General features: G+C 38.5%; 3 protein-coding genes across 5 annotated transcripts; all 3 read left to right on the top strand.

The window, feature by feature from the left end:
• The first annotated feature begins 16,025 nt into the window (after nucleotides 1-16,025).
• On the top strand, nucleotides 16,026-49,080 carry hnrpkl (heterogeneous nuclear ribonucleoprotein K, like). 3 transcript variants are annotated; one of them, XM_057819889.1, is made up of 16 exons: nucleotides 16,026-16,114; nucleotides 21,731-21,803; nucleotides 24,783-24,880; nucleotides 24,959-25,015; nucleotides 27,476-27,519; nucleotides 30,231-30,303; nucleotides 32,609-32,722; nucleotides 32,823-32,951; nucleotides 34,688-34,989; nucleotides 35,737-35,778; nucleotides 36,098-36,137; nucleotides 40,523-40,538; nucleotides 40,880-40,906; nucleotides 40,978-41,045; nucleotides 41,117-41,286; nucleotides 48,178-49,080. In XM_057819889.1, the coding sequence occupies exons 2-16, from the start codon at nucleotides 21,743-21,745 to the stop codon at nucleotides 48,206-48,208; spliced, it is 1,272 nt and encodes a 423-aa protein (XP_057675872.1). In that variant the 5' UTR covers nucleotides 16,026-16,114; nucleotides 21,731-21,742; the 3' UTR covers nucleotides 48,209-49,080. The 3 variants fall into 3 exon arrangements, with proteins under 3 accessions (XP_057675872.1, XP_057675873.1, XP_057675874.1); XM_057819890.1 differs by having other exon boundaries at nucleotides 16,038-16,103; XM_057819891.1 differs by lacking the exons at nucleotides 16,026-16,114; nucleotides 21,731-21,803 and adding an exon at nucleotides 22,356-23,370.
• Nucleotides 49,081-53,547: 4,467 nt separating this feature from the next.
• On the top strand, nucleotides 53,548-92,424 carry LOC130906023 (guanine nucleotide-binding protein G(q) subunit alpha-like). The gene is made up of 8 exons (XM_057819893.1): nucleotides 53,548-53,937; nucleotides 54,089-54,250; nucleotides 64,785-64,969; nucleotides 74,178-74,332; nucleotides 80,383-80,511; nucleotides 80,589-80,718; nucleotides 80,827-80,980; nucleotides 85,225-92,424. The coding sequence occupies exons 2-8, from the start codon at nucleotides 54,115-54,117 to the stop codon at nucleotides 85,413-85,415; spliced, it is 1,080 nt and encodes a 359-aa protein (XP_057675876.1). The 5' UTR covers nucleotides 53,548-53,937; nucleotides 54,089-54,114; the 3' UTR covers nucleotides 85,416-92,424.
• A 3,342-nt stretch (nucleotides 92,425-95,766) lies between these two features.
• On the top strand, nucleotides 95,767-112,449 carry LOC130906024 (guanine nucleotide-binding protein subunit alpha-11-like). Its single transcript, XM_057819894.1, has 7 exons — nucleotides 95,767-96,279; nucleotides 100,451-100,635; nucleotides 102,974-103,128; nucleotides 103,198-103,326; nucleotides 106,277-106,406; nucleotides 106,683-106,836; nucleotides 110,800-112,449. The coding sequence occupies exons 1-7, from the start codon at nucleotides 96,150-96,152 to the stop codon at nucleotides 110,985-110,987; spliced, it is 1,071 nt and encodes a 356-aa protein (XP_057675877.1). The 5' UTR covers nucleotides 95,767-96,149; the 3' UTR covers nucleotides 110,988-112,449.
• The last annotated feature ends 3,534 nt before the right edge of the window (nucleotides 112,450-115,983 follow it).

Here is a 115,983-nt window from a genome sequence, read left to right as displayed (position 1 = left end):
ATTGATTGTAACATGTTGGTGGGGTGAGAGCATGAGTATTTGAAAGTTGAAAAATAAGGACCACCCTATTAGAAAGGCCTGTAATTGTCAACATGGGTAAACCTCAACCATGAGAGACAGAATGTGGAAAAAAAAAAACAGAAAGTCACATAGTTTGAGTTTTAAAGAATTTATTTGCAAATCATGGTGGAAAATAAGTATCTGGTCAATACCAAAAGTTCATGTCAATACTTTGTTATGTACCCTTTGTTGGCAATAACGCAGGCCAAACGTTTTCTGTAAATTTTCACAAGCTTTTCACACACTGTTGCTGGTATTTTGGCCCATTCCTCCATGCAGATCTTCTCTAGAGCAGTGATGTTTTGGGGCTGTCGTTGGGCAACACGGACTTTCAACTCCCTCCACATATTTTATATGGGGTTGAGATCTGGAGACTGGCTAGGCCACTTCAGGACCTTGAAATGCTTCTTACGAAGCCACTCCTTTGTTGCCCTGGCTGTGTGTTTGGGATCATTGTCATGCTGAAAGACCCAGCCACGTCTCATCTTCAATGCCCTTACTGATGGAAGGAGATTTTCACTCAAAATCTCTCGATACATGGCCCCATTCATTCTTTCCTTTACACAGATCAGTCGTCCTGGTCCCTTTGCAGAAAAACAGCCCCAAAGCATGATGTTTCCACCCCCATGCTTAAAAGTTGGTATGGTATTCTTCGGATGCAATTCAATATTCTTTCTCCTCCAAACACGAGAACCTGTGTTTCTAGCAAAAAGTTCTATTTTGGTTTCATCTGACCATAACACATTCTCCCAGTCCTCTTCTGGATCATCCAAATGCTGTCTAGCGAACTGCAGACGGGCCTGGACGTGTACCTGCTTCAGGAGGGGGACACGTCTGGCAGTGCAGGATTTGAGTCCCTGGCGGCGCATTGTGTTACTGATAGTAGCCTTTGTTAGTGTGGTCCCAGCTCTCTGTAGGTCATTCACGAGGTCACCCCGTGTGGTTCTGGGATTTTTGCTCACCATTCTTGTTATCATTTTGACGCCACGGGGTGAGATCTTGCATGGAGCCCCAGATCGAGGGAGATTATCAGTGGACTTGTATGTCTTCCATTTTCTAATAATAAACTGTTGATTTCTTTACACCAAGCGTTTTACCTATTGCAGATTCAGTCTTCCCAGCCTGGTGCAGATCTACAATTTTGTCTCTGGTGTCCTGTGACTGACTGAGGTTGTGGACAGGTGCCTTTTATACCGATAATGAGTTAAAACAGGTGTCATTAATACAGGTAACGAGTGGAGCCTCGTTAGAAGAAGTTAGACCTCTTTGACAGCCAGAAATCTTGCTTGTTTGTAGGTGACCAAATACTTATTTTCCACTCTAATTTGGAAATAAATTCTTTAAAAATCAAACAATATGATTTTCTGTTTTTTTTTTTTTTTTCCACATTCTGTCTCTCATGGTTGAGGTTTACACATGGTGACAATTACAGGCCTCTCTAATCTTTTCAAGTAGGACAACTTGCACAATTGGTGGTTGACTTAATACTTATTTGCCCCACTGTATAATCAGGTGCGCCTTATAGTGCGAAAATTACGGTCAAATAAAAACTGGGAGTTTTAAATCCACGATTTTGATTCATGTTGAGGGCAGCGCTTTATGTCTAATACTTCATGTGCTTACTACAGTGCTTTAAAGACGCGTGATTGAACATGCTTGCCTGATCATAGAACGGCCAGCTTGAGTCTGATTGGTGTCAGAGTCATGTGATTATTGTTGCGACGTCTCATTGATGTAATTAGTAGCGCTACTCTTGGCAATAGCATCGCTAGCAAAAAAAAAAAAAAAAAAATCTAATATTTAGAATAAAGAAGAAAAATGTGACTCTTCTATAGCCCAAAGTAGCAGACTAAGAGTAGCGTTTTTTTTCACAAATCTACTCAAGTAAAAGTAAAAAGTATGGCTTAGTAAATCTACTATTAGAAGTACATTTTTAAATGTAACGGAGTACATGTAACGCGTTACTATCCACCTCTGCTGAAATGGATAATTATCAGGTAATGAGTTCATGAAATTTTCTACTCAAAAAATGAAGCTCAAACATTTAAGAAACCTTTGCCTCGAACTTGAACTCGAATTTTTTAACGAAGGAAAATAAGGCAGGTCCTTATTTGGCTATACTGGGGGTCAGGAGCTCGTGGCTCTTTAGCACTACCCTAGTGGCTCTCTGGAGCTTTTTCCAAAAATGTTTGAAAATGGAGGAAAATATAATCTTGTTTTTATATGGTTTCTGTAGGAGGACAAACATGATTCTCATTCATTATTATTGCAATTAAGTTACGGTAATCTTGAGGCGGCATCGTACAAAAGAGTAGTCCCGTAGGGTGTCATTCTCTGTACACTGCAAACTTTTCATTCATTTCTGAGCCGCTTATCCTCACGAGGGTCGTGGGGGTGCTGGACCCTATCCCACCAAACTATGGGCAGTAGGCAGGGTACACCCTGAATCGGTTGCCAGCCAATCGCAGGGCACAAGGAGACAAACAATCATTCGCGCACACACTCATACCTAGGAACAATTTAGACTTTGGAGCAGACATGTCCAAAGTCCGGCCTGGGGGCCAAATGCGGTCCATGGTCAAATTTCATCAGGCCCCCAGCCTCTGTCGTAAAATCAATAACGTCTGGCCCGCATAATAAAATCGGCAGCAGTACTGCTACCAGCATATGAAGTATCTTACACACTGAATGCTGCTCCTCATTTACCCGCTAAAAGGCAGCAGCACTCTAAGCAGCATTACCCCGTGTGACCCTTTACTTCAGATTTTCTAAAATGGCGACAATAAAAAAAAAAAAAAGTTGACTGCGACGGCCGACGCTGTAAGGATAAGTGGAAATTGGACTATTTCTTCTCTAAAATACGCAACAACTGTTTGCCTCATTTGCAAAGAGACAGTCGCTGTTTTTAAAGAGTTCAATGTGAGGCGATATTACCCAAAAAAACACACTGACATGTACGACAAGATTACAGGGAAGATTCGTAGCGGGAAATTGAAGCAAATTGAAGCTAGTTTAATTTCACAGCAGCAGTATTTTGCAAGAGGCCAAGAGTTGAAACGCCACAAAGGCTGCGAGATTATTGAAATTATCAATTAAAAAAAAATAATAATAAAGCAAATGTGACACACAGAACGGCTTGCTAAAATTTGCTCAAATAAATTGTTCTAATCTACGTAAAGGACTTCAGCCAAGTTCGGCCCCCCACATTTTTACCACACCAAATCTGGCCCGCTTTGCAAAAAGTTTGGACACCCCTGCTTTAGAGTGTTCAATCAGCCTACCATGCATGTTTTTGGGATGTGGGGGAAACCGGAGTACCCGGAAGGAACTGTAAGGCGGACCTGCTAACCACTCTGCCACCGTGCTGCAAATTTATGACATCTTAATGAGATTATTTTTCTTAAATCTTGTCAAATAGTTTTCTGCATCTTGTTTTGAGTGTTAAAGAGTAATTAACAGATTAATTTGTCAGATTATTCCCCTTACTACAGTATAAATATAACTATTTGTTCTTATTAAGCTCATACATCTAAAAGTTGGTCATATTTCACCGAAATCAAGAAAAAAATGGTAAAAAAAAAAAAAGATTATGAGCTTAGAATGTTGAACATGCATGTTCATGCATCTCCTTAGTATTGTAGCAAGTATGACATTTTTCATTTTATTCATAATCTGATCGAAAAAGCACTTAAATGTAATATTGACAAAAGTATGCGTCGATTTTACAAATCTTAATTTAATCTAATGTCTGCACACACTAAGGCTGGCCACTTCTTGCAAATACTGGCTCTTATTTACATTCTTCTCCACTACATTATTACACATTACATGATGTGTGGAATTTTCCATTGTTCAATTCAGGTAATTTTCCATTGATAAATCCTTGGCCCCCATTATTAAGTATTTAGATACTGCCACTTCTGTGAGCTTTTAATCATGTTATGTGTTCATTTAATCTTTAAAAACACATCTGGAGTGGTTTTCTGAACCACTGACATATATTTACAAAATTGTCAAATCCCTCCTGTCTGCCTGTGGGAGCTACTTAAACGGTCGGTCCTGCATAGCACCTCCTTTGTGCATAGCACCTCCCTTGCTCTGACGTGTAAAACTAGTACACCAATCAGATGCGTCCTGCAAGTCTCTATACCCACCCTGGTGCTTCATTCTCTGGGTCCGACACAGGATTGTCAGTGTAGGCCTGGACTATATACCAGTATTTCCATTGCCATTTTACAATGTTACTACTGAAAAACATAACTTTCTCTGATTTACTCAAAAACAGACCCACCAAAAACAAAAATCAGATGTGTGTGTGTGTGGAGGAGGAGTAATGAAGGGGGCGTGACATGGAGGGGAGGAGACTCTTAAAGAGACAGAGTCCCATTTCCAGCCATTTGAGACAACAATGATCCTAACACAAAGTCGTGTATGAAAAATTTAGCTATAACAAATGAACTCAATGCAAGATTATTACTTGAATGTGCTTTAGAATGATACTATAACCCTGAAAAATTGCAATATATCATCTTTAAGTTGGCAAATCGCATATTTCTTAGACCTGAGATAAAAACACAAAAATAACACCTATACACCAATAGACTCAAACACAGGTGCATAGGACGGTGGGTTTTACTGATGTCACAATGTAGGGCGAGCCGTCATGGATATTGATAAAATGTCTGCACGCACTAAGTGTGGCCACTTTCTGCAAATATCGGCTCTTATTTACAGTGGGGCAAATAAGTATTTAGTCAACCACCAATTGTGCAAGTTCTCCTACTTGAAAAGATTATAGAGGCCTGTAATTGTCAACATGGGTAAACCTCAACCCTGAGAGAAATAATGTAAAAAAAAACAAACAAACTGAAAATCACATTGTTTGATTTTTAAAGAATTTTGTCCAAATTAGAGTGGGAAATAAGTATTTGGTCACCTACAAACAAGCACGATTTCTGGCTGTCAAAGAGGTCTATCTTCTTCTAACGAGGTCTAACAAGGCTCCACTCGTTACCTGTATTCATGGCACCTGTTTTAACTCATTATCAGTATAAAAGACACCTGTCCACAACTTCAATCAGTCACACTCCAAACTCCACTATGGCCAAGACCAAAGAGCTGTCGAAGGACACCAGAGACAAAATTGTAAACTTGCACCAGGCTGGGAAGACTCAATCTGCAATAGGTAAAACCAACCCCTCAACCCCATAGAAAATCTGTGGAGGGAGTTGAAAGTCCGTGTTGCCCAACGACAGCCCCAAAACATCACTGCTCTAGAGGAGATCTGCATGGAGGAATGGGCCAAAATACCAGCAACACTGTGTAAAAAGCTTGTGAAGAGTTACAGAAAACGATTGGCCTCCGTTATTGCCAACAAAGGGTACATAACAAAGTATTGAGATGAACTTTTGATATTGACCAAATACTTATTTTTCACCATGATTTGCAAATAAATTCTTTAAAAATCAAACAATGTGATTTTCTGTTTTTTTCCCCACATTCTGTCTCTCACGGTTGAGGTTTACCCATGTTGACAATTACAGGCCTCTCTAAAATTTTCAAGTGGGAGAACTTGCACAATTAGTTGTTGACTAAATACTTATTTGCCCCACTGTACATTCTTCTCCACTACAGTATTACACATCACATGATAACACTCACTAACTATTCTACTACTAACTCTAACCCTAAATCATCATAATTCTATGAAATGTGCTCAAAGCGACTCATTAAAATTACTTGGCGGTTTAGTATTTCACTAACTCTCTATTTCCATTTCCAGCTCAAGAATATTACTGGCTCCCAGTCCATTTGAGATGGCTCATACTCATAACATTTTGCATCCCTACTTCCTTGCCCTCCTTTTTTCTTCCCTGTCATCCTTCCTTAAGACTAGATTTTAAAATTCTTTCCTTCCTGAACAGCCTTTCTTCTATTTCATATGTTATTTTTACTTCCTTCCTTATTTCACTACTTCCACCACAAGATTGCTTTCTTCTTAAGTTCCTCTTTTCCTTCCTACTTTCCATGCTTCCTTTCCTCCTTCACTTTACTACTTTTTGCCCCCCCCCCCCCCCCCCCCCCCCCCATCACACCCAATCATCGGCGGAGTTTTACTTTCGTGGCAGGGGCAGCAAAACATGTTAATAACCCCAATACGCAGTGTCAGCAATAAAATTAACTTACAAAATATATGCTCGGATAGTAGTTTAGTCCATGTTCGTACATACTGGCATCCCAGCTGTGTGTGTGCGTGTGGGAGTGCGCTCGTTTGCCTGTCTTACCTAGTGGAGAAGTAGGCACTGAATCCTTTTTGGCTGAATATTCCAGCCAGGAAGCTGTCCTCGGGTGGTTTTGGCTAAGCAAAGCAAATGGCCGTCTCTAAGGTGCTAGTCATGTGATTTGTTTGAAAAATAATTTTGACCCATTCTAAAAAATATTTTGTTGTTGATCATTTTTATTGTTTGTTTTATTGCTATACAACATTTATAGACAACATTTTACCGGCAAAGTCTTAATTTTAAATTCATATATAGGAAGGTGATTTACATGCAATGACATTTTCGGCCAACGACCCTCCCCCTTAATCACCGCGTATGCACCAGATTTTTATTCATGTATCCTTTCATATGACATCCTTTCGTTAGGGCTACATTTCTGTCATCTTTTATTTTTTTCTTTTATTCTAACCTTCCACCATCTTTGCTTTGTACTTTCATTTCCACAGAAATATTTTTCATTCTTTCCTTCCTAAACCCCCTTTCTTTTTTCCCTGTCCTTCTTTCTTGCATCGCTTAAACCTAATCCTCTTCATTCCTTCCTTACCTCCTTTTTTCTGCTTCTGACCCCCATTTTCTTCTTTACTTCCTGCTTTTCTCACCACCTTCTTTCATAGTCTGTTTTGTCCCTCAGACCTGATTTTCATTCATGCATCATTAAGTCATCTTTTGCTTAACGCTACTTTGACGCTACTCTTCTTTTCCATTACGTCTTCATTTTTTCTGTTACACCTGTTTCTATTCACGGATCCTGACATTGTTTTGTCGTTTAACTTGTCATTCTTTTCTTTTCAATTTATTCCATCCCCATTTCCATACGGTTTTCTTTTCACTAAACCCTACTTTTTCTTTCACACACCCCTATTTTGCAGATTCACTTGTTAGCCTTCCTTCCTTGTATAGACACACAAACAAGCAATCAAACAAAGTTGTTCTACTATACAAAACACACTGGGCCAATGAACACACACACATAAGCTGACGTCCACAGTTGACGCACAAGACCAGATGCCCCCATGAAAAATTCTACTACTACAAATTTGATTACAAGAATAATTATTCATCTTTACCAGCCTGAGCAGTTATCTCAGTGTGCCTCTAATCACTGAAGGATTACATTTCTACATGAAGTTCAATTCCCCAGTTTTGTTCTTTAAACAGAAGGGCAGAAATGAAAGCAAGATTGTGATGATAACAACAGAGAAGGAAATGGCACTTTTAGGGACAGCAATACAATGACTCAAACATCTATGCAAAATAAAAGCTTACTAGGCGCAAGCAGATGTTGATTTCTATGTCTATTGTAGTCCACTAGGTGGCAATGTGACGCTGCAAACAATTTCCTTATCCAGCTTTGTCTTCAAACTGCAAGTACAATACGAATAATTTACCTATTTAATTTATTTTGCATTGGTTCACTACTTTTTACACTTGCTCATTACTTAAAAGGACCGCAAAAAGACATTTTATGATGGTGATTGTTAACACACATTAAAAAAGTGGCAACATTTTAATCAAGTTTGGATACCGGTATAAGTGATGCAAATAATCAAACGTTAAATAATCAAAATTCAGCAAGGTGCTACATTGTACTCTTAATAAAGGTGCCTTCTAACCAGGATGTTTTCTGCGAAATGTCAAGGAAAAACACTGATTACATTATAACAAAAACTAAATATACTTATAAATCAAGTATTTAACAAAATTCTGGCGTTAGCACGAGCATATGATTATAAATAATATATATATTATGGTTATTCGATTTTTTAAATTTTATTTTATTTTTTTTTTTAGTTTAAAGTCACTGCAAAAAATGAATTATTAACAAGTAATCATTAATTGAAAAAAATCTATGGTACATTTGACATATATTCAGAATTATGTTGTCAAATCATTTGGTAATGTACATTTATATTTTAAAATTATTATTCAAATATACGTTTATATCCATTTTTACTCTGCTTTCAACACTGCTTAAACTGAATACTTTTAGAAAAAAAAAATATATATAAAATAGCTAATAGTGAATATAAATATATATATATATATATATATATATATATATATATATATATATATATAGTGGTATGAAAAAGTATCTGAACCTTTTGAAATTTCTCATATTTCTGCATAAAATCACCATCAAATGTGATCTGATCATTGTAAAATCACACAGATGAAAAAAAACAGTCTGCTTTCACCAAAACCACCCAAACCTTTATAGGTTTTCATATTTTAATGAGGATAGCATGCATACAATGACAGAAGGGGGAAAATAAGTAAGTGAACCCAAAGAGCAACTGAAACCAATTTTTACCTAACAATTTAGGTCAGGTGTGTGCCACTGATGAGTGGTTTAAAGTTGCCCTGCCCACTGTAAAATACACAGCTGGTAAGAATTGTCTTGATGAGAAGCATTGTCTAATGTGCATCATGGCTCGGTAAAAAGAGCTGTCTGTAGACCTGCGATCAAGGATTATTGATTTGTATAAGGCTTGGAAAGGATACAATACCATCTCTAAGGCTTGGTTCATACCACAGGTCCTAATGCACAAATCTGATTTTTTGTCATATCAGTTTTTTTGGCGTGCTCGTTCAGACTGTCTTTGTCCATTGAGCCCGATCAAATATCACGCATGCGCACTAATTCGCAGTACGAGATACGCTAAGCAAAGTGACTCACATGCGCAGAAGCATCAAAACAAATGAGACATGCTAGCTGAATGTCATTCCAGGGTGATCATATTTTGATTTCCAAAAAGAGGACACATATAACAGACATTAATAATCCCTGTTTAGTCTTATATTCAAAGTTTATATGGACTGATAGAATGCATACACGCACACACATAAGCCTTGACGTGTGTGCGTGAAATGACGCGGGTGCGTCAGTTTGCCCCGACTCGGCCATGTAAGCAATAATGAAATATTGCTTATTCGGCGTACAGAATGAAAATCGAAAATTGTCAGGCTTGTCCTTTTCTCCATTTTATTTTATTTTTTTATGACTGTGGTCAAGCCTGCTTCGTGCTTAAAAGCAGCGTTCAAGCTAGAAGGTAATGCACAGCTACATCGCTGCCGTCCTGCCTGCCGCTTTCCCTCTTTGCTGATGTCATTGCTGCATGAGATACGATTTGGGAGACTTGACAGTTCAGAACGCCAGCCACATTCAGGAAAAATCTGGCCCAGATCGGATTTGAACCACATACGAAAGTGACACAGATGTGATTTGAAATGGTCCACTTCTATGCGACTTGTCAGAACGTCAAGTTAATGCCTCACTCGAGTTGGAAAAACGTTAAAAAATCGAATTCGTGCATTAAGACCTGCAGTATGAACCTAGCCTAAAAGTCTGGATGCTCATTAATCGACAGTCAGAGAAGTTGTCTATAAATGGAGAGAGTTTTGCACTGTTGCTTCTCTCCCAAGAAGTGGCCACCCACCAAAGATGACGCGAAGAGTTCAGTGCAGAATACCCAGAGAGGTAAAAAAGAACCCTAGAGTGTCTGCTCAAGCCTCACAGAAATCACTGGCACAGTGAATTCAATATCGTGCACACATCATCTATAAAAATATGGCCAAGAATGGTGTTCATGGAAGGACTCCACAGAGGACGCCACTGCTGTCTAAACAAAAACCTTGTTGCTCGTTTAATGTTTGCAAAAAGGCACTTGGACACTCCACATAAGATTTGGCAAAATATTTTGTGGATTGATGAAACCAAAGTTGAATTGCTTGGGAGTAACACACAACGTCATGTGTGGAGGAAAAATGGAACAGCTCACCAACATCAACACCTCATCCCCACCGTGAAGCATGTTGGAGGGAGCATCATGATTTGGGGCTGTTTTGCTCTGCCTCAAGGCCTGGACATCTTGCAATCATTAATGGAGGAATTACCTCAAAAATTTATCAGGATGTTTTGTTGGAAAACCTGAGGCCGTCTGTCAGACAGTTGAAGCTAAAAAGAGGACGGATACTGCAGCAAGACAATGATCCAAAACACAAAAGTAAATCAACTTCAGAATGGTTTCAGATGAACAAAATACACATTCTGGAGTGGCCAAGTCAAAGTCTAGACTTGAACCCCAGTGAGATGCTGTGACATGACCTAAAGACAGCGATTCATGCCAGACATCCCAGGAATCTGACTGAACTACAGCAGTTTTGTGGAGAATAATGGGCCAAAATTAGTCCTGATTAATGTGCCAGACTGAGCTACAGGAAGCGTCTGGTTGAAGTTATTGCTGCCAAAGGGGGCGCCACAGAAGATTAAATGTGATGGTTAACTTACTTATTTTTCCCCCTTCTGTCATTGTTTGCATACTATCCTCATTAAAATATGAAAACCTATAATTGTTTGGGTGGTTCTAAAGCAGACAGTTTTTTTCATCTGTGTGATTTTGACAAAGATCAGATCACATCTGTTGGTGATTTTATACAGAAGTGTGAGAAATTCCAAAAGGTTCAGATACTTTTTCATACCACTTTAATTATTAATTATTATTATTAGGACAAATCTTATACAGTTGTAATAAATATGTACCTTAGAAATGTATCAAAAGTAAAAGCATGAACATATTATACATCAAAAATCACTTTTATAAAAATTTAGAATGATAAGAAAAATACATTTTTATGCAGTAGCGATGTCCAGCTGCTGATTTTTTTTTTTTTCTTTTTTTGACTTCCGATCCGATATTTTTCAAGACATGTTTTGCTGATACCAATCTGTTACTTCTATTTTTAGACCAGTTAAAGTAATGCAAAAAGTCATATTTTTTTGTATTAAACCGAACTCTGCTGGTACCTCCTTAAAAATATTACACGATGCTCTGTTACTATTATTTAATACTGCAACGACTAATCGATTAACTCAAGTAATTCAATTAGAAAAAAAGCTTTGAATCAAATTTTGCTGCTTGGAATATTCGTTTAATTAGAGTGACGTTGTAATGGTTTGTTTTGAAAGTGTTTGCATTTAGTTTTATTTATTTGGTTGGATACACTGTTCTCTAGTGGCAACAATGAATATAACTCATTTAACATAGCTGCATTCAGCTGCTCAATGTTAGGACCAACATAAGGTAAGTTTGTTTGACCTACCTGTAATATATTTTTTATGCATTCGGAATTTAGTTTATAGGTATATTTAGCCATTTTTTTGTGGGAATATGTGTTTGAACGATTTGTTAAGAGCATTGTAAAAAAAAAACAACAACATTTTATAGCATTTAAGCTAGCAGATTTTTGCTTTTCAAGTTGGCCAATTGATCTCTTGTTGTACTTAGTTCCTCATTTATTAACTTTTTTTATACAGTTTGAGCCTAAAATCAGGTATTTTAATGTATTTTTAAAATGAAAGTGCTATCCTGAATGGTTAGAAGAAACACTTGGGGATTTTATTTTGTTTTCGCATTTAATGTTCCTTGAAAGTGCAATCTTACCGAGCTTTTGTTTTACATCTCCTAAGATTTATCCTGCAATGCATTCAATGTTCCGAATCCGATTACTCGATTATTCAAACTAGCTAGTTGATAGATTAATCAACTACCAAAATAATCGATAGCTGCAGCCCTGTTATTATTAATTTCTAAAGTGCAGTAGTGTCACGTAGCAGACATATTTTCCTAGTGGTTCGATTTTCAGCAGCCGGAAACCATGACGGTAGTGAGAACATGCGACTACTGGATCGGATCCGATCTTGTGACCAAATCCAATTTTGTCCAATACTCCAAAAATAGCCATATCAGGTGCCGATACCGATATTGAGTATCGGATTGGGACATCCCTATTATGCAGTATGCAAATTGAATGAACGTAAATGTGTCCATCTGAAATATATCAAAGGAAATATGTAAAAAAACGACAACAAAAAAACAATTACAAAACCACAACCATTCCCGCTTTCTCCAGAAATATGTTGCCAAACTAATAGAATACTATCTTGTTGGCTGCCATGGCCGACTGGGATCATACCAGATTGGGGTTGGATGACCCGGATGGGCAACACGTACACACAAACACATGATGGGATTAGAGAGCATCACCATGGTGATTTTTTTTTTTTTTTTAAACAAACATTGCATACAATGTCAAGTGTCGCTATGGTTTCAGATGAAAGTATTTCCACGCTGTTTTTTTTCCCCTCACCAACCCCACCATCCATCCATGCCTTCTGAATTAAAATTGTCGCCATGGTAACCTCAGAATAGGGGAGTAGGGAGAGAGACAATAGTCAGCATGTGAAGGTGCGAGCGCAAGGCGGGAGACTTGATTGGATCCAAAATGAAGGCTGCCATCCTGAATTTTGCCCCAAAAGAAAAGAGGACATCATGTCAATTCATTCATATTGAGGTCATACTATGACCATTATAAACCATTTTACTCTACGGATTGTAGTATTCCTGTTTTGGATGTGTGCATTTAAGAGGAGTGGCCCAGTGAGTGAATTCTTGTGCAGTTCCTTCCAAATGTCATTTTGTATTTGTGTTTTATAGTATGTTCTGTTCAACAAATTGCTGAATATGCATTGCTGACAGTGGCTCTCCTGCTGCCTTTACCACAATACAATAACAAAAGGAATAGAAAATAAAATGCCTATTTATAAAAAAAAAAAAAATCGCACAAATGTGCCCCAGCAAACCATAAGCTGAAGGCAGTAGGCGCGTGCCCACTTCTAGCTAACTCATTACCTACAGGCAACTCGTAACCTACAAGTAACACAATATTTCCGCCCTGCCGTCTACTGGCAAATTCCTAATCTACAGAAGGCCGCCCTCTGCCGGCTAACGCCTAACTATAAGTTCGCATTTAATTAATCAGCTCTTATACAAAAAATTTAAAAAACTAAAATCAGGCTCAGAATCGATAGATACTGGCGCATACTACATATGTACCAAGTTTCAAGACAATTGGTTTATGAATGATGGAAGAGTAGAACTTCAAAGTAAGTGCCCACAAGAACAACAACAACCTGAGTGGCGACTTGACAGGCTTTTAGCCTGTTAAAAACAATCACACAGCTGCTAGTAGGAAGTAGAGAAAAAAAGCAACTAACGGAAGCCTACATCTTTTTGTAATTTTACTATTCTCTTTGATTATTTTGCTGCGATCTGGATTTTTTTTTTTCTGGCAGGATTGTCACGGAGATTAAGGCCTGCTGCCACTACTGTGTCAATCATGATGTTTCCGCACCAAACTTAACTGTAATAAACACACAGAGGTGGGTAGTAACACGTTACATTTACTCTGTTACATGTAGTTGAGTAACTTTTTGAGAAAAATGTACTTCTTCGAGTTTTTACCACGCAATAATTTTAAATTTTACTTGAGTAGATTTGTGAAAAACAAACAATACTTACTTCGCTACTTTGGGCTACACGAGAGTTGTTACATTTTTTCTCTATATTATACATATTGAGTTTATTTTTGCCAGAGATACCGACAGCGGCTGTTGGTTTCAACAACGAGACGTCGCAATAATAACCACATGACTCCATTATACCATTCAGAGGTAACAATGTTTTTTCTCCACTAGAGGGCACTCATGCTGTGTTGTTCTGGCCAGAATTTGATGATTTTTGCGTAATCCTTTTGGCCTGATATGGTCAGGTAATAGGTTATAGTACAGTCCAGTGGCACCTCTGTTTACGAATGTCTCTACATACAGAATTTTCAGGTCAAGACATGCCTCAATGGGGAAAATATTGCCTCTTGTTGTGAAAGAAATTTCAGGATATGGAAGGCAAAAATACAGTATGGCTGGTACTTGCAGCTCCCAGAACGTAATATACTTATAGCTGCTCTCCCATTGGTTATTGCCTAGCATTCCTGGCATCCAATTGGCTAAGAGGGACCTCTACTGTATGTGTATGTGTCTATCCCAGCGTCCTTTTGATTCACCCCTCATGTTCTGATAGCTTTACATAGGTGTATTAACTTGCACAACTCTCATTTTGTCTATTGTGCAATAATCTAATTGTAACATGTATTTGTTACATGTTTTGACGCATTTTTATTCATTATAAGATATTTATGTCTGAATTTTGGGGGGCTTGGAACGGATTAGGGCATTTATATGGAAAACGCGTCTCTAATTACAGAATTTTCAAGTTATGAAACTACTGTCATTACCAACTAATTGCATAAGTAGAGGTACCGCTTTATAATAATGACTGGTCACGTAGATGAATTTGTGCTGAGAAAAAAAACAACATTAATATTATTTTTAACCGGACATTGCAAGCATTTACTCACAATGTTACTCATTACTTGAATATTATTTTCAACATATACTATTTTACTTGTATTTGAGTAAATATTTGGATGACGTGAGGGTCGCCACGGAGCCAGAAATTTGATTTATTTTTTGGGGGCAGATGGGGGTCAAAATAGCTGAACTGCAAAGAAAACTGTTCCGGTCAGTTATTTTTATAACACATACAAAAACTGATTTTAATTCAAAGTTTTTGTTTTTCAATGATTTGCAAAATAAAAGTTAACAAAAACAGCTATAACCCCAACCTCCATCTCCTAATTTTTATTATCCCTCATTTTCTCACATACTAAATGCCAAATCTCAATTTTAACTACTTAAGAACATAGAATGTTTATTAAAATTGAAGATAATGTAAACATTTACTTTTTGTTGTGTTTTTAAAATAATATATCAGTAACATACATTCAGAAAAATAGGTACAAATGACTTATATTATGCAATGTGAAATGGAATATATTTTGAAGATCGCGCAAACATTGACTTTTTTAAATCATAAGGAAATAAATAAATAGCCTAACATAAATGAACAAATTAAGTCCAAAGTGCACATTGACAGCGAAGATGTTCTGAAGCTCCCCATCAGAGCACATAAAACTAAATATGATGAATAAGCCACCTTAACTCTCTCCTTGCTCTTAAAGATTTGATGCATTTTCTTTTGCATTGCCCTTTTTTTTTTGCTGTTTCAGAAAACATGTACATTTGAACCAATCAGAGCTAACTATCTCTGCTGATCACATGTCAGTATGTCAGCCAAATGAACGGATAAATGAGTCCAGGCGTTTTGCTTTGCTGCGTGCATTCGCACATTGATGTGACTCGTGATCGTCAGACTCAGATAACTAAAGCAGCTGGGGAAACCTCCATGCCGTCTGTGGAATAAAATAAATAATAAATATCGGTGGAAACGGATTACGCTACACAAGCACTTTATTATGCTAGTTGTTAACACTTGTGTATGTAAATCTGATGTTGGTAGATTGTTTTTCATCTTGGAGATGAAACGCATGTGTGGCAGCTTTGTATTTTTTCCTGACCGTTCCCGCCCACTTTCACCCCTACTCTTACTTGAGTCAAAATTTTGCCTGATCTGGCCACCTTTGTAAACACATTGTTCCGCGTTTCATCATAAATGCTTTTTAGACCCTCCCCTTGCCCACTCGGGCCCCTTACGCCCGCATGACTGGTTGCGGGATATTCATTCATTTATTTTCCGAGCCGTTTATCCTTCGCGGGAGTTTCGGGGTATTGAACATCAATAAACCTTTCAGTCAAAACCCAGGGAGAAACCCATCATTTCAAAAGGTTGTTTGATAAATAGTAACGCATTGTCCGATGAGGGCGGTGATACGTTCATGGCTGGTCGTCTCCGCTCGTCGGAGCTGTGATGTAATTTACAGCAAGCGCACCACCTTGTCACCTCGCCTCCATGCTGTAAAATCCTGCATTTGTTTCAAGGCAAAAGAATAACGTGGCAGACGGCGGTTCGTCGCAAGTATTGACCTATTTTAATGTTTTTGGGCTGCTTCTTAATTTTCATAGACAATGATATAAACCTCAAGAGTATAAAAGAACGTTTTAGTCCATGCGCCGTCGCGACGTGTACGTCGTAGAGTCAAAATTGGACACGCCTCGCGTGCAGTTAGCTTAGCTGATAGCATCACAAAGTCACGTCAACTTAGCTGATACGACAGCTTCCTTTATCTCTCTATCCTTCTGACCTATCAATGCAATTTATGTGCTACTGTGTTGCTGTAAACTCCTCATTAATTTAGTCAACTGAGACCCGTGAACGTCTTTTATTCAAGATTCATGGTTGAAAGTGCGCTTGTCTTGACTCCACAAGTGAGCCTCGATGTAGGGAGGGGCGGGGCTTCTTATTCATGGTTGAAGCAACAGTGTGGGTCGACTGTATGTTTGGAGGTGGATTATGTAATTTAATAAGTTAGACCAGTGTTCTCCGACCTTTATTTAGCCAGTGTACATATTTCACAGAAGATCTCACGGTGCAACACTAAACAAAACTGTCACCAATTGTAAACCGAGTAGTACGTTGACTCAATGGTCTCATTTAATACGTTTCCTCGTATGTCAAATAAGTTTTCGAGGGGTGCCCAACATCACAATTTTAAAGAAAGTGAACAAATCCTTCTAAAACAAGTTTAAAATAACTTATTGCCGCCCGTCCAGCTCCCAGACGATTCCGTCCTGAGACATTACAGGTACAACCAATGAGCGCGCATGCCCTCTATTGGCCAAGTCGGAACCTACAGCTAGTGATGGCCAAATGAAGCTTCCTGAACCCTTGAAGCTTTCCAGCCAATGGGTTAGTAAAAAGGTTAATTACTCAAGGCTTCATGTGGCTTGGCTGGCCAAAACGTTCATGGTCATTTTAACTCTCAGTGACGACCTCTTGGCTTGAGTGGCGACTAGGGGTGTGACAAAATATCGAAACGGTGATATATCGTGATACTCTGTATCCCAATAGGTTATGGATATGCACCTGCAAAGAATCGAGATATAGTTTTAAAAAGGTGTCAATGTTTAAACAAAAAACAAAAAAGGAACCAACAAGCTGCTACCAAAATCTTCCACCTTAATAGTGTCTCAGTTAACTCTACAGCTGCCATTGACGGTGCTCGACGCCCAATCCATTTAGACTGGGACGTGCGTTCATTCGAAACCAGAGCATTCACAGTAATTCTGTCCGATTTTCGGAGCATTTACAGGTCACTCGCTGTTCATTTTAAGGCATTTACAGGTCGTTTCCTGTTGAGTTTGAGTCACTGCCTATTAGGGGTGTAACGGTACACTAAAATCTTGGTTCGGTATGTACCTCGGTTTTGAGGTACCGGTAGTAGTATTGATGCAGGAGGGTCGCGTCTCACGTCAAATAATAAACTCTGCCGTTCTTTTTGCGTGCGTCATGTTGAGCCGCTAACACGCGGCCGCACTGCGACTGGTGTGCATTGGCTAATTGACTTTAACGCCCGCGTTTCACTGCGTTCTCGCGGCGGCCATGTTGTCGCGCTGTTGACGTTTCTGGGTTATACTGTCGTACCGTGTTGGTCCTCATTATAGTAGAGAAGACGGAGTAAATATAATGTACACAAAGAAACTGTAACCCGATCGACTCACAGCCTCGAAAAGTAAGGGTTACATTACGTCAGAAACTCGTTCGGTACGCCTTCGTTCCGAACCGAGCACCACGTACCGAAATGGTTCAATACAAATACATGTACCGTTACACCCTTACTAAATACTGTATTAGACATCAATTAATGATTCAAAGCTAAAAATGATACACATTTCGAATAATAAATATAATTACCTTCTTTTCATGGCTGGGTTGAAACAAAAGCGGTTGCGTGGTGTCTGTAAACAGGGGTCTTCAGGGTAAAACGGACAAATTAAAAATAGTTTGGAGGCTGAATGCGCCATTAAACTGCTATGGCAGCATATAGACATATTGTTCTACCAAACAAATCCGTTCTTGTGGCATAAAATACAGCAGTTTATTTTAAAGAGGGGTCCAAGAGCAGAAACTGCTTTTTCAGCCTTGTCTGCGTATACATCGTTAGAATATACCCTCCAAATTTCATTCTGATTCGTCCACGAATAACTGAGGGGTACCGATTTTATTTTGGGTCCTCTTCAACAAGAAAAAGAACCAAGAACATAAAGAACAAAGCAGACGATGTAGAACAGTTACCAATCCTGCCAGCTTTCCCTGCTGCTTGGATACCATTTTTTTAAACTGCTATAGGTGTTGTAAAATTAAACAAAGGTCCCTATTTAAGGTGAATTAAAAAGGTGTAAGCTGAATAAGTAAGAATGGGTAACTTCTTGCATTGTGCAAAAATGTCGGAATAAGTAATATTAGCTAATTTCTTACATCACACTTTTCTATCAAGGTACACATTGGTTGTAACGTAATAAATAAAATAATTTTTGTTCTTTACACTTGATAATATATATTTTAGAGCTGAAATGAATACTTGAGCAACTCGAGTAACTCGAGTTTAAAAACTGATCCGAGTAATTTTATTCTCCTCAAGGAATCATTTATTTTGACAGCTCTAAGCATCACGTTTTGCCCGGACTACTTTTAATGCGGGACAACACGCTGATGTCACATGCGTAGAGGAACAAGCAATAAAAAAAATATACAAAAACCTTTCTGCAGCCGACAGCCGCTACAAACTACGCTGTTGTTGCTAAAAACTAGCCCGCATGATGCGGTGGTAGCAGGTAGCATCTGATGCATCTTATAGATACAGTGTTTCCCACCAATGAACGAGACTGTGGCGGCCCGCCACAGTCTCGTTTGGGCCCGCCACAGTCTCGTTTGCCCTCCCCACCCCCCAACGCCGGGAAAAAAAAAAAAAATACTAATCAGATGCGTCAGTCAGCCGATTACACAGCTGTAGCCCACTCCACTCTACTACCCGCGCGAGCGAGAGCAGCATTTTAGAGTAGTATTTTATTTATTTATTTAAGGGACGCAAGGGGAACGAGTAGGAAGAATGGGAGAACGAGCGAGATAGCGAGAGATAGCGGTCGCATGTCTTAGCAGCCCGCTGTTATTTTGTTACTGTTTTTCTTTATTATTGTTACCACAATCAAGTGGGTAAGCAAATACAGACTTCTCTCCTTCTTCCCTATATCCGGGGCATTACAATAGTTTGGATCGGACTTTTTGTCAGAACACCGTCTTGGACGGAAAGCAAACTTTGATTGAACTTGCGCGGAGAGGCGGGGCCCAAAATAAAGCCTTGCTCTATTTTCAGAGCGTTGGTCACAGTAAAGTATTTATTAGTTCAAGCAGAGTAAAATGATACATATTCACGGTACAAGAACGTCGTTTCCGTGTCCATCGATTGGTAAGAAAAGGCTGTTTGTACGAGTGACGTGTGGGCGCTCCCGTCGGGGGGACATTTCGCGTGGAATGGCTATTTTTCGGCACAACACCGACGCGCCAACTTCAGACAGGAGTTGGATAAATGCGCCCCCCCCCCCCCCAATTTCGCGAGCTCTGGGACACTCGAAAAATGACTCTCATACCTCTCCTTGCTAAGTTAATGGTACCTCGATGTGCGTTTGTGTGGAAATTTAGTTCACGAACAACGGGGAAAAAACTATTCACCTTCTCACCGAATCAAGAAAAACTCTTTACACGGCCATTAGAATTCCCCCAGTCCTGTAAATGGGTCAGTTGACAGAAGGACTGTTATTGTTGTGGTAATGTAGTACTTATGAGGGTCAAATAAAAAGGAAAAAGGAGGGCTACGACGGTGGTCTGAAACCCGCGGCTCTTGGGCCGCATGCGGCTCTTTAGTGCTGCTTCGGAGCTTTTTTTTTTTTTTTTTTTTTTAATGGAAAAAGATGGGGGAGGGAAATATATTTTTTGTTTTAATAGGATTTCTAGGAGGACAAACATGATACAAACATTCTTTCAATTCATTAATATTGTAATGAAGTTAAACTTGTGGTGTCATCGTACAACAGAGTAGTCACGTGGTGCGCTATAGGATCCACTGCAGGGAAAATAAACATTTAATCATGAAGGCTAATTATGTATTTCTAGCCAACTTAGTCATTTTTATAGTAGGCTAATATAGCTAGCTTTTTTTGGGGGGGGGGGGGGGGTCAAATATGGCTCTTTCAACAGTTTGGGTTGCCAACCCTGAGTCACTACGAGATGTAAGTCGTACTATTGCTACGAGAAAAAAAGTCTCATTATTACATAGGGTAACGTAGCTGTAATCAGCAACGCATTTTACATACATGTACCGTAGCTGAGAGCTATAACATTAGCCTAGCTAATGAAATATTTCAAATATATCTTTGTTATGGTTCTTCTTGGGGGAAAAAAAATAATGAAAAAAAAAAAAAAAAAATCGCCGTGGCACGACATGGTTTGGCTGTCCGACTCCGATGCAGCCCACCACCACAGTTTCAAAAAATCCTATGGTCAGAGACCCTCCCACCACAGTCTCCTAAAATCCTGTGGGAAACACTGAGATATCACATGTATGTTGAACTAGATGCTAAATGACAGAGTCAGCGGTGTTAGTAAACAGCCGCCATCTTAAAGCAGTACACTTCTCAGCGCTAATAAATAAGATAAGCGTTACTGTCACTCGCTCACGTACATAACGTTAGCCCTGCGGAGGGCTAGGTTTCTATTAAGACCACTGTCGATGCGTGGCTAACGTGTCTTACATAAGGCTTTATTTAATCTGTGAAACAAAGCGTTGTAGAGTGATGAGGGTGTAAAATGAAAATATGATGAAGCTAACTGTCAATTTTAGCTCAGTAGTCATTGCTGGATAAAACACCAAGTAGCACTGGCCCCTAATGTGCTCCAATACAGCAGGTATCATACTGTAACATTGACAAAGAGTCACCCGCTTCGTTAGGTTGCAATTATTTCTTTTTTGGAAACTTGTGGAACGACAACAACAACAGGAAGGCACGTCTCTCGCTCTCCCGCACCTCCCTCACCCCCGCACGTTACGCGGCGCATTCAGGAAGGCATGCAAATATCCCCACCATATTATAACCTGATATGTTACAATACATTTATTTTGAACACTGCAAAAACTCAAACTCCTATCAGGACTTACAGTTTAGACTAACTTAAAACTTACAACTCAAAAATGGCTTGACACAAATGGAAATTCAATTGAAACACGTGGGGAAAAACACCTAACTTTTAAGTGATGTGTGTTATCAAGCGTAATGGCATTTTTAGGTAAGAAATATATATATATATATATATATATATATATATATATATATTTTATAAGAGCTAAAAGTTTTTGGAGTGAAAGCAGTGAATTGGTCTTTTTTTATTCTAGTCACATCTGAGAGGCAATTGTTGGCTGTTTTCAACAATTTACATCGAAAAAAAGACATTGATAGACTGAAAATGGTTCAATATTAAATGAAATGTCTTTTTTTCTCACGCATATTTATAATTGCTCTTTACCCTAAAAAATGTTTTTTCCGATTACTCCATTAATCGATAGGATTTTCAATCGATTACTCAATTACTAAAATATTCGATAGCTGCAGCCCTAATATATTTTATGGTCTGGTGCTGCAGGTGGAAAACACAATGGAGGTGCAAATTGAACAGCAGGATGAAGACCTCACATTTAGCACCACAGATACCAATGGTAAGATGAGTACACAATATTTTTAGTTCTCCAGATAGCTTCAATAGTAAATATGAAGCTTTACAGTGCACCATCGCCAATCACAAGAGTTTGTGACTAACACCGCCAATAGTAGATGCCCCACCCAAATACTTAAAATTCAACTGTATAAACAGGATAAATGCAACTATGATGGCAAATCGCTCTATCGTTCCAAATTTTTAGCTCTATCCGCCAATATTTTCTCGCGTCAGCTTTCAACATTCTTTTTAACATGTGACTCAAGGAAGACCAACCATGTCAATTCCAATGTTGGTGACTTTTGTTAGTTTACCAACTCGCTTTGTCTGGCGTCGAACCCACAAGAAACATTGACTGTTTGTCAATTGCTGATGCTGAGCCTTAACTGGATTTTCATCCGGCTGTGTATTATTGGTCTTTTTTCCTTTTTTTTTTTTTTTTTTTTTTTTTTTTTTAAAGAAATTTTTATATAATATATGGGGAAAATCATTAATAATGGTGTTTAGAATCATTATGGGTTAATTTCATATCCAAATGTGTAGTTCTCCTAACATCTTCAAAGTGTATAGCCACACTGGCTCACTTGAAAAAGAAAAAATAGATCATTCCTGGCTGGTGCTACATAGCAGATGGTGGAAGGATACTGCTGTGCTGTGACTCCCAAGCACATTTTTTTTTTTTGAGAACGCAGTTGATCCAAGTGGTTTTCATTCTGTGCTTGGCCAACATCTGATACACAGTGAATACACTTTTTCCTCTGTTCATGCACATATGTAGCAGCTACAACAGCTCAGCAAGCACTTAGCCTACCACCATAATGGAATACAGGTCTACCTTGACTTAACACTGTTAAAGTTTAATAGTAGTTAAGCTGTTACATGATCCATATTCTTTTCGCTTTAGTTAGTGAAGTGAGGAAAAAAAATCCGCAATTAATATGCTGTTATGCTGTCTTGTGAGTACTTGGACTAGAGGTGTCCCGATCCGATATTTGGATCAAATCGGACGCCGATATGGGCAAAAAAATGCGCATCGGTATCGGATCGGCTGACACGGAAAAATTTCGATCCAGACTTCCGATCCAGTTTTTTTTTGAAAAACCGGTCCAGTTTTTCCAGCGCACCGATATACATAATCCATTCCAGTTTTTGCTTCGGTTTCCCTAAAATCCGGTCCGTATTTTAGGGCACTCCTTCAACACACCACATTACCGTCTCCCAATTACTATCGGTAAAAATGTCAGCTGTGTGGGATCATTTCACCTTAAAGGACGACAAAGACGAAGAGGCAGAGTGCAACATATGCCACAATAAAGTCAAGCGTGGTGGTAAAGCTGTAAGAAGTTTTAATACAACCAACCTAATAAAGCATTTAGCGACATACCACCACAAACAATATAAGGAGTATGTTAAAAAAAAAAACGAAGACAAAAAGAAAGGTCCTACGCAACTAACACTGGCAGAAACTTTTGTTATGCGTGACAAACTGGCACTCGACAGTCCCAAAGCCCAGGGAATAACGAGTCATTGCCGAAGAATTCATTCTGGATGACAAGCCATTATCTCTCGTGAGTAAAGACACACCATCCAACACTTTTATGCTGCATTCCAGAGAAGTGGGGAATGCTTTGAGGTCGGAACTGGTACCATCCGAGTGGGATAAATCCGACTTCCCACTTCTCTGGAATGCAGCATAAACATCATGCTTGTCTAATAGATACCATTTGTATATAGAACTAGATGCAAAATGACAGACTCGACGCCGTTAGCAACACATGCATTGAAAACTACGTGTGTTAGTAAACAGCCGCCATCTTAAAGCAGAAGACTTCCCTAGTAGGCTGTTGTGAACTTGTCAAGCGAACCTAATTAACTTTTTATCTAAAATACTCCTAAATTGGCAAAATCTTGACTTGAATCTATCTTCAAAACAGTTTTAAAACTTTCACATGTCAAAAGTAGACAGAAGGGAAATTATGGAATAACGGGAGCAATTTTAACAACTTTAACAGTTGATTCGCAAAATTAAATTAATTGAATGTAGTTTAAAGCTGCTGATACAGAATGGGGACTTGAGTATTTTATTTACTGTTTTAAAATGTTAACTTGATACTGAAATAGTCGTTTATTTAAACCTGAGAGGCTTTTTATACAATTTTTGTAACTAATGCACGAAACATTAAAAGCATCTAATAGCTTGGGAAGTTTGTGGGATTTTCCACTGACAGTTTACAATATTATTTGCACGTTTTACTCACTGACTATGCCATTTCTCTTGGTTATTTAGAATGTTTTGTGTTTGTCATTGAATAAACAGGTCAATTTCTTGTTACCAACCATTGTGTGTTATTCAAACTCACCTAATTCAGCTGGGTAGTTGTTATCAAGAGTACTAAAACCCTTTTCAACATGAGTCTGACAACTAAGTAAGGAGGCTAAATAACTTTAAACTTTAATAAATGCTCAGATAGGCCGGTATCGGTATCGGCCAGTATCGGTATCGGATCGGAAGTGCCAAACAATATCGGTATCTGATCGGAAGTGCAAAATCCTGGATCGGGACATCCCTAACTTGGACAGTGATGTCTTTATCAGGACAAACAGCTACTCATTGAATAACTCTTCAATTTGAGGGAGCACATCTCAAAGTGCGTGTAGTGGAGAGAATAGAAACATTAAAAGCATTTGAACTCACGGAAACAGCGCTTCCATCACGATACTATATTTACTGTGTATATTGTGTGGTAACATAAACTGTATGAGTGCCTGGTGTTCATGGCTTGAAAGCTTACTGGTCAAATGTGGGTGCAGCTATCATGTAAATGAGTCACACTGCTCACATGTGTACACGATCAAACTCTTTGTATGCATTTAAAAATTCAATTTTCCGTAAGCATCTAAATTGTATCCATAAACCAGACTTTTGATCAGCCCTAACATTGTTATTCATTATCACGTCTCCGGTGGTTTCCCTTGCTAGGTAAACGTCCGGCAGAGGACATGGACGAGGAGCATGCCTTCAAGCGCTCGCGCAACACTGATGAGTTGTTGGAGCTGCGTGTGCTGCTCCAGAGCAAAGTAAAGAAGCAATCTGTCACTTTTCTTCTTCTTAATATTTCTGACAATGAATCCCACTCCCTTGTTTTTTCCTCACAGAACGCAGGTGCTGTTATAGGAAAGGGCGGCAAGAACATAAAAGCTCTCCGCACAGACGTGAGTAAACAAATAAGATTATTAATGATTTCTTTATGAAGTATCCCATCTGCCAACTCTAATTGTAACATGGGAATGCATTGATATCTTTTGTCTGTTAAAATGTAGGGATGGGCAAAATACTCAATCATTGAATTATTTGTCATTTTGAAAATATGATTTGAACCACATGGGTGAAACCATCCCTGGATGTTCTGCACCCTTATGCGATAGTAGTGTGCCCAAAAAATCGATTATTAGAGGCATCGAGATTCGATACGTGACGAGTCGGTAACGATGATTTTCCCTAATAACTTTATGACTGCCGCTAGTAGTGGAACGAAATTCAAGACACATCTGCCGCCCGGACACCTTTAACGGACGCACGCACGCACGCACGCACAATGTTATGATGGCTGCAGCTGAAGTTATTGAGCGAGAGATTTACTTATGTTTTAAAGACTTGGAAATAAATTTGTGTCAGAGACGGGCAAGGACCCGGCGGTCACGCTTTGGGTCCTCTTCTGTGCGCATGTTATTTTTTAGAACGAGAGGTGAAGAGAGATAGTTCATTGCTCCTTGTCTTTCAGTTGTCCAGCTATAGGTTCAAGCAGTCTTAATTGGAAAAAGTCCCTAGTGTTTTGCTAAGTCCTGTGTACGTCTATCAGGGGTGAGTACACGAACCCTCTTGTGCTGTTTAGCTTTCATTGTTGTCAATTTGTGCGTTGTTTGGTGGTGTACAAAACTTACTCCAGATGCAGAGCGTCTAAAATCAGGACTAAGTACAGCGGTAACAATACAAACATGCGAAATAGTACCGAAATCTGTGAAAACAAAGTACTTGGTTAAAATAAGTCCTATTTTTTCTAAATACACTTTGTTTCCAGAAAATGTGGAATTCATTCCACCAGTGTAAATTTTATTGTATTGTTCAGAGAAATAAGTACGGTCTTTGAAACAGCTAATGTTTTTCCACCTTCTTGTGAAAAAGAGCATCTTAAGGTCAGCTGTTGGTTTGGATAGGCATTTTGAGAAATAAGTACTGCCTTTAAAATGATTAATGTCTTTGCACTTTCTTGAAAAAAAAAACAAAGCAGCTTAAGGGCAGCATTTTGTTTTTGGGCATGTTTCCATCGTTCCTGTTGAATCATTAGGATATTTTAAATAAATAATGGACATAAATTTGTTCGGCTACTTTATTAAATAATGATGCATCGATAATCGTGATCATCATCAATACCATTATCATCGTTCAATAATTGAATCGTAGCGCCCCGAATCGTAATCTAATCGAATTGTGGGGTGCCTAAGATGGCACACCCTTATTATGCAACATCCGCCATTTTGAATTCAACACAGAATTCTGCATGACATTAAAACTAAAATGTTTATCCTTTATTTTTTGCTCCCGAAAACCTTACAACTATTCTGATGAAAAAGGTTTGTTTCTTGTCAGCATTGCTTTTAAAAAATAATTTAAGACTGTCATATTGTCAAGTGCACTCATCACGAAATGTTGCAAAAATTACTCATGTTGTAGACCCTGCATATTCATAATTCAGGACCTGCTCATTCAACTATTCACGATTGTATTTATCAAAATATGAAAAAAAAACAAAGTTGTTTTATCAAATATGACACTTGTTCTTTAATTTTTTTAAATTAGAAAAATATTGGTGGGAACATACTCATGAAAAAGGTTTACTGTTTATTAAAGAATGGTTAGGTTTGGGGAAAGCTTTTTTCAATGCAATTCCATTCTTGTATTTTTTTGTTTTTGTTTTTGCTTGTATGAAGTAGGACTTTGCTGTCTAAGGAAAATGTAGTAAATAATAAATAAAATAATAAACTATTTCAGACAGTGTCAGTACTTGTGGTACATTCCAACTGACCACCCAAAATTCATCAGGGCAGCTGGAAGGTGTATGAGCACCAAACTTTAAGTAATCCCTGGATTTATGAACGATTATGCCCATCCCTATATGTAAAACAGTACTACTTTAAATTTTTTTAAAAACATTTGCCAAAAATAACATCGCTCCATATTTTGCTAAAATGCCGACGATCTGTTTAATGTGATGCATGAAAAAATCCAGTGGGGAAACATTGTGGCCATCTCTGATCATTTGTGTTGACCTGGCCACATTTTCCTGTTCATTTCACATTTTGCCTAAAAACGTCAAAGTTCAGCGTGCATTCAATTAAAGATGTATTCCTTCTCCCCCCTCTTTCCCCCTTGTCCTTTCTTTGTTTTTTTAATGTTTTATTTTTTTGTGAATTTTTTGGTCACCTTCTGCCCGTTGCCCATGTACTGGACCGACATGCCCCTCCTGCGTTGGCCCAACCCAACCCCTGAACGCCCGTCCGCCCACCTGCCACACCCTGGTCGACCTTGCCCATAAACCGTGCCCCTAACATGTGATTGAATTCCCTCCCCCCGCCCAATGCTGCCCAACCACCATCACCTCCACCTCCATGCAGTACAATGCCAGTGTGTCAGTCCCAGACAGCAGTGGCCCAGAGCGGTATGTCCCACCAGTTATTGCCTCACTGCCTGATGACAACGTCATGAATAAGCTGCCTTCTGTTTTTCGCTGCTGCGTCTATATTTTATACAAATGATGACATTGCCCCCCCCTACACCGGCAAATCCCCCTTATATACCTTCCCCAACCCCCTCCCACATGTCCTCTTGATGTTTCTGTCCATTTCTTAAACGTCTTTTCCAATTTAACTATGACATATGATGTTATGTTAACTGTCCAATTCAAGTTTTGCAAGGGAGGCAGACTTTTTTTTTATTTCACTTAAACCCCAACCATGGAACTCTTTCTGACCTCCATCTTCCGCATTGAACCCATGATATCTACACTTTTCACTCATCTATCTAATGTCGCTTTGCAGCTCTCCTAACCCCGACCTGCTATTAACATGGTGCTTACTGTATTTTTCGAACTATAAGTCGCACCAGCCGTAAAATGCCCAATGAAGAGGAAAAAAACATACATAAGTGGCACCGGAGTATAGGTCGCATTTTTGGGGGAAATTTACTTGATAAAATCAAACACATAGACCAGATATCAGATTATCTTGAAAGGCAATTTAAAATAAAATACAATAGAGAAGAACATGCTGAATAAGTGTACAGTATGATAATGTTACATGATGCATGAACAACAAAATGCGAGCCAGTATGTTAACGTAAAATAGCTATTAAGAGTTTTTCAGTTAATTATAGCATAAAGAACATGCTAACAAGTTTACCAAACCATCAGTGTAACTCCAAAACACCAAAATAACATGTGAAATTATATAATAATGTGTTAATAATTCCACGTGTAAGTCAAACCCCCAGCCAAACTGCGACTTATAGTCCGAAAAATACGGTAATTTCAGCTCGTAGCGATGACTCGTATTACTATATTTAATTTTGTTAAATAACAAAAAAGGTTTAAAAGTACACATTTATAAAGAAAGGGAGCATTTTTATTATACAGGTCTAAAAGGAGATATCGAAAAAAAATAGAGACTGAACGAAGAAACCTAAATTTGTGTTTGAAGGGTAGAGTAATGCCAGGCCATACATATATAACAATTTAATGAAATGGTAGGCATTGCAATAACTAAGCTTTACATAATTTTCCACTGGTGCACCACTTTCTTGACCGCCTCAATGTCATAATTTAGGCAAATATTTACACGGAAAACACTCTGGTCCATTATGTCAAATCAAAGGAAACAATAAATACGATGGTAATGGACTTGTTCTGCTGCCTGAAAATGAAATTTATGCCGCTACGCAAACACAATCTTAAAATATTGGGACTATCATGAACGAAGGTTTGCTTCAGTTGTGTGGTTGTTGTGAAGTTCCAGTCTATAGTCCCCCGTTTTGCAGTTAAATTGCATGGTTTATTGGGTATTAGTCTTGGATTAGATTATCGTGGTCATTTCCAGAACGCTAAAAAAGAATAAACTGGCATTTAATGAGGAGTGAATTATTGCGACATCCAACTCAAGCACAAATATACTCTCCGATATTTAAAATATTTACAAAAGCACCAGCACCAACAACTACTGCGGACTCTAATGTGTTAAGCAGCTAACCATTAGCATGCTAACACAAATGATAAGAATTGAATTAAACTCGCCAATTCCCTCTTATTAGCAATTCTTTGACAATGACAAATGACTCATCTGTAGCAGTGGCGCTTGCAAGTTGAGTTAATGGTCGAGAAAAACGTGAATAAAAGCCAGGATAGCCAGGAAGTGGTCATCCTTATAGCTGGCAAACATTTTATCAATGCTGGTACTATTTTAGCCAATCAAAGGCAAGTATCCTGGACAGCTCAACTTTCCTTGCAACGTCATTAATATTTTTTTTTTAGCAAATATTTTCTATTTAAACTGGGAAAGCTAACAGTGAATAATCATGTTTCAGTGCAATTGACAGCAATTAATATACATTTGAACCACGAGAGGCCTTCTAGTTGAAATTGAATGGATGTCTATCGCAGCCAATTAATGTAGACGCCCCCCAACTACCCCCATCCCGCTAAACGTTGCTCTGAACCTGCCATACATCTTCCCCTTTCTTGCACCCTACGTCCTGTCCTGTACCATCTTGCAGTGGGTAACCACATGCATTTCCTTCCTCGCATTCTGCTGCCTCCCCACACCTACCATCCCCTTGTCACGTTGTGTCGACGGGACTTCTCAACTGGTCTTAATTTTCATTAGTACAGTGTTGTGCTTGCATTCCAACTTTTTCAAATTGACTGAGCTCTCCGCATTATAACATTTTAACTGGTAATATGAATTTCAAACACTTATATGGTACATGGCATTATTTATGTCCAACAGTTGAGAGTCACTGATTTCCACCCTTCCCCCTTCCTTCTTGCTGGCATTGTGTAGTAGGCTCTCACTTAAATTAAGTTTCCCATTTTGAATAGTTACATAACTTTATGTGAAAGAATTCCCCTCTTACGTGACCTCCTCTTAATTCTAGCCATTTGAAAACAGTCAGTCTTTCCAAGATAATCTTTTCTAAGTGCATGTTAACCGCTTGTGTAGTATTAGTGGGAAATAGCAAAGTCGCGGTTTTCCAACATTGAAGCCTCCTTGTCCAAGCCTTTCTATACGTTTCCTTGAACACTTGTTTTCTTTTCTTTGTTTCTCTTTACTTTTTGTGCCTTGGTGTGACACTTTGCTTTCATTTTGGATTTCCTGATAGGATCCTAAGCGTGAATGCCAACATCGACACCATTGGAGACATTCTGCTAAAGATCATACCAACTTTGGAGGAGGTAAAAATGAACTACTATCTGTTTGAGAATGATTTGTACAAGGAAACGATGGCTGATCTAGTATTCTCACAATACCAACATTCTGACTTTAACCGCATAAAGTACCTCCACACCGGTACTGAAATGTTACCTTGGTGAAAAACTAAATTACAGTGGTACCTCGACGTAGCGACCACATCGACATTCGCCGTAAAATTTAAATCGTCATTTGTCCGGCATGTGACAACATCCTCAAAATGTGAAGATTTATGGCAGCGTGGCAATTTCATTTTCCCGCGCAGCGGATTTTCTTGTGAGAGAAATCAACACAGGTCCTAAGAAGGTCAGTGCAGGTGGTGAAAAAAGGAAAAAGTTGGCGCTTAGCATTTAAATTATGATAGAAAAATATGAGCGTGGTGTGCGTGTCAGTCAACTGGCTCAACAATACGGCCGGAATATGTCTGCGATCTCGACGGTCCTCCTCCAACCTCCGTTCGCCAGTCTTTTATAAGTTTAGGTAACAATTCGGGGGGGTTGTGCATCAATAATCGATTTTTAATCGAAGCTTAGCCTCTGAATCGAATTGTGAAGTGCCCAAAGATTTCCACCTCTGATTATTGTTTGTATGTTTATTTATATTCCGATTTATATTCATTTATTTGCTCCGCTATGTGTAATTGCTGATTTTGAACTGTACCAACAGTATTTATGAAGGATTTTAGCTTAGGTTTTTGAGCTGTGGAACGAATTAATCGAATTATAATGTATTCTCATAGGAAAATCCTACTCGACATACGTCCAGTTCGACCTACAAACCAGGTCGTGGAACAAATTTAATTTGTATGTACAGGTACCACTGTACCAGTAAAAAGTGGTATAATATCTGACAGTCGACAGTAGAGCTGGGAATCTTTGGGCACCTAACGATTCGATTACGATTACGATTCAGAGGCTCCGATTCGATTATAAAACGATTATTGATGCACCCCACTCCTTTTAATTTGTTTTGTACATTAGTTTCAAAATTGTTTAAAAATCCTCTCAGGCTAAACCAAACTACTATTTCAGTATCAAGTTAACATATAGCAGTAAACAAATATACAAAAATAACAGTAAATAAAAAACTCCAGTCCCCATTCTATATCAGCAGCTTTAAACTACTTTCAATTAATTTAATGTTGTGAATCAACCGTTAAAGTTGTTAAAATTGCTCCTGTTATTCCATAATTTCTCTTTTGTCTACTTTCAACATGTGAAAGTTTTAAAACTATTTTAAAGATAGATTCAAGTCAATATTTTACCGATTTAGGAGTATTTTAGTTAAAAAGTTAATCAGGTTCGCTTGGAAGGTTCGCAACAACAGCCTTGCAGGGAAGTGTACTGCTTTAAGATGGCGGCCGTTACTAACGCCCGCATCTAGTTTTTTGTAGATGTGCTGGTAACGATACCGAAGCTATAATGCATCTACTCCTATATAAATGATATCTACCGTAACATAATGTGGCTTGTAGCAGCTTTTCGGCAGCAGTCAGGTATGTTTTTTTTAAATTTTTTATCTCGTGGCATGAGTTGAGCTAGAGCCGTGAGTTGAGCATTGGCGTTACCCGAGGGGCCGGGTAATGAGAAGCATGATATTTAGCTACTCTCGCTCCGTCCCTAATTGCTTACCGAAGACCGCGCGGCGCGCTGAGTGTGTCGTACTTCTGCTTTACTTGGCATATTTCAATAATCGGAATTTGGATGTTTGTGAATCGTTCTCGAATCTTCCACGGCCGAATCGCGAATAATCTAAGAACCGGAAATTTTGCACACCTCTAGTCGACAAGTTAGAAGACTTAAATACTTTTGAACGCAATGTGTTTAGAATTGTTAAACACTATTGAATATTTTCTATATGTTATCCTGTGCCAAAATCTTAGACCAATATTGGTTTTTGTTATTTTTAGCGATGCCATGATGTTCCTAAGTCGAACCAGAAGGCCAATAAATCATTGACCCGGAATACAGTCATAGACCTGGAACTGAGGCTGAACTAGTAATAAAAGTACACTCAAACACTCCATAAGAGCTTGTATTTTGGTTTGTCAATTTGTTAGTTAGCAGTAGGGGTGTAAATTGCTACTTAAATGGTGATATAAGACACTTTCTCTGGACAAATATACTATATTTGAACTCTCGTCATTTTAATTTTAATGTTTTAACCATGTCAATGTATTCTAATAACCAACAATGTAGAGCAACTGCACAACTACACACACTGAGGTCATTCTCATCTTCTGAAAAGGCACTTGACGTATTTCCCTCATTGTTGTGTTTGTGTAACTAGTACCAGCATTACAGTGGTGTTGACTTTGATTGCGAGCTGCGCTTGTTGATCCATCAAAGCTTGGCAGGTGGCATCATCGGCGTGAAAGGCAGCAAGATCAAGGAGCTGCGAGAGGTAAGCTGAGAGTCTTAGACAGAAAAAAAACGCTTCATTTTCTACTCTGAAATGACCATCCTGCATGCTGTAGAACTTACCTTGTGCCCCCTTCCCCCAGAATACGCAGACGACCATTAAGCTGTTTCAGGACTGTTGTCCACATTCTACAGACAGAGTTGTCTCTGTGGGTGGGAAGCCAGACCGAGTCGTAGAATGCATCAAAGTCATCCTAGAGCTCGTGGCTGAGGTGGGTTCTGACCAAGTTTGTTGTATACACCTCACGTTCAGCTGGAGCTGGGCCCTCAGGCAAGGAGGAGAAATTTATCAACCGTATCCAATATCAGTCACCATTATGATTTCCTTTTAAGTCTCCAGGAAACAAAAAGCAGTCTGCAAAATCTACTAGAACTTAATTTTTTTAAGGGTTATCAGAGGAAGTTTTAAATGGGTGCAGGTGATTGAAAATTGATTATTAGATGCATCGCGATCTGACATGTGACGATTCGATTGCGATTCATAAAGGTCCAAAAACGATGATATTCACTAGTGACTTTTTGACAGCCGCTCGACGTGGAACGAAATTCAAGACACATCTGCCACCCGGACACCTTTAACGGACGCACACACACAACGTTATGATGGATGCTGCCGGTTACTGAGCGAGAGATTTACTCCTTTTCAAAAGACTGGAAAATAAATTTGTGTATGAGATAGGCAGGGATCCAGCGGTACTGCTTCTGTGTGCAGTTGTCCAGCAGTAGTTTCAAGTCATGTCAATTGAAAAATGTCCTGAGTGTCTTTCTAAGACCCGTGTGCGTCTATAAAAGGTGAGTACGCGAACCCTCTCATACTGTTTAGCCTTTATTGTTGTTGTTTTTGAGATGTTAATAGTTAGCACCGAGCGCTAAGGTAATTAGCCAATTTGCTAACGTGTGTTGTTGTTTGTTGGTGTACAAAAGTTACTCCATATGCAGAACGTGTAAAACCATGATTAAGTACAGCGGTAACACTACAAACATGCGAAATAGTACAGAAATCTGTGAAAACAAAGCATATTGGTTAAAAAAAGTATATTGGTTTAAAAAAAAAGTCTTATTTTTAAAGACACTTTGTTTCAAGAAAATGTGGAATTCATTCCACCTGTGTAAATTTTATTGTATTGTTTGTATTGAGGCAAATAAGTACTGCCTTTAAAATGGTTAGTGTTTTTGCACGTTCTTGAAAAAAAAAGAAGAAAAAGCAGTTTAAGGGCAGCTTTTTGTTGTCTGGACATGTTTCCATCGCTCCTGTTGAATCATAAGGATATTTTAAATGAATAATGGACATAAATTTGTTTGGCTACTTTATTAATTAGTAATGTACGATGCACCGACAATCGTGCTAACCATGATCATCATTCAATAATCGAATCGTAGCACCCTGAATCATAATCTAATTGAGTCGTGGGGTGCCTAAGATGGCACACCCCTACAGCCAATGTAAGCCATATGACTACATTCTCTGAATAAAGGTGTGTGTAGGATTCCTGCGGGGTTTTAAGTCTTAAATTTGCAAAATTTGATAAGCGTCTTAAAAAGGCATTGATTTGACTGCTAGGTCTTAAATTCCTTTAATTTACACAATGAATTGCATGAAATTGTGTCTTATGAAATGTCATAGCGACAAAGAAAAACTTCATATCTCCTAGAAAGTAACTGCATTTTCTGGCATTCTAGGTTTTTTTTTGTTGCGGGGTTGGCTGTGAGATTTGCCTTGGAAATGCCATTAAGATGTGTTCTAAGTGGTATTAAAAAGGTCTTAAAAAGTTCATTTGTTGAAACCTGCAAAATGCAAAGACCGCGAGCCTATTTTTGAGCCAGCAAACCTAACAAGAATAGAATCAGTTCTTTGTCTCTTCCCTAAAACCCTGCCAAAAGAAGAAAAATGTGTTAACTCCCTAATCAAAATACTAACTGAAGTAACATGCTTGTGGTTATTTTGCAGGCGCCAATCAAAGGCCGCGCCCAGCCTTACGATCCCAACTTCTATGACGAAACGTACGACTACGGTGGCTTTACAGTCATGTTTGAGGAGCGGGGCCGGCGGCCCGTAAGCGGGTTCCCAATTCGTGTGCGGGGCGGCTATGAGCGTCTGCCTCCCTCTCGCAGCAGCCGTCCGCCTCCCCCATCACGTCGGGATTACGACGACCTGAGCCCCCGCCGAGGTCCGCTGCCACCTCTGAGCCGGGGACGCGTGGGTAGCCGAACCCGCAACCTGCCGCTCCCACCCCCGCCGCCACGAGGAGGGTGAGGACAAGGCTCTTTTTTCCATGACAGCCATTATCCTGCAGGGTCTTAAATTTACTAATCTTTATGAAGTCTCTTAAATTATTAAAAAGTAAATTGTATTTAATTTCATAACGGGATAGACAACATCCAGTATAAAGTTAATTGATCTTCATGTCTAAGATGCTTGGTCATAGTTTTTAAGTAGCCAAAATTCTTCGACCGATTTTTATTTTATTTGTTAAATATTAATTATATTTTTCAATATTATTTTATGTATTGTCAAAAATATCTGGTGAAACCCTTTTTTTCTTCAAATAATGATCCTTAAGTTAAGTGATAGCTTCCCCATTGGCAGCTATCATGATAGCAGTATAGTAATTTTTTTGGTATTTTTAAAAAAAAGTTATTTTATTTTACTCTTATCATTATTGTTTTGGAATTATCCAGCTTTAATTTTCATATTATGGACTTGCGATTGATTTGATATTATTTCAGTTGTATTAAATTAATGTATATTACTTTTATTTATATTTAATTTCAAATTAATCAATATAATTAGGTTTTAATTTATTATTTGGCATCAATATATATATTTTTTAACATTGACCTATATCTGTACTGTAATTCTTTTATTTAAAAAATATTATTTACATTTTTGTTTAGCATATTATGTTGGTTTTCATTTGTATTTTTTTTTTTAAAGCTTTATTATCAAATTGATTCTTTTTGACACTTTAAAATTCTAATAATCCTCCGTGTTTACAGAGACAGATTCTCCCATGGCAGCTATCATGACGACAGACCAAGGTGAGGTCCAAAATGTCACGTTGCCCCTTTTTGACTGCTCCTTGATGCGTCAATGTTAGTTAGACATGTGAATGCCTATGGGGTCTGTCATAGGGCCACTCCTCTTTATCCTACATTACCCCCTTGGTTCCATATTGCGTAAATATAACATCTATTTTCACAGCTAAATGAATGACACCCAGCTTGTTGTTGCAATTGCAAAAATCTGTGCTTTTGTCGATTTTAATTTGTATTTTTTGTAGTGTCCTTGGGTGTTTTGAAAGGCTCTTGAAATAAATTGTGTTGATATTAGTACTATTAATCCTTTTTATCTGTGCAGTGAAAGAAGAAGCCGTGGAGGAGACCGTTACGACAGCATGGTAAGTGCTGTCTGCCCCTTCTTCTTTCCCAGTGAAGTTGCTTCCAGATACAAATACTGCAACATTGAACTATAATGTGATCTGGAATCTACACAGATTGTGTCTTTTCTGACATGGTAGAATGAGCTCATCAGGGGTTGACTGACTCTAAAACCAGACTGAATACTTTGTAGTATGTGGGGCAGCTGTCGGACGTAACTGCTGGTCATAGTTAGGTGTTGCGGTGAGAAAGAATAAGCAAAACATTTTGCGTAGATCAACCTGTCTGTCTGAAGTAGAACATTTATGCTTGTATTTGACAACAACGCCTTCTGCAAGCGATCCGGAATTAAGACTAGGTTGCTAGGCGGTAAATTACCATGTAATGTCTTGCAGATTCTGTTCACACATACTGTAAACTTGAACCGCATAAAAATACAAAGAAAAGAAAAGAAAATGGCCAAGATCGATTCTTTGATGATACATATTAAGGGTGTAACGGTACATGTACAGTATTTGTATTGAACGGTTTCGGTACGTGGTGCTCGGTTCGGAACGGAGGCGTACCGAACGAGTTTCTGACATAATGTAACCCTTACTTTTCGAGGCTGTGAGTCGATCGGGTTACAGTTTCTTTGTGTAGATTATATTTACTCCGTCTTCTCTACTGTAATGAGGACCAACACGGTAGGACAGTATAACCCAGAAACGTCGACGGCGCGACAACGTGGCCGCCGTGAGAACGCAGTGAAACGCGGGCGTTAAAGTCTATCAGCCAATGCACACCAGTCGCAGTGCAGCCGCGTGTTTAGACGCAACCTGTTAGAGCCAAAAGCGGCTCAACACGACGCATGCGAAAAGAACGGCAGAGTTTATTATTTGTCGCGAGACACGACTCTCCTGCATCAATACTATTACCGGTAGCTGGGATCGGGCAGACCGGAAGTAACTCGTGTAAAAATACGGTGGATCCGTTCGATTTTCAAACTAATATGCAATCGTCACCCACTTTTTGAGTCCATCAGATCTCTTGAGTGGTAGATCGGGGCACAGTTGACTTGTCTTTGTTGATTTACTGCTGTCGTCTCTGCTGTAATAATAACCAACATGGCCCTGTGTTTAATACAAAACCCTTCTACCACAACAAAACAAGTAGGAACTAATATTCACATAGGAACTAAAGTTATACAACATAAAATATGCAATATAAATGAATACTACATCACATTTGTAAAATATAAACACATAATAAATAATAGCCCATTTAAATAAAATAAATTGAAATGAGCTAAAACACCTGTAATTAAATAATAAGAGTAATACACAGATCCTGCTTACACAATTAAATTTATTAATTTCTGTGTGGCGCTTTAACTTGAGAAAATCCACCAATAAAGCTTTTGAAAACTGCTCATGAGAAAAAAAAGATTCATTGAGGCATTTCATTTGCAAAATACATGTTGAAATCTTTGTCATTGTGATTGCTTTTCTCTGTAGCACAGGACTTCTTTTTTCCTCTTTCTTTCAGAAAAAAAGCTGACCAATACGCGGGGTCTGAAAGGCAGATTGTTGTTGGATTATCTTTAAATACCCGCTACTTTTTGAGCAGAATTCTAGTTTTGTAAAGGCTAATGTTCCTATTGTTGAAAGCACAAAGGTGTGTAATAAACAACTAGCACATTTATATTTTGCATTTTGTTTTCTTACTGTACCGAAAATGAACCGAACCGTGACCTCACAACCGAGGTAGGTACCGAACCGAGATTTTTGTGTACCGTTACACCCCTATACAATATTTGCCGATATTACACAGTCTACCACAATTTGATTTTGATAAGTTTAATGTGATATTAACTAAGTATATATTTTACCAAATCTTAACCTTAAGACACTTATGCTTAAAAAAAGGCAAGGCAATTATAAAGTGTTTGACACTGCTGTTGATTGCTGAAACATTTCAGAAATTCAAATTAAAACTAGTCTTTTTAACAAAACAAAGTATAAAAGATAACGATGTTGATCATGGGTTTGCATCGCAATCGATTCGAGGCAATTGCTATTTCATTACACCCCTATAAACACTTGTCACCTGGTTTCAAGGCATGTCTGAAAGGGGCTTAGGAAGCTATCATAATTTCACATCTGAGCATAGTAGCAGCCACAACAGCCGATTCCTTTTTTTTTTTTTGAGGCGCCTTTGGTAGCCCAGCAACGCTCGTCCCCTTGGTTGTCTCATGGCAAGCAGACTACATCATCCGGAGTCGTTCCTGTGCAGCTTCCCTTCAAATTCATAATAATTAATCCATGACGTTGTCGTTTGTAATTAGATTTTGTAGATTAGTGGCGTCATACGAAGGTCAAATGGAGGCACTTTTGACTCAGTCTCAACTAGAAGAACATGACGTAAATCGGGCAAGTTTAAAAGTCACTCTGCTCAATAATACAAAAAAGAAATTCAGAACATTCAGTGAAAGCTTTCCTCATCTATTTAAAAGCAATATTTAACAGTTAATATTGTGTGATTTTACAGCAGGACAGTAACTGATAAATTGATACATTTTTCCCAGCAGGTCCAGTGAAAGTATGGTGATGATTTAGTCACGGAATCAATAGTTTGTTCATCATTTTATCATAATTATACCAATGGTCAAGCAGGTAAATGTGGACAAATCCCTATCTCATGTCAGATTGTAAAGAAAACTAGTACCATGATACCAAAACGGGTACAGAGAGAGTTTACTTAATTGCTACGCAGTAATAGTTTATGTACTACTTACTGTAGTTGCATTACGAATGCTAAATATGCGACTTTTAAGGTAATGTGCTTACTTTTGACATGCTGTATAATTCATTTAGTTTAATGATACACTCTGGCATTTTATTTTGTATTTGCATTTAATGCTCTTTTTCAAGGGCAATCTTGGCACCAATAGAGGTGCACCTCAAAATAAATGTTATTGCAAGAATAAACATCTACTTAAATTATTCTGCAACGCGTTAAATGTTTTTTTTTTTTCTCGATTACTCGATTAATCGATTACTTAGATGTATGAATCTGCTCGCTTTCAGACAGGTTGTACCAAAACGTTGCCAGGAAATCATGGGAACTTGTTCACCTCGCATTTGTAATTAATCATTTTACTTGTGGCGTCAGAGGACTATTGCCTTGTTTTTCGCGGTTAATGGGGACCAGAACCCGCCGCGATAAGTGAAAAACCGCGAAGTATCACCCCCCCCCCCTCCAAAAAAATAGTGTGTGTTCAATGTATTTATTCAGATTTAGCATTGGAAAGAGATACATACAAATTTTTCACTTTTTCCCCCCAAAGTATAATTACAAATAAACCTTGTGAATTTATATAATAATAAATGGTTTTTAAGCACTTCAAATGTAATAGTTATAAGTTTTAAACTTGTTACTGTCCCACCAAGTTATTTTAAACAAGAATAAAGTATAAAAGTTCTTGTCTTTATTAAATGCTTAATTGAGTGAGTCCACTCAAATCCACTCAAGCTGCTCACATACACACAATGAGTTGCCACAGCAGCTGATTAAGAAGTTAAAGGATGATTGACGCATGCGGCGCTTTGAAGCTTCGGGTTCCAGGCAAGTGTGGCAAGATTAAACATTAAACGTCTGTTAATCTTATTTAACTTTAATAAGCAACTTCGTGCACCGCCTGATGAAAAAAGAGCAGGGAGAGGGAGGGAAGGAGAGAGACGACGCGATCGACTCGGGACAGCTCATCTGTACTTTTTTTTTTTTTTTTTTTTTTTAATTGAAAAAAAATCCGCGATGGACTTCAAGACTTCACACACATACAGTACAGTGGTATGAAAAAGTATCTGAGCCCTTTGGAATTCCTCACATTTCTGCATAAAATCACCATCAAATGTGATCTGATCTTTGTCAAAATCACACAGATGTTAAAAGTGTCTACTTTAGCTAAAATCACCCAAACATTTATAGGTCTTCATATTTTAATGAGGATAGTATGCAAACAATGACAGAAGAGGGAAAAATAAGTGAACCATCACAATTAATATGGTGATTTTATGCAGAAATGTGAGAAATTCCAAAAGGTTCAGATACTTTTTCATGCCACTCTACATTTTGGATATGATCAGTTATGAGGAAGCAGTTAGACAGCGAGGGTTCCAAAGTTTAAGTTGTTTCATTGGGAATACAGGTGTGACATGTCAGGTCAACAAACTGTGTATTTTTATGTGCAGTTGGAATGTTTTCAAGACTTTTCTTGGTCCAGTTATTAAATCGAGCCTCCATGTCACAAATGGCATATAGAATGAATATGAATAAGCATAATTATAAATTAAGACTATGAGCATGCTATCTTTATTCTGACACTAAACCCGATTTTTCCCCCCTTTTCCTTTTGCGGAAATAGAGTGGAGGCAGTTATGGTGAGTCTCACAATTTTTGTTAATCATGCACACTACATAAATTCCATTTGTGTTAATCCTGTACACTGTCCATTGGAACTAATGAATAAATGTTTTTTAATGATCTTTCTGTAATGTGGATTATTACCTGTTGCGGTTGGGTCCGATGGCAATGTCACAACTATAAAAATTTAAGTTAACCAATTTTAATGTTAAGATAACGGTCTTTCTAGTCTCTCCAGTAAATTGTTGCTTTTCAATACATAACTTTTTTTTTTTTTTTTTTTGTGTGTGTGTTTTTTTTACAAGCATTGGCTAATTTTGAAATAATTGTTCTGTCTTTCTATTGTGATGTCTTTAAGACAATTCCTGGGATCGCTTTCATTCTGGTGAGTGGGCAAAAAAAGAACTAACAATCTTCAGTGTGTAATTCTCAATACTCTTCATGGTTGACACTAAGGTGGCCGAGGCTCCTACAGTGACATGGGAGGGCCCGTCGTTACCACGCAGGTCACCATTCCCAAAGATGTATGTGTTCAAAGTTGGGGAAAAGAGTGTTGAAAGGACACCAGTGGTGACGTTTTATGGCTGTTTCACAGCTCGCCGGCTCCATCATCGGTAAGGGAGGCCAAAGGATCAAGCAAATACGCCACGAGTCCGGGGCTTCCATCAAGATCGATGAGCCGCTGGAGGGCTCGGAGGACCGCATCATTACTATCGTTGGCACGCAGGATCAGATCCAGAATGCCCAATACCTGCTGCAGAACAGGCGAGTCTCTGCCAAAAGCGCCATTAGTATTATAAAGGCGAAACCGGGCTGTTAAAATTCATCTGAAAAACCTCAAAATTTTGTCATTAAATACAAGTGTACGGGCTTAATGCAAAGAGCTATTGATGGGCTAACTGTTAGATTAATAGTTGTTATAATCATTCAAGAAAAGGTTATCTGACTTAGAGAAACACGGACTATTGCATTCCTCACAGGTATACCGTATTGGCCCGAATATAAGACGGTGTTTTTTGCATTGAAATAAAACTGAAAAAGTGGGAGTCGTCTTATTTTCAGGGTCTAGACATTATACCCATTCACGATGCTAGATGGCGCCAGATATCATTGAAGCGAATGCTGAACTTGAGAAGAAATGTTCTGTCATGACAGATCTCCGCTACTCTCAGGTTTAACCACTTTGCATTATTTTATTGCAATGTTTTTCCTTATTCAGATTTGTTTCAAGACTACAGTTACAGTTAGACTTCACTTTGATGGTTAATGCAGTTATGACAATTTTGTTGTTTTATCACAATAGATTGGTTTATTTACATTTCAAAAACCAGAAGCCATTCATTTACGAATTTATTTGCTTTAGTTTACATATTTAAATGTTCAGATATTAAGATTTGAATGAGGCAAAATAACATGTTTTTTCTCTCAAATATATTGTTATAATCATTTGTTTTAGATGTACTGTAATTATTTTCTGTATAAAAATTTGGTGTTCAAAAAGTTTTTTTTTTCCAGACTGTCTTATATTCGGGCCAATACAGTATATTCTTTATCCTCTGCACAAAAACGTCAATTATATTGTAGCTTATTTAGCCACTAAGGATATAGGCTCATTTTTGTTCGTCTGTACTGCCCCCCGGCAGCAGATGCGACAACATTAAAAGGAGTACCACAATGAATCATGATGCAAAATCTGTTTAATTACTTACCATATACTTTCACTGGATTATTTTTTTACTATAAAGTGCACTTAAAATCCTTTATTTTTTTCCCATAATTGAAAGTGCATCCCTATAATCCAGTTAATTTCATTAAGTTACACCAGCGGACAGAGCTAATTTTACTACCGAGCATCTTAAAAGCATATTGTTTGTTGTTCGTGTTTTTATTTTTTGATTCCCAAGGAATAATGCTTGCAAGATAAACTATTTACTGAAAAATTGTCTATGTTGACAACATTGAAGCTTGAAGCTTTCACAATGGGCTGCCGCTAGTGTGAAACGGCCTTAAAGGCTGTTTGACACTAGCGGCTACACAGTGTGAAAAGTGGGCTGCAGTAAGCGCAAAACGGGAGGAGCCACATAGGCTGATGTCGACCCTGTCAGGAAGTGAAAAGTGGGTGGACTCCAGCTAGTATAGTTACGATAGTCCCAAGCACCAATGCATTTATTTTTCGGTGAGAAGGGATTTTTTTTTTTCCCCACACAAATGCACATCGAGATATCATTTAGCTTAGCATGTAGAGGTCAGGGAGACATTTTTTGAGTGTCTCAGAGCATTTATCAAGGTTTCTTTGGCCGTGATTCTTTGTGCATCCGTCTGCCGAAACAACCTGATTGCACTGGTATCACGCTGCCTGCTCCTCTGGTATTGGATGCGTTGTTGACGTCAGCGGGGCAACGCTTTGAAAATTGAACAAGTTTTGATTTTGGGCCCCGCTCCTCGGCGAAAATGCACCTAAGACTTGCTGCTCCGTCCAAAACTGCTGCCACCTCTCACTTTCACCGAGAAGCCCCCAGGCACATACACAATAAATAAGTTCCCGCTAGGCCTGCACAATATATCATTTGAACATTGCCATCGCAATGCGCACGTGCGCAATAGTCCCATCGCAGGACGTTGATTGTTTTTTGTCTTGTTTTTTTAATGTAAACACATAGTAAACATTTGTTTTTCTTCATAAAAGCAGTAATTGTGCAGAGACGTGGGTTCCTGGATCCACTTAATATCCATCAATTTTCATCATTCACAGATAAACTGTTTTAGCCTGGATTAAACAGTGTTACATAGGGGTGCGCGATATCCATTTTTTGAAACGGATACCGATATCGATAACTTCCTGCTCCTCAAAGCCGATACCGATATCGATAACCGATAATAAATATATAATTTTTAAATGTATATTCAGTTTTTGAACCCCTGGAGGTTTAAAAAATTCAACATACATTTGCCTTTGATCTAACCAGATTTTTCGTGATGACATAAACATTATTATAATGAACAAAACAAAGACAAGAACAGTCGCGACTTCAAATAAAGTGCCAGTAATTAGTTTTTCAAATATAATATGAGTCAATCACAATCAATTAGTCAATGTCATTGAAGAGGTGTTCCCTGAACAATGAGCACTGAGCTAAAACATAAACCAAACAGGTATTGTGTTTTGTCATCAGATAAAAACATTTGGTGCTAGAGGAGAGGAGACTGTTGTGGTCTTGGTCCATTAAACAACTTAACCTGGTAATTATGGGACAGTAAGCCTATCAATAACCAAAAGGCCTCTCAATATCTTACAACAACAAAAAAAACACTTTAAAATGCAAACATTTGCTAATTGACATAGTATGGTTCATCACTCAGTGATAGAAAATAAGGCCTCTAGAACAGTAACAAACTTTGCATAAGCCAAGGCTAGGATTCAAGTAAAGAAATACTTACAGGTAAATGTTGATAAATTTAACTGAAACAAAAAGTGCATTAAGACTCTTCACAGTATCCAAAAGTAAATAACTATGACACTGAATCAAGTTATAAATTTAGTGAAACCGCATTCCTCATTTTCAAATATGGTAGAACAAAAAGCATTAATGGCTCTCCTCCATATAAAAACCGCAGTGAGTGAACCTATTTTCAATGAAGCATGAGATTTCTTCTTTGTACAGTACGAAATCCTTATCCAGCCACTGCGCCGTCAGATCAAGCAAGCTGACAGGACTAATTACACGTCCATATGTCCCTGGTGAAATTTATGTGCCGTGCGTGGCTTGACGAGTGTGGCAATCTTAATATTATTATATTATTATATTTATATCATTATAATTTGCCGGTAAACATTCATCTGAAAAGTGACGGCGGCTTGGAATGATGAACCTGGGATGGGCAGCTTCAGTCGCAGCTCGCGCGTCCTCGTAGTCTTTTCAAAAACACCATAGAAGCGATTGTGATCTTTTAAGTGGCTTATTAAGATGTGTTGTAGCTCGACATCTTTTCCCCTCCTCGTGGAATTTAGGCTTTGCATGTGTTACAAACTGCAAGGGAAGCGTTCTCCACCGACAATTAAAAACAAATCCCATGCAACCTACGCAATGCTTGTTGTTTACTAGCCAGCCGTGCTGCACACTGCCGTTACTTAAGCGTTACGTCACAGAAACGGAGCGCTTGATTTGTTGTAAAACTCCTCCTCTCCTCAAACCACAAACAGTTACTGATACGTTGTACTGGCAAAACAGGAGTGGAAACAAACGCACACATCCCAATCCGCCAACACCGTGCCAAAAATATTATACGTATATTATCGGTCCTATTAATAATGTTATTGGATTTATTGGGATGACGTCATAATTCCTATTATCGGACAGATAATTATCGGACCAATAATTATCGTGTACCTGTAGTATTATATCTATGCTAGGGATGTGCCGATCGCATATCTTTGCACCCGAGTCAGAGTCACCTGATTTAAAGAATCTGCGGATACTGAGTCCCGATCCGCTACGGAAAAATAGCTTTTTTTTTTTTTTGCTTTGACTGCTTTGATGCTCACGCTGCCGAGAACAGCATTTCACTTCCAGAATAATTTTTGCTTTGACTGCTTTGACGCTCACGCTGCCGAGAACAGCATTTCACTTCCAGAATAATTTTTGCTTTGACTGCTTTGACGCTCACGCTGCCGAGAACAGCATTTCACTTGATACACAATTCAGACTGTGTACCAAGTTTAACGATGATTCACACATTTGTGCCTTAGATCGTAGAGCTACCGAAGAGTCTCTGGCCAGGTCAAAGCTACAAATCTGTCAATCATCATTAACTTTAAGTACTAAATGCCAGCTGCACTGGTGACCAGGAAAAACAGTTTGGTCGCACTGCTTTTCAGGAGGGAGGATGAGAGGCTGTACGAGCATTAATTAAAAACCTGTCCCTTTTCACCTGACTCCAATCCTATGAAAAACGGTGCGATCTGCCCTATTTCCCATCATGTCATCGGATCGGGATTCCCGAATGAATATAGTGTGGTGATAGTGAGTCAACCAGTCTTCCCAAACAGAGCTATTCAAGTCTGGTAAAAATTCCTCTAGTTTTAATATCGCAATATATATCACAGACACCTCAAAAATCGCAGTGTCAGTTTTTTTCCAATATTGTTCAGCCCTAGTTCTTGCGCACCCTTTTACACCGGGCTGCCGCTAATGTGAAACGGCCTTTAGATCTGCCCAAAAAGTTACGCTGGCTGAGGAGGTGAAAATAGTTAATTGCTATTACTCAGTAATTTAACACTGTTGTTTTCCGTCTTCAAAACTATTTCATGTATTTATAAACAAAACGTCAGGGTACCCGTGGGTTATTAAAAATATTTAAAAAGCATTGAATTTAGTTTACCATTATTAAAGGTATTAAAAGTATTAAATTAAGTGTCGTAAGTCTGGAATTTTTTTCACCGTGGTCTTAATTTTGAAGAACATTTCAGTGCAACCTAAATTATATCCGTGACGTTTTTTTTTTTTTTTAAATCCATAACGAAGATGACGCGTAGAATTTTTACGATGCACTGCACTACAAATCATAATGCACCTCGTGCGTGCGCGCTGTTAGCATCATTAGCATCAACATCACAACAGCAGGCAATCGCACAGTACTGTGTGGTAACGTAAGGAACTGCTCAGATGCCTTAGTTGTTATGTTCGACGAAAGCCTCAACAAGACAACCAAGTCCAAACAGTTGGACCAGCATGTGAGCTATTGGATAGGCGACCAAGTCGCAGCCAGATACTTTGGGTCGCAGTTTATGGGTCATGCGAAGGCAGTGGACCTGCTTAACATTTCAAAGTAAGTTGCCAATTTCTCCAAATAAAATGTGTTAGATGCAATAATGTATTTCTGCACGGTTTGCTTTTCGAATGAATGTGAAGTTCGTAGTTTTAACTCAAGAGTTAGCCATGTTCAATGGGGTATTGGCAGGTGCACTAGCCTTAGCATGAATAAACCGGAGTCGTAGATCCACCATCACCCTCAGATACACAACACGGTTGACACTATTATTGGAACGAGTGCGGGGTAACGTTGATCTGAATAACATGGCATGGTGATAGGCAAATTATAATGTAGGTGATAGTAAAACACCTCCTGGTATATTTAAATGTTTTTCTTGATTGAATAAGATTATGGATTTTCTCTATCTGATTAAAAGAAATGTCTTCAATAGCTAACAAAGGATTAAAATGTGTTTTGTATACTTCTTGTAATGTGATTTGAAAAAAACAATTACCAAGGGAAATGGTCATGTGTAGCTTTTTTATTTTGTGGTAATTAATGGTAAACTACTGCCATTTAGTGGCTGTTTTTTAAACTTTCACTGCCAATTGCAAGATTTTCTCAAGCACTTTACAGTTTAGGTGACCACTTGACAATCACCATTTAAGGTGACCAACTTGACAATCACTAACCTACCACCTTGACTAGGTCCTCTTAAAAGGGAAACTTGTTGTATTGCAAATGTAATTTCTGAAGTTGCTCTACAAAAATAGTGTAAAATCCATTTTATCCTGGGGGGGAAAAATCTGAAAGACCTTATATTTAAATTAGTGATGCACGATAATACATTTTTCAACCGATATCGATAACCGATAATTTCCTGCCCCTTCAACCCGATAACCGATAATGTCACTCCGATAATTCTATTCAAATATGTGTGTAAAATTTTAAAGTATACAAAGAGCAAATGTTACTGTGCAAAAATGTAATTTAGTATTTTTTTCCACATCAAATGTGAACAAGTAGTAAATTCCAACAACTAAACAATGGCAATGATGTGTAATGGTAAGCTTTTGGCAAAAATTACTTAGAGAGTAAACACCCAAGTTGCACAAAAATGCCTTTAAAAGTAAGCCATTCCTAACATATATCACATTACTACACTGCAAAAACACCTCCTTAAAACTAGCAGAAGTGGACAGAACTGTTGATTGCGCACATTTGGAGGCTAAATCAAGTATATAATTATCGGATTGCATTATCGGTTGAATTTCGTTTTATCTGGATTATCTGTGTGACGTCATAATTGCCATTATCGGCCGATAATTATCCGTGACCGATATTATCGTGCATCTCTAAATGTGTTTTAATTGTATCTTCAGTAAATGTGCATTCTTTTGTCGAACACACTTAGAAATTGAGGTTCAATTTGATGTTCAGTGCTTTATTTTTTTAATATGATTCAATATTATCTAAATAATGGGTGCGAGAAAAGTATTAATTTTCAGTTGAAATGGCATTAAAAAAGGTCTTAAAAGTCTTGAATTTGGATTTATCAATCCTGGGGGGACCCTAAACGTGATGAAGTAAAGAAATTCCTGAATGGCAATTATGTACCCTGCCGACTAGTTGGGTTCTTAGATAAACTAATTGAGGTATAAACATTATAAAAGAGATTTCAAAGAAATATGCTTCAAGTGTTCATAAAATTTCTGTACTGTGAAATATTTACTTTGCAGACTAGTTGGCCTGTTAGATGGATGTAAAAATAACTGTAAACATTGAGTAAAACCCAGGCCTGAAGGACTGTTTACAAGTCCCAATATGTCCTGCTTTTTTATTTTTCCAAGTTGATTTTTCCTGACTTTTCTGATCGGTTGTTTTCCTTGTTTGCTTTCTCCTCAGTGTGAAGCAGTATTCTGGTCGATTCTTTTAGGACAAGAGCAAGTCAAGTGAAGCAAATGTGTACAGTTTGCTGTAGAGCTGACATTTCTCCATCGTGAAAGGGTCAGTTCTACTGTATCTAAATTAACTTCAGAAAAGTATTTAAAAAACACAAAAAAACTGCCCCATAATATGTCTCTGTGCTGGTGTTTTTTAAATAAATGATGTCATCAAATTATCTTTAAAGTTGTTTGCATTACAGTGCAGCATGCAGTGTTTTTTTTAATTTGAGTTACACATTTTATGGCCATGGAAATTAGCAGTAGTTGGCATTATTGATGGACTTGGATAGCGTCGCCATTTGTCGTCAGCCTTGTGACAACTTCAAAACTAGAATGATCAACTGTGAATATTTTCTTCAGTCTGTCAATGTCCCTTCTCTTTTATCTACACATTACTATTGTGCTAAAAAGACTCTTGTTCAAAAGTTACGCATTTGCTTTGATATTTGATGAATGTTTAATACTTTAAGATTTTTTACATTGTTTTCATATAGCGGCGATACGCTGTACAAATGATGTATACAATATTTACATGTTTTTTTTCCTCTTGCCAAATGAATGCTTTGGGATGTTTTTTTTTTTTTTTGTTTTTTTTTGTTTTAAGTCTTGTTGTGTTTGATCATCTATGTGGTTTACAGGTGTTTGTAAAGTGTTGGTACATAACCTTCTGGTTACCTGTGACTGATATCCTGAAGTGTTTTTGCTAAATAAAAGTTTGTTTGTTTTCCACCCGCCTGCCAAAGTTATTTGGTATACAACTGGGGTGGTGCAATGGCTTGGGAAAAATAACAAGAAACATTTTTATTTTAGCTCAACTGACAAAAATCTAAATTTTGTTATTTGTTGGGAACTATTAAACAAAGGCTGGTTTTTTTTTTGGGGGGGGGTGGCAGGGGCTAGAGTAAGCATCTTTTTTTGGGAGGGAAAGCTTATTTCTGTTACATCAATACTGCCAATGGCTGCTGCCAAGTGAAAAGCAAGAATCTCCATATGTTGCCTTTTTTAATGTTCATAAATACTAACTGTACATTTTGTGGGTAATCTGCTTTGATACAGTAGAAAAAAATCCTGATACTGTACATGATTTTTATTGATTTTTAAAATGTTTTATTTATTTAAGTCTTTACGCAGAGATGGGGAGTAACGCAGCGTGTTACATGTACTACATTGCATTTACTTGAGTAACATTTTGAGAAAAATGTACTTCCGAGAGTAGTTTTACTAAGCGATACTTTTTCACTTAAGTAAATTTGTGAAGACTCTGCTACTTTGGGCTACGCTAGTCATTACATTTTTCCTCTTTATTCTTCATAATTGATTTATTTTTTGCCAGCGATGCCAAGAGTAGCTCTACCAATTCACCAATGAGATGTCGCAACAATAATCACATCACTCCATTGTACCAATCAGAAGCAAGCTTGCTGTTCTGTGATCACGCCAGGCTGTTCAATCACGTGATGGTTTAAAACACCATCAAAAATGAAGTATTTGCTATAGAGCGCTTCCCATAACATCGAAAGCGCAGATTTTTACCTCTCTCTTTATTTGGAACAGATTGACCACGGAAAACCAGAGATATTATCCTTTTTATTTCATAATAGTAACTATGAAGGAAATATTCAAACTAGGACGTATTTTCTCCATTAGAGGGCACTCATGCTCTTTGGATGAATAATGCTTCATTTCTGTCTTTTTTTCCCTCTCGCCGGAATTCAATGATTTTCTTTTTTGTGTGTGTTTCTTTGGCGTAATGTGGTTATGTAATGGGTTATTGTACAGTATCATTGTAACAACAGTTCATATACACTGCTGGCCAAAAGCATTGGCACCCCTGCAATTCTGTCAGATAATGCTCAATTTCTCTCAGAAAATGATTGCAATTAAAAATGCTTTGGTTGTAATATCTTCATTTATTTTGCTTGCAATGAAAAAAAACAAAAGAGAATGAAAAAAAATTAGCATTTTACACAGAACTTTAAAAAATCGACTGGACAAAAGTATTGGAACCCTCAGCCGAATACTTGGTAGCGCAAACTTCAGAAAAAATAACTGCGAACAACCGCTTCCGGTATCCATCAGTGAGTTTCTTACAATACTTTGCTGGAATTTTAGACCATTCTTCTTTGGCCAACTACTCCAGGTCTCTGAGATTTGAAGGGTGCCTTCTCCAAATTGCCATTTTCAGATTTCTCCACAGGTGTTCTATGGGGTTCAGGTCTGGACTCATTGCTGGCACTTTAGAAGTCTCCAGAGCTTTCTCTCAAACCATTTTCTAGTGATTTTTGAAGTGGGTTTTGGGTCATTGTCCTGCTGGAAGACCCATGGCTTCTGAGGGAGACCCAGCTTTCTCACACTGGGCCCTACATTATGCCGCAAAATTTGTTGGTAGTCTTCAGACTTTATAATGCAATGCACACGGTCAAGCAGTCCAGTGCCAGAGGCAGGAAAGCAACCCCAAAACATCAGGGAACATCCGATATATTTGGCTGTGGGGACCTTGTTCTTTTCTTTGAAGGCCTTGTTTTTTTCCCTGTAAACTCTATTGATGGCTTTTCCCAAAAAGCTCTACTTTTGTCTCATCTGGCCAGAGAACATTCTTCCAAAACATGTTTGGCTTTCTCAGGTAGGTTTTGGCAAACTCCAGCCTGGCTTCTTTTATGTCTCTGGGTTAGAAGTGGGGTCTTCCTCGGTAACCTACCATAGAGTCCCATTTCATTCAGGCGCCGACGGATAGTACGGGTTGATACGGTTGTACCCTCAGACTGCAGGACAGCTTGAACTTGTTTGGATGTTAGTCGAGGTTCTTTATCCACTATGCGCGCAATCTTTCGTTGAAATCTCTCGTCAATTTTTCTTTTCCGTCCACATTTAGGATGGTTAGCGACAGTGCCATAGGCTTTAAACCTATTGATGACACTGCACACGGTAGACACAGGAACATTCGGGTCTTTGGAGATGGACTTGTAGCCTTGACATTGCCCATGCTTCATCACAATTTTGCTTCTCAAGTCCTCAGACAGTTCTTTGAGCATGGAGAAGAGAAAGAAGACTGTGGTACAAACAAGGACACAGGACAGAGGTTGAGTCAACTTTAATCTATTTTAACTGGCTGCAAGTGTGATGTAGTTATTGCCACCACCTGTTATGTGCCAGAGGTAAGTAACGTGCTGTTAATTACACAAATTACAGAAATATCACATGATTTTTCAAAGGGTGCCAATACTAGTACACCTCTGGAGATCTGGAAATGGCAGTATGGAGAAGGCACCCTTCAAATACCAAAGACCTGGAGCAGTTGGCCAAAGAAGAATGGTCTAAAATTCTAGCAGCGCATTGTAAAAAACAAATTGATGGATACCGGAAGTGGTCGTTTGCGGTTATTTTGTCAAAAGGTTGTGCTACCAAGTATTAGGCCGAGGGTGCCAATACCTTTGTCTGGCTCATTTTTTAAGTTTTGTGTGAAACTATAATGATTTATTTTTTCCCCCCATTCTCTTTTGTGTTTTTTAACTGCAAGCAAAATAAATAAAGATGTTACTACCAACGCATTTGTGATTGAAATCATTTTCTTGGAGTAACTGAGCATTATCTGACAGAATTGCAGTGGTGCCAATACATTTGGCCAGCAGTGTAGATAACTGCTGTGAGAAAAAAAAAAATCAAACAAATTTGTAAGCAGTTATTCATGATGTTACTCATGACTTCAGTAGTCTTTTAACTAAATACTTTACTTGTGCACATTTTTTGGATGACTACTTTAACTTCAGTAATATTTTTTTGAAGTAACGCTACTATTACTTGAGTACAATTTTTGGCTACTCTACCCACCTCTGCTCTTAAGTTAATAAAAGATAAGAACTTGTGAAAGAACAGCTTTGCAAACTCCAGTTGCTTCTTGGTTTTTAATAGGTCAGAGAAATAGTTTTTATAAGCAGTTATACAGGGGTGAAAGTGGGCCAGAACGGTCAGGAACGCAGTTCCGGTATAAGATTCAGGGCAGGAACGCAGTTCCGGTATAAGATTCAGGGCCGGAAAACTGTTCCGGTACATGGTGGTTCGATTCCAACAATATGACGGCAACTGTCAAAACGTTATGTAAAAAAAAATTTTTAAATGCTGAGCTGCCACACATGCATTTCATCAAGAAGAAAACAATCTACCAACATCAGATTTACATGCTTGTGTAGCGTAATCCGTTTCCACCGATGTTATTTATTTTATTCCACGGACGGCATGAAGGTTTCCCTAGCTGCTGCAGTTATCCGAGTCTGACGATGATGAGTCACGTCAATGTGGAAATGCACGTGGCAAAGCAAAACGCCTGGACTCATTTATCCGTTCAATTGGCAGACATACTGACATGTGATCAGCAGAGATAGCTAGCTAGTGCATGTTTTCTGGACCAGCAACAACAACAAAAAGTTTTTGAATTGATGCGACAAAAAAAGGGCGACGCAACAGAAAATGGATCAAATCTTTAAGAGCAAGGAGAGAGTTGAGGAGGCTTATTTATCATATTTAGTTTTATTTGCTCTGATGGGGAGGTTCAGAACATCTTAGCTGTCAATGTGCACTTTGGACTTATATTTGTTCATTTATGTTTGGCTACTTATTCATTTTCTTATGATTTAAAAAAGTCAATGCTTGCGCGATCTTCAAAATATACTGTATTCCATTTAACTCTGCGTAATATGAGTCATTTGTACTTATTTTTCTGAATGTATGTTTCTTATATCTTTATTATTAAAAAAAAAAAGTAAATGTTTACATTAACTTCAATTTTAATGTGCATCCTATCTTCTTATGTAGTTAAAATTGAGATTTGGCACTTACAGTAGTATGTGAGGAAATGAGGGAAAATAAAAATTAGGAGATGGAGGTTGGGATTATTGCTGTTTTTGTTAACTTTTATTTTGCAAATCATTGAAAAAATACAATTTTGAATGAAAATCAGTTTTTGTATGAGTTATAGAAATAACTGTGTCAAAACAGTTTTCTTTGCATTTCAGTAGTTTTAGGAGGTTTGCCCCCCCCCCCCCCCCCCCCAAAGTAAAAATAAATAAATAAATAAATAAAATTTCTGGCTCCGTGGCGACCTTCCTGCAAGAAATTCTAGCCACTTTCACCCCTGCAGTTATATCCTAAATCAAAGATGTTATATTATCAGCATCATCAGGTAGAAGCTTTATTCTCCGTTGAGTACTTAACGAGCAAGAAAACTACGGTTTTCTTCACTTTCTGTGTTTAGTACAACAGTTTAGTTGTTGAAATATCGCGATACTCTTATGTCACATGTGTCCCATCCATCCGCAGCCAGCGTTCGCTTATTACCGGAAACGAGATACACTAATGTAATAGACGAGAACCCACACGCTTTCCCATCACCGGAGAGAGAGCAAGAGCGAGGAGCAGTCCCTTCTTCTCCCCGTCACATGCGCCATCCACGCAGAGCTCAGTGAACCATCGCACACTGGCTGCAGGGGGGTCACCGCGGTGGGGACGAAGACCCAAACCCCGCATTCTAGTCCCCAAAGTCGGCTGTGGAGTTTGTTGTCTCCTTCCTCGACAAGACTAAAACTTTTCGTCGTCTTTTGAAGTTTGAAAACAAATGTTTCATGGGAACATGAAGTGAAACTCCGCCATATTCAGCACAACCACCACGCCCGCCGAGAGTCCTAAAACTTGGCTCAACATTTAAAAGGAAAAGCTACGTACTAAGGTAATTTTTTAAATTAAAAAAAAAGTCAACTTTTGTAAGTTAAATAGTTCGTGCTTCTCAATGACTTTAGTAGACTCGTGGATGTACTTGCCTTCTTTATCCCACTCTAGCTTCAGCGCTTAACTGGCATCATGTTTGTGTCCGTGACCAGGGAGGCGACGCCTAAAGCCGGGTACGATGACACTGATGGCTGCGGGGGCTTGCTGCCTCAGCCCGGAGGCCAAAGAGGCTCGGAGGATCAACGACGAGATCGAGAGGCAGCTACGCCGCGACAAGAGGGACTCGAAGCGGGAATACAAGCTGCTCCTGCTCGGTAATTAAAAAAGTAATTTAAATAGCAACACAAATCTGGAAACATAGATTTGTCTTTCAGAAGTGTTAATAAGCATACAATTAAGTCTTTGTGCTCCGCCGCAACGCCTTTGGTTACACAATAGTTTATAAATGTCACGTGTGACGGACGAAAACGAACAGCCGCTGTGTGTGTAGATTATTCTGGTAGAAGAAAACATAAAAATATTTACCACTCGGGTATGGGGCGCCATATATGAAAACATTTCTCACATTTAGCACCACACAGTGTTTAAAATGTGGTGTAAAAATTTTAGTCACTTCTTTTGTACATTCATAACATTATTTAGCAACTTAAATATTTGTTGTTAATGATAAGTATTAGACCTGGATATTTAAATCCAGGACTAAATATTTAATTGAAATATTAAATGTAAATTGTAAATATATATCTTAAATGTATATCCTAAATATAAATCTTAAATGGTATGAAAACACTAAGGGGCCGTGAGATATCAATAGAACCGTTATGTGGCAAGATAACAAATATTAATAAAGTTAACAAAAAAAATAAATCGCATTCATGAGCAATTATCGAAAATAGATCGAAAATTACGAACATTTCCGAAAGTATTCCGGAAACAGCCGAATGGGGCGGAGACGTCATAACAAGGAAATGAAAGGTCGAGGCAGGTGCAATCGTTGTTTATTGACGAGAGAGTTACGTTCGTGTTTTATCAAAAAATAGCTAAAATGGTTCAAACCTGTCATGCTATGTGGTCTACAAATAGCCATTTGTCGCAATGCAGTACCCATGAGTTCCCGAACGCGAGAAAAAGAGCTGGACTACGCAGACAATGTGTAAAGTTCGTCCGTGCTAAGAGGGCTAATTTTGCAGACCCAGCCTTCGGCACGGTTTTGTGTGGTGCGCATTTTACACCTGAAAGCTATTCGAACTATGGACAAATGAAATCAGGTTTTGCTAAGAAATTGCTGATGAAAGCAGCCACCATACACGCGCAGCTTCCTAAATGTCCCGAGATATCAAGAAAGAGGACGACTGGCTCTGATGAGTCCACCCAGGCTAACCAAAGGAGCGGAGCAGCCAAGCTCGAAATGGCCAGAGTGAGTAGTCTTTTATAATAAAAAACATATCACGCATTGGATATAGGACTGGACACATGTATAAATTATCGCTCGTAAAATATATAGAACAAATCCTCTAATCCCATTCATATTTGTGTCGGTTGGCAGAGCGAAAACTGATGATAGCATATTAAATGATAATTATTCTATACATTACTTTATTTTGCGGTCACGGTGTATCAGCTTCACAAAAAGAGATGCAAAACAAACCATTCGGTGATTGTGTTTCATCAGTGTGATTGCTCCCCTCAATGATCCTTTCATTAGGCTGCATTGGCTTTCGTTTGGGCTCAAATTGATAACCCAAAACACCAAAGAAAGGTTCATAACTCTCCTCGTCACCATTAGAAGAATGTTCGTTACGTCGGCTTCGTCGCTGCAAATAAAAACAAAATTGTCCGCCATCATCGCCGCCATTCAGTACTAAGCACTGAGCCGGTTGTTTCCTTATAGTGACGTCACGCACACAATATGCTAGATTTCCGGCATCTCGGGGGTGGGTCCTTTTAGCTTGACAATCGACCTAATTTCTATCATTTTCTTGGTGTTGCGATGTGTGTAATTATACGAAGTGGCATGATATGAATTCAAAAGGCATGCGTTGATGGATAAATGATGGAATATTAGCATTTCCCTTGGTGTTGTCATACCCTTTAAATATAAATCTTAAATATAAACCTTAAATCTATATCTTAAATCTAAATGTTAAATATAAATCTCAGATATACAGTACTGTGCAAAAGTTTTAGGCAGGACACCTGCCTAAAACTTTTGCACAGTACTGTATATCTTGAATATAAATCTTAAATATATATCCTAAATGTAAATCCTAAATATATATAAATCTTACATTTAAATGTTAAATCTGGAAATGGGTGAAACTAAAAAGCTGGAGCAGCTCAGTCTGTGTTTGTTTACATTGCTTGAAAAAGAATAAAACCTAGTCAGCAGTAGCAGTCGGCTCTTGGAAATAGATCATTGAAATAATAACAATATCTAGGTAAAATACACATTTTGGAGAAACTTTATTTAAAGAGTATTTTGTGTTTTTCGTGTCACTTTTACTTACCGTATTGGCCCGAATATGAGACGGCCCTGATTATAAGACGACCCCCTCTTTTTCAAGACTCAAGTTTGAAAAAAACACCAAATGAATTTTTATACAGAAAATATTTACAGTATATCTGAAACAAATTATTATAAGAATATATTTGAGAGAAAAAGCATGTTATTTTGCCTCATTCAAATCTTAATACCTGAACATTGAAATATGTAAACTAAAGTGCAATCAAATTCGTCAATGAATGGCTTCTGGTTTTTAAAATGTAAATAAACCAATCTATTGTGATAAAACAACAAAATTGCAATAACTGCATTAATTATCAAAGTGAAGTCTAACTGTAACTGTAGTCTTGAAACAAATCTGAATAAGGAAAAACATTGCAATAAGGTAATGCAAACTGGTTAAACTAGTAGCTGAGATCTGTCATGACAGAACATCGCTTCAATGATATCTGGCACCATCTAGCGTCGTGAATGGGGAGAGTAGCTGAGATCTGTCATAACAGAACATCGCTTCAATGATATCTGGCGTCATCTAGTACCGTGAATTTGCCTGGCACGGCCAGACTGTTCTCCCTGTATTTTTCAAACACTGAGAGAATAGTCTGGGACCCAGCCCATTAACGGCCTCTCAAGTAAGTACAAAATCAATCGTCAAATCAGATTCGTTTATTTGCGTGACGTGTTCTTAACGAGCAACGTCACTCTTCCGCGTCAGAAGTCGTCTCCACAACAACACGGATGGCGAATCGGAGAGCCGAGAGTATGTTCCAGTCCACGGTAAAATCAGTTTTAAATGACCAAAAACACATCGACACAAGTCATTGACAACAGTCTGTCTCGCGCTAGCCATGTTGAATAAACTCCGCTCTCCTCGTATGTTTACTTCCGCACGCAAATCCCTCGTCGCATTTCTAACGTCGCATCCGCCCGTCGCCGATTGGTCCACTTCGCTGTCTGTTTGCTGTGGCTTGCTCCGCCCTGGAAATTTTATCCGCTTAATGGTGGCCAGACTCAAAAGCTGGAACAGCGGTGAGTCTGGAGTACCAGGCTAGTCGTGAATGGGTATAATGTCTAGACCACGAATATAAGACGACCCCCTCTTTTTCAATCTTATTTCAATGCAAAAAACACCGTCTTATATTCGGGCCAATACGGTACTTGAGGCCAGTAAAGTTTACTATGAATAGCCACCAGGGTCTCTGTTGGACTGGAGAGCACTGTTGATTAAATTAAGGACATAAATTTAAGATTTACATTTAGGATATACATTAAAGATTTAGATTTAAGATATATATTTGAGATTTATATTTAAGATTTAGATTTAAGATTTATATTTAGGATATAAAGTTAAGATTTCAATTGAAAATTTAAATTAAATATTTAGTCCTGGATTTAAAGTTTAAGTTGCTTAATAATTAATATATGTGAGAAAAAAAGAAAAGTGACTAAAATTTTCACACCACCTTTTAAACGCTGTGTGGCGCTAAATGTGAGAAAATGTCGTAATTTTCAGCATGTGCTGCTTTACAAAAGGCGCCCGATACTCGGGGTACCGTATTGACATGTTTTTGTACTAGACTTCAAAATAAACGCAGTGCTTTAAAAGTAAATGTAGGAAATTGAAAATAAAATACCATTTTAGTAAATAGGTTAAAGAGAAGAGGGCACCTGTATCATATGCATACGAACAGAAAGAGTCCTGTTCAAAAGTAAAAACATATTAATTTTTTCCTGATGTATAAAAGTGGAGAAAAACCTGAACAAAGCCAGTATTTCCTTGATATGGTCCGTGTAGTTGTTGATATGGTGATTACAGTGTTACCTCTACATACGAAGTTAATTCGTTCCAGGACCTTGATTGTAAGTCTAAATGGTCGTATGAGAGGCAGGTTTTCCCATAAGAATACATTATAATTCCATTAATTCCTTCCACAGCCCGAAAACCTACACTAAATCCTCAATAAATACTGCTGTTACTATTGAAAATAGCAGTCACAAAGAGCAAAACAAAGAAATTATAAATAAAAATTGGAATAATACTTAAATAACAATAATGATAATTCCTGTAATAAAGTAATGAATCGGGTTCTAATGTGGCGGATGTGTTTTGCGTACTGTACCTGAACCCACCGCGTGGCTGACGTCACAGTGAGATAGGGGCGTGCGGTAGAGATTTTAGTTTCACTTTTAATGTCCTTTTGTTTTTGGCAAAAACTGCAGGGGACAAAGGAGCATTGTGCTGAACAAGTTCTGAAATAAATGATTAAAAACCTGACGAAGCTGGCGACTTCCTTGCAGATGTTACCACAATTATAATTGTCACTTTACCTTATAAAGACTGGTGAATGGAGACATTCTACGGCAGTATTGTCGAGCCAGTTCACGGAAGCGCACATTTCTATCTTAATTTCAATGGTAAGCCTCACCTTTTTCATTTTTTTTCACCACCTGCACTAACATTGTTGGAACCTATGTGATTTCTCACAAGAAAATCTGCCGTGCGTACATCTTGCGGGAAAACAAAGACACTGCGGTGCTGTCATAAATCGTATTTCAAGCATGTAGAATGTAGAAACAAATGGCGAGTCAAATTTTACGTCGGATGTCGAAGAGATCGTGTGTTGAAGCGATTGTATGTCTAGGTACCACTTTATATCGTAATACTTTGCATACCAAAAGGTTATGCCGCCCCACGTGAAATGTCACCCCTGACGGGAGCGCCCACACGTCAACAACTCCGACACGCCGGAGATGGTCCGCAGTCAATCCGGAGCACTGACACGGCCGGTATACGTTGAACAATAGGATATAACGGGAACGATTGGCTCCGGTGCTATTTTTTGCCGGACCTGGGACGAAGATGCATTTTGCGCAGTTGGTAACAAGGAATCCGAACTTTTAACAGCATGTCTGAGAATCGCAGCGGAAAAATGACCGCCTTCATTTTTATTTATCGTGCGATAAATGGAATTATTACATATTGCAACAGGCTTAACTTCCTGTTGAGTTTGATTCACTGCATATTCAATAGCGTACCGCAAGCAACACGTCACTTCTGCTCATTAATATTCATGACGTTAGCAACTGTTTCCCGTTTGTCCCCAATAGAAAATGAATGGAAATAGTGTACGAAGGAGAAACCTACTAATTCTGTCCGAAAATGATGACCCTGGTGCCAAATTCACTGGTTAAAGATGTAGAAGATCATACAAATGTTCAGTTAAAGAGATGGCTTGAGTGTCAAGGGCTGAAAAACACGGAAAAAACAAACAAGCCGACCTAAGCTTAGCCTTAGCTTTTTTATCGACACCTTTTTTCTTACACCACGTACAGTGACATTCTCCTGTTTCAATAATATATTCTTTACCACCATATGCCCTTTCTTTCTTGTATATTATATTCTCTGGTTGTCTTACGTCTCTGACCGTTCTTGGGGGCAATTTACATTGCTATTTTTATGTGTAGCGATCGCAAATGCTTCTCGTTGACAGCCAACGAACACTTTTAATTTCTTCATTAGTAACAAATCTTAATTCTATAATTTATTTACACTTCCCCCTTACTAAAGTTTTTTTAGTAAACCCCAACCCTTTTTACAACAGAAAAGGTAGAAATGGCAGTCAGATACCATTTTAATATTTTTTTCAGGTCATTCATTGTCAGACTGAAGCAACACGGCAAAACGCCACGGTAAAAAATATTTAAAAAATATCAAAATGGCTTACTTCCATGTCCTCTGAAGGACCATGCCCCCCAACAAAATGTTTACTGCATATGAAATGTGAATGGCTTCATCTTACTGGTGGTAAACGTCCGCGTAGGTTGATCCATTCTTCACATTTTTTCCTCCGAGTTTTTGGTTGCGGGAAACGTATGAAGAAAACATCCTTCATATGTCGTAATCTCTAGAGTCGTTTCTACAAGTTCCATAGTAGCAGTGTTTGATCGGCAATTCGGCATGTTCGTTTTTGAAAGATTACCGGAGAAAACTACCAGAAATGTAATGATTTGTATGCGAGGGCGCGTCTATAATGTCCCACTTCCGCTTTACGATGCGACGTTACGGTCTAAAAATAGCATTCGTTCGGTAAGCTATTGGGAGATTCCCGGGTGACTTCTGTAATTCTGTAACCCAAAATCAACTGGAAGTGACCCTAAAATTCCCCAAAACCAACCTGGAAGTGACTGAAAATCAACAGGTAATACCTGAAATGTTCCCAAATTACGTCGTTGCCCGGCATTGGCTGCCACTGACGGCCACAGAAGTGGGAGGGGCCCGTTTGAAGTGGGAGGGATTCATTCGCTGCTACCCTCCCTGATCAAATGGATTGGACATCTACTATTGATAAATTCACACGCGCGGATGAAGATAGCTTGTTTTTTTGTTTATTAGTTGTTTGTAGAATGATTTCCTGACCAATGTATCGTTAATCGCTGTATCACCATATCATGAGGTATCAAGACCCCTAGTTGTTGGCAGACATTTTTAAATGCCAGTACTTTTTTAGCCAATCAAATGCGGTTATTCCAGATCTTTTCCGCCCTACTTGTGACATCAGTAATACGCATTGTTCCATACGCGACTATACAGATTCAACACTGTTTACAAGCGACTCATCATATTAATAGCTGTTTTATACACCGATGTTGCTTAAAAAACAAACAGGAAAAAAAAAACAGTGTTTGAACAGGACGTTGATGTTGACTTACATATTTTTTTCATTTTTCTTCTTTTTTCCAAATATTTTTTATTGGTTTTATACATTAACGGAATGGATACACGTAGGTATTGTAAGCATTGAGAAAAATGTAAATCATTAGGAAGCTATCAATAACACAGTTGAAAATAACATCTCAGAAAAAACGTCATTCAAGAGAAAGGTACCCAGAAACATTCACTCATTCACAATGTTTATCCCACAAACATTTGGACAAGATGGATTAAAAAATTAGTTGGGAAGATTTATACATTTATAACAGCTTGTATGACTTGAACAATGTGCAACATTATAACAATTAATATAACCACTATGCAAACATGTCATCAAGGATTTACAGACTAACAGTACACTTCAAACAGACAACTTATTGTTAATGGCTGCTGTGACATAATTACTCAACACTCGTGTTTACTTCAAGGTTTCAGTTTTTTTTTTCCAGAGCACTTTTTTTAATACATGCACACACACATGCACCCCCCATACACATACACACACACATTAAGCTATACAGCTGTTATGCCAATTAAACATTTAAGATTTTATGATGGCAGTAATGACACAGAATAAAGCAAGCACATACAGAAAAATAGCTGTGGCCATGTCACGGTCATATTATAGGCTACACTGTTGGATTATACTTTATGCTGAATGCTTTACCATCATAAAAGCTTTCAGAGAAATCACACACACACCCTGATACAAAATAACGCGGGAGACCGATTGCTAGATGCAGTCGTGCCCAATCCACTCATTAAGTTCAGCCGTTTCGACAAGGTTAGAGCCGCTGTAACAGGTGGCGATGGCACTACACTATGTGCGTCGATACTCGAAAATGCCTGTGGATGGCTAATAGTAAAAAGCACTGAAAGCACCCTCTCCTGAAGTCGTGAGAACCAGGGGCGACAATGGGTGAAAGCCCGTCTGGAGGCGCCAAAAGTCTCCCTAATGTCTGGTGAAAGTTTGGCAAGGGTCCCTTAACCCCGACACCATCAGGTTCGCTTGTAGAGTTAAGCCTGAGTTATACTCCCGCGTTGCGGTGACGGCGTAGCGACTACGGCGTCATTCGACATTCGATAGTTCTGCGGTGAGGGAACGCGTTGCTCTGTAATTCACCGCCAAGCCACTTGAGGGATGTGGCGTTATGTTTGTACGGTTTTGGGGCATGCTTGTTTACTTCCGCTAGTCGGAGAAAAATAAACAATGCAATATGGAACTCTTGAAAGTAAATATTCTGCTCATCAACACTGAATAAATATTGAACATACAAATGTTGAGGGGCAGGCGACGCAGAAGACGGTTTCGAGGCGGTCTGGCCGACTTTTGATGCCGCACAGAGTTTTAGACTCCGGTGGAGAGAGCTAGCTGTGGCGGCTAGCTTCAAACTGGCGTCGAGCACTGCGTTCAAGGTCTGCAAAGCCCTCCAGCCCGATTTGTTTGCCGTGTCCTACAGCCAGCCAGTGGGAAGCCATAGCAGATTTCTGGCGTCTAGGGAACTTCCCAAACTGCGTTGGGAGGCTTGATTTTAAGGTTATCATAAAAAGCACCGAGGCACTCTCAATCAGTGATGATGTATCGTGTGTGTGAACTGTTATTGAAAATTAAAGATCAAAACAACTCTTGACACCAAATCTGTGCTTTATTCTTTATATACTTGAAGTGTGACACGTAAATAAGTCACAGACTCACAGCAAACATATGTACACAGTAAATGATGAAGTGCACCAACCAAAAATACGACATAAAGTGATAAAAAGTTGGCAGTTTTTGGCCGACTGGGTCACCGCTTCGTGTGGCCACTCGATTCCGACCACCCACGTCTCGGTGGTTCTTCCATTTATTTATTTTTTCGATCGCCGACCTTGCCATTTGGCAATCACAATAATAATTTCTTGACGAGACTTGCTCTTGATGATACTCCCGTCGGCTTGGTCCATTTTTGCGTGTAGAAAACAATGTTTGATTCTATTGTACAATGGCGGTGTTTTCGCGGTAAACCGGAAACAACAGTCTGAGCGGACCAATCACAGTCCGTTTTCGCTACGTCATACGCGTCTACGCGACGCGAAGGTTACAAAAATCGAGAGGTGCGCGTCAGGCTACGGCGTAGGGTCGTAACTCGATTCTTCCTTGACGGCGTAGGTCTGAGGCGGAAGTATAACTCAGGCTTTAGCCGCTAGCGTTATCGTACTGGGCTTCTGCTTGTTTGATTTCCTGATAACCACGTGACTTCATACGTAAGCGCACTGACTGCTTTCTTAAACGGGAATGAACATAGCCGAACAACACAGAGTGAAAGCGGGATGAAAAGACTTTATATTTTCCTTTCATTAATATACCAAATTTACCGACATGGTCAAAATTACGTCAGTCATCATGAACCATCTCGGTAACGGTAAATTTTTGGTAAACCGCCTGGCTCTAGTATAGGGTAGATTACAGAGTATTTCCGTAAAAGCCTTGGTCTGGTCCAACTTCCTAATTACCGTATTGGCCCGAATATAAGACGGCCCTGATTATAAGACGACCCCTTCTTTTTCAAGACTCAAGCTTGAAAAAAGACTTTTTGAACACCAAATTAATTTTTATACAGAAAATAATTACAGGACATCTGAAACAAATGATTATAACAATATATTTGAGAGAAAAAGCATGTTATTTTGCCTCATTAAATCTTAATATCTGAACATTTAAATATGTAAACTAAAGTGTAATCACATTCGTAAATGAATGGCTTCTGGTTTTTGAAATGTAAATAAACCAATCTATTGTAATAAAATAACAAATCGCAATAACTGTATTAACCATCAAAGTGAAGTCTAACTGTAACTGTAGTCTTGAAAGAAATCTGAATGAGGAAAAAAATTGCAATAAAATAATGCAAACTGGTTAAACGAGAGTAGCTGAGATCTGTCATGACAGAACATCGCGTCAGTGATATCTGGTGCCATCTAGCGCCGTGAATGGGTATAACGTCTAAACCGCGAATATAAGACGACCCCCTCTTTTTCAGTCTTATTTCAATGCAAAAAACCCCGTCTTATATTCGGGCCAATACGGTATATAAGGAATAAGCCTTTTCTATGGTTATTCGGCTCAATTGTAACTTCCTTATCTAAAATGTGTCCCTCAAAAATTGCCTACAAGATACAAATCCCCAAAACTACATCTTCCCTTGGGTGTTTATGTGTATAATGCCATTGAGCTTAGTGTACGGTGAAACATCGAATTGAATGACAAATTGAACCACCTGTACTGTTCTGTAATTGTTAGAGTCAGTGCTATTTTGTGCTCTTTTTTTATTTTGCCACTCAAAGTCACTATTTGTCACCTGGAACTATACAAAGACGGGCTTTTCAAAATGTTATTAACATTTTTTATTGGCATGTATTACAAATGCCTAGGCCCAGTACATGTTCTGACTGAGCCATGACTCAGAAGTGCTTAATGTCCAAACCCTGATCAATGTTCAGGTGCCAAGTTGCCAACTATATTAATATAGTATATATACTATATTATTTAAAGGGAAAAGCTCCAAATTTTCCTGTCAACATCACCGATCCTTACCAACTTTTGGAATCTATTTTTGTCAGAATTCATTGTTTTATGTACGTTATATTTTTTCAGGGACTGGTGAAAGCGGCAAGAGCACCTTCATCAAGCAAATGAGGATCATCCACGGCCGAGGCTACTCTGACGAGGATAAGCGGGCCTTTACCAGGCTGGTGTACCAGAACATCTTCACTGCCATGCAGGCCATGATCCAAGCCATGAAGACACTGCAGATCCCATACAAGTACCACTACAACACGGTACGCGAAGCGCTCACAAACACTCAGGAACTTTTATCTTCAGTTTATACAGTGACTGCAGGAGTTGGGGGGGCTGTGATGTGTTATTTGCACAGTTGAGCACTTCTTCTTACGACCATGTTTAGTTTTGCAGTCCTACGGCCAAACACTCACAGAGAACAAGGTTTGTCAGCATTAAAATAGATGGCTATGACAATACCCATGCTGTACAGCAGGGGTGCTCATTGTTTTTTGCTCCAAGATGTACTTTTCAAGACGACAACCTCCCACAATCTACCTTAACAGTGGGGGTGGGGTAGCGTGTGGCATTAAAAAAAAAAAAAAGACTGTATATGGTTAACTATGTTGTGTGAGCAACATATGAGGTTATGTTGTTTACGCAACATAATTAACTGTGCATTTGAAAATTTTATTCTTTTATTTTTGATGCCGTGAGCTACCCACATTAGCGTTGCGATTGATGTAATGGGCACCCCTGCTGTACAGGAGTTAATGACCGTACCATATTCAAAGCAGTCGGATCTGAAATAGTCTTTCCCTATGGAAATGAGGAAATGCTATTAATCCGTTACAACCATCCTGAAAGTGGATGTCCAATTTTTTTCCCACAATTTCGTGTTTAACATACAGTGGGGCAAATAAGTATTTAGTCAACCACTTATTGTGCAAGTTCTTCCACTTGAAAATATTAGAGAGGCCTGTAATTGTCAACATGGGTAAACCTCAACCATGAGAGACAGAATGTGGAAAAAAAACATGAACCCACATTGTTTGATTTTTAAAGTGATCCTCTAACTTAAATACATGTAGGCTCTAATAAACCACAATTGTTCTCTTGTTCTAAAATATGTTGTTAGAAACACATAAAATGTAACGTTAAATCAATGGCAATATTTTATAATATTTAGTACATATTTTGACCGTTAGTTCACGCCATAGTTTGCGGGCTCGCAGTGATGACGTCAATGGCATCTTTCCAAATGTGTAGCGTGTTCAACAATTGCTTATTGCTGCCTAAACTCGCGAAGTAAAATGCCACGATGTGCTGCTTTTGGATGCAATTTCCAGTCAAATGGAAACAAGGGGAGTGAAGTGAGTGGTCAAGGTGGAATTATTATTTTTAGTGAATAAATGTGCATAAGTGGAAGGTTCTCCCCCTTTTTGGTCCCTGTGTGCACGTATCCTACCCACCACGCGTTGCAACTGGCGCCCGAACATGTATCCTGGATCCTCAGTCAAGCAAGGTCCCACCACGTCTGCAATATTGGTTTCGGATCTGTCCATTGTTTTGATTCGTCGGTCCCACCGCGGCTTTTCGGATCAGTCTATTTTGTGGACTCGACGGCCTGATCGCGGCTGGAACATTGCCTTGGGATCGGTCTAATTCCTGGATCTTCGAGTGAGTAAAAAACGCGGATTTGGATTAGTATTGCGATCTTTTTTGTTGACTATTCTTCGTGGGATTTTTCCCCAAATCATACTAAATAATTAAAGCACTATGGCACGCTACAGTGACTGACGTGGACCTTACAACAATGTTGGAGTTCGTCAGGGAACACGGGTTTGTGTACTGCTGAGCTCCCCAGTGAAGAGTAGTCAAGGTGGAAATATTATTTTTTTGTGAATAAATGTGCATAAGTGGAAGCTTGTCCCCTCTTTGGTACTTTTATACACGTATCCTAGCTACCACGTGTTACAATGTACAGTGGGGAGAACAAGTATTTGATACACTGCCAATGGGTTTTCCCATTGACTGTGTATCAAATACTTGTTCTCCCCACTGTACAAGACATGGATTACACAAGGTGTGCTCTTTGGCCTGTACTGTAAGCACACGACAGCTCTGGATGCTAACGATCTACATAATTATATTGGGATGTTTGAAAACGCAATATGCTTACCTTGAATATCTGCTAATAAAACCGGAGTTCCCAACCCTCTCGCTCCCAACCCGAGTTCCCAATAGCACTCTGTCGCTCTGTTGCCATTGAGACAGCGAGTGCATCACCAGTTTTGCCCAACTTTTGTCTGATCAGGTATTTGCTGCACGCATTTTTTCCTGAAGCTCGTCTTGTGAACGACCGGCAGTGTTGTCCTGCTCTTCACGTTTCAGATCTGGTTCAAATAGGAAGGGTAGAACTGACGACATGTTGGGAAAGCTAACTATTGACAAGCTGAAATTTCGGCATCGGGGCCATTGACGTCACGCACTGCGACGTAACAAGAATGGCGACCTATCACTTAAAATAATTTTACAAACTTTATTAAAACAAAAACATTAAGAGGGGTTTTATTATCAAATTATGATAACTCATACTAACATTTATCTTATAAGAATTACTTGTCTTACAAATAGAGGATCCCTTTAAAGAATTTATTTGCAAATCATGGTGGAAAATAAGTATTTGGTCAATACCAAAAGTTCATCTCAATACTTTGTTATGTACCCTTTGTTGGCAATAACGGAGACCAAATGTTTTCTGTAACTCTTCACAAGCTTTTCACACACTGTTGCTGGTATTTTGGCCCATTCCTCCATGCAGATCTCCTCTAGAGCAGTGATGTTTTGGGGCTGTCGTTGGGCAACACGGACTTTCAATTCCCCCCACAGATTTTCTATGGGGTTGAGATCTGGAGACTGGCTAGGCCACTCCAGGACCTTGAAATGCTTCTTATGAAGCCACTCCTTTGTTGCCCTGGCTGTGTGTTTTGGATCATTGTCATGCTGAAAGACCCAGCCACGTCTCATCTTCAATGCCCTTGCAGATGGAAGGAGATTTTCACTCAAAATCTCTCGATACATAGCTCCATTCATTCTTTCCTTTACACAGATCAGTCGTCCTGGTCCCTATGCAGAAAAACAGCCCCAAAGCATGATGTTTCCAACCCCATGCTTCACAGTGGGTATGGTGTTCTTCAGATGCAATTCAGTATTCTTTCTCCTCCAAACACGAGAACCTGTGTTTCTACCAAAAAGTTCTATTTTGGTTTCATCTGAACATAACACATTCTCCCAGTCCTCTTCTGGATCATCCAAATGCTCTCTAGTGAACCGCAGATGGGCCTGGACGTGTACTGTCTTCAGCAGGGGGACACGTCTGGCATTGCAGGATTTGAGTCCCTGGCGGCGCATTGTGTTACTGATTGTAGCCTTTGTTACTGTGGTCCCAGCTCTCTGTAGGTCATTCACTAGGTCCCCCCGTGTGGTTCTGGGAATTTTGCTCACCGTTCGTGTTATCATTTTGACGCCACGGGGTGAGATCTTGCATGGAGCCCCAGATTGAGGGAGATTATCAGTGGTCTTGTATGTCTTCCATTTTCTAATAATTGCTCCCACAGTTGATTTTTTTACACCAAGCGTTTTACCTATTGCAGATTCAGTCTTCCCAGCCTGGTGTAGGTCTACAATTTTGTTTCTGGTGTCCTTTGACAGCTCCCTAGGCAATAGTTTGAAGTGTGACTGACTGAGGTTGTGGACAGGTGTCTTTTATACCGATAATGAGTTACAACAGGTGCTATTAATACAGGTAACGAGTGGAGCCTCGTTAGACCTCGTTAGAAGAAGTTAGACCTCTTTGACAGCCAGAAATCTTGCTTGTTTGTAGGTGACCAAATACTTATTTTCAACTCTAATTTGGAAATAAATTCTTTAAAAATCAAACAATGTGATTTTCTGTTTTTTTTCCACATTCTGTCTCTCAAGGTTGAGGTTTACCCATGTTGACAATTACAGGCCTCTCTAATCTTTAGGTAGGAGAACGTGCACAATTTTTGGTTGACTAAATACTTATTTGCCCCACTGCAGTTCAAAATGAGTGGACCTGGTGGAAGCTTGTAATGCATGTAGTTTGTGAGTTGGATGCAATTACTTTTGGAAATCAGAGCGCTCTAGAAACGGGTTACGTTCCTATGCTGGTGACGTAACCGTGTAATTTCCGTGTAAATCAGAATTAACCCTATAAGTACCCCTAATTACCTCCTAAGTCTCAAAATAACTGTCCCAAAACATGTATTATACGTTATTGTACTGTCCTCGGCAAGATATTGGATATTAGTCCTTGCTAGACAGTGAACTAAGCTGTTATCTTTTACTCTCTCTCTCTCACACAGTTGCGCAACTTCTTTGTGGGAGCAAATGCGCTTTTTGCTCGTGTGTGCGCATGCGCTCTTCTTTGTGTGCCCAAATACATTCTTCTTTGTGTATACATGCACTCTTACTCAAATACACATTTCGCCAAAGGGCAGAAAAGTCATAGTAATGAAATTAGGTAAAAAATATGATACATTGAGGTACAACAAAGTACTGTTTATGCGACTAAAAAAATGACTGGAGACAAAATGGCAGACGAGACTCCGTCCATCTGTCCGTCCGTCCGTCCGTCCGTCCATCCATCCATCCATTATCTGCCGCTTAATCCGGGGTCAGGTCGCGGGGGCTTTCCTCTCCCCAGCCACTTCTACCAGCTCCTCTGACGGGATCCCAAGGCGTTCCCAGACCAGCCGAGAGACATGGTCTTTCCAGCGTGTCCTGGGTCGTCCCCGGGGCCCTGGCGCCGGTGGGCCAGCCGAGAGACATGGTCTTTCCAGCGTTTCCTGGGTCGTCCCCGGGGCCCTGGCGCTGGTGGGACATGCCCGGAACACCTCTCCAGGGAGGCGCCCATGAGGCATCCGAACCAGATGCCCGAGCCACCTCAACTGGCTCCTCTCAACACGGAAGAGTAGCGGCTCGACACAAAGTCCCTCCCGGATGACCAAGCTTCCCACCCTATCTCTAAGGGAGGACCCGGACACCCTGCGGAGGAAACTCATTTCGGGCGCTTGTATCCGGGATCTTGTACTTTAGGTCATGACCCACAGCTCGTGACCATAAGTGAGGGTAGGATCGTAGATCGACTGGTAAATTGAGAACTTCGCCTTTCAGCTCAGCTCCTTCTTCACCACTACAGACCGGTGCAGTGCATTATTGCAGGCGCTGCACCGATACGCCTGTCAATCTCCCGCTCCCTCCTGCCCTCACTCGAGACAAGACTCCAAGATATTTGAACTGCTCCACTTAGGACAGGATCTCATCTCCGACCCAGAGAGGGCAAGCCACCCTTTTCCAACTGACGACCAAGGTCTCGGATTTGGAGGTGGTGATCCTCATCCCAATCGCTTCACACTCTGCTGCGAATCGCTCGTGAGAGTTAGAGGTCACGGCTTGATGAAGCCAACAGCAACACATCATCTGCAAAAAGCAGAGATGTAATGCTGAGGCCATCAAACCGGACCTCCTCAATGCTTCGGCTGCGCCTAGAAATTCTGTCCATAAAAGTTATGAACAGAATTGGTGACAAAAGGCAGCCTTGGCGGAGTCCAACCCTCACTGGGAACGAAATCGACTTACCACAGGCAATGGACCAAACTCTGACACCGGTTGTACAGGGACCGAACAGCCCTTACCAAGTGGCTCGGTACTACATACTCCCGGAGCACCCCCCACAGGACTCCTCGAGGCACATGGTCGAACGCCTTCTCCAAATCTACATATACATGTAGACTGTTTGGACTCCAGTGTCGTAAAGTCGAAATCACGTAGTTTGGGTACGTTGTAACACGGGGACAACCTGTATTATGCTAATACCCACCCACTTTGTGCTTCCCACACGCCCACTCTTTTCGGGAGAGGTGACAAGGTGGTTCAGTGCTGCATCCATGACATACAAAGCAAAGCTGCTGAAGCCAGCCAAACTCAGATGAGTTCATAAATGGCTTCAATTTATTTCGAGAGAAATCCCTATGCATTTCAGAACCAGGATTTTACTGTTTGCTGGCCCATTTTGTGAAGATTGATTGTAAACGTTACACAATGCGTGCATTTCCTGGCTCTCTGACAGCGGGTTGCTGATCAATGACCAAGCTATTGAAATACAGCATATAAATGTGTGCGTTTTCAATACTTAATGCTGAATGAAATTGTGTGGGCTAAATAGTAAAACTTAATGGTCATTGATGCTTAATGTGCATCTCAGATGGACGGAATCAGTCAAGTGATTGATTGTGAATCCTTAAAAAAAATCTTAAGAGTTGTGTGCTTCAGCGAGCGTGCAAATACACTTGATGACGTTATTTTGCAATGGGCTAAATAACCAATAGCGAACAACCTATTAGATGACGAGGATTTACTCAGGTGTTATATAATACATTCTAACTCATGATGGTAGGCTAACAGCTAACATCGATACATTACCTTGTTTTTGCAATCATAGATGTGACATTGTGGTACACATTTCACTTCGTACTTCGTTCACTTGTTAAAATGTGAAATGATCCCAAATTTTGGTCTTTTACTAATTCTTTGACTGCATTTTCCTCCCTTTTTGAAATGACCCGAATATGGTTGAGCCTTACCATATTTTTTGAAGCTGCTCCATAAACACGTTAAAACAAACAAATAAATAAATAACGTTTCGTGGTCTTCACTCAATTTTGCAAGAGGCACAAACTGGCTCTAGAATATTAGAATATCCTCTTTCAGCACTGGAGTAAACTGGAGTCCACCTGGCATGTGCGATGACAGGAAGTATTTGGCGCCAGGCATAGAGGCAGAGCAATAAAGGTGGCGAAAGATTCCAGGAAGACATCCTTCGGCCAAGCCCGAGGAGATTATCTCAACGAGATTTTACCCGGAACTCTGCGGCAACGGCACTTAGACGGACTGCTAAATGCATTTGAACGGAAGCGCTTGATGTACCCCTTCAATGATTAGACACTAAACATTAAAGCCACACACACAGTGTCTTCTGTGGTTGTTCTGCTCTACGTCCCATTTGTTTATAGTGGTTGTTGGGAAAGAAAAGGAGGTCAACTGACGCTTTGACTTGTGCTGTCTTGCCTGTAATTTTATTGGCAGCTCCTTCGCAAAAGCAGCAATTGCAATACCCACACAAGCTGCGTCAGAACTGCACGCACGCATGCACACACAATTATTCAATGATAACAGTGAATATAGATAGTCTAATGCAGTGGTCCCGTCGGCTTTTTTTCATGGACCGGCAATATGTGGTCGAAAAATACATTAAATATAAAATAACACGATGGAATAAAAATGAACGTTAAGTGCAGGGAAAATGTAAATCACCAGATGATGAATCAACCTTTTTTAACAGTGGCCTCTCCTAAAACCTGACGGGAAATATCCTTGGTCGCAGGCATAGTAAGTTCTTCTCCAATCGTGAAAGGCTTCTTTGCTTTAGCATTACGATTTGACGTGAGGTATGATGCTCTCAGTGCATTCGTTTTTGTTGATGTGGCCCTCACTCATTGTGTCTGTCCTTCGTGATCACGCCGTTTTGTTTCAAAAATTCCGAAGGCTTACCCTTTATTCCAGGGTGCTTAGTCTCTATGCGCCGAAGAGCTTTGAAGGCTTCATTGCCTCGTTTGCTAACTTTTGGCCACATATTGTGTATGCAGAGTGGACTTGACATAGGCTCCTCTTCTGACTCGTCAGGTGGTTACCTGTAAAGAGCTGCCTTATAACGTCTGTTTTTCAGTCATGTTCGCTAGCGTGTGGGCTTATTATTTCCAGGAACAAATCTGATGTGCCAATGTCATACGTCATTATCGAGGACAAGTGCACATAGATATAAAAAAAAAAAAAAAAGATACTAATAGATGCTCCGGAATTCCCTCATTGCTGAGAGGTGCAGCTCATAGCCGTCAGCAGGCAGCTAACGTTACTGTTTTCATTGACTGACGCTGGGCTGCTACTGAGGTGTGTAAACACCCCAGTAATGGCGGACACCAATAAGGCAACGTTCACATATCAGTACTGGATTAGTCTAATTTTTGTTGATGAATACTGAAAAAGTTATCGCTAGTTAAAAAAAAAAAAAAAAAAATCAAAGGTTTTAGTCTGTTTTTAGTGTTAAAAAACAAAGCAATATAGGATCAATAATTATACAGTTTTTTTGCAATAGTGCAGAATGTGCTTTGCAAAATATTTCCAAATTCCACGGATGATGGAAGATGGGTTAAGGAACAGCTAAAGGAATGAAGGGCAGGGTAAGTGCGACATTTTAACGCTTTGGCTGCCACGTTTTACATGTAAATCACCTAATTCATTCCAAACGGTACCAAAACACCACATTAAATTTGCTGTCATGTCTTTTAATTTCCAGTCTTTATTTTTAATGCTTTGCCACCCCCTAGTGGTGATGAAGTGTAACTAGTTTGTTAGGTTGCACCGCATTCTACAGATGTTATCACATGACTGCTCGAGCTCATAGCAAACGCGGATTGCTAAAAGACGGTCTAACTTTGGCAGCCATTGCTTGCTATTTCTTCTTGCTGTTTGTGCCTTGACAAAGCATCTCTTGTAAGTTTTGATATTCTTGTTATTCTTATTCTCTATGTTATTGTTTCATATACATTAGCATGTGTAGCACATTGCGGTGCGAATATTTTGTTCGCTTACATTTATAGTCAATTGTAGTTACATTATTCCATTCGTATGAGCGGGAATTATCTATTACATTACTTATTACCTTTCGTATGATGAATAATTTCTTGGTAATATGTAGCGAAAAAAGCTTCAAAAAACTTTTCGGAAATTGAATTTTTCATGTACCGCCAGGTACCACTGTACCGCTGCTACTTCACTTGGATTATTCGCACTGACTGAATTTAGGACTCAGACACATTATATTATATTATTTAGATTTTGTACTTTATACTTGCGAGTCACTTTTGAGATTTTTACTTGTCCTGCATTGTAAAGGGAGATGTGCCACAGTTTCATTTTATAACTGTATAATGACAATAAAGGGATATTCTATTCTATTCTATTCTATTCTATTCTATTCTATTCTATTCTATTCTATTCTATTCTATTATGATTTGCTAACTTAATTTACAGCAGCATTTAAGCCAAAACCACTAGTCACAAGCATTTGTAGAATATTACATATTTTAAAGTTGGAGCAAAAACATGTATGCTACTTTGCTGCTTCTGTATACAGAGCATTCAGCACTACTTGATACATTCAACATACAAGCCAAGTCAATTTAACGTCAATTCAAAAATAGAGTGGGGAAGAAGCTGTCATAAATGTATAATTTTTTAAAATAATAATTAAAAATAATATATTGTGGCATATCGATATTGAATTTTTTACTTATCGCACAGCACTATATTAATGATATGCTTTGATTTTGTATTCTTTTTCAGGCCAATGCCGACATTGTCTGCGAGGTGAACGTAGAGACCGTGACGATGTTTACAAAAGTGTATGAAGACGCCATCAGGAGCCTGTGGGCTGACCCGGGGATCCAGGAATGTTACAGTCGCAAGAGAGAATACCAGCTCTCGGACTCAGCTAAATAGTGAGTGTACTGTAAACAGATTGGATACCTGCTGAATACTTTCCGCTGTTTCCTATGACAGCTGCATGCGTGACTTCTGGGTTTAATCTATTTAAAGATTAGGTTTTAATAAAGTACAGTTCATAAGAAAAGGTCTGTACTCTGTTGTCACTCTTGTTTAAATACCATTTTTTTTTCATGGCAAAAATGAGACCTATAACCTGTTGACTAGATTTACATTTTTTGTAAGCTCTCAGAAAAAATGTGGTGCACAAGTACACACATGACCTAAAGTGCCTTTGATTGGCCCCAAATTAAGTTCAGGAGTTGTAATATACTTGTCCCAATATTTTGTGTGTGCTTTTAACTAAAAATAAAAGCTTTTGCTAAAACTCATTTTTTTTTAACTGTTATAATAATTATAATTAGTATAATTAGTATCATACTAATAATTCCTTCATTCCTTATGTCAGACCCTAGTTCCGGTAGCAACTGGCATTTGGATAGTTACAGTGTATTCCAAAAGTGAGTACACCCTTCGCATTTCTGCAGATATTTAAGTATAACTTTGGTAACACTTTATAATAACTATCCGTTTTACTAGGTAATAGATCATTAGTAAACTGTTGATCAATGATTTATTGTTGATTTGTGAAGTATTTGTTAACAGTTTGTTAAGCATTTACAGGGTGTTCCAATATGGTTGACCCCATTCTAAAAACCCGTGCTAGTTGATTGATCTTAATAAAACTATATACACTTTATGTTGAAGGTCATAAGTTTTATTGGTTAAATATACAAAGAAAAGTACAAATATTTGTTGGTTCTATGGCAGATTTTCATAAATGTGCAACATGAGCGCTGCCTGCAAAATGCCTTATCAAAATGCCTTTTCTTTTGAAGTGAACTGCATTTCTTAACCTGAAAAGATAGAAATGCGAAACGTTACACACAAAAACTTGAAACGTTTCTACACAAACTGTGTTTCAGGTTAAGAACACCCTATAAATGCTTAACAAACTGTTAACAAATACTTCACAAATCAACAATAAATCATTTATCAACAGTTTACTAATGATCTATTAACTAGTAAAACGGATAGTTATTATGAAGTGTTACCATAACTTTTCATGGGACAACACTGACAAAATGACACTTTATAATTATAATTGATTGATTGATTGATTTTATTTCGAGCAATAACAACAAAAAACAAAAAACAACAAGTATGGAAAAAATAAAATACAATAAAAAATTAAACAGTCATGATGAATGTAACAAAAATTATAACAATACATACACGTGTAGCTCGAAAAGGAGTGGGAAGAAGCCGAGCTTTTTGAGTCCCACCCCCATTTCACTCCAAAAATTCCACAGGAATGCAGTCACTTCCCTACAACAGCTGTACTAATCATAATGACTACATTGATAATAATAATAATAATAATAGTTGCAGTAATCATAATAACACCAATATATATATATATACGCATAATATATATACATATATATATATATATATATATATACATACATATATATACACATATATATATATATATATATATATGTACATATATATACACATACACACACATACATACACATCACTAATAATACATGAGTAACTATTACATATGTACAAAATATTATCCATAAAACATGTAATATTTCTGCATACACCCAAGACTATTAAAGACCTCTTTCTGTATATCGTGACCAGACCTGATGTTTATACAGCAATTTGAATTTCTGAATACTTTGACATTGCTTATAATGTAATCCCAAACTGTTCCAGAGTTTTACCCCACATACAGACACGCAGAATCCTTTAAGAGTAGTACGAAATTTTGGTTGTGAAAAGTTGGCAAATCTTCTCAAATTATGAGATTGCTGTTGCACTGTAAAAAGACATTGTAGATTGAGGGGCAATAACTTATGAAATGCTTTAAATAAAAATATTGATGTGTTGTATTTCACAAGATCATTAATTTTCAACAGTTTTGATTGAGTAAATAAATCATGAGTGTGATCTAAAAAACCCACTTTATGTATAATCCGAATTGCTCGCTTCTGTAATGTAATTAATGGATATAATGCACTTTGGTAAGTGTTCCCCCATACTTCGACACAATATGAAAAGTATGGGAGTACCAAAGTGCAGTATAAAATCCGAAGTGCATTTAAATCAAGGTATTGTTTTGCTTTATTTATGATTGACAGGCATTTGGAGATTTTGTTTTTCGTGTATCTGATATGGGGTCTCCATGACAGCTTGTTATCAATTATAACGCCGAGAAATTTAGCTTCATTTACATTTTCAATTGGTAGACCTTCAATTATTATTTCAACTCAGAATTAGCTATTTGATTACCAAATAACATTGCCTTTGTTTTCTTAATATTTAGGGATAATTTATTTATATCCATCCACTTCTTTATGGCTTTTAGTTCCTTATTAACAGTAGTTACTAGCTCGCTGTAATTATCACTACTATAGAATATGTTGGTGTCGTCAGCAAATAAGATAAGTTTTAATGCACTGGATACGTGGAATATATCATTCATATACACAATGAAAAGTTTTGGTCCCAACACAGACCCTTGAGGGACACCACAGCTAATGTGAAGTGTGCCAGATATGTTCTCGTCCATCTTAACATATTGTACCCTTTCTGATAAATAGCTTTTCACCCAGTCCCCAGCCACACCTCTAATTCCATATTTTTCCAACTTATTTAGTAGAATTGAATGATTTATTGTATCAAACGCCTTTTTAAGGTCAATAAAAACACCGATGGCATGTTTTTTCTTGTCTATAGCAGTCGTGATTTCTTCAAATGCATCAATTATTGCCATTGATGTCGTTCTATTGGCTCTGAAACCATATTGTCCTTCATGTATTATCTGATGTTTGTCAAGAAACTTTTCAAGTCTGGAATTGAAGAGTTTCTCCAAAATTTTTGAAAACTGGGGCAGCAGAGAAATTGGTCTGTAATTGGAAAAACAATGCTTGTCATAATCTTTGAATAATGGGATTACTTTGGCAATTTTCATCTTTGCCGGAAAACAACCAGATTGAAATGATAAATTGAATATGTATGTTAGGGGTTTTGCAATGTTTAAAATAACTCTTTTAACCAAATTCATATTGATATCATGGCAGTCAGTAGAAATCTTACTTTTACATTTAAGTACAGTGTTTATCACTTCCTGTTCATTTGTTGCTGATAGAAAAATAGAGCATGGATTATGCGTAATATTTGAGAAGTGTTTGTCAGAACCTGGGTCAGGAATATCAGCAGCCAAATTTGGGCCAACATTTACAAAAAAATTATTGAATTTAGTCACTATTTCGTTCATTTCATAATTCTCTCCACTTTCATCTAAAAAATAGTTGGGATATGTAGACTTTGGTGGTCCATGTTTAATCAAACTGTTCAGTATGTTCCAAGTTCCCTTCATGTTATTTTTATATTCGTACAATTTGTTTTTGTAATACAACTGTTTGCTCCTTCTTATAACATCAGTTAATTTGTTCTTATATTTCTTATAACGTTCTTCAGCTTCTATTGTTTTGAATTTGATAAACAATTTATAGAGTTTGTTTTTCTTTTTACAAGCGCTCTTTATTCCTTTTGTAAGCCAAGGGCTTTTTATACATTTTTTCTTAATACAACATTCACTTAATGGACAATGCTTGTTTTGCAATGAAGTGAATATATCCAAAAAATTGTTGTAGGCAATGTTCACCTCTGATTTGTTATATACTGCGCCCCAGTTTTGACTTGCTAAACTAGTATTCAAGGAATTAATAGTTTCTTCCGTTACTATACGTTTAATCACAGTTTTTAAAGGATCTTTGTTTTTTTTAAAACTACAATCATACAGGGAAAAGACAGGCAGATGGTCAGTAATGTCGCAAATAAATAGGCCACTGGTAATTTGATTTTCCATAATGTTTGTAAAAATATTATCAATTATTGTGGCACTATGTGATGTTACTCTGGTAGGTTTTGTAATTGTTGGGTATAAACTCAAACTGTACATCGTATCAAGGAAGTCATCAATGCCTTTTTGTTTCATGGGATTTAACAAATCAATGTTAAAATCACCACAAATAAATAATGTTTTGTGATTCAGAGTAGAAAACAATGTATCCATCCATTCATTAAAAGTTTCTATATTCGAACCTGGCATCCGATATATGCACGATATAATGATATTCTTTTTTTTATCATTTATAATCTCTACAGATAAACATTCCATTACTCCATCAATTGCTAACGTGATATTTGCTAGGACAGTAAATTTAATGGATTTATGAATATATAGGCCCACCCCACCCCCTACTTTATTTGCTCTGTTCATATAAACTAACTCATAATCATCAAGAAAAAAATGTATACCCTTCTCCATATTGAACCAAGTTTCGGAAATGGCTATGATCTTGAAAGGTTGGGAAAAAGTATTCAAATATTGCTTGATAGATTCAAAATTAGCATACATACTTCTGCTATTAAAGTGTATGATTGACAGTTTGTTCTCAGATTTTACACTGTTCCTGTACTGTTCTTGGGTGAAATAATTACAGCTTTTAACTATAGAAGAAAAGAAATTCTTATCCGGGTCTCTTTCAACCTCTACTTCATTCATAGTGTCCACATATCTTTTCACAGTTTCCAGTTCCATTTGTCCATGCTGTAGAATTTTTTTAACCATATCCATGTCCTTAATTGCTATCTGTTCGTTTGGAGTGTTCAACGACTTTGACACAATGAAAAGTAGTCTGTGTGCAGCTTATATAATAGAGTTAATTTATTTCATTCATTCATTCATTTTATTTTCCCCTCAAAATATAGCCATTAATATCTAAAACCCTGGCAACAAAAGTGAGTACACCCCTTTGAAAAAATGTACATCCCTTAATGTCCAAATTGAGTACTGCTTGTCATTTTCCCTCCAAAATGTCATGTGACTCGTTACAGGAGTGCTGTCAGCATTGCTGCAGAGATTGAAGAGGTGGGGGGTCAGCCTGTTAGTGCTCAGACCATACGCCGCACTCTACATGAAATTGGTGTGCATGGCTGTCACCTCAGGAGGAAGCCTCTTCTGAAGACGGTACACAAGAAAGCCCGCCCATCTCATCAGACCATAGGACATGGTTCCAGTAATCCATGTGCTTTGTTGACATGTCTTCAGCAAACTGTTTGCGGGCTTTCCTGTGTACCGTCTTCAGAAGAGGCATTCAAGCCTCAAGAATGACAAGCAGTACTCAATTTGGACATTAAGGGATGTACGTTTTTTCAAAGGGGTGTACTCACTTTTGTTGCCAGGGGTTTAGATATCAATGGCTATATTTTGAGTTACTTTGAGGAGAAAATAAATTAACTCTATTATATAAGCTGCACACAGATAACTTTTCATTGTGTCAAAGTTTCGTTTTGTCAGTGTTGTCCCATGAAAAGATATACTTAAATATCTGCAGAAATGCGAGGGGTGTACTCACTTTTGTGATACACTGTATGTGTAAACTTTCTCACCAGTTGCACTTCCTATTTTAGTGTTCCTTAGTCTAGTAAAAACGTGTCAAACTTGATATCCGATATCATTTTGTGTGACCCTTCAAAATAAATTATATGGCTAGACTGCATGGTTTGTGCTCAAATGCCAAAATCAAGGTTTCTACAGATTTTATCAACTCTACCTTAAGGGTTTTAAAGACATTTTTATGACCACTTAAAATGGAATTTAATGACAATTCAATTTTTACAAGCAATCCCTCAAAAACATCAGTAACTTCTATTATGTTGGAAGATTTCTCAAAGTTTTATGCAAGTAAAGGTGGTACCGGGAGAACATGCAAACCCTATACAGGAAGGCCAGAGCTTGGGATTGACCTTGATCCCGGAACTGTGAGGCGGACATGCGAACCACTCTCTTTGATTGACCCAAACTTTTAGCAAAAACAGCTGTCAGATCAAAATGAACTGTTTTTTAATGGTTTCAAGTGTTATTATATGCGTGTGCTATGGCTTAAGTTGATCTCATTCTCCTTGTGCACATCTCCAGCTACTTGAATGACTTGGACCGCATAGCGGATGCCGCGTACCTGCCGTCACAACAGGACGTGCTGCGGGTCAGGGTGCCCACCACAGGTATCATCGAGTACCCCTTCGACCTCGAGAACATGGTGTTCAGGTGAACATGCTTCCGCCGCCGCTCCCTATGGGGGGGAAAAGTGGATCGCTGTATCTCCACTTGTATCTCCATTGCAGGATGGTGGATGTGGGCGGGCAGCGTTCGGAGAGGAGAAAGTGGATCCACTGTTTCGAGAAGGTCACATCCATCATGTTTCTGGTGGCACTTAGCGAGTACGACCAAGTTCTGGTGGAGTCGGCACACGAGGTAACGCCCAGCAATGTGTTTCATTGGCCTGCAGGAGGAGCTCTTTAGTCACCGCTAGGCTTGTTTAAAGCTCCTTCATGTTACCTACCCTTTATTTTCTTTTTGAAGAATCGCATGGAGGAGAGCATGGCCTTGTTTCGGACAATCATCTCCTACAAGTGGTTTGAAAAGTCCTCGATTATCTTGTTCCTCAACAAGATTGATTTGCTGGAGGAGAAAATCATGCACTCGCATTTGGTCGACTACTTTCCTGAATATAATGGTGAGCAGACAAGGAAGACTGGCAGGGAGCAAGATTACAAAAAAAAGTCATTAACTAATTTTGACCAGGAAAAAAAAATCTACATTGTTTTTTAATGTAAAGTCATACATCCCTTTGAGGTAAGAGGCAGTTACTCTTTTTAGAGTCAATTTAAAAATTTTGTGGTCTTCACTATTCTTTTTATGATTATTTACACAATCAGTTTATAATTATGAAAGTATTTTCATTAATAAGTATAAGGACTAAACTCCAGAATTATTCTCATTCTCTAGCTAGTCCATTGAATGGTAGCTGTTAGCTTGGCTTTTAGCACTGTTCCCTCAATGGGGAAGATTGTCACAAAGTGTCGGGGTTTCTTTGACAGATGATAAATCACTGTTAATCTATTTTTATCACCGTTAAAAAGAGGAATAGTAGGATTTAAAGGGATCTTCTGTTTTTAAGACAAGTAATTCTTAAAAGATACATGTTAGTATGAGTTTTAATAATTTGATATTAAAACCCCTCTTAATGTTTTTGTTTTAATAAAGTTTGTAAAATTATTGTAAGTGGTAGGTCGCCATTCTTGTTACGTCGCAGTGCGTGACGTCACTGGTCCCGTTGCGGAAATTCCAGCGTGTCACTTGTTAGCTTTCCCAACATATCGTCAGTTCTACCCTTCCTATTTGAACCAGATCTGAAAAGTGAAGAGCAGGACAGCACTGTCGGTCGTTCACAAGACGAGCTTCAGGGAAAAATGCGTGCAGCTAATACCTGATAAGACAAAAGTTGGGCAAAACTGGTGATGCGAGAGAGTCCTGTTGGGAAGTCCGGTTGGGAGCGAGAGTGTATGCTGTCCGGTTTTATTAGCAGATATTCAAGGTAAGCATATTGCGTTTTCAAACTTATCCCAATATAAATATGTAGATTGTTAGCATCCAGAGCTGTCGTGTGCTTACAGTACAGGCCAAAGAGCACACCTTGTTTAATCCATGTCTTGTACATTGTAACGCGTGGTAGCTAGGATATGTGTATAAAAATACCAAAAAGGGGACAAGCTTCCACTTATGCACATTTATTCACAAAAAATAATATTTCCACCTTGACCACTCTTCACTCGGGAGCTCAGCAGTACGCAAACACGCGTTCCCTGACGAACTCCCAACATTGTTGTAAGGTCCACGTCAGAGTCCCTGTCGTCACTGTAGCGTGCCGTAGTGCTTTAATTATTTAGTATGATTTGGGGAAAACTCCCACGAAGAATAGTCAACAAAAAAGATAGCAATAGTAATCCAAATCTGCGTTTTTTACTCACTCGAAGATCCAGGAATTAGACCGATCCTATGGCAATGTCGCAGCCGCGATTAGGCCGTCGATTCCACAAAATAGACTGATCCGAAAAGCCGCTGTGGGACCAACGAATCAAAAAAATGGACAGATCCAAAACCAATATTGCAGACGCTGTGGGACCGTCGGATCCAGGAAATAGACAGATCCCTTACTTGACTGAGGATCCAGGAAAAATGTTCGGGCGCGAGTTGTAATGCGTGGTGGGTAGGATGCGTGCATACAGGGACCAAAATGGGGGAGAAGCTTCCACTTATGCACATTTATTCACTAAAAATAATATTTCCACCTTGACCACTCACTTCACTCCCCTTGTTTCCATTTGACTGGAAATTGCATCTAAAAGCAGCACATCGTGGCATTTTACTTCGCGAGTTTAGGCAGCAATAAGCAATTGTTGAACACGAAAGATACCAATGACGTCATCACTGCGAGCCCGCAAGCCATGGCGCCAACTAACGGTCAAAATATGGACTAAATATTATAAAATATTGCCATTGATTTAACATTTTATGTGTTTCTAACAACATATTTTAGTACAAGAGAACAATTGTGGTTTATTAGAGCCTACATGTATTTAAGTTAGAGGATCACTTTAAAAAAACATAAGTACGTAAAATCCTAGCCAAGATATTATGATTATTCTAAGATGTGTTGACGCGGAAAACTGTCTCGAGTTTCTGCCACTCACACCAAGTTCAAAATAATTATACATAAACATACAGTGGTACCTCTACTTACAAAGGTCTCTACATACAGAATTTTCTGGATACGACACGCCTCAACTGGAAAATATTGCCTCTTGTTACGAAGGAAATTTCAGGATATGGGTAACAATACGGTATGGGCTGCTACACGCGGCTCCCAGAGCTTACAGAACATACTTATAGCTGCTCTGCCATTGGCTATTGCCTAGCATCTTCCTGGAATCCAGTTGGCTAAGAGGGACCTCTACTGTATGTGTATGTGTGCATCCCATTGTCCTCTTCATTCACCCCTTGGGCCATAAGGTGTTCTGACATCTTTACGTGAGTGTATTAACTTTTATAAATTATTTTATGATTTATACATTTTGCACAACTCTCCTTTCCAGTTCATTGTGCAATAATCTAATTGTTACATGTTTTTGTTACATGTTTTGATGGATTTTTATGCTTTATAAAAGATTTATGTCTGAATTTTTGGGGGCTTGGAATGGATTAGGGTATTTATATGGAAAATGCATTTACTTACAGAATTTTCATTTTACGAAACTACTTCCAGAACCAATTAATTTCGTAAGCAGTTCTCCCACTGTACTAATTACTAAAGGTGCACTGATTGATCAGTTGGCCAATCGATCAGGGCTCAATAAATGAATAAATATTTGGGCATCGGTGATCAGTCAATCACAAAATATGTAATCGATATTGTCTGCCAATCATGTCTAACATCATTGGCCACATTAGCCTGCTAGCCACTAGTTGCGGGCATTCATGGTCATTAATATGAGCATATTAGTGCACTTTTTTCATATTTTAATACATTCACCCCCCTATCATAATGTTAACGATTGTAACGTCTGCCGATTTTTGCTACATCAATATGAGACAACACCTGTTGTTTCATGAATGCTCACATTTGGCTTACATTCAGACTGCTCCAGCATTAAAAGGTATTAAGATGTGGAAAAAATAAGACTTGGAGACCTGATGTAATCGCGTAGTCCTCTTCTGCAGAAAATTAATTGAACAATTTCCCTAAACCTTGTAATTCTCTTTTTGCAAAGCAAAATACTGGGTTATTTTTGGTGAAAGAAAATATAATTTTTCTTAAGTTTTAAAACAAAGGTTCTTAACTTTTCAATGTTTTTAGAGAACTACTGCATGTACTGTTAAAAATAAATGGTCTTGGTTCACAGATAATATTCAATGTGTTACAATAAAAACAAGATTGTTTAGAATATTAAAGGTGCATGCTGTTAATGTGGAAAAAAATGGGATTGGCAAAAATCGAAAGCGGCAGGTCAGTATTTTCAAAAATCGGTGATTGGGGCAAAAATAGCGATTGGTACACACTACTAATTTCTAGTGCAGTAACGATTAATCGGTTAACTCGAGTATTCGATTAGAAGGGGAAAAAATCGAATGAAATTTTGCTGCTTCAAGTATTTGTTTAATTAAAGTGGCGTTGTAATGGTTTATTTTGAAAGTGTTTGCATTTAGTTTTATTGATTTGGGTGAATACACTGCCCTCTAGTCTGCCTCTTCACATGGCTGAATTCAGCTGCTCCACCTTAAGACCAACATAAACTAAGTTTTTATTTGAGCTAATGTAATGCCTTCTCTATTTAGTTAATAGGTATATTTAGCTATTTTTGTGGGAATATGTTTCTGAACCATTTGTTAAGAGCACTGTAAAAAAAAAAATTGCGTTTATTGCATTTAAGATGGAGGAGTTTTGCTATGTAAGTTCGCCAATTGGTCTTTTGTTGTACATAGATACTTATCTATTTTTTTATACCGTTTGAGGCTTAGCTCAGATATTTTAATTTGTCATGTTCCTTATCCGATTTCCTGATTATTCGAACTAACTAGTTCATCGATTAATCGACTACTAAAATAATCGATAGCTGCAGCCCTACTAATTTCCATTTAAAGTCGATGCAAATAACACTCATCATAATTTTCATGTAATCTACTGTTTGAGACTAATTCAAACAAAACTCCCAATGATAAAGGATTTTTTTTCAAGTATGAAACACTTCTAATGCAATTTAACAAATTATTCAGCACAAAGGAGTCTCAAGACATCTAGAAAATGTAATGAACAGAACAAATTAAACTCGTGAGGTAAGGACAACTGTTTGATGGATGGGAAAATGTCATCTTTCAGCTGCTTTATTAGTAATTGTTTGCTTCACATGTGCGTTCCTCTAGGTCCGCAGCGGGACGTGAAGGCGGGCCAGGAGTTTATCCTGAACATGTTCGTCAACCTTCACCCTGACCGAACAAAGCTGATCTACTACCACTTCACATGTGCCACCGACACAGACAACATCCGCTTCGTCTTCCACGCTGTAAAAGACCATATCCTGCAGGGCAACCTCGAAGACTATAACCTGGTGTGAAGCTGCGGTAAGGTGTCGGTAGAGGAATGCCCGAAAAGCTTCAATTTTGACCACTATGATGCAAGACGGCTGCAATGGCACAGCCAATGATGGTACTACTGATGTTTTCAAACCTTGGATCACCTAATTGCTGTCTGAGTGGATGAAGCTTAGAGAATCTCACTGTGCTGCGATCAGTGGATGACTGCGCGCGGACACACAAGCACACATTTTTGCACGGTTGTGATTCGTTCACACTTTGAAGTGAGAATCCCCATTATAGCTCGTGCATGCCTTTGAACGGAAGCCAGTATGGAAAGCCAGTTGAGCATTGATTTGATATTCTTGCTATCTAACTCAAGGTACTGGTATGTTCTTTTTCCTCACTTGCAAGACAATTCAGCATACTAGTTGAATGACTGCTGCAAATTAGTTAACTGTGTATTACTTATCCGCATCGGCCTTCCTCTACTAGTTTTTTTCTGCACACTCGTAGGACAACTCTGGAAACTAAACTGTTAAAAAAAATTTTTTTTTAAAGTTTAATTTATAGTAAAATACTGGCAGCTGTGGTTTCCAGAATTTTACCGTTTGAAAAAACAGAACTGTAACTGTAAATTTTACGGCAGATTTTTCTTTTAAAAACTAAAACTCTTAGTCAAAAATGTAATATACAGTGGTTCCTCGACAAATGATCGCTTTGACACACGATCTTTTCGACATCCGACATAAAAAAATTAACTCGCCATTTGTTTCTACATCCGATGACATGCTCGAAATACGATGATTTATGACAGCGCCGCAGTTCCTTTGTTTTCCCGCAAGACGGACGAACGGCGGATTTTCTTGTGTGAGAAATCAACATGGGTTCCAAGAAAGTTATTGCAGTTGGTGAGAAAATCATTGAAATGAAGATGGAAATGATAGAAAATATGAGCGTGACGTGCTTGTCCATGAATTGGCTCGACAATACGGCCGTAGAATGTCTACGATCTCGATGGTCCTCCTCTGACCTCCGTTCGCCAGTCTTTATAAGTTAAGGTGACAATTATTGTAACATCGGCAAGAAAGTCGCCAGTTTGGTCAGGTTTTTCATCATTTATTTATTTATGCAGCACAACACGCCTACTGTCCCCCGAAATATACGCCAAAACAGCCGGGCATTAAAAGTGAAAGTTATATCTCTTCCGCACTTATCTCACTGTGACATCAGGCTCACGGTGTGTTCAGGTACAGCACGCAAAACACACCCGCCACATAATTAGAACCCGATTTGCTACATTATTACAGGAATTATTATTATATTATTACTCCGATTTTTATTTACAATTTATTTGTTCTGCTATGTGTAATTGCCATTTGTCATGGTACCAGCAGTATTTATTAAGGATTTAGTGTAGGTTTTTTGGCTGTGGAATGAATTAATGGAATTATAATGTATTCTTATTGGAAAATCCTGCTCGACATACGACCATTTCGACTTGCAAACAAGGTCCTGGAACAAATTAACTTCGTATGTCAGGTACCACTGTGTTCTCATAAAATTAGCATATTTTGATAAAGTTCATTGTTTTCTCTAATGTACTGATTACATTTGAAACATTAGACTTTCATATATTTTAGATTCATTACACACAACTGAAGTAATTCAAGCCTTTTATCGTTTTAGTATTGATGATTTTGGCAAAAAAAGTCAAGAAAAAACAAAAATCCCTATCTAAAAAAAAAAAGCATATCATGAAAAAGTACTCCAAAGAAGCTACTAACCTAATCATCTGAATCCACCAATTAACTCAAAACCCCTGCAAAAGATTCCTGTGTCTTTTAAAAACTCCCAGCCTGGTTCATTACTCACAACCGCAATCATGGGCAAGACTGCCGACTTGACTGCTGTCCAGAAGGCCATCATTGACACCCTCAGGCAAAAAGCTAAGACACAGAAAGAAATTTCTGAGCGAATAGGCTGTTCCCAGCGTGCTGTATCAAGGCACCTCAGTGGAAAGTCTGTGGGAAGGGAAAAAGTGTGGCAGGAAACGCTGCACAACCAGAAGAGGTGACCGCACCCTGAGAAAGATTGTGGAGAAGGGCCGATTCCAGACCTTGGTGGTCCAAAGTACTTTTTTCAGATGTAAGCAAATTTTGCATATCATTCGGAAATCAAGGTGCCAAAGTTTGGAGGAAGACTGGGGAGAAGGAAATTCCAAAATGCCTGAAGTCCGGTGTCAAGTACCCACAGTCAGTGATGGTCTGGGGTGCCATGTCATCTGCTGGTGTTGTTCTACTGTGTTTTATCAAGGGCAGGGTCAATGCAGCTAGCTATCACAAGGTTTTGGAGCACTTCATCCTTCCATCTGCTGAAAAGCTTTTATGGAGATGAAGATTTCATTTTTCAGCACGACCTGGCACCTGCTCACAGTGCCAAAACCACTGGCAAATGATTTACTGACCATAGCATTACTGTGCTCAATTAGTCTGCCAACTCTCCTGACCTGAACCCCATAGAGAATCTGTGGGATATTGTGAAGAGGAAGTTGAGAGACACCAAACCCAACACCGTGGATGAGCTTAAGGCTGCTATCGAAGCATCCTGGGCCTCCATAACACCTCAGCAGTACCACAGGCTGATTGCCGCCATGCCACGCCGCATTGAAGCAGTCATTTCTGCAAAAGGATTCCCGACCAAGTATTGCGTGCATAGCTGATATAATTAATTAAGGGTTGACTTTTTTTTGTGTATTAAAAAACACTTTTTTTGTATTGGTCGGATAAAATATGCTAATTTTTTTAGATAGGGATTTTTTGTTTTTCTTGTCTTTTTTTTGCCACAATCATCAATATTAAAACAACAAAAGGCTTGAACTACTTCAGTTGTGTGTAATGAATCTAAAATATATGAAAGTCTAATGTTTATCAGTACATTACAAAACTTCATCATAATATGCTAATTTTTTGAGAAGGACTGCTATATTTTTTTTCTACAAAACTGGGATCCCGTACCTTTGCTCATTCTCCTCCCTCTCCAACTGGGATTCAAACCTATACCCTCATCTTAGCAGTCAAGCGTGCTGACTACTTAGCTATGGAGTCTTGTGTGTGTAGAAGGTGATGAAAACCGTACTCCCTGAGAACTTAAAAGCCTGAGCTGATGGCTGAACTGGACTATAATCAATCAGACTGATAATCCATGTACACTTTTTACAGTCATTTGCTGTAAACCATTTAAAATGTAGTTCTTTTTATGAATGAACCAATCAGAACTGCCGCTATTTTACCATAAATTATTTTTTTTTCGTTTACAATGTATGACAACTACAGGCTACTAAGTGAAACTGCACTATTTGACATCTGACATGGTAAATGGAGCGTACTTGTATAGCGCATTTATCAACATATTTTTAACCTGCTCAAAGCGCTATACATTAGCACACGTTTACCCTTTCACGCACCAATGGTGCTGGTGCCATCCCATTGGGGAGCAAATTAGGGCTCAGTGCTTTGCCCAAGGGCACTTGTAGCCAGGAATTGAACCGCTGACCCTTTGATCCCAGAACAACTCGAGCTACCAACTGCGCCACGGCCACCTAAGCACTATCTGTGAATGAGTAGTATTGTTTAATGTATAATGTCAATTGTATAAATAGCACACAGTTGTTAGGTAGTGCAGTTTTGCATCACTAGTATTTTAAATACTTTTATGCCAAAACTGTTCTTCATGTGAGGACAAAGATATCAAGGAATTGTGCTAAATGCTTGACGGCTTTGTGAGATAGTTTCGGAAAGAACATCTATTCGCTGTACTTACTGTAATTTTTGGACTATAATGTTAACCTGACTGTAAGCCGCACCCATCAAATTGTAACAACAAAAGTGTATTTGTTCATATATACTGTAAGCTGAAAGTTCCCTTATTGTATTACAGGATATTTACATCAAAATACATGCAGCTCCTTAGTGTTTAAATATCCATATATAAACAAACTGAACTGTAAACTTCAGGGTTTAAAGTGGGCAAACAAGGTAGTGGTGTATAGTCTGAAAATTACGGTAATACCACAAAGCAAAAAAAAAAAAAAAAAGGCATTATTAATGGAATTGTCGTACTAGTGAGGGAAAATAGCGAATTAAAACATGCTTCATCGCAAGACATAGTGAATATTGAAAATATTCTGAAATACTTCAAAATCAAAATCTATGGAAACAGCTGTTGAAGCATGTACTCGATTCAAGAATATCAAATATGATAACCTTGAGGTTCTGCATGAGGTCATACTAGTTAGTAGGCCGAAAGTGCCTGGCACTACTAGTGGGGGATAAACATGACTAATAAAACACACTTGTTCTACTCAATTAGCTTTCCAAAAGCCAGTGGATTTCAACACTAATTGCACATTTTTACAATACTTTTGAAGCCTTCACACATTTGCACACTTAAGTAACATCGTGTCACCATTTAGGAATACTTCACGTGAGTTGGCTTTTCTTGTTGTTGTTTTTGTGTGTGCATGGCATGTACATTTGCATTTACCACACTGAAAAGACAGGGAAAAATACTAACATTCTGAGAAAACAGTTGTAATGTTGCGGGAATAATCATGTTCCGATAAAAAAGTTTTAATTTTTCTGAGGAGTAATATAACAGCATTTTTGGGCTGAATTTGTGAGGAATCTAAAAAAAAAAAAAATTATTTTTGGAGCAGTCCAACTTTATTCTTGTAAAATTCTAAATGTTTTCACTTTTCCGTGTAGTATTATGGCTCCTTCTTGAAGAATTAGGACTCTTATTTCCCCTAAAATTGCATTGTCGTAAAATTGTGAAAACATCACTGTAACATTTCATTATCGTTTGTTAAAAAAAAAAAAAGTCACCAACAACAACAAAGTTGTTCTATTATGGAATAATAGAAACACAAGATTTTTTTACCTTTACATGAGAAACTTAAAAGTTTATTCATGTAAATTTGTAATTTTCCTCTTCTTCAAATTACTAATTAATCGTTTAGTGACTTTTCTGTCATAGAAATGTAGCTTTTTTAACATTCTAAAGAAGAAATGTTGCTTTGTCAAAAGTTTACCACTAAATTTTGTCAAAATTCACCACTTACAGCTTTTCCCACCAGTTGTTGCATGAAAATACATTTGCTGTGGTTCAACTACAAGACCATAAAGAAAGTGCATCAGACACATTTTTTAAACAGTTATTGGAATATTGCCATTTTAAGGACATTGTTCTTAAATTTACTGATAATTTTAGACTAAGGCAATGGTAACGCTGCAGGTTTATTCCAATTTATTTATTTTTTGGGCTAAATGTGACACGTATTAGATTTTTTTCATTCAATGTGAAGTCTAACATTGACATTTCGTTAAAGTATTGAATTTTGTGTGCATGCACGTCACTTCACGGATGCATTCGCTTTACATTAGTAGGCACATTTGTGTTTCTAATGTAAACGAATACATTTTAAAAAATGATTTCGCTAAAACAATTTTGGCATCTACAGAGTGTGAACCTAACTTAACAATCTCACATCGTTCTAAAGTAACTACTGTTTTTAATCATTAAATAACTTTTGTTGGAAAATTAAGATTATATTTTTTCGGAACTTGCATTTGTTTTGTCTTAAAATTACATTATGACTGTTTTTATCACATATTATTTTCAAAAAGTACCAGTTTTGTATACTTTCCACTGTTATTTTATAGAATTCTGACTGTATTGTCCAAGACAATACACTAAACTACAAGTTTTTGGTGTAAAATTGAACTTTTTCATTTAACTTAGACTATTCTCGTAAGAATTACAACTTTATTTTTGTAAAGTCAAGTCTCATTCTGACTATAATTTTTTTAGCCTTACAACTTTGGGACAAAATATTCATAAAAGCATGCCTTTTTCCTTGTACTGTATGTCGATGAAGACTTTTTTTTAATGTACGCATTTCTGTTTTTACAACTTTATTCTTGGAACGTTTTAACATTTCAGTTTGTCCCTCACAGTCCAGTTTTGTGCACATCTACATATTTCAAAGGGAATCCAGCAACATTAGCATTTCTCACGGTTTTTCATGTGTCTTTTCTTTATTCTTTTGTACAATTTGGTGATTGTATCAAGCTGCAATTGTGTTGTTCGTATAGAAGTGGGCCAGTGGTTTATTTAAATGCGCACTATAAATATGACACGGTACGGCGATCACAGTTGCGAAGAGGCTAAGTGCCGAGAGAAAAGTGTGTTAAATAACCTCTCGGGCGTTAAATGAGTGTGGTCTTGATCTCAGTTGAAGTGCTGTTCAAATTGTTGGACTAAATGAATAAAAGCCTAATTATAGCAGATGGGTTACACCACTGTTTACATGACCTCTTGTCTTCTTATTAAAAATAATTGCAGTCTAATTTATGCTTGAATTTCACTCACTGCAAATTATGTTTTATGCAGCATCCTTGCGTGTGTGTGTGCGCGCGTGTGTTTGGATGTGATTAGTTGAATAAAGTAAAAAATGTTTACTGAGGGTTTGTGTCTTGGTGTTTTTACAAACTGCAGCATTAGACTTCACTAGCATAGATTGTTTATTCTTGTTGCGCGCTAAGATTTTAGTCTGGCAGGCCACTTGTGGCTCAATTTTAAAATAAAGCACGAGTATTTGATTAAAACATTGTGGAGCTCACTAAATTTAACAAAGGTTTTTAGCCTCATTTTAGTTCGCAGAACAAGTCAGGCTCCCTTTCTTTGTGTTGTATAAGCGAAATACGATTCAAGTAAACAGAACACACAAGCAGGTCATGAATTCACCAACGACTGTATTATCGGACTATAAGTCACTTTTTTGGGGGGAAATTTACTTGATAAAATCCAACACATAGAATAGAAGTCATCTTGAAAGGCAATTTAATTAGGGCTGTCAAAATTATCGCGTTAATGGGCGGTAATTAATTTTTTAAATTAATCACATTAAAATATTTGATGCAATTAACGCACATGCCCCGCTCAAACAGATTAAAATGACAGCAGAGTGTAATGTCCGCTTGTTACTTGTTTTTTGGTGTTTGGCGCCCTCTGCTGGTGCTTGGGTCCAACTGATTTTATGGCTTTCAGCACCATGAGTGAGCATGGTGTAATTATTGACATCAACAATGGCGAGCTATTTATTTTTTGATTGAAAATTTTACAAATTTTAATAAAACGAAAACATTAAGAGGGGTTTTACAAATTCTAATAAAACGAAAACATTAAGAGTGGTTTTAATATAAAATTTCTATAACTTTTACTAACATTTATCTTTTAAGGACTTCAAGTCTTTCTATCCATGGATCGCTTTAAGAGAATGTTAATAATGTTAATGTCATCTTGTTGATTTATTGTTATAATAAACTAATACAGTACTTATGTACCGTCTGTTGAATGTATATATCCGTCGTGTCTTATCTTTCTATTCCAAAAATAATTTACAGAAAAATATGGCATATTTTATAGATGGTTTGAATTACGATTACTTACGATTAATTAATTTTTAAGCTGTAATTAACTCGATTAAAAATTTTAATCGTTTGACAGCCCTAAATTTAATATAAAAATACAACAGAGAACAACATGCTGAATAAGTGTACAATATGATTTTACATGATGCATGAACAATGAAATGTTGATATACTGTCCTCACCAGGACGCAAAGGCTCGGTCCTGGTCCTATACAGCGAGCTAAACTCCCAAATGACGACGCTGGACGTCCGTATAATTTGCTGAATCAATTTCGTCCTCGACACAAAACAGGTTCGCATCAATGTAAGTAAATGATAATTAGGTGCTATTACAGCAATGACTCAAACGGTTAGCATGCGTTCGCTAGCACATCGTTTAAACAACCACACAACTGGCTCTTAAGTGTCCGATCGCGGGTGGAAACACACAACAACAACAGAAAAGATGATACACACAGGCGTTGCCTCTGTAGAGATATTTTACAAGCATAAACAATGAACGTAGGTTTGCAGCCTTGTGAGCCCACTCGCTCAGAGACGCTGCATAGCTGTCCGTCTTCTGGCGTGTGAGCGCTCTTCTTCCGGTAAACAAGTGCGAGTGCGCCCCAAACTAAAAGCATGCATTTCAATATAAAAAAGTCAATAATACAATTGAACACACATTGCCAAAGGCAAAACTCGAACGTGGCCAAGGCTATTTAGTTATTCAGATAACTATAGCATAAAGAACATGCTAACAAGTTTACCAAACCATCAGTGTCACTCCAAAACACCAAAATAACATGTGAAATGATAATGTGTTAATAATTTCACACATAAGTCGCTCCTGAGTATAAGTCGCACCCCGAGCCAAACTATGATAAAAACTGCGACTTATAGTCCGAAAAATACGGTATGTAAAATCGGGGTGCCATTCAGATATAACTGAGATCACTAAATGGCTGTGCTCGTAAGTGGTGTCGTTTATTTGTCTTTATACATTATTTTCTCTGTTACCAGAAGAAATGAGCCAGAGATGGGTAGATTAGCCAAAATTTTTACTCAAGTAAGAGTAGCATTACTTCAAAATTATATTACTCAAGTAATAGCAAAAGTAGTCGTCAAAAAAAAAAAAAAAATTGGTGAAACGAATACTCAAGTAATGCGTAGCATTGTGACTAACTGCTTATATTTTTCCTGGATTTTTTTTTTTTTAAACAAAGGTATTTTTTATCTGAGCACAAAGTATATCTATATGGAATGGACTATTGTTATAATGATACTGTACAATAACCCATTACATAACCACACTAAGCCAAAGAAAAAAACAAACAAACATTGAAATCTAACGAGAGAAAAAAATTACATAAATGAAGCACTATTCGTCCAAAGAGCATTACTGCCCTCTGGTGGAGAAAATAGTTCCCAGTTTGAATAGTGAAGAGCTCCTTCATAATTACTATTTTGAAGTTAAAAGGATCATATCTCCGGTTTTCCGTGGTCAATCGGTGCCAAAAACTGGGAGAGGTTAAAATCCGTTCTTTCGAGTCATGTTGAGGGCACCGCTCTGTATCATATACTTCATTTTTTACGGCGCTTTAAAGACACCACATGATTGAAAACTTTGTCCTCACTTGAAGAACAGTTTTGGCATAAAAGTATTTAAAAACTTTTGGTAGCCATCCACAAGCTTCTGGCAAGCTTCTGGTTGAATCTTTGACCACTCCTCTTGACAGAATTGGTGCAGTTCAGTTAAATTTGATGGCTTTCTGACATGGACTTGTTTCTTCAGCATTGTCCACAAGTTCTCAATGGGGTTTAAGTCAGGACTTTGGGAAGGCCATTCGAAAACCTTAATTCTAGCCTGATTTAGCCATTCCATTACCACTTTTGATGTGTGTTTGGGGTCATTGTCCTGCTGGAACACCCAACTGCGCCCAAGACCCAATCTTCGGGCTGATGACGTTAGGTTATCTTGAAGAATTTGAAGGTAATCCTCCTTCTTCATTATCCCATTTACTCTCTGTAAAGCACCAGTTCCATTGGCAGCAAAACAGCCCCACAGCATAATACTACCACCACCGTGCTTGACGGTAGGCATGGTGTACTTGGGGTTAAAGGCCTCACATTTTCTCCTCCAAACATATTGCTGGGCATTGTGGCCAAGCAGCTCGATTTTTGTTTCGTCTGACCACAGAACTCTCCTCCAGAAGGTCTTATCTTTGTCCATGTGATCAGCAGCAAACTTCAGTCGAGCCTTAAGGTGCCGCTTTTGGAGCAAGGGCTTCCTTCTTGCCAGCAGCCTCTCAGTCCATGGAGATGCAAAACACGCTTGATCGTGGACACTGACACCTGTGATCCAGCAGCTTCCAATTCTTGGCAGATCTGCTTTTTGGTGATTCTCGGTTTAATCTTCACTCTCCTGACCAATTTTCTCTCAGCAGATGGTGATAGCTTGCGTTTTCTTCCTGATCGTGCCTGATCGTGGCAGTGACAAAACAGTGCCATGCACTTTATACTTACAAACAATTGTTTGCACTGTTGCTCTTGGGACCTGCAGCTGCTTTGAAATGGCTCCAAGTGACTTTCCTGACTTGTTCAAGTCAATGATTGTTCAAGTCAATAATCACTCACAAGAATATTTTTGACCCAGCAGATTTGATCACTTTTTCTGTTAACCCATAATAAAGTCATAAAAGAACCAAACTTCATGAATGTTTTTTGTGACAAAGAAGCATCTATTCCAATCACTCTATCGGAGAAAAATCAGAGTTGTCGAAATAACTGGAAACTCAAGAGAGCCATGACATTATGTCCTTCACACAAGTGTATGTAAACTTTTGACCACAACTGTATAATCTAACTTATACATCCTCTGCAAAAGATGATTAATATTAAATTACTGGGTGCTGCATTTTTGTAGAATGGCGATTTCATCAAAAGAGGGTTGCACTGTAATATGTCATTATGTCGGCTGTTGTGTCTTCCAGACCTGAAATTTCAAATAAGATTTTTTTTTTTTTTTTTCCAGGACGAGGAAGTACTGCTGTCAAAAGTCTTTACTGACACACCCTCTTCATTCTTTACGCTAACCATTATGAAACTCCCTTTCCTGGATGTTTATTACATGTGTTTTGACAGCTCGTAACATTACCAGGCAGAGACGTTTATCTGCGACTGAGGTGTTCGCCCAGAGCCGTCATTCTTTTTAACCCTCCTTTTTTACCATCCTTGCCTTGCTCGCTTCACAGGAATGTGGCCCCGTATCTGCACAGCAGTCTAAACAGTGGCAATATTGTCGCCATGGACTGTTGCCCGAATCTCTGCCTGCCTCCCGAAGAAGTCGAGAGACGTAGGATCAACAGGGCCATCGAGAGGCAACTGGAACATGATAGGAAAGAGAATGAACGTGCCTACAAGCTTCTCTTTTTAGGTGAGTCGTTCCCTTAAATATTTATCCCCCCCCCCCAAAAAAGTCATAACGTGTCTGTTAAACATGCATATAAGGACTATACTTTTATTTTCATATCATATTTCTTATTTTGCAATAAATATATATTTTTTTGTACTTTAGCTGGAAAAGGTAGACACACTTTAAAGTGTATAGCTTTATCTTGTGCATACTAGTGGAGAGAATCATTTAATAAATTGAAAAAACAATTTCATTTGGTGATGGGAAATAGTGGAGAAAAACAAACAATACTGCTTATAGTGTAACTGTCGTTACAGAAGTACTTCTCAAATAGTGGGGCGCGCCCCCCTGGGGGGGCGCAGAGCGATGCCGGGGGGGCGCATGTGACCTCGGGGAACATGTTTTTTTTTTTTGTTTTGTTTTTTGCCGTACTGGAATAAAGTGTACTTGCACATCCACTCAGTAGGTGGTAGTGGCGCGCTCATTTTCAGAGTGCGCGCAGTATTTTTGAACTAAGGAAGAGCACTCAGCACACACAGACAACAGACATGAAGAGCAGTGTGCCACCGCCGTTTTCGAAAGCCGTTTTCCGACCGGACTCACTCACGCAGCGACCTACTGTCTTGTCCGGTTCTCACGTCGCCGCCCGAGAAGTGCCATTTTCGGCTTGGGATCGTCACGACGACCGCCCTCACCTACGGTTCTTCCTCGGCCGCCGTGAATGCGCTTTTTTCGTGCCGTTTGCCTTTTAGCTTTGACTTTTAATACAGTGGGTGATGATGAAAGACCACTGTTTACTGTGTCGAAAAATAATTATAGCAGACAGCCAGAAGCCAAATCAATTAAGACGCCACTTAATGACATTAGACCCCAATCTCATTGTTAAGCCGCTTGATTTTTTCAGTGAAAACGTGCCGAATATTGCCAACAATCGTCCTGCTTTGTCAGTGTTATATCAGTAAACCAGTGAGCATTGTTAGCATGCTAATTGCAAAATAACTCCACACCATTGCAAAGGAGGTAAATACTGTGTGCAGCAAAAATAAAAACTCTCCTGTCCAAGGACATTTTTTTTTCTCTTTTATTCAGATTTGTTTTTTCGGTCAAATTTTTTGGCACATTGTCCTCATGAGTGAATGTTTCTAATCAATTTTAATTTGTTATTATTTACTGATTTTATTACATTTTATTTTTCTGTATCAAATGGTCAAAAATGTACCTTGAGTGTATTTTTTAGTTTGGATGTGAATTATTTTTTTTAAATTCAGGATAATTGATGCACGTCAAGTCTTCTCTGTTACAAACAAAACAATGTTAATAAAGTTATACTTTATTATAAGTTGATCTATGTTACTTTTTTTCTTTATTAGAAAAAAAGGACACAATGTTAGGCAGATGCGTATTTATAAAAGTTATTTTATAGACAAATGATACTATTTACAGTGGCGGCAGAGAGTTTGGGGGGGGGGCGCGAAACAATTTTCTTCTTCCTTGGGGGGCGTGACAGAAAATAATTGAGAAGCACTGCGTTACAGTCATCACAGCAATGGTGTTTTTTTTTGTTTTTTTTGTTTAAACATTATTTTCTTCCTTATCAGACGTTAGGTCTAAATATAAGTATGCACTTTTGACTTTCTCAGGTTCAACTAATATGTCAGTTACAAGCTCTTCATACTAAATCAAGGGCGTAGGTTTGGTCTCCACATTGGTAGGGATTATATGTCAAAACCTGCATGTACACTTTTTTGCCGAAGACGGGACATTTATGATGATCAATGCAAAATAAATCTGTATTGACTTATATTAATTGAACAGCCTACACTGTTCAATTCAAACCTTTGCTTTCAAAAACTACTAAAACATTTTTAAAACTTCCAGAAAAAATGTGCGGATTTTATGAGCAAATTTAAATTGCATTATTTGAACATAAATTATATTAACATACACAATAAATACAAGCTTGTTAATCATCTCTTAACTATCCATGGATGCAAAATATAAAAAATTGTCTTAAGACCACTCAATATTGTCTAATTTAGGAAATTAAATATAATTGAAAAAACGTCTTTGTCAGAGATAAACAAAAATAAATAAAAATGAAGCCGTCCTTCAGGTAACACACAACTATTTTTGTCCACAAGCACAGCCAAACTCAACAAAAAAACGAAACTCCTGTGGGCTGCTTTAAGACCACAGAAATAAAATAAAAATTAAAATTAGTGAGATGGGGGTAAACCATGGTTCATTACATTTTTTACAGTTTAATTAACATTAACAGTAGAAAACACATACAGGAGGACACTTCTCTCTAAGCAGCGTCCTACACCAGTTTTGCAGGTTAGCAAGTTCACAAAGTTTAATGTTATGCTAATTCTGATGCAAGTCGGACTTTCAGTAGCGTGATTAGTGTTGTGTTCCCCACTTCCACAACATTGATGTCTTTTTATATTTCATACAGTGGCTGCTACTTGCTGAAAAAAACTTCTAATATCCCTTATATCTCTAATATCTAATGCGTGTGTGTGTGTGGTGGGGGCGTCAAGTCATTAGCCAATCAAATGTGTGTTTTGGAGGGAAAAAATGGAAGGCACATTCAGCAACTGAAAAAAGGTACATGTAAGTCTGAACATCATAAAAATAATTCACTTAATAATGGTCGGGTCAATTACAACAATTAAAACATGGGAAGACAATGTAAATTACCTATATAACTGAAGTCATTATATAATGTTAATAAGGTCGCTTAAAAGTTGGTGGAGAGAATCTGAGCATCCTGAAAAGTTTAGGTAGTGTTTTGTCCCTAACGTCCCTATGCAAACCTACGCCATTGCTAAATCTGCAAAAACGTTTTCATCATGGACTCATATTTTGTCCACAATTGTATTCATTTATTCTGTTGCTGCTTCGGGCTTTAACATGTCAGCAAATAGATTTGTTGACTAGTATGTTTTCTTTAAAAAAAAATTTTTTTCATGATTTTTAAAGAAAAGTGAAAAGAAAGTGGAACAAATCTGCAACACAATGCAAGTACCGTCATTGCTGGATGAAAAACATCTTCCCCTATCGTTTACAGGATACACTCCCTCCACAAAAATCTTGTTCTAAATATTTGTTGTTGTTATCCAGGGAACCTCCTAAACGCGGTCTCACCAGGTTTGATCTTTGCTTCACACAAAGAGAAAAAAAACTTTCTTTCACTTTCTTGTCTAATGTTTTAAAATGTGATGAATAATGAAAACTGTCATTCAGAAAATCAATTGTTAGGCCTGTCGCGATAACAAATTTTAGTGTGCGATAATTTATTTCATAAATTGCGATATGCGATATTATTGCCCCCCCCCCCCCAAATAAAATAAATAAATAAATAAAAAATACAACACTGTGAGAATACAGTATATATTAATAGATCAGGTACACCCATTTAAACGCAATAAATGTTTACTCTTAAATTCAAAAATACTTTTTAAGAAATCACAACTAAAAACAATAGACCATGCCTCTTTTAAGTAAAAGACAACAATATTAATACTGCACAGAAACACAGAATAAATAAAATGTCTTTTTCAAGAAAAAAATAAAATTGCACTAGGGCAAATGAAAACTTTCCCCCTCAGAGCTTCTGCTATGGCGTTTATGGCCATAGGCGTTCCATGTGTAATAATTTGATTGGATGTTTTCCGAGGCACCATGAAGCGCACGCAACAGTGTTGTTGTTTTGGCATCTGATGACACGGGAGTGAGAGAGGCAGTTTCTCTACACAGTCTGCCAAGAGCCACAGGTTGAAGTGTTTTTTTAAGCGCCATGTGTTAATAAAAAAGTTGTCAGCACGTCGTGTGTTTGATATCATTGCCAGAAAAACACACAAAATTGGACAACATACAGCTTCCTTTTTAATGTTGTCCTTATAATGACGACCTGCTACATCATGAATCACTTTGTGACTTTTCACCTCCATGATGGAGCGTTCTTCATCCATGTTCGCTGGTTAAACCGTGAATAAGCAACTGGGCTGTTGACCCCAAGCCCAGCTCCGCCCATTTTTACAGATTCGTCTCCGGCAAAAATAAAAAATAGCGGAAAAATTACCGCCTTCATTTTTATTTACCGTGTGACAGGCTTATGTATGATATAAAAAAATAAGTATTGGGTCACTTGTGGTCAATTTTTAATGGCTTTGTTCCCACCCTCCAGGGACAGCAGAGAGTGGCAAGAGCACTTTTCTCAAGCAGATCCGCATCCTCCATGGTAACGGATATAGCGAGAGCCAGCGGATGTCCTTCATTCGGTTAGTGTGCCAGAATGTGGTCACCGCTATGCAAACACTCATTGAAGCCATGAGAATCCTCCGCGTGGACTACGCTGACAATCAAAACCTGGTGAGGGAACTCCGCCCTACGTGCTGCACTAATTGTTAATGTACCTTGCTCGCCAACATTCCGTTCTAGTGAGTTGTCTTCATAGCAGTTGTCTTTTTGGCAGCCCTTTTCGTCTTTTGGATGAAAATACTTAATAGTCTTACTCATCTTTTAGGCATTTCAAAATGTGTTTGTCTAATTTTTGTCGATGAAAACTCGACGATTACTCAAACTGCTTTCGTCTGTAAAATTATAAAGTTTTCATCCAAAAAATAAAAATAAATAAATAAGCGTTTCCAACAATTTCGAATGAACATTGATAGACATATACAATATTGTAGCATCTTCAAAGACAACGGCAACTTTACGATGATAATAAACACTAGGAGGAAAACAGTACATTTTTTTTCAATAATTATACCCTCCTGGACGCCATGAACTGTATATGGCGGAAAACACAGTCAATACTGAAAAAGCAGTTTCTGCTCTTACACTCCTCTGTAAAAGAAACTGCTGTATTTTAAGTCAAAACAACTGTTGTGTTTGATAGAACAATATGTCTATATGCTGCCATAGCAGATTCATGGCACATTAAGCCATCCAACTATTTTTAATTTGTCCGTTTTACCCTGAAAACCCCCGTTTACAGACGTCGCGCAACCACTTTTGTTTCAACCCAGCCATAAGACAAAAGTAATTAATTATATTTATTATTCAAAATGTCTGTCGTTTTTAGCTTAGAATCATTGATGTCTCATATTTCATTTAAAAAAAATTGACTTAAAAAAATTATTCACTCTCATATTTTAAACTTTTAAACAAATGATCTCACAATGAAAAAAAAATGGCGTCTGTAAAAAAGTCACAGATATCTACCTCATAACTATCGCTTAATTGTCTTTTTTTTGTTACTGTCACATTTTCTCCGATATGTTAGATGATAAATAATTGATCCAAAAATAGAAAAATGAAAAAAAAAAAAAAACATTTAAAAGGGTAAACATATGAAAAAGACAATCTCGACCACTCCTTGATGTCTGCGATTTCGGCATCGCGATCCTTGTTATATAAACCCTGTTTCCTCCATAAAATCCCCCCAAAATCCAGCTGTGGTAATTCACAACTGTGTCTTGACACTCAGTGATACATGCTACATGGAGTTCTTGGATTGAAACAAGGTAATTACCTGATAATATCTCGTTAAAATCATGCCGTCTGTAATTCTGCTCTCACCTCCAGATAGGGTTTTGCTTTTTAAAAAACTTATTTTAAGCTTTCCAATGATGTATCACACATGAATATTGAACAATTTAAAAAGTTGACTAAATTGGGGGTCTCAGAGCGGAACTTCAAGTCACCTGTGTGTTTTCCGCCCTATGTAAAATATTGTTCAAGAGTTTAAGAGGACAATTGCCACGCTAAAGTTTATGCTTTTGCTAGCGTGAACGTGAATGGTATGATAACATTGAGTTACATTTAGTGTGTAATGATCACTCATGACATACCTTTAAAGCAGGGCTGTCAAAACTTTTGCGTTAACGGGCAGTAATTAATTTTTTAAATTAATCACGTTAAAATATTTAACGCAATTAATGCACATGCCCCACTCAAATTGATTAAAATGACAGCACAGTGTCATGTGAACTTGTTACTTGTGTTTTTTGGTGTTTTGTCGCCTTCTGCTGGCGCTTGGGTGCGACTGATTTTATGGGTTTCAGCAAAATGAGCATTGTGTAATTATTGACATCAACAATGGCGAGCTACTAGTTTATTTTTTGATTGAAAATTTTACAAATTTTATCAAAACGAAAACTTAGCAGGGGTTTTAATATAGAATTTCTATAACTTGTACTAACATTTATCTTTTAAGAACTACAAGTCTTTCTATCCATGGATCGCTTTAACAGAATGTTAATGTTAATGCCATCTTGTTGATTTATTGTTATAATAAACAAATACAGTACTTATGTACAGTATGTTGAATGTATATATCTGTCTTGTGTCTTATCTTACCAGTGAGTGTGTGAGTGTTGTGGGGGGGGGGGGACAGGTCACATGAGTTACACAACTAAACACTGCTATAATGTAGGCTGACAACACCAACAATAAGAAAATGTCACACATTTTAACCATACGTCACAAACTATGGCGCATTTTGGTCTCGTTCTTCGCTCGTCATCAGGCGAAGACTGGCATTCATCTCGTTATGTTTTGGTGTGCCAAGACACATTTTTAGATCGTCACGTCATCGTCATGAAAAAATTGTTCACCGACGAAATATTTTCGTTATTGTTGATGAAAATAACAATGCATTGCTCAAACGCTAAATGATTGTATCCCTTTCTGACGGGTGTTCTAGGCCTTGGCGGAGCGTCTGAGTGAAGTGCAGGTCGAGAAGGTGGAAAGGTTGGAGTCGTGGCAGGTGAACGCCATAAAAAATTTGTGGAATGATCACGGCCTTCAGGACTGCTATTACCGAAGACGTGAATTCCACCTGACCGATTCAGCCAAATAGTAAGGTTTTCATATACTTTTTGAGATAAAAAGTAAAAACAACAAAATAATGACCAAAACGTGTCACAGTTACTTCAGTGAAATGGACCGAATCACCGCCCCGGGTTACATCCCTAATTTGCAGGACATCTTGAGGGTTCGTGTCCCCACCACGGGCATCATTGAGTACCCTTTTCAAATAAAGGGCATTACGTTCAGGTAGAGTAAAACACTTTCATTTTTAGGTACCACACATTTAAAAAGATTTTTTCTGAGCCTCGAAAATAAAACGTTGACATTAAGTCTGTTTACGTTCCTGGGTTGCTATATTTCAACATTTTAGCATACAAATTTTTAGCATTTATCATCTTGGAAACTTCTTGTCCTGAGATTGCTAAACCCCTTTTAGTTTAAAAGTACATTATGGAATGTAGCGTTTCATATAGATTCTTTCCAAAATGCACCAGACCACAAAACAAGCAATGTTCAATACTCCCATCTTGGAGCTTTTTCTATACTCAGGTTGCTTCCTTGCTTTGTTTTGTATAAGCATATGAAAAAGAAAGTAAAACTTATAAAGAACAGAAAATAATAACAATTTTTTAAAAATGGTAGCTGACTGACTAGCACGACGCCTTACAGTTATGAGTTCAAGCTTTTAATCCTAAAACTCCATCATATTATTTTTATTTTCCCTCATTTCCTTAAATCTAAATACAAAACCTGAATTTTAACTATTCAAGAACATAGGACGTACATTAAAATTGAAGATAATGTAAACATTGACTTGTTGTTTTCAAAATAATAAAAGTAAAATACGTTAACAAAAAATAAGTACAAATGACTTACAATACGCACAGTGAAGTGGAATATATTTTGAAGATGAAGCAAATATTACTTTTTTTTTTTTTTAAGTTATAAAGAAATAAATAAGTAGCCTCACAATAATGAACAAAAATACATCCAAAGTGCACATTAGCATGGAACATGTTCTGAACCTCCCAAATAAAATAAATCTCATCAACCCTTTCATTTCTCTTAAATATCTGATCAATTTTCCTTTGCATTGCCCTTTTAATTCAACAAGCTTGTTTTTCCCCCCTCTATTTGTTGTTCCAAAAAAACGTGTGCATTTGAACCAAACAGAGCTAACTATCCATGCTGATCACATGTCAGTATGTCAGTGAATTGAACATATTATTTATTTATTTTTTGCTGTCTGCATGTGCACTGCGACCCGACTTGTCAGTTACAAAGAGACACCTACAAACAAACAAGATTTCTGGCTGTCAAAGAGGTCTAACTTCTTCTAACGAGGTCTAACGAGGCTCCACTCGTTACCTGTATTAATGGCACCTGTTTTAACTCATTATTGGTATAAAAGACACCTGTCTGAAGCCTCAGTCAGTCACACTCCAAACTCCACTATGGCCAAGACCAAGGAGCAGTCGAAGGACACCAGAGAAAAAATTGTAGACTTGCACCAGGCTGGGAAGATTGAATCTGCAATAGGTAAAACGCTTGGTGTAAGGAAATAAACTGTGGGAGCAATTATTAAAAAATGGAAGACATACAAGAACACTGATAATCTCCCTCGATCTGGGGCTCCATGCAAGATCTCACCCCGTGGCATCAAAATGATAACAAGAACGGTGAGCAAAAATCCCAGAACCACACGGGGGGACCTCGTGAATGACCTACAGAGAGCTGGGACCACAGTAACACAATGCGCCGCCAGGGACTCAAATCATGCACTGCCAGACGTGTCCCCCTGCTGAAGAAAGTACACGTCCAGGCTCGTCTACGGTTCGCTAGAGAGCATTTGGATGATCCAGAAGAGGACTGGGTGGATGTGTTATGGTCAGATGAAACCAAAATAGAACTTTTTGTTAGAAACACAGGTTCTCGTGTTTGGAGGAGAAAGAATACCGAATTGCATCTGAAGAACACCATACCCACTGTGAAGCATGCATGTGGAAACGTCATGCTTAGGGGCTGTTTTTCTGCAAAGGGACCAGGACGACTGATCTGTGTAAAGGAAAGAATAAATGGGGCCATGTATCGAGAGATTTTGAGTGAAAATCTCCTTCCATCAGCAAGGGGATTGAAGATGAGACGTGGCTGGGTCTTTCAGTATGACAATGATCACAAACACACAGCCAGGGCAACAAAGTGGTGGCTTCGTAAGAAGCATTTCAAGGTCCTGGAGTGGCTTAGCCAGTCTCCAGATCTCAACCCCATAGAAAGTCTGTGGAGGGAGTTGAAAGTCTGTGTTGCCCAACGACAGCCCCAAGACAGCACTGCTCTAGAGGAGATCTGCATGGAGGAATGGGCCAAAATACCAGCAACTGTGTGTGAAAAGCTTGTAAAGAGTTACATAAATAGTTTTGCCTCTGTTATTGCCAACAAAGGGTACATAACAAAGTATTGAGATGAACTTTTGGTATTGACCAAATACTTATTTTCCATCATGATTTGCAAATAAATTCTTTAAAAATCAATTTGATTTTCAGTTTTTTTTTCCTTCCCCCACATTCTGTCTCTCATAGTTGAGGTTTACCCATGTTGACAATTACAGACCTGTCTAATATTTTCAAGTGCGAGAACTTGCACAATTAGTGGCGAACTAAATACTTATTTGCCCCACTATACCTGTGTACCATGAAGATCAAACCCAGGAAAGCGTGTCAGGCTGGTACATGAGAGTGAGTCAGTGACATGCACAAGAGTCTAGGGAGAGATGAAAAGACTTTTGGTTTCATGTATGACATTCAGGGACTAAACATTTGCTCTCAGAACTCAGAAAAAAAAAACAAAAAAACAACAGTCTAAAACCTCTAGTTTTCTTGTTTTTCTCCCTCCAAATTTCTGACTTTGGCGAAAATATCTGTTATTCAGACCTAAACATTTATCATGATTTTACAACAAATAATGTGACAAATAAATAAATTAAATTTAAGAAAACAAGTATTTTTTTAAAATATGTATTTTTTTTTTATGTTTAACAATTTTTAGTATCCCTTTGACAATAAAATAATTTTCGCAACATAAACGATTTCTAGGTTTCTGATCTATAATAGATTTAAAAACCATGTGTGAGATGCTTATTGTCAGTGAAAGAAATGTCCAGGAAACTGAAGTGAAGTTGTGATGCTTATTTGGTGTGTAGGATGGTGGATGTTGGTGGTCAGCGTTCGGAAAGGAGGAAGTGGATCCACTGCATGGATAACGTCATTTCTATCATCTTCCTGGCCGCCCTCAATGAGTATGACAGCGTCATGCTTGAGGACCCCACACATGTAAACTTTAAAACTCCTTTTTTTTGCCATTTTGGTATTATTGGAATCTTGTTTCAAGCTTCTAGATGTGTTTTTTTTTAGATCTATGATTTGTCTTTTTATTTGACTTTTTTGTTTATCTAATATGTTTTGGTTGTTGTTGTTGCTGTCTTAGCATTGTTATATTGTATTTGCTTTCTGACTGTGATGTACTTAAATTTTCTTGTTTTTTGTTTTCTTTTCCTAACTACATGTGTTGTCATTTTGTTTGTGTCTTTCTTCTATCTTTTCCTTCAGAATCGGATGGAAGAGAGCTTGGCATTGTTCAAGACCCTCGTAGAGTACCCGTGGTTCAGCGAGACTTCCTTCATCCTTTTCCTCAACAAGACAGACCTTCTGGAGGAGAAAATCCAGCATTCAGATGTGGCCACATATTTCCCGCAGTACACAGGTATGTACTCTTACTCTCTTGCCCTATTTCTCTGACATGATGACTTTTCCTGGCCTGCCACATGGCAGTGTTTGGTTGCCCTTGTTTTGAATGCTGATCATAACACTGTCACAATCATAACACTGCACCTGGATGGATATGAATGGATAATTATGATGTCATTAAGTGTCATTGAGTAAATTATGCAACTTTGATGCAACATTGACACGGTTTCAAATGTCTTTGATCTTCATTAGCATTCATTTATGTTCAAGACAGACAGCATTGCTCAAATTTTTCAATAGCATCTGTTTTTTGTTGTGGCTTCCAACCCAGTTCTATTCGTTTTTCATGCCGAATGAGCGCCGCTTCGTACCGCTTTGGAGGCCGTAATAAAAGTTTGCGTCTTCGAGGTCATTCCGCAACACAATCGTTGCGTCTTGGTGTCGCAGATAACATAAGTTCATGAAGTACTGAAACATGTGTCCATGAAATAATTTATTAAACAGTGAAATAATTACATGTGTTTTTACATTGAAAGAGCTGGTACCGTATTTTTCGGACTATAAGTCACAGTTTTTTTTCATAGTTTGGCTGGGGGTGCGACTTATACTCAGGAGCGACTTGTGTGTGAAATTGTTAACACATTATTACAGTACTTCTCAAATCATGGGGTGCCAGGGGTGGCGCATGTGACCTCGGGGGAACATGTTTTTGTTTTTTTTTGTGCCGTATTTGAATGAGGTGTACTTCCGCATCCACTCAACGGGTGGCAGTGGCGCTCTCATTTTCGGAGTGCGCGCAGTATTTTTTAATTAAGCAAGAGCACAGTGCACACCGAAAAGACATAAGAAGAGCTGTGCGCCGTTTTCGAAAGCCGTTTTCCGGCCTTTTTTTCGGCACAACACCGGACTCACGCAGCGACCCACTGTCTTCTCCGGTTCTCACGTGTCCGCCCGAGGGGTGCCATTTTCGGCTTGGGATCGTCACGACGACCGCCCTCACCTACGGTTCTCCTCGGCCGCCGAGAATGCGCTTTTTTCAGGCCGTTCGCCTTTTGGCTTGGACTTTTAATACAGTGGGAGATGACGAAAGACCACCGTTTACTGTGTCTAAAAATGATTATAGCGGACAGCCGGAAACCAAATCAAATAAGACGCCACTTAAAGACATTAGACCCCAATCTCATTGATAAGCCGCTTGATTATTTTTCATCGAAAACGTGCCGAATATTGCCAACAATCGTCCCGCTTTGTCAGTGTTATATCAGTAATCCAGTGAGCATGCGCAGTGCAAAATAACCCCACACCATTGCAAAGGAGGTGCTGTGAGCGGCGAAAATAAAAACTGTCCTTCTTTCCAAAGACACTTTTTTTTTTCTTCTATTCAGTTTTGTTTTTTCGGTCAAATTTTTTGGCATATTGTCCTGTCATATTGTCAAATTGAATTTGTTTTTATTTACTGATTTTATTATATTTTATTTTTCAGTATCAAATGGTCAAAAATGTACCTTGAGTGTAATTTTACAGTTTGGATGTGACTTTCTTTTAAATTCAGGCAAATTGTTGCGCCTTAAGTCTTTTCTGTTACAAACAAAACAATGTTATTAAAGTTGTACTTTATTATAAGTTGATCTGTTACTTTTTTTTTTTTGATTGCAAAAAAGGACACAATGTTAGGCTGAGGCGTACTTGTAATTTTATAGACAAATGATACTATTTACAGTGGCGGCAGAGAGTTTGGGGGGGGCGTGAAACATTTACGTCTTCCTTGGGGGGGCGTAACAGAAAATAATCGAGAAGCACTGCATTATTATATCATTTCACATGCTATTTTGGTGTTTTGGAGTGACACTGATGGTTAGGTAAACTTGTTAGCATGTTCTTTATGCTATAGTAATCTGAATAACTCTTAATAGCTATGTTACGTTAACATATTGGCCAAGAGGTTCGCATTTCGTTGTTCATGCATCATGTAACATTTTCATGCTGTGCACTTATTCAGCCTGTTGTTCTCTATTGTATTTTTTTTTTTTTAAATTGCCTTTCAAGATGACATATCTGTTCTAAGTGTTGGATTTTTATCAGGTATATTTCCCCCAAAAATGCGACTTATACTCCAGTGCGACTTTAATTTTTTTTCCTCTTCGTTGGGCATTTTATGGCTGGTGCGACTTATGCTCAAGTGCGACTTAGAGTCCGAAAAATACGGTATTTTAATTAATTAATGACACATTTTAGTGTCTATTGAAAGATGTATTTATGTATTTCATTCTGTCCCATTTGGTCTTCGATAACTTATGTCTTTGCACACAGTTTTCTTTCAAGCTTGGCAAAAACAAATGACATGATACATACACTGCTGGGCAAAAGTATTGGCACCCCTGCAATTCTGTCAGATAATGCTCAATTTCTCCCAGAAAATGATTGCAATTACAAAGGCTTCGGTAGTATTATCTTCATTGATTTTGCTTGCAATGAAAAATCACAACAGAGAAAATGGGCTGGACAAAAGTATTGGCACCGTCAGCCTAATACTTGGTAGCAAAACCTTTAGACAGAAAAACTGCTAACAATCGCTTCCGGGATTCATCAATGCGATTCTTACAATGCTCTGGTGGACTTTTAGACCACTCTTCTTTGGCCAACTGCTCCAGGTCTCAGATTTGAAGGGCGCCTTCTCCAAACTGCCATTTTCAGATCTCTCCACAGGTGTTCTATGGGATTCAGGTCTGAACTCATTGCTGGCCATTTCAGAAGTCTCCATTGCTTTCTCTCAAACCATTTTCTAGTGCTTTCGGAAGTGTGTTTTGGGTCATTGTCCTGCTGGAAGACCCATAACCTCTGAGGGAGACCCAGCTTTCTCACACTGGGCCCTACGTTATGCTGCAAAATTTGTTGGTAGTCTTCAGACTTCATAATACATGCACACGGTCAAGCAGTCCAGTCCCAGAGGCAGCAAAGCAACCCCAAAAATCATCAGGGAATCTCCGCTATGTTTGACTTTAGGGACCGTGTTTTTTTCTTTGAAAGCCTTGTTTTTTCTCTGCAAACCCTATGTTGATGCCTTTTCCCAAAAAGCTTTACTTTTGTCTCATCTGACCAGAGAACATTCCTCCAAAATGTTTTTGGCTTTCTCATGTAAGTTTTGGCAAACTCCAGCCTGGCTTTTTTATGTCTCTGGGTCAGAAGTAGGGTCTTCCTGGGTATCCTACCATAGAGTCTCTTTTCATTCAGACGCCGACGGATAGTACAGATTGACACGGTTGTACCTTCGGACAGCTTGAACTTGTTTGGATGTTGTTAAGGTGCTTTATCCACCATCCCCACAATCTTTTGTGTCAATTTTTCTTTTCCGTCCACATCTAGGGAGGTTAGCCTCAGTGCCATGGGATTTACACTTATTGATGAAACTGCGCACGGTAGACACAGGAACATTCGGGTCTTTGGAGATGGACTTGTAGCCTTGAGATTGCCCATGCTTCCTCACAATTTTGCTTCTCAAGTCCTCAGACAGTCATTTGGTCGGCTTTCTTTTCTCCATGCTCAATGTGGTACATACAAGGACACAGGACAGAGGTTGAGTCTACTTAAATCAATTTTAACTGGCAGCAAGTGTGATGTAGTTATTGCCACCACCTGTTATGTGCCACAGGTAAGTAACAGGTGCTGTTAATTACCCAAATGAGAGAAGCATTACATGATTTTTCAAAGGGTGCCAACACTTGTCCAGCCCATTTTTTGAGTTTTGTGTAAAATAACAATGATTTTTTTTTTTCCATTCACTTTTGTGTTTTTTCATTGCAAGCAAAATAAATGAAGATATTCCTACCAAAGCATTTGTAATTGCAATCATTTTCTGGGAGAAATTGAGCATTATCTGACAGAATTTCAGGGGTGCCAATACTTTTGGCTAACACTGTACATATCTAGTCAAAGTCAAGTTGACTCTTTGTTAACTCGAGACTCTCATCTCCGCTACCAGGGCCTCCGCACAATGCCAAACACGCTCAAAAATTCTTCCTTGAGCTCTACAAGATTCCACACAGGGGCCACAGAAAGCCCATGTTCTTTCACTACACCTGTGCCACAGACACCAAAAATGCCAAAGTGGTCTTCTCAAGCGTCAAGGATACCCTCTTCCGAGAAATCATCGACTTTACCATGTCGTGAAGGAACCTTGTCATGGCGTTGAAGCTACAAGCAGCCCATTGAAAAAAATATATGCTATAGTGTGTTATTATTGTCTAGGTTCAAGTTTTTTCTAATGTTGATGCAAGACTGTCAAAACCGGTTAGGCCGAAATTGCTGCTTGAACTAAAGTGCATCGCTCTTGTTTTTGCAAAGCAACAAAGGCACAATTTTCAAGAAATAGAATTGAAAGACAGAGGATGTGACAAGTAAATGGGCCTACAGCACATTCAAATAACATAGTGGTAGATACTTGATTTGTTGCTACTTCTGGCTAAGTTTGGTGTGTTTGTTTTACATTGTACATTGTCAATGTATATATTGATCATTGCCAAGTGTTCCTCCTGTTGGAATGAAAAAATATAAATGATGTCAATAGCGACTAATTGAGGCAATTTTCATTAGATTACCCTTAACAACAAGTAAGCAAAAATAAGACGAAAACAAAATAATAATAAAAATAAAGAAAATACAGCAAATAATGGACTTAATTTGTATGGAGTCTGATTATATTTTCCTTTATTTCATCTTACATCATTGTTTTTGTCATTTTTCTGTTAAAGTGTTTCATATTTTGTCTCTGCCTCTTGTTCTTTCTTAGTCTAGTTTCATTTTTTCCCTGGTCATTATCCTTGTTTCATATTGTCTGTTGCTTTTTTAAAAAAAAAATTAATCTAATTTTGTTTTCATCTTTTGTGTTCGTTTTGATTTATGTTGCTATCTTTGTATTGATTCTGTCTGTTTTATTATTATTTTTACCCTATATTTGTTTTCATCTTGTCATTTCATTTTTTTCATTTTTATTTTATTTGTATTTTGTGTTGTGTAATGTCTTGCTTTCATCTTTGACAGTCTTTAATGCTAATTTCAAGTTATTATCGGCCAATTGCGTAGAGTTGATTTAGTTGAAAATTACCATCTTAAAGCATTGAATGCCAAATAGAGCGCACTTGGTTGATATTAGGTCTTAATCGGCTAAGATGGGGCCACTTAGAATCATAGGTTGACACTAATGAGATACTGTCAAACTGGAGCATGCTTTGGCATGTGACGTGTCCATGTGTGGTTGTCATCCTTTTCAGCAAACAACTGTCCTCACTTTATGCATAGTTGTCAAACTGCAGAAACAAGTTAGGTGAAAGAACATAAAGGAAGTCAAATTAACAAATATGCAATGATTAGATGTTAATCATTTCTGACAGCACTGTTCTTTTTAACAATATGAGACCGAAGAGGCAAAATGGGTTCCAAGGTTTAAAAGATTGTTACTCATTTTATGCTCATGATTTCATTACAAAGGAGGTGTAACAAAACTCATTTAAATTAAACTCGATTTTAAAATTAGTACAGTGGGGCAAATAAGTATTTAGTCAACCACTAATTGTGCAAGTTCTCCCACTTGAAAATATTAGATAGGTCTGTAATTGTCAACATGGGTAAACCTCAACCATGCGAGCCAGAATGTGAAAAAACCCCCCAGAAAATCACATTGTTTGATTTTTAAAGAATTTATTTGCAAATCATGGTGAAAAAATAAGTATTTGGTCAATATCAAAAGTTCATCTCAAGACTTTGTTATGTACCCTTTGTTGGCAATAACGGAGGCCAAACGTTTTCTGTATGTAACGGGTACACAGAAAGTGTATCCGTTGTAGCACGTGGAAACCTCCCCTAGAATTCATCGCGGCGCGCGGGTTCGCGTCCCAGCCTAGCCAGAGGTGGGAGCGGAACGCGGGGCGGCACAGAACGTGTATCCGTTGTAGCACGTGGAAACCTCCCCGCCGATTCCTTCATGTAAGGGCGCCAAGTCAGAGGTGGGAGCGGAACGCGGGGCGGCACAGAACAGACTCGGGTTACAAATGGGCGCTCGTCCGGGATCGGCAGCGAAGGTTTCGGGGGAAGAGTGTAACGGGTACACAGAACGTGTAGCCGTTGTAGCACATGGAAACCTCCCCGCCGATTCCTTCATGTAAGGGCGCCAACGGCTGTGCCGTTGGCTCGAGCTTTATTGGCGCAGTGGTTACCGAACTTGCCTTTTGTAACCCGAGTCTGTTCTGTGCCGCCCCACGTTCCGCTCCCACCTCTGACTAGGCTGGGACGTGAACCCGCGCGCCGCGATGAATTCTAGTCGGCAGGCAAGTTCGGTAACCACTGCGCCAATAAAGCTCGAGCCAACGGCGCAGCCGTTAGCGTCCTTACATGAAGGAATCGGCGGGGAGGTTTCCACGTGCTACAACGGATACACTTTCTGTGTACCCGTTACACTCTCCCCCCGAAACCTTCGCTGCCGATCCCGGACGAGCCCCCATTTGTAACCCGAGTCTGTTCTGTGCCGCCCCGCGTTCCGCTCCCACCTCTGACTAGGCTGGGACGCGAACCCGCGCGCCGCGACGAATTCCAGTCGGCAGGCAAGTTCGGTAACCACTGCGCCAATAAAGCTTGAGCCAACGGCGCAGCCGTTAGCGTCCTTACATGAAGGAATCGGCGGGGAGGTTTCCACGTGCTACAACGGATACACTTTCTGTGTACCCGTTACATGTAACTCTTCACAAGCTTTGCACACACTGTTTGCTGGTATTTTGACCCATTCCTCCATGCAGATCTCCTCTAGAGCAGTGATGTTTTGGGGCTGTTGTTAGGCAACACGGACTTTCAACTCCCTCCACAGATTTTCTATGGGGTTGAGATCTGGAGACTGGCTAGGCCAGTCCAGGACCTTGAAATGCTTCTTACGAAGCCACTCCTTTGTTGCCCTGGCTGTGTGTTTGGGATCATTGTCATGCTGAAAGACCCAGCCACGTCTCATCTTCAATGCCTTTGCTGATGGAAGGAGATTTTCACTCAAAATCTCTCTATACAGTACATGGCCCCATTCATTCTTTCCTTTACACAGATCAGTCGTCCTGGTCCCTTTGCAGAAAAACAGCCCCAAAGCATGATGTTTCCAGCCCCATGCTTCACAGTGGGTATGGTGTTCTTCGGATGCAATTCAGTATTCTTTCTCCTCCAAACACGAGAACCTGTGTTTCTACCCAAAAGTTCTATTTTGGTTTCATCTGACCATAACACATTCTCCCAGTCCTCTTGTGGATCATCCAAATGCTCTCTAGCGAACCGCAGACGGGCCTGGATGCGTACTTTCTTCAGCAGGGGGACACGTCTGGCATTGCAGGATTTGAATCCCTTGCGGCACATTATGTTACTGATAGTAGCCTTTATTACTGAGTCCAAGCTCTCTGTAGGTCATTCACTAGGTCCCCCCGTGTGGTCTGGGATTTTTGCTCACAGTTCTTGTTATCATTTTGACACCACACGGTGAGATCTTGAATGAAGCCACAGATCGAGGGAGATTACCAGTGGTCTTGTATGTCTTCCATTTTCTAATAATTGCTCCCACAGTTAATTTCTTTACACCAAGTGTTTTACCTATTGCAGATTCAGTCTTCCCAGCCTGGTGCAGGTCTACAATTTTGTCTCTGGTGTCTTTTGACAGCTCTTTGGTCTTAGCCATAGTGGAGTTTGGAGTGTGACTGACCGGAATTGTGGACAGGCATCTTTTATACTGATAATGAGTTAAAACAGGTGCCATTAATACAGTTAATGAGTGGAGCCTCGTTAGACCTCTTTTAGACCTTGTTAGAAGAAGTTAGACTTCTTTGACAGCCAGAAATCTTGCTTGTTTGTAGGTGACCAAATATTTATTTTCCACTGTAATTTGGAAATAAATTATTTAAAAATCAAACAATGTGATTTTCTGTTTTTTTCCCCACATTCTGTCTCTCATGGTTGAGGTTTACCCACGTTGACAATTACAGGCCTCTCTAATCTTTTCAAGTAGGAGAACTTGGACAATTGGTGGTTGACTAAATACTTATTTGACCCACTGTATTATCTATTCATTTATTATTTTGTTTTTTTTTGTTTTACAAGGCCACACGTTGGAAAAAAAAATTAAGCCTTTCTTTGTCTGATATGAACATGCAAATTGAACTCTGAGTCAATCCAACACACAATGCGGAATGCTAATATGTTTCAATATACAAGGTCGAATTTGATTGCTTTATTTGCTTTGGCGTGCAAGCGCAAATTTAATATACGAGTGCTTTATAGTGAATAACCTACCTTTAGCTCACTTCACAATAAGCAGTTTGTTAAATAAATATTCAGACTTTGAGTTGCTAATTCCTGTTTTATATTGAACAGGAATTGTTACAAACTTTAATGGTTCATCTTTGCTTGACTGTTCTTACTGCCACAAGCAGCACATGCTGCTTATTGCCTTGTTGACCAAAACAAACACTGAACAAAGATGGCAGCGACACTTGACCCCTGAGTGTTACATGTGTTGTGGCCCCTTCTTGGGCCCTATTTCAGAAACATCCTAGAACCGGCACTGGACTACACTATACATCATGTATTGTAATTGTGGCTGGCAGTGTTGTTAATAACGGCGTTAGAGTATAACGGCGTTATTTTTTTTCAGTAGTGAGTAATCTAATTAATTACTTACTATTATTACTGAGGATGTAAAGGAGTGCGTTATTATGCATTACTACCTTGGTTGAATGACGCAAGAAAAGATAGACACGGAGAGAGAAGAGCGGGAGTGGGAAGGAAAGAAGGGAGTTGTGACGGCGTTGCAAACGCGATGCTAGGCTAGTTGGCTCCAATATTTCCTGACTGTAGCCGACAGCCTACAATCTACGGCCACTTGATGCTACGCTAGATATCACATGCATATAGAACTACTGTAGATGGGAAATGACAGACTTGGCGGCTGTTCGTAAAGCAGTTGACTTCTCAGGAAGGCTCTGTTGTAGAGAACCTTCCTAGCGATCCTAAGTAACTTTTTATATAAAATACTCCTAAATCAGTAAAATCTTGACTTGAATCTATTATTAAACGACGAAAGACTTTCCTATGTAGAAAATAGACAGAAGGAAACTAATGCAATAACGGGAGCAATTTTAACAACTTT

The sequence above is a fragment of the Corythoichthys intestinalis genome, chromosome 17, assembly GCF_030265065.1.
Source record: "Corythoichthys intestinalis isolate RoL2023-P3 chromosome 17, ASM3026506v1, whole genome shotgun sequence".
Taxonomy (NCBI): Eukaryota; Metazoa; Chordata; class Actinopteri; order Syngnathiformes; family Syngnathidae; genus Corythoichthys; species Corythoichthys intestinalis.
Note: the sequence above shows the minus strand (reverse complement) of the source record. Positions and strands in the feature narration are given on the sequence as shown.

Coding starts and splice junctions, on each gene's coding strand:
- LOC130906023 (XM_057819893.1), top strand. CDS start 54,115: ATGACACTGATGGCTGCGGGGGCTTGCTGCCTCAGCCCGGAGGCCAAA. Junction 80,719..80,826: donor TGGTGGAGTCGGCACACGAG/GTAACGCCCAGC, acceptor TTCTTTTTGAAG/AATCGCATGGAGGAGAGCAT. Junction 80,981..85,224: donor CTACTTTCCTGAATATAATG/GTGAGCAGACAA, acceptor GCGTTCCTCTAG/GTCCGCAGCGGGACGTGAAG.
- LOC130906024 (XM_057819894.1), top strand. CDS start 96,150: ATGGACTGTTGCCCGAATCTCTGCCTGCCTCCCGAAGAAGTCGAGAGA. Junction 100,636..102,973: donor ACGCTGACAATCAAAACCTG/GTGAGGGAACTC, acceptor CGGGTGTTCTAG/GCCTTGGCGGAGCGTCTGAG. Junction 103,327..106,276: donor ATAAAGGGCATTACGTTCAG/GTAGAGTAAAAC, acceptor TTTGGTGTGTAG/GATGGTGGATGTTGGTGGTC.
- hnrpkl (XM_057819889.1), top strand. CDS start 21,743: ATGGAGGTGCAAATTGAACAGCAGGATGAAGACCTCACATTTAGCACC. Junction 21,804..24,782: donor TAGCACCACAGATACCAATG/GTAAGATGAGTA, acceptor TTCCCTTGCTAG/GTAAACGTCCGGCAGAGGAC. Junction 30,304..32,608: donor TCATACCAACTTTGGAGGAG/GTAAAAATGAAC, acceptor TTGTGTAACTAG/TACCAGCATTACAGTGGTGT.